The 139,702-nt window shown below is 40.2% G+C and overlaps 18 protein-coding genes and 1 non-coding gene across 23 annotated transcripts in view; 5 read left to right on the plus strand and 14 right to left on the minus strand.

Annotated features, from left to right (window-relative positions):
• Positions 1–4,005: 4,005 nt before the first annotated feature.
• LOC115747644 (neurofilament heavy polypeptide-like) lies at positions 4,006–5,390 on the plus strand. The gene is made up of 2 exons (XM_030683870.2): positions 4,006–4,149; positions 4,570–5,390. The coding sequence occupies exons 1-2, from the start codon at positions 4,135–4,137 to the stop codon at positions 5,107–5,109; spliced, it is 555 nt and encodes a 184-aa protein (XP_030539730.1). The 5' UTR covers positions 4,006–4,134; the 3' UTR covers positions 5,110–5,390.
• Positions 5,391–9,111: 3,721 nt separating this feature from the next.
• On the minus strand, positions 9,112–11,326 carry LOC115747643 (F-box protein At3g07870-like). The gene is made up of 2 exons (XM_030683869.2): positions 10,564–11,326; positions 9,112–9,918 (listed from the first exon to the last, which is right to left on the minus strand). Exons 1-2 carry the CDS (start codon positions 11,240–11,242, stop codon positions 9,347–9,349), a joined length of 1,251 nt encoding a protein of 416 aa, XP_030539729.1. The 5' UTR covers positions 11,243–11,326; the 3' UTR covers positions 9,112–9,346.
• A 2,584-nt stretch (positions 11,327–13,910) lies between these two features.
• On the minus strand, positions 13,911–18,883 carry LOC115747587 (F-box protein At3g07870-like). Its single transcript, XM_030683795.2, has 3 exons — positions 18,801–18,883; positions 14,060–14,735; positions 13,911–13,931 (listed from the first exon to the last, which is right to left on the minus strand). Exons 1-3 carry the CDS (start codon positions 18,881–18,883, stop codon positions 13,911–13,913), a joined length of 780 nt encoding a protein of 259 aa, XP_030539655.2.
• Positions 18,884–27,064: 8,181 nt separating this feature from the next.
• LOC115747585 (exopolygalacturonase-like) lies at positions 27,065–28,900 on the minus strand. Its single transcript, XM_030683792.2, has 4 exons — positions 28,727–28,900; positions 28,321–28,635; positions 27,626–28,141; positions 27,065–27,526 (listed from the first exon to the last, which is right to left on the minus strand). The coding sequence occupies exons 1-4, from the start codon at positions 28,850–28,852 to the stop codon at positions 27,272–27,274; spliced, it is 1,212 nt and encodes a 403-aa protein (XP_030539652.2). The 5' UTR covers positions 28,853–28,900; the 3' UTR covers positions 27,065–27,271.
• A 1,566-nt stretch (positions 28,901–30,466) lies between these two features.
• On the minus strand, positions 30,467–31,876 carry LOC115747584 (threonine--tRNA ligase, chloroplastic/mitochondrial 2-like). Its single transcript, XM_030683791.1, has 4 exons — positions 31,598–31,876; positions 31,374–31,497; positions 30,868–31,004; positions 30,467–30,727 (listed from the first exon to the last, which is right to left on the minus strand). The coding sequence occupies exons 1-4, from the start codon at positions 31,874–31,876 to the stop codon at positions 30,467–30,469; spliced, it is 801 nt and encodes a 266-aa protein (XP_030539651.1).
• A 26,473-nt stretch (positions 31,877–58,349) lies between these two features.
• LOC115747582 (exopolygalacturonase-like) lies at positions 58,350–60,173 on the minus strand. The gene is made up of 4 exons (XM_030683789.2): positions 60,000–60,173; positions 59,595–59,909; positions 58,900–59,415; positions 58,350–58,800 (listed from the first exon to the last, which is right to left on the minus strand). The coding sequence occupies exons 1-4, from the start codon at positions 60,123–60,125 to the stop codon at positions 58,546–58,548; spliced, it is 1,212 nt and encodes a 403-aa protein (XP_030539649.1). The 5' UTR covers positions 60,126–60,173; the 3' UTR covers positions 58,350–58,545.
• Positions 60,174–60,748: 575 nt separating this feature from the next.
• On the minus strand, positions 60,749–65,046 carry LOC115747615 (threonine--tRNA ligase, chloroplastic/mitochondrial 2). The gene is made up of 8 exons (XM_030683835.2): positions 64,570–65,046; positions 63,983–64,129; positions 63,687–63,834; positions 62,920–63,173; positions 62,394–62,771; positions 61,811–62,119; positions 61,350–61,550; positions 60,749–61,240 (listed from the first exon to the last, which is right to left on the minus strand). Exons 1-8 carry the CDS (start codon positions 64,897–64,899, stop codon positions 60,980–60,982), a joined length of 2,028 nt encoding a protein of 675 aa, XP_030539695.1. The 5' UTR covers positions 64,900–65,046; the 3' UTR covers positions 60,749–60,979.
• Positions 65,047–66,757: 1,711 nt separating this feature from the next.
• Positions 66,758–67,087, plus strand: LOC115747581 (cytochrome b561 and DOMON domain-containing protein At5g48750-like). The gene has a single exon (XM_030683788.1). It carries the CDS (start codon positions 66,758–66,760, stop codon positions 67,085–67,087), a length of 330 nt encoding a protein of 109 aa, XP_030539648.1.
• Positions 67,088–71,598: 4,511 nt separating this feature from the next.
• On the minus strand, positions 71,599–73,342 carry LOC115747616 (cytochrome b561 and DOMON domain-containing protein At5g47530-like). Of its 2 annotated transcripts, none has more exons than XM_048271396.1 (3): positions 72,596–73,342; positions 72,240–72,484; positions 71,599–72,108 (listed from the first exon to the last, which is right to left on the minus strand). In XM_048271396.1, exons 1-3 carry the CDS (start codon positions 73,223–73,225, stop codon positions 71,787–71,789), a joined length of 1,197 nt encoding a protein of 398 aa, XP_048127353.1. In that variant the 5' UTR covers positions 73,226–73,342; the 3' UTR covers positions 71,599–71,786. The 2 variants fall into 2 exon arrangements, with proteins under 2 accessions (XP_048127353.1, XP_030539697.1); XM_030683837.2 differs by having other exon boundaries at positions 71,599–72,101; positions 72,233–72,484.
• A 7,855-nt stretch (positions 73,343–81,197) lies between these two features.
• LOC115747580 (cytochrome b561 and DOMON domain-containing protein At4g17280-like) lies at positions 81,198–82,137 on the minus strand. The gene has a single exon (XM_030683787.2). It carries the CDS (start codon positions 81,941–81,943, stop codon positions 81,353–81,355), a length of 591 nt encoding a protein of 196 aa, XP_030539647.2. The 5' UTR covers positions 81,944–82,137; the 3' UTR covers positions 81,198–81,352.
• Positions 82,138–83,927: 1,790 nt separating this feature from the next.
• On the minus strand, positions 83,928–84,260 carry LOC115747579 (cytochrome b561 and DOMON domain-containing protein At5g48750-like). The gene has a single exon (XM_030683786.1). It carries the CDS (start codon positions 84,258–84,260, stop codon positions 83,928–83,930), a length of 333 nt encoding a protein of 110 aa, XP_030539646.1.
• Positions 84,261–92,650: 8,390 nt separating this feature from the next.
• LOC115747622 (cytochrome b561 and DOMON domain-containing protein At5g47530-like) lies at positions 92,651–93,502 on the plus strand. The gene has a single exon (XM_030683846.2). The coding sequence runs from the start codon at positions 92,869–92,871 to the stop codon at positions 93,445–93,447; it is 579 nt and encodes a 192-aa protein (XP_030539706.1). The 5' UTR covers positions 92,651–92,868; the 3' UTR covers positions 93,448–93,502.
• A 1,503-nt stretch (positions 93,503–95,005) lies between these two features.
• TRNAL-CAG lies at positions 95,006–95,086 on the minus strand. The gene has a single exon. It is a non-coding gene; the product is annotated as a tRNA-Leu (tRNA).
• A 966-nt stretch (positions 95,087–96,052) lies between these two features.
• On the plus strand, positions 96,053–98,074 carry LOC115747653 (thymidine kinase-like). The gene is made up of 4 exons (XM_030683883.2): positions 96,053–96,254; positions 96,459–96,603; positions 97,316–97,437; positions 97,604–98,074. Exons 1-4 carry the CDS (start codon positions 96,100–96,102, stop codon positions 97,872–97,874), a joined length of 693 nt encoding a protein of 230 aa, XP_030539743.1. The 5' UTR covers positions 96,053–96,099; the 3' UTR covers positions 97,875–98,074.
• Positions 98,075–98,102: 28 nt separating this feature from the next.
• LOC115747651 (BTB/POZ domain-containing protein At5g48130) lies at positions 98,103–101,364 on the minus strand. Its single transcript, XM_030683882.2, has 4 exons — positions 100,994–101,364; positions 100,810–100,879; positions 99,406–100,557; positions 98,103–99,029 (listed from the first exon to the last, which is right to left on the minus strand). Exons 1-4 carry the CDS (start codon positions 101,086–101,088, stop codon positions 98,331–98,333), a joined length of 2,016 nt encoding a protein of 671 aa, XP_030539742.1. The 5' UTR covers positions 101,089–101,364; the 3' UTR covers positions 98,103–98,330.
• Positions 101,365–107,520: 6,156 nt separating this feature from the next.
• Positions 107,521–117,798, minus strand: LOC115747609 (guanylate-binding protein 1-like). The gene is made up of 14 exons (XM_030683824.2): positions 117,404–117,798; positions 115,589–115,750; positions 115,383–115,448; positions 115,043–115,186; positions 114,848–114,961; positions 114,175–114,276; positions 113,886–114,071; positions 112,586–112,675; positions 112,381–112,515; positions 111,630–111,752; positions 110,001–110,086; positions 109,297–109,909; positions 109,084–109,161; positions 107,521–108,856 (listed from the first exon to the last, which is right to left on the minus strand). Exons 1-14 carry the CDS (start codon positions 117,656–117,658, stop codon positions 107,816–107,818), a joined length of 3,195 nt encoding a protein of 1,064 aa, XP_030539684.1. The 5' UTR covers positions 117,659–117,798; the 3' UTR covers positions 107,521–107,815.
• An 8,865-nt stretch (positions 117,799–126,663) lies between these two features.
• LOC115747650 (probable serine/threonine-protein kinase WNK11) lies at positions 126,664–129,669 on the minus strand. The gene is made up of 3 exons (XM_030683880.2): positions 129,557–129,669; positions 128,136–128,667; positions 126,664–127,334 (listed from the first exon to the last, which is right to left on the minus strand). The coding sequence occupies exons 2-3, from the start codon at positions 128,637–128,639 to the stop codon at positions 126,948–126,950; spliced, it is 891 nt and encodes a 296-aa protein (XP_030539740.1). The 5' UTR covers positions 128,640–128,667; positions 129,557–129,669; the 3' UTR covers positions 126,664–126,947.
• A 5,089-nt stretch (positions 129,670–134,758) lies between these two features.
• LOC115747556 (WRKY transcription factor 1-like) lies at positions 134,759–139,082 on the plus strand. Of its 3 annotated transcripts, none has more exons than XM_048286076.1 (6): positions 134,759–135,058; positions 135,685–135,958; positions 136,435–137,012; positions 137,090–137,258; positions 137,592–137,750; positions 138,340–139,082. In XM_048286076.1, exons 3-6 carry the CDS (start codon positions 136,493–136,495, stop codon positions 138,845–138,847), a joined length of 1,356 nt encoding a protein of 451 aa, XP_048142033.1. In that variant the 5' UTR covers positions 134,759–135,058; positions 135,685–135,958; positions 136,435–136,492; the 3' UTR covers positions 138,848–139,082. The 3 variants fall into 3 exon arrangements, with proteins under 3 accessions (XP_048142033.1, XP_030539624.1, XP_030539623.1); XM_030683764.2 differs by having other exon boundaries at positions 135,746–135,958; XM_030683763.2 differs by lacking the exon at positions 135,685–135,958.
• A 475-nt stretch (positions 139,083–139,557) lies between these two features.
• The window catches only part of LOC115747554 (scarecrow-like protein 21), a 4,065-nt gene continuing 3,920 nt past the window's right edge, over positions 139,558–139,702 (minus strand). For both annotated transcript variants that reach the window (XM_030683759.2, XM_030683761.2), the window contains exon 2: positions 139,558–139,702. This exon is cut by the window's right edge and continues 1,885 nt beyond it. The gene's annotated coding sequence lies outside the window, so the exon portion shown is untranslated.

The following is a 139,702-nucleotide window of genomic DNA, read 5'->3' on the forward strand; positions in this document are numbered from 1 at the left end:
AATTGTGGAAGACGTCGCATTTAACACCATAAAACTTTTGACGTAAGCGCAAACGGCATATACCTGACTTATCTTTGAGGTTGTGCTTTTTTTTTTTGGGTCGGATTTCGAGGTTGCTGTTTAGCGAGCCTAATTACGTGCGTAGAATGTAGAATCGGATTTGGGCGATGATGAACATCGCACGAAGGGTTGGTCGTTCGGCTCACATTGGTACCAACTTCACCAAGAGCCACAATGGTTGGGCCCTTTGATTTGCTGGAGTCAAGGCAGATTTGTGGGGCTGTTTGATATAAGTAAGCCATGTGTGAGGGCCTAGTATGGGCCCGAGCATCGCCATGGCCCATTGGCACTACAATGATTGAGATCGAAAGCTGTACTGACACACATAGTTTGCCATATATCGTTATCAACGCTAGACCCGTCAAAACAGATAGATCGCATCGGTTTATAAATGGTCCTTCCAAAATAGGCATACTTATTATAATGCAAATTTAATGACTCATATCTGACCCAACCCATATTCCAAAAATACTTCTATATTTGATCCAATATAGGAACTCATATCCAAATCGAGGCAAGAGTGATGAGTGATTGAATGCGATATCAAGCAAGGGCGAGAGAAAATAAAGAGAAAGTCAAAAAGTTGAGTTGAGTCAAAGTAAGTTGTAAATCTATTTATGACCCATTTCCCACTTATTTATAATCTATTTAACACTCACATTATGTTTAAACCTATTTAGTGAATATAACAAAACGATATAATAACTTAACTTATCATATATGGGTTAAAAATGGATTTTATGATTCGTTTTGATAAATCTAAAATGAAGAATCAAATTTGGGCAATGATGAACATCGGATGAAGGGTTGGTCGTTTGGTTTGCATTAAGTATCGAGAGCCAGAATGGTTGGGCCCTTTGATTTGCTGGAGCCAAGGCAAATTTGTGAGACTGCTTGATCCAAGCAAGCCATGCGCGAGGGTGTAGTATGGGCCCAAGCATCGTCGTCGCCCGTCGGTCGTGTGATGCTTGAGATCGAAAGCTACACCGATACACGTAATTTGCCATGCATCGCTATCGATGGTAATAATTCGTGTCGTATCGTGTCATTTTACATTTTTACGAAAATATGGAAAATGTGTAGCTTCTCATGTGTTCCTATGGAGTTTGAGTTGCTTGTAATAGTCAAAAGCAACTTTCTAGTAACCAGACTTTGTAACTTCTCTTCACAGTAAAGTTAACTTTTTCATACGTCAAGTAAAACCTCCCTTCCTTGATTGTTGACTCTTACATGCTGTGAAATCTTTAGTTTTACTCCTTCAATTTTGGAAAGAATTACCAATTGAATCATAAATCTATAATAATTGTGGCAATTCACTACTAAACATTTTTTTTTACCAATTGATTTTAAATCTTTTCATATGTGCTAATTCAATTCATCTAATTAATTTTGATAAAAAAAAACTTCTTGAGATAGACGTTGGCCGTCCTAATAGTGCGACCGGTGCTGACGTACATAACTTTAATAATATTTTGATATTTTTAAAATTGTCCTTTTTTTCTTCTTCTCTCTTTCTCTCTCTCCTTTGGCCAACAAGGCTGGCGTTGGGTGAGGTCAGCCTCACCAGGGGTTGGGTGAGGCTCACTAGCTCTCACCTCTGGCCAATCATTGAGGTTCGATGATTGGCTAGAGGAAGAAGGAAGAAGGAAAAGAATAAAAGAATAAAAGGAAAAGTAAAAAAAATTTCAAAAATTAAAGTATTGTTAAAAATTGTCTATGCCGGTGCCGGCCGTGCAACGTGAGACAACCGGCTTCCATGTCAATTCTAACCAAAATTAGTCAAATAGACTGAATTAACACTAATGCAAGAGTGCTATGCTGGATTAACCAAAAGAAACAAAGGTTTAGAGTTGAATTCGTACAATTATAATAAATTTATGACTTTTTAGGTAATTTCTTGTTGAATTGGGCCACGACTATATTAAACACCCATGCATATCTCATGAGTAGCAAATCTAACAATCTAGACATTTAAGTGAAAGTTGTGAATGCATAGCTATGGCGTAGAAAGTGAAATTCTGATTGTCCAAGAAAAGTCTGACACTTGTGGAAGACAATAAATTGATTAAGGGTGCGTTTATTTGAGTGAATGTATTTTTTGGGAGTTAATTTTTCGTATTTTCACTCTTTTGGTTAGTCAAAAATGATTTAGTCGACGGAAAACACTTTGGGATCAATGAAAAATTCATGCACAAAATCAGAAAAATGAATTTCTAAAATCTTAAAAGGTGAAAGCACTTTTATAAATTGCTCATCTCAAAATTTTCAAAATTCTATGCTTATTTTTTTTCCTTCTTGCTTTGCTAATCATTGGGCATCGGCCACATGAGGCCAAGCCCGACTATATTTAACAAGCTCAAGCTCGCCTAAGGCCGGCGAGGCTTGACCTCCTATGGTCGGTCACTAGCTGTTGCCGAGGCCCCGCTACCGATCGAATAAGAATGAAAAAAAAATGAAAAATGAAAAAAATAAAAAGAAAATTTAAAATACGAATTTTCTTTTGGCTTGAGATGGGGTTGTGAGATTGAAATTATTTTTTAAATGAAATCCAAACACTGGAATTTTTTTTTCTCTCAAATATCACAAACAAAAGAAAACTAACCATTTTCCTAAAAATGGATATCCTGAAAAATATTTTCTTTCATCATTAACTTTTCCACCAAATATATGCACCCTAAGGCTTAATATATTTGTCGAAAAATGAATAGTTTGGAAAATATTTTTAAAAAAATGATTGATTGTATCGCTTATAAAAAAATAAATGAGCAAAGGATAATATTTAAACATAAGCTGTTATCGATATTTTTCTATGCTATTGTTTTTGAAATATTAAGTAGAATCAAGTCAAGATGATATTTTTTGAAAAAACATTTTTCAAATCATCTAATTTTTTACGAAATGAATGGTGCCTAACTTCTCTCTCTATTTTTTCAATTCTCATTCGTATTTAGCACATTTTGCGTTGATTGCCTTTGTCAGATTTTCTCTTTCAAGATTGCTGTATCCAATCATCATGATTCATGAATACATTGAACGCGAGCAAAGATGAGACGAAAGATTGATTTGATTTTTAATTTGAGATGAAACCCACCGATCGCGACTTCTTCTCGAAGAGCCTCATTTCACTGCACTCCACATGTCAAACGGGGCCCACGCTTCATTTTTTCGGGTCAGATTGGGGCCCACTTCAGAATCAGCAAAAGCCGAAACCTCATCCCCCTCTCCTCCCGTGCCCCAATAATGACGTGGATCCAGATCGGACAAGCGCCTTTTCCCAAGGCGGTCGGCGTCGCGCTGGCCACGTGGCTCTTTCCCATTCGCTTGAAGCTCTCGCAAGGGGGCCCACTTGGGCGCCAGCTGGTGGGCCTGCCTCCACCGCCCAAGCCCAATCAAGGTCATCCCGGCCACTCCCGCCTTTTACCGAGCCAAGAAATTGTCCGTCACAAAACGGGAAGCGCATTATTACTTTTTATCTTGAAATCGTCGGATAATGTTTCTTTTCCGACTATAGTGTAAAATCATGGCTTCAGTACAATTAAAGCTCTCAACTTTGTTTCTAGTGGTTTCGGAAATTTTAAAAAATGAAAAAGCTAATCGGATTAACTTTCTTCGAATTTTTAGAATCACCTTTCAGCTTGTTTTATTGCGATCGCAATCATATTAACTTTCACATCAAACGAATGCGTTAGGTCACTAGGATGAATGCGCAAGATATAAATGAGTTAAATGACTATCCGTGCCGATGTTGATGGTTAATAAAACTTCTGTAATTGAAGTCTGCAAATTCTTTCATTAGATTCGTTTCACTTGCTTTTCACCAGCAGTGTTAGGGTGTTTAAAATTACTGCAAGAGAAAGTGTCAAAATCCCAAGAGCCACATTCTCCAAGTGAGTGACGAACCCCCAGTCTAATCAGCTGGCTTTTCCTCTTGACATCTTCTATATAAACCTCTCTCTCCATTCATGTCATCAACCAGCTCATTCTCCTTTTCCTACTCCTTCCCTCTTCCACTCCCAAATTTTGTTTGCCTTTCATTTCCCTGTAGTGAAACAAACCAGTTTCTCTGAAGTTACTATGGCATCTGTTGAGGTAACTTCCCCTGTTCAGTGCATTCCCTTGCTATATTCATCTGTTCTTGTCCTTCTTAGATTGAGTGGAGTTCGAGCAAAAAACATCAGCAAAATATGTTTTCTGCAAAGATACTATAGGGACTGGATCCAATGAAACATTTCAGTTTTCAGCTCTAGCAACCTGCATGCGTAATGTCCTAGACACCCAGATCTCGAGTTGCAAAGCCCCAACTCTCACGATTGCAGATGAGAAATGCTTGAGAATTAAGATAGAGGGCGGTCTACAGAAACTCGTTTGGAAGTGATGTGGTAGACGGTACTGGTGGGTCGTATTTAGCGTTTAAATAGAATCGTTCGCTCACACATACGGTGAACGAGCCTTTGTACGCATAGTTCATCACGGAATATGACTGAGAGCAAGGACTACCATGTCATGCAGGTCGAGTCAGTGAACACAGCGCTTCCAGAGGAGAAAACTGAAGAAACAATCAAGCCTGAAGAGGAGGTGGTCGAGCTGCCCACACGAGAGACGCTTCCTGAGGAGCCAAAGGAGGAGAAAGTTACTGGAGCAGTGGTGACCACCGAGGCCGAAACACCGTCGGAAGAAGCTGAGACTAGAGAGCTCACAGGAGAGGCCAAAGTTGTCACACAAGAGCTGAACGTGGTGGAGACTGAAGAGGAAACACCGAAGCAAGTCACGGTTGCAGAGGAGGCTCCAAAAGTAGGAACTGAGACCGAGCCGAAGTCTATTGTGGAGGAGACTGCGAAGGTAGTGCTGGAGTCCACAGTTGAGAAGACCCCAGAGGAGGCTGAGGAGCCGGCGGTGGAGGAGAAGAAAGAAGAGGTATCAGCAGCAGCTGTTGATGTTTCGGTGCCAGAAGCTGAAGCAGAAAATCCACGAGAGGTGGTCAAGGAAGTAGAGAAACCGGCAGTCGAAGCGAAAGATGGCGGAGCAGTTGCGGCTGAAAAAACCGAGTAGCAATCAAGTGTGACGAGAGGAGAGTGATCCGATTGAGTGATGGAGGTTTGTGTGAGGATTAAATCCCTAGCTTGATGCTTTGGTCTGCATGTTGGTGTACTTATTAAATTTGGTTGGTATGATAATAAGAGTCGCTGTGTCATGGATTGTATATTCACTCTTGTAGAGACTTTGCTTCATATCATATGCATACCTAGCAGATTGAACAGGCAACTGGTGCATCTGTGGCATGAGATGAGGGATGTTTTGCCTAAGTGATGGGATTTTTGAGTTTCCCCTGACTCCCCCTTTCTTTAGTAGTCTTCTGCTTCATATGAGATGGACAGACAATTAACACTTCCATTTAGCTGCAATGATCGATATTGCAGCACAGAACATTGACAAAGAAAGTCTACAGTTGATCCGATCAAGGTTACCAACATTAAAGACCGACGTGAGGTCGATATAGCTCGAAGCGCAAGATATGTAAGTTATCTCTCTCCGGGTTGTAGCAAGATCAAAGCTTTGTTCGCGCACCCATAAATCTTCATTGCATATTCGATATGTTCCACCCTGTTGCGATCACGATATTAACCTCGAGAAATTTAATGGATTGCAAGGCAGGCCAGAGTTGTCTTTCGAGGTGGAGCTTCGGTTTCTCATTTACGAACAAAATGAGACTATAGTCTCTATTAGCCTAGTTTAGGCGAGCTAGAAGCCTAGTAGAAACCTGCTTATACGAATTAGAAATTTAGGATTCGAGGATTTACTTACACTACTTTCAACAGTACCTTTTCTAATAGGAAAAATTGTCATTTCATGCTGTCTTTATCAATTCTTTCTTAGGGAAGAGTAGTTGGCGGCGCCGTTAGATTCCAAATCTAAACGGTGGGTTCTCCACCTAAAAATTTTTCAATGAAGCCTGTCGACTTGTTTAACTAGTTTTCTTGAAAAAATTCACTCGATTTGTTTCCCTCATATCCCGTGAGATTCCATACTATTAAAAGAGAAAAATAACATAAAGAAGCCGATAATTTCCAGAATAAATTCAAAACAAAATATATGTAATCACAAGCAGAACTATGTTATCACCAGCAAAAAAACAAATTAGTTAATGTGATTAGAAAGATCAATTCTAGTTCAATGATGAGAAAAATAAAAAATAAAAATATTGGCTTTGAGACTAATAATGAAATCATTGTGCATTCAGATATATCCTCATTCTTTTTTCTCAAATCAAGTTGCTTTGGAGTGACTAGAACTAAGAACGCTGATATCGATTATGTATAATGATAGATGAAAATCTCATAGAGGACGATGTGCAAGGATCTAAAAAATTACGAGATTAATATTAGGATTGCATAAGTCAAGGCTAAAGTTAAAAAGAAAATACAATAAAATACTATACAAATTTTATCTGATATAACTTCATTGCTTGGTTCATTGAGAAAATTCATTTAACCATGTGACATCCGAAACCTACGCCGTTTCTTATGGATTAAAAGTCAATTTATAGTAAAGTATTTTTCTTCAAAACCAAATAATAATAACTACCAGTAACGATTAAAAAAGACGCACTTCTTCCTTGACTGCAAAAATTATTTTGAGAATAGCTATGATGACAGGTCTAATCCATTTTTCCATGTGAACGATTGAAATTCTCTAAAGCGCCAAATGTGGCTTCTACATTTGTTCTGTCTTATACTTGTTAAAAAGTTTTGACATTGCATCACTATTTAATGGCGACTTGTCGACCACATTAGTATTTTCATTTATTTTATCAACGTAATGACCAATTTGAACAAGCACATTCAGCCTGCCATTGTCCCCTTTTCTTTTGGCTTCCACCGTAAAAGTAAATAAAGTATGTGTATCATATAAAATTTACATATAAATTACTCCACAAATTCAACCGGTTGCCATGAACTTGCGAAACAAATGCGTGGTCAGAATTGCACCGTTGTTAATTATAAATAACGGTGCCGTCCTATTAGCAACACGTCCTTCTTCTTATTCCTCATAATGTAATTCTAAATCTCCATGTATAAACGTAAGGTCTTATTTTAAGTCCCAGGAGAGGAACCCACGAGGTATATGTGTAAGTAAACTTTCACTGGTCAAAGGAAAGAAACTCTCCTAATGTATGTAATGAGAAGGGATTGTGAATGATATATGACGAAGCTCGCTACCAAAGGATGCTAAACCTATCGTAAAATGTGAGGAACACTTAAATGTAATTAGATGATCTTCCTTTCCATTTATTATTCAGAAAACGATGCCACCAAAACATGTCGGTGGGTTTGGTTTGGCTTTGGGGAAATGAAAATACGTTTTTAGCCTAAAGAGCTTTGGAAAAATGCAAATGGCATTCGGTAAAGAAAGGCTTTGGAAGACAACTTTGGGCTAACTAATGTTTGGCCAAAAAAATTTGCAAAGGGGCTTTGTGTATGATATTCCTTTTTTAAATAAAAAAATTAATCAAACCCTAGGCTAAGGCTGCCGGTGAGCCATCCTTGGCTCCGTGGGCCGAGGTCGCTAGGGGTCGCGCAATCCCCAACAAAGGTTGCCTACGCCGTGCGACCAAGGCGGCAATCGTCGGGAGGGGGTCCCATGGCGACGGCCACCTGGGGTCGCGCGGCCCAAGGGACCCCAGGCGGCCATCACCTTAGGGTTTCATTTTCCTTTTTTCAAATTTTCTAATAAAATAAAAAAGGAAAGAAGATAAGGGACAAAATCGAAGTTTGGAAGAATTGATGAGGATAGTTTTGGAAGAAAAAAGCCTAGGTGCTGGTTCTTACCAGCATTGGTCTTTCAGCATTTCCAAAGCTGACATTTGACCAAATGCTCATTGAAAAAAGTTGCTAAACACCCCTGTATTTCACCAAGGGGCTTTCAGCCCGAAGCCCCTTGAAAAACATTGGGCTTTCAACAATTTCACTTTGACATTTGACCAAATGCTCCTTGAAAAAAGTTGCCAAACACCTATGTATTTCCCCAAGGCCCAAAGCCCCTTAGAAAAGTTGAACCTAATGCACCCAAGAGCTTGAATTTGAATGCCAAAAAATCTAAAAGAGAGGATAAAGAACTGAAATCGCCCGGACTCCGTATGGAAAAATATGGTCGGCGAAACCGACATTTATTCAATGTTAACTCTTCGCATATACCACAAAGCAGAGGTAAGAAAGAAGGTATTACTGTCCAAAAAGTTCTAAACCTGTTGTACGACGGTCAATTGAGCCCTTAACATTTCAATTGCGCCAATTTAGTTATAAACTTTTTGACTATTTGCCTATTTAGTTTCAAATCTTTTGATAATTTGTCATTGTAGTCATTTTCGCCAATTATCCAAATAATAGTTTTAGGAATAAATTGAGTAAACTTCAAATGTTTAGGACTAAATTGACACAATTTAAAGGTTTAAAACTAAATTGGCAAACATAATTCGTCACAACGTTTATGACGAAATTTGCACAGCTGAAAAGTTTAGGATTGAATTGGCTACCGTGAAATAGGTTTAGGAATTTTAAGCAATTATCCTTTAGAACAAATGCAAACGTAAATCACATGACTAAACACCTGAAGAATGTTGTAATGTCGAAAACTCGCCACTGATCGATCAGGGATGACTCGTACCAATTTGAACTTGATCAATCGAGCTGTGAGCCGAACCACGGATAAGTTCTCCGCACGTTTTATTCATTGTAAGCTAAAATTGCATAAAAGCATGCCTCACATGACAGAACACGCATTATTCAACAGCAAAACGGATGAAGTTGCTAAGGGAATAGGCGTGGATAGGCTCAGACTTCCCAAGTGGACCGAGAATGACAGTCCATTGTCCAGACTGAAGATCGATCTGAACAATAGGTACTCAGAACACATTCTGGCCTTGAAGCACCTCCCGACCGAGCCTTAGACACCTTCTTCAAGTGACCCCACAATGTGTCCGAATTAAAGTGGATCGCCTTTTAGAACATGTCATATTCACGGCTATATCAATGACTTCGTCATTTAAGTACGAGTTTTTCCACTCATTGTTGTAACATCCTTCCAATTACGTGAATTGCGATACTTTCCTACGCGTGTTGCATAAGCATAATAAATTGATGCAATCCCTCCTATTCACAAAATCATTACTGTAAGTCTACAAAAGCATGATTAGTCACCATATAAACCATATAAAGACGGACCAATGAGAAGAGAGTAGTTACATGCAACTGAGATGGACCTCTTTACTTACCCGCTAATAAATTGTCACTCAAACGCTACTGATGCTGCTCACATAGACAATGGAATCGAACCACTTTGGCAGCCCTTCGAACACAAGATCAACGGCTTTGTCGCAATTCGGGTCATAACGAACCAGAGCTCTGTTATGGTACTCCAACAAGATATCACCATTCCTCAACATCCCCAGGACCCTCACATATAATCCGTACCTTTTGCGCATCAGAATTCTGGACATCTTGCAAGATGGGTCTTTGGTTTCCTCATGTTCATGGCTCTGGAGCCCCTTGGGCAGGTAAGATCCAATGCTGTAGTCCTTAATCCACGACTCCTTCATGCCGTACTCCTTCATGACCCAGATCTCTAACGCTCCACTCGAGGACAGAACAGCTGCAGAAAGACAACCTCCGAGCTCCACCAGATCAAGGTTGCTCCTCCAGAAATCCTCGCATTCTGGTTCTGAGACATTCCTGAATTTTTCATCGGACAAGTCGAACGATACGATCCTGTCGGTCCGACGCCTGACTCTTGAAGCGGTCCAATGGAGTTTTCTGTTAACAAGAGGCTGAGTGGGCGTTGCTTCCAAATAACGAGTTGCGTTACCTGATATCAAAGTAACGACCCCAAACAAATATAAGGAACTCCCCAAGTAAATTGGTTTGTATCTAGGAGTATTCCCATCCATCAATTTTAGAAACAGATGACACTGGACTCGCCAAGATTCATGAAAATGAGTGGATCAAATATGACTAGCATAATTAAGCAATCTACTTTCTTGAAGTTACACAGTGGAAGGATGGGTTTTGATAATGTCCAACACCAGCAAACATAGGCAATAGATATGCACATTAGGATCTTTCTTTTGCTTTTGAACAAGGTTACATATACAAAACAAGTCCCATTGACAGCATATGAACTTTCGCAGCGTCTCGTGATTGGTGATTGCAGGAACACAGAATTTTGTACACCAGTTTCTGCGAAGACTTTGGATAATTTCGCACCGTCTCGTGATACGGTGATTGCAGGAACACAGAATTTTGTTCACCAGTTTCTGCGTAGACTTTGGATACCAAGCATTACTCATCCTATGAACAGAAGACATTTAATAGGAAACTGAGATGCGATATACGTACAGATGATTACCCAAGAGCAAATGAGTGAACTGAGACAATGGCGTTTACATTAGAAAGAGAGAGACTAAGCAGTGAGGTTTTCAATCGAACATTTTGCAGGCATGTCAACTGTTACCTAATCTCCTCCACGTCGGGCTTCTCAAGGTGCAGACTTGAACCTCGGAATTGTCCAAGAAAACACGATGATTGCGACTCGTGATCCTATACACGATCTTGATCACCTTGTAGTCCTTCTCGGTAACGTCGAACCCGAACCCCAACACCATCTCTTGTTTCCACTGGCAAGCGTCTGAGTCAGGAAGTTCCCTGTACTCCCCCGTGAGAGGATTGTACACGTAGACCTCGTCGCTGTTCAGGGCATTTGCCAAGCAGAGCAACCCCTCGCTCGACCCGACGACGTCGAACTCCGGCGGGATGACGCTGTGCGGAGGGTGGAATTTTCTCGCCCGGCAATTCCTTCCGTTGCCGCCGGAGACGTCGTCGACGAAGTAGAGCTGGCTCCGGAGGGGTTGGTCGCAGTGGAAGACGAGGGAGGGGTCGTGGGAGGACGCCGCGCCAGGTCGGTGGAGCTGGAGGAGGAGCGGGTCTCGCGCCAGGGCTCGCCACGACCGGCACACGAACTGGGCTCGGAACAGAGACGGCGTGGGGAGTATCGAGAGGATGTGGATGACGATCTCGCGAGGGAGAGTGTCGATGGTGACGCCATGTGACTGTGACGGTGAGGGCGAATGGTCTCTCGGGCGATCTCTTCGTCCATTCTTGCTCTGCGAACCGGAGTCTGGCTCTGATTCCATGGAGGAGGGCTGGCATCAGATTGACGGTGAAGAAAGGATTGATGAAGACAAAGAGGAGTGAGGATGACTATGTTGGTTCGGATCTTTCGGAGATGACGAACACTGTTATGGCGGCGAGCTTACGGGGAAGCTGGTCAAACGAGAAGGACCAATCAGCAGACGTGGAAATCAAGGTGGGAAACGAAATGACAAATAGGATAATTTTGGAGGGCAAACTAGCAAATTGAATAATTTAAATTTGGGCTCCATCTATAGTGAGTTTTTTTACCTCTCATTACCGTTTTCTTTTTTAGGTCCAACTCTCCTTAGCGTTCGACGTGCGACATTAAATTCCAATGTATTACTTTGTCGTTTTCTGAATCCTCGTGGTGATTGTGTACGCAAGGAGCAGGAACCAAAAAATTGTCGTCGAATTGTACTAAGAAAACACCCAGCGAAGCAAAATTTGCTAACAAATCTTTTAATTTTGTCAATTTGATTTTAAAATTTTCAATTATGCTAAGTTAATCCTAAATCTTTTAATGATCTGTCAATTTAACCCTGAAAGATGTTAGCTCGACTATGTGACGGTAGTGTTAATTCTTTTCGACTACACGATATTCCAATCAATGAAAACTTTATGTAAAACACGCATGGATGGTGTATGTATCTATGATTGAAATTGTATCATTTCTGACTGTCTATTAGGAAAGCATTTCTCTTTAACCCTAAACCTTTTGACAACTTGATAATCCTTCTAGCTAATTTTAGCTGAAAATCGCTAACATAGACGCCGACTATTTTATGTAGTGTATACAGTGCAAAAATGAATAGATTTTGCATTTCTTTTCTTTTTTTCCCTTTTTCTTTCCCTTTCGCATGTGGCCGATACTCGACCATGCTGGCGACGGCCCACAGGCGATCGCCCTCGTAGCCTTTGGTGAGGACTTGACCCTCGCATGTGGCCCGTCACCGGCCATGACCCAGTACTAACCACAATCCAAAAGGAAAGAAAATGAAAAATAAAAGAAAGGAGAAAAAGGAATTTTTTTTTGACAAAAATGCAAAATTCGTCTACGTCGGTCTTGACATGCCATGTAGGATGGATGGTGGCCCGTCGACATCCACATGGACAATTTGAGGCTAAAATTGACCGGAATGACTAAATTAGCAAATCATTAAATGTTTATGACGAAATTGGTAAATCATCAAAATGTTAGGACTAAATTGACACAATTAAAAGGTTTATGATTGAATTGATCGCCGTAAAATAAGCTTAGGACTTTTTGAACAATTCTCCTAGTGGATATTCTTGATTGGCAAGTATGGATGGTCGACAGGATAATTAGTATTATTGACAACAAATACAAAGGAAAATTATTGAGGGCCTGCATGAGAACCATTTTGGTTCTCTGATTCCATTCCTTGGAGTAAAAAAAGATGAGTCCCTTTATTTGGTAACGTAAATAATTCTGATTCTGATTCTGTTTCTAGAATCGGTTTTAGAGCAAAATCCGGAACAAAAAAAAAGTTGGTTCTAAAAAAAGTAATCACTTTTTGGAATCACAAAACAGAATAAAGTCTCACATTTCTCATTTTTTCCTTTCAGTTATCTCCTCATTTTCCCCTCAACCTAATAAAAATAAAATAAAATAAAAATAAAAAATTTAGAAAAAAATTGGAAATCTTTAAAAAATCATAAAAAATTTAGAAAATCCCTAAAAATAGAAAAAATCTTAGATTAGACTAGTTTGACCTTATTTATAATTTTCTAGATTTCATAGATTTTACTTTTCTGCAAAAAAATATCTCGGAAGATGAGGGCATCCAACATACGGATGATAATATATATACTTGTAGCCGTGCGTCACAAAATATGACAATTTGCACATAAAGCTGGAGCCAAACACCCTCTTGAATTTAGGACAGAAGCTGCAAAATCATAGTGAAGGACTTGTACTTCGTATCAAGGAGGATAACTTTTTTTATCACTGGATAATTTGGTTATTCGGCTGCTATGTTTGTATGTATTTTGGACAATACAACATTTAAAAAAAAATGAGTTCTCAATATGGGAATTGTCCATGCTTCAATCGAACTTCAAACGTCATGTATTAAAATTTGTGTTTCATTTATGACACGCTAAAAAATAATGTATTTTAAATTATTTTAGTGTGCATTTGAAATTAGTCTTCAATTTAGGATGAAATTTTACAAAGTAACTACATAGTTATTTGACTTAAATGAAAAAAATTAGGAAGAGAAACAGTTTTTCGAAACAGAAATTTTATGCGGTTATTAAATGCGTTCTAATCCAGGAACATAAATTTTGAACAGTTATCATATGCATTTTCATTCTCTAAAACTCATCTAGGAACAAAATAAAAAAAAAGTTATTTTAATCATAATCAGTTTTCAGGAATAGAATGGTTGACATGTACAGCCTTAAAGTCGCATGTCGAACACTAATGAGAGGGGAAAAAAACCTCACTATAGATGGACCCAAAATTTAAATTATTCAATTGGTTATTTTACCCTCTAAAATTATGCTATTTGTAATTGAGAAAATTTTAAAAAAGGGTTCAAAATCTTCTCATTTTTTCAAATAAGGGCTCAAAGTAAACATTGTTTCAAATAAGGGCCTGAAGTGCCTTCATTTTTTCAAACAAGAGTCCGAAGTAAACGTTACTTAAATATGAGCCTGAAGTGGCTATAAAATTTCAAAAAAGGGCATGATTTCAAGGGAATTTCTGTCTTTTTCTATATTTGATATTTTTTTATTAAATTTTTTATATTTCTTTAAAATTTTAAAAAAATTAAAAAGAAAAAAAGGTATACACTGGCCGCCGCGGGGGGGAGGAAGCGATCCGTGATCCTATGCACGATCTTGATCGCCTTGTAATCCTTCTCGGTCTCGTCGAAACCGAACCCCAACACCATCTCTTTGCTCCTCTGGCGAGCCTCCAAGTCCAGAAGCTCCCTGTATTCCCCCGCGAGAGGATTGTACACGTAGACGTCGTCGCTGTACATAGCATTCGCCAAGCAGAGCAACCCCTCGCTCGACCCGACGACGTCGAACTCCGGCGTGACGATGCTGTAGGGAGGGTGGAATTTCCTCACCAGGCGATGCCTTCCGTCGCCTTCGGAGATGTCGTCAACGAAGTAGAGCTGGCTCCGGAGGGGGTGGTCGGAGTGGAAGATGACGGTGGGGTCGTGGGAGGACGCCGCGCCAGGTCGGTGGAGCTGGAGGAGGAGCGGGTCTTGCACCAGGACTCGCCACGACCGGCAGACGAACTGTGCTCGGAACAGAGACGGCGCGGGGAGTCTCGAGAGGATGTGGATGACGATCTCGCGAGGGAGAGTGTCGATGGTGACGCCATGTGATTGTGACGGAGAGGGTGAGTGGTCTCTTCTCGGGTGATCGCTTCGTCCATTCTTGCTTTGCGAACCGGAGTCCGGTTCTGATTGGATTGATGATGAGGAATGAGGGTGAGGAGGATGATTTCGAGGACGGCTAATGTTGGTAAATTTAAAATGCTCATAAAAAAGTCAAATAAAAGTTAGTAAGTAATTCAAAAGAGAGTTGGTAACTTGCTAATCTAAAACTGGTAATGTAATCGGAATAAATTTTGGTAAGTCACCCCATAAATATTTGCAAATTCATACAGGGTCTCTCAATTTATGGTTTTGGTAAGGAAAAAAAAAAGTCGGCATTAAATAACAAAAGTTGTTAATTTGCAAACAGTGGAAAAAATAGGTAATTTCGCTGGTAAGTAACCAAATATTATCGAGAAACCAAGTATAATAAGGTAATTCTGTTTACCAGTAATTTTTAACGATTACAAATCCACTAAAAATCTACCAACACGGAAAAGAAAATTTAGCTTTTTTAGAACGAAATAGTAGAATCGTTGGTGAAAAGAGAAGAAGAGAAATTCGCCATCAAAATCATCTGGGCAGGACTAATTTTATATACGTTCTTTCTTGGTTACGTTCAAATTTGACAAGGCATGGGTCCAACTTTCATTCATGTGACGGTGACCTAAGAAAGCAGAAAGGTCGGCCATTTGGCCTTCCCTTCGTCCCTTCCCTACCTACCTAGTCAAAAGTATGAAGGTAATCCTGAGACTCCCCTCGAGATAATATCCTTGCAATTAAACGAGATGGGATTCGTTTATTTTTCAACTAAACTAAAATATGAGATTGGCTTTTAAACTTCTCCTCATCGTGCCGAGAACATCCTGAATAAAACTAAATCTCATGGTGAATCTCCCTGATTAAGCAATTACCAAGATGTTATAAATGAAATCTCACCGTGAATCTCCACGAAAAATATGTTTCCGCGTGTGTTGGGACGACAAAATGATGGCGTCTATCCATCAGCACGGCACGGCACGATGCGCTGTCAGTGCAAGATACCATTTAATCCCTGGTTTTTTTTTTTTTTTTTGGCTCGTTGAGTACTCAACAAAATTTCACTAACTTACCAAAAAAAAAAACCAAAATTTCACTAAGTATTATAATGTTCGTTATACCATAACCAGTCGAATCACACAGATTCGCTCTCCATAAAGTGGCTCTAAACTGAACCGAGGTGCCGACGAGGAAGACGAACTTGCTTATCGGGCGAACCATATCCCTGGATGTTCCGCACAAGACCTGCTTTACGCGTCTCATCCAATACAAAAAGCAAGGTCGGTACCAGTTGCAGAGGCACTGAGCAACAATGGTGGACCTGCACGCCCTTCCCGCGTATTTCCCAATTTAGATTAACACCACATTTGTTAATCCACGCATTCAATCAGACTCTGACTTTCTCTTTTAATCAAGTATTAGGTTTGACTTCCAAACTCGGTTCAAATCAATAATGGTGACTGTTGCAAAGACGCATCATCCCGAGATATGATATAAGTAAAAGAATCTGTGGCTTAGAGCTTGTAATCATGTGCCCTTTGTGGTGCACTATCGACTATGGTGCATTCTTTTTAAGTACTTAATTTACCTGAAATGGGAAGATAATGTAGACAAATGAACCAAGTTCTTATTGATACAGTGGACCCAACCCACCCACCCCCACCCCGCACGCACCAAACCCCCCAAAAAAAAATAATAATAAAAAATAAAGAAGAAGAAGAAGAAGAAGAGAGGATTGAAAAATCCAAGTTCATAATAATGATTTTTTTTTTAGTTTTGAAAATTGTGCTTTAAGGTATGCAGTAATTCTAAACATTTTAATTTTCCAATTAAGTCCTAAACCTTTTTACGTTTTTTTAATTGAGTTCATCCAGCTGATTTTGATTGTCAAGGGCTGCCCTCGCTTAACCAGCGTAGGGAAAAAGGAAAAAAAAAGAATAAACAAAAATAAAAAAGAAAAGAAAAGAAAAGAAAAGAAACATAAGAAAAGAAAAAAAAAGAATACAAAATTAAAAAGCTGAAAAATATTAGTAAAAATTGTCTATTTCAACGCCGATCATGCTATATAGCACGGCCGCATCAACGGCCACATCCACGTCATCGATTTCTGGCCAAAAATGGCCGAATAGACTCAATTGACAAAATGTGAAAATGTTTAGGATTTAATAAAACAAAATCAAAAGATTTAGAATTGAATTAACAAAAGTGTAATAGGTTTAGGGTTTTTTGGACAACTTCCGCCGATTAGGTGAAGATTCTTGGGTGGGTAACGACGGGTTAAACGTTAGTCCAAGTCCTGCTGATTAGTCCATCATTATCGCATCCCTATACTCCCTAAAAGGCAACAAAACTTTTGGACTGCCCGGCCAAAAGAATCGTCAATGACCACTAGCTTTTTTTTTTTTTTCGTTGGTCGAAAGGACCAGTAGTTCAAAACCCTAAAGAATTACGACCAAGTTAACAAAGGGGTAACTAAAAGGACTCGTAGCTTTGATAATGAGGATCTCTCCCGAAGTCAATTTACTGCCAACAATCCCTCTCCCGCTATCTTCAGTCCACTGGCTGAGAATATATACTACTTTTGTAAGAAGCAATCCCATTTGGATAAAGGAAAGATGATCAATGCCTAAAAGTTCAGATCATAACGTTGCGAACGGACTTCCACCCGAACATTAGCTCTTTAGAGAACTTCTTTAAAGGCATATGTGCTGATTCTCTTGAGTTGAGACATTTGCTTACCCCCAACAAAATGATCAGACGAATCTCAAAGAGCTAATGTCGAGCACTGTTCGTGCGTGTATTTTTCTCACTTCATACATGGTGATGGACCTAGGGCAAAAGTCTAATAATACCCCCCACAATGTTTCTCTTGTTTTGGTGACTCACAACATGCACATAGATACTAGAAGGGTCTAACGCATAATTAGCCAGCTTTGCCGGTAGATGTATCAAATGGATGGGTCGGATCGGGTCGAATATGGTCCGACCTATATTGACCCATTTAATCCGTTTAGACCCATATTCATACAATGAAAATTTAATTACCCATACCCGACCCAACCCATATTCACACCTCTTGCCCTTCTTTGTCGCCACCCTTGCCCACTCGCCACAGCCTCCCTAGCGCCCATCGCCGCCACCGCCGCCCACCAGCTCGCCACCGCTGGCCACCGGCCCCCGACCGCCCGCCCGCCCGCCCGCCGGTTGCTCACCTTGCTGCCACCGCCACTTGCCCGCCCGCTCGTCCGCCACTTAACCGATCGATGTGCTGAATGGAAAATGTCTTATCCATCCTTGTATGACTACACATCCACCTTAACATCCTCATTTCTGCTACTTCCATTTTATGCTCATGTTGCCTCTGTGCTGGCCAACATTCAGCTCCGTATAGCATTACAGGCCTTATTGCTGTTCTATAAAATTTTCTTTTCAGCCTAAGAGAGATTTTGCGATTACACAAAAACCCCGATGAACTGTGCCATTTCATCCAACTTGCTCTGATTTTATGACTTACATCCTCATCAATCTCTCCCCCTTTTTGCAATATTGATCCTAGATATCTAAAAGCATCTTTCTTGGATACTTTCTGTCCGAGCATATTCACGGATTCTAGATCTCCTCCTCTTATCGTGTCGGACTCACACTTCATGCATTCGATCTTACTTCGACTGAACGTAAATCCTTTCGACTCCAGCGTGCTTCTCCATAATTCTAATTTAGCGCCAATCCTAGCTCTAGTCTCATCAATAAGCGTAATATCATCCGTAAATAGCATACACCACGGCACCTCAAAACAAATCAAACCCCCCCCCAAAAAAAAAAAAAAGAGAAGGGTAGAGAAAACCGCCGGTGGCAAGAAGGGTAAGTACAACGAACTATTTCGGATCGGGCTAAGCCAGGTTGGTGAACTTATTGAAGCGATCCAGCCGGGGTTGTTACGGTTATGGAGGTGGCCCTTGTAAACGACGTTAGGGGCCTTCTCGCCGCTCTTAGACACGATGAAATTGGAGCTGAAGTTGTTGGTGGTGGCCCTCGGGTCGGCCAGGGGGAACTCGGAGAAGAACCTCGTCGAGCCCGGTCCGCCCCCGGATGCGGCCGCGGCGGTGGGATGGTGGTGCCGTTGGAGGGTTGGGGTTAGTGGTGGTTGTTGGCAAAGGCGATGCACCTGGTGCGGCGCGGGTGGTTGGGGCGATGGTCTTTGTCGTCGGAGCCAGGCTCCTTCAAGAAAGAGGACTCACAACTGTCCATTAACTCGGAGCGGCCGGTGGCGGTAGTTGGTGGGTTGTGGCGGGGTGGCGGCTGGTGAGCGGTGGCTATGGTGGTGGGGGGCTTGGAAAGCTATAGCACATGGGTAAAAAATGGATCGAAAATGGGTTGAGGAGGATGCCAAATGGACCCGTGGGCCCGAAACCGGCCCGTTGACCGGCCCACGGTTCCAACCCGGTTAAAAAAAAAAAAAAAGTAGTAGGTTTGATAAAAAGAGCAATTGGGCTTTGGAACCGGCGGTTCCGAACCGGAACCGGAACCGGCGGTTCCACCTTTTTTTGGAACCGGAACCGCCGGTTCCTGAACCGGAACCGGCGGTTCCGTCGAACCGGCCAACGCTAGGTTGAGCTAAAACCCATATTTGAATAAGCTTTATATTCTTAGACTCATATTTGATCCATTTTTTAAATTTAGTGAACCCATATATCACTCAAGTGTATAAAAATGGGTTAAAAAGTGGGTCAATGACCCATATTGACAACTCTATTTGTTGGCATGTTGGGTGGATACGCTCCCACAAAAATAATAATCATATTGATAGACCCCAGCAAAAAAAAAAGTTGGGAAAAGCACGAGTGGTGAATGCCCTTAAAAAGCACCCATAACCTTAGCTTTCTGATAAGCACAAGCACTATCAAGAACCACCACCAAACATTACCAAAAACCCACAATACACTCGGCTTCTTCCACGATCATTTCAGTTCACCGTGTTCTAAGCAACCAGAATCGAGCTCTCTTAACCCCACGAGAGATGTGGCACATGTTCTCAGTCATAAGGAGGAACCTCCAGAACACGAGGAAGAGCTCTAGGGTTGCCGACGAAGGCATGTCTGGAGGCGGCCGGAACGGGGCTGTCTTCGTGCAGGAACTGGACAGGCGGGGGCCGCGGCACGGGTGGAATGGCCTGTCGATCATGTACGGTGTCATGCGCGCACCATTCGCGATACTCTCTTGCCTGTCCCATCCTCGCGTGAACGGTGCTGATGGGGTGTGGGCTTCCGGGCATGAGTTCGTGCAGATATCGGAGATGAATCACCTCATCGTCAACGACAGCATGCGGTACGCAATCTTGATGTAGATCTGCATCAGCTGGCGACACAGAGAGAAAGAGAGAGAGAGTTTTTGCCTTTTGATCCCATTTTTCTTTCTTGCGCATGCATGGACTGTAAAGTAATCAGACATGGAGAGTGTGCATGGATTTGGCAGAGTCATAGATGTAATGGGGCATGTTAATCTTAGATATGAGTGGTGTTCAAACTCTTTTCTCCTTTTATTTTTGCCGGACTGATCATGTTCGAGTGCTTTCCAGGTTTTGAATAGCCTCGCAGAGAATGCGCATATTCTTTTTTCCGGAATCTTGTTTTCGTTGGTTTAAGTTCGCTTGTCTTTACCTTAATTGATAAGATGTTAGGCATCTGTCGTCTGTTCTGTCTGGTTTTAGTTGGTCTACAATCCAGAATCAAGTCCAAAGATGAAAAACAAGGTTCTTGTTTCCTTTATGTTTACGATCAGGGTCAGTGGTTTCTTCTTCTTCATCTCGTTCCTTTTGGTTTTTATATATGTCCTTGGGCAAGTGGCTCTAACGAAAAAAAAAAAAGGAAGTGTAAACATTCAACTTTATTAATGGCCTGAGCCATAATATTGGGTATAGAGTTTTCCAATAACAGTGAAGTTAATTTCTCTCGCTCTCGCGATCTCTCTTTCGAATCGAGATCAAACGTTGCATAAATTAAGTTTTGGGAAATAGGAAGGAGACCATTCAGTCGTTCTTGAAAGAGTGACGGTACTGTCTGCACCGTACATCGCCCCTCACAAGGCGAAGTGTGGTATGCATGATTTGCGGTCTACAATTCACGAAGCAAAATGCACGGCCCAAATTGTACCATTACTTGTAGGAAGTAACGGCGCCGTTCTCTTAGCGCGGCCCTTAAGTTTTATTGCTCCTTATTAAGTTATTTATGAAAACTATTTTTTTGGTTAATAAGGGCATAGAAATAAATTTCTAAAGCTCCATTTGTTTCGCGGAAAATGAGTCATTTTTGGAAAATATTTCCCCAGAAGTCAATTTCCAAGAAAATGACTATATTTTCCGGTGTTTGGTTGAAATATGAAAAAGATTAAGAAAATATCTGCTGTTGTTTGAGATAGGAAATTGGATTTAATTTTCCTCCATGTACTTCATTTAATAATTTGTTTTGCTCAAAGCTGGTGACCTTTGGCCGGACCTCGCTCGAGGTCGGCAACGCCCGAGCCTCACTGGCCGGCCACCGGCCGTGGCCGTGGCCGGCGATCGGCGAAGAAGGAATACTAAAAAAAATAAAGACAAAAAGACAAAAAAAGGAAAAAAAATAAATTAATTAAAAAATAAATTTCATCTGAAATTTTTTTTTCAAATTTTGAAAAAATAAATAAAAACGAAAAGAAAGAAAAAAAATAATTAAAAAGAAAAAATCGTTGAAAGAGAGAATGAATGAAAAGTGTGGAAAATGTTTTCCTCTTCTCAAAATGAGAAAATCATTTTCCTTAATTTTAGAAGGTTTTTTTTGTTGACCAAAAAATATTTTCCGTTGACCGGTCATTTTCCGCCCCCAAACATTAAAAATTGGAAAAAATATTTTTTATGAAATGAACGGAGCCTAAGAATACTTTCCTTTTGTCGTTTCTGGTTTTTAGGGAGGGGGTGGTGAAAAAATCTTTTATTGCCATCATTAGCAGCAGTAGTGGAGCTAGTGGGGACAAGGGCATGTGATTTGCACAACGTTTAAAGTCGTTTGAACTCCTCTTTCTTTCTTTCTTTTCTCTCTCTATCCTTTGTTTTTTCTTTTCTTGCCCTCCTATACTTAGGCGATTGAATTCAGAATGAGTATTTGGTAGTAAAATGCTCATCCGACAATCTTGTCAGAGATAGTACAATTTCAACCTTATATCCATGTACCGTTTCCACGTGTCTTGCATAAAGCACTTATTGATTGAGAGATCGTGTAGTCAGAAATAATTGATGATCTTGTCGGTCTATCAAACTAGCAGCTTTCTATTTGGTATTATTCATTTTTTTTTCCGTACAAATTGAACCTACCTTATCATTCAACTGTAGAGTTTATCCCACTGTTAAGTTCATATTGATTCTCGATGAACTCCATGTCGGATTTGGTGAAATTCATCGTATTCGACGACACACGTATCATTGATAAAATGCGTTGAATAATACATCATAAAAAGCATGAAGCCTCGAATTCGTTTCTCGCCAATCACGATTTTATTTATTATTTTTTTTTTTTGCGAATTTGTCATTATGAATATTCGTGCGCAAGAGATACGTATGGGAAAAGGCTGAGGGGGCAATCATTACGAGGAGGCTAATGGAATTTGGTGAAGTGTTCGAATGAAAACCAAGGGTAAAAGGAGGGGGAGAAGGAGAGGAAATGGCGTGGCTTCATGTCCCTAATCAGTGAGGAACGAGTCAACCGCTTTAGATTTTCGGATTGATTTGCCCTTAGTGGGGGAAAATCATTGGGAGAAGCGGTGGGAGGGACTGCCACGTGTGCAATTGTCGCTGTTCGAATACATATCGAGATATTTAGGACGCTGAGTCATGATCATTCTGTTTTCGAAAGATGTTTCCGATGAGAAATATATTGAGATATTTAGGACGCCGAGTCATGATCATTCTGTTTTCGAAAGATGTTTCCGATGAGAAATATATTGAGATATTTAGGACGCCGAGTCATGATCATTCTGTTTTCGAAAGATGTTTCTGATGAGAAATATATTGAGATATTTAGGACGCCGAGTCATGATCATTCTGTTTTCGAAAGATGTTTCTGATGAGAAATAGATTTTTCTATTTCTATTCCTTAGACGAGTTTTTTAGTAGAGAAATGTGTTCGATAACAACATGAAATTTTTATACCCGGAACAGAATTTCGTAACATAACAACATTCTACGGTTGCCGACCGTCAAGCCTTGGTCGGCCACCGCCGAACGGAGGCCGGTGGATCGGAGACCAGTGGCCGGCGGACGGTGACCCGCAAGAGGCGGCCGATGAATGGGCACGCGAGAGAGAGGGAGACCGCACGCGAAAGAGGAGTGAGCGATAAGAAGAATTCTTATTCAGTTTCAGAAATAGAAAAATAAAATATTTATACTTCTCTTTTTTATTTCGAACCTATTTCTAGGCTAAAAATTTGTCTCGAAAATAGAAAAATGAAATTTTTTTACCAAACGAAATTATGCTCCAAACCTGTTTCTGTGAAAAAAAAAATAATAATAGAAAAACAAAGAAATAAAATAGTTATCATTCACACCCTTAATCCGCTCGACATGAGCTTTACCCAATATTTCACTTTTCAAGGCCACTTTAACAAATCGCTTATTCTAGCATATCTCTGTTTTGGTAATAAATTGATGTGTATATACGGACACAAATGAATACGGGTATCTTATATTAAAATGTCTATGGGCTAACACTTTAAGTTGACGGAACAAATTTTCATATCTAAGTAAGTTATACAGAAATCGAATTCTAAAAAGCTCTAGGTGATGAACTTATTTCATTACCCGAAAGAACAATTGATCTGTATTAGTATCCTACACTGTCATTTGATCAAAACATAGAAGAACTAAATGAGACATCGTGTTTGTGAAGTGTAATTGTTATTTTGATACTTATGCAAACTCACAATTTTTTTTTTTGACCTTTTGGTGATTGTTGTTCTTGAAAGCACAACTTGAATTCTTTAATTTCTTGAATTTAGTCTTTTCCAATTGTAGAGATACACAAAAAAAAAAAAAAGGGACTTTGCTAAGTTGACCGTCCTTAAAGCCAGACGACGAGGACGGTCAGCTTATGACCACAAAAGAAATTTTCCCCATTTTTTCTTTTTACTTTTATGTGTTTTTCTTTCAATTAATGAGTTTTTTATTCAAAACACGTGGTGATGGTATATGGGTCTACGTTTGAGATTATACCGGGCCGCACAATCACTTTGTTATAGTTTTGTCTTCTAATTTTAGCCTACAATAAAAATACATAAAAGTAAAAAAAAAAAAGAATGGGAAGTGATAACACTGAAACTCCACAAATCTCTTTTGTGGTCATAAGCTGACTGTGCCCACCGTCTGACTTTGGGGACGGTCAGCTAAGCAAAATTCAAAAAGGAAAGTGCAATATGACAACTGAACCTATGAGTTTAGACTTAAAACTCTTTGAGTAACTATAATTCTTTTGGTTCGATAACTGAACAAAGTTAAAAAAAAAAAAAAACCATGTAATGATATTTTACTTGCAATTACTAAGACAGCAACCGGACTTTACAACAAGGAAAATTCAGCAAGAAATCCCTTTTTTTAATGTTATCATCAAAACTTGTTTGCATATGAGATTTGGTACTGATCGAATAACTTATGACTACAATGCCTCTCCAAACAAGAAAAAATAATTCAACAAAACGAATGTGAGAATCGGAAAATGATTGAACGTAATTTAAAAACACATTACAATTATTTGTCATAGCCGAATGCATTTTATTACAATCAATTTTATGTTATTTAAATGTGAAATTTATTTTCATGTTTAGATATTAAGAAGAGAAACCGGTGCAACGCACAGATATACATACATACATACATACATGTATTAAGAAAAGGTCTCAAAATAATCCACTTAAATTAAAGCACATCTTTTATCAAGTGATGATGACTTTGAACCTGGTACTTGATTGTACTCTGAATTGTGAATAACACACGGCTCAATGAGAACATGCACTTTTGTTTTCTGGGAATTCATGATAACAGCACAAGAAAGACTCCTACGATTTGATTGACAAATGATCAAAAGTTTGGATGTGCTGCTGCTTTTACATGTGGATGGCTTTTGTCCATTCGAGGATGAACCTGTAGCCACCAATAAGTTATTTGCGAGCCATCGCTTCACACTCACAATTTATTTTGGTAGGCAAAAGGCATGCTTATCTTATTTTGAATGTTTGTTTACTTCTTTTTTTTTTTTTCCTTCTAATTATACAAAATCTTGCATTCTTGCTCCAAGAAAAAAGTACTCAAATGCGGAACTTTTATTTCGGAAAAAAGATAAATTGGTAGGTGGATATGAGTGACCGCACGAACATGAACAATGAAGCGAGATAAATGAGTAAGCTTACCACTTCGATAATTAATCGAGTCTATTAGCTTATGGATATTTCTGTTTTGAAGGCATTAATTATTCGTTTCATTAATCTCAATGTCGATTCATCCCCCACCTATAATCGTCATCCGAATATACGACAAACGATTTGTTTTATAAAAAAAAATGGTGTGGAAAAGTCACCACATGTAATATAAGGCCATAAAAAATTATTCAAATTTCATTTTTAAGCTATAATTAGGCAGAAGAAATTGAGCACTCTTGCCATCCCCAAAGGAAACCCAAGATAGACGATTCTTAGCCAAGAAGGAAAACAAAGAATACTTATCTATTGCGTAAAGATGAAGACTTGGAAAATGCTTTGCAATTTATTCTTCTCCTTCTTCTTCTTTCTTCACTACTCCTTTACCTTTTCCACCAATTGAAAATGACATGCGTTATCAAGGAAGTGGCATGATTGAGCCAAGTTGAGTCTTGATGGGGACTAGCACGCACTTAGCTTGAAGTCCATGTCATAGTTCATTACCTTCTAGATTCTCCATTTTAACATCGATTGGATTGGTCATGCTTTATAAAACGTGTACTTCCTTAAAATTCTTTGCCTCCATTCACTTCATTAGTTTAAGTACATGCCTTTAGAAGCATATCCTAATAAAATTCCTTGGGAGGGTCAATATAGACTTTTTGTGGATGTCAACAGATTCCATAAATTTTTCTATTTTCACTTGGGGTTGAGCATAATGGATCGACTGAATCGGGAACCACACCGGATTGGACCGGCCACTTGGGTCCGGTTGGCGAGGGCTGCGGTCTGGTTTCCGGTCCAACAAATTGGAACTGGTTATGGTTGGTCCGAACGGTCTTTTTTTTTTTTTTTTAATTTCCTAAACATAAACCTAAGCCTAAGATGCTTAGAATGCTTAGTATGACTTTCATGTTTAGTGACAACACGATACAATTAATGAGAAACAGTCTAGTGACTTTCATGCCGTTAACAAGAAAAATCTACCGAGAAACCGCAAAAATTTAGTCCAATGATTGAACTGCCCGGAAAACGGATCGGACCCGACTGGTCGATCAAGTCGCAAGACCATTAAGTCCGATTTCCGGTTCCATGGTGGGGTCGGACCAGATTGAAAACCGAACATCCCTAATTTCATTGACGCTGATTAGCAAAGGGCTAGCTATTATTATTCCTTTATGGATTTATTTCTTTATACACTCGTAAAAGACAAATTGACTTTTTGTGAATTATGTGTGGAGGGAGATTTGTTCGTCCAATGCTAATTCGATGTATCACATTCAATTTCTATTCGTGTTTGGTGTATTAGATTTAGCTATATACTTTGGCAATACGAAAACATATGGGAAACTGATGATATCATCCAATCTACTTTCTTAAAATTGACAAAAACTTAAACTTATGTCCGGGTTGCTTCCGTTCCAGGTCCAATATGCAGGAACTTGCTTGCATATGTTATGCCCCTCCTGAATCTGTGTCCGAGAGAGGGTTAGCTCGTATAGCTTGTCTTTCCTTTGACTTGTCTGGTCTTTATGCGATGAGCAAGTGCTTCAGGTTTGCCCAATTTCTTGCTGTCTGGTGAAACTTGAAAGAACTTAACGCTTCCTTCTTGAACAATGTCGAAGTGAGATGGGTTATGTTACAACGTTTAAGCATATTTAAATCACCTCGCGCGTGCCACAAAAATCTAAAGATGCAGCAAACGTCCTGAATGTATCTGGGTGACAGTTTAAGAACAAAGAAATTCTCGAGGATCAAATCGATCTTACAGTTGGGTTCAGGTTTTCTTCGACGTGCTCTCCAGGGTTCCATCTCGCAGCGAAAACATGCATCAAAACCAACTGTTCTCAGAGAAAGGCTCACGATGTATGTGCTCTACTGGGTCTCCTTCCAATGTCTATTCCATGCACGTGAAGCATAAAGAGTTCAAGGAGAAACCTGAACCTCTTATCCTATCTATTAGTAAACCTGAACAATTGATGCCTTAAACAGACAATAACGACTTAGCAGCCGAAATTAATGGAATATCTTCATTTATTAAACCATCGTCTCACAACAGGCGATTCTCTTATTTCTACAAGCAATAATCTTACTCTAACTGGTAATTCTCATATTGGCTAGATTGAGAAGCCAACAGGAATAGATAGGAGATGGTCTGAATCTCCATCGACTATGTATCCGATCATCATGTCACAAGCATTTTGTTTACTGAGTTTGAGAGCTTCCCGTCACATTGGCGCAGATTGCTGGGTTCTGCTTGCCAGAGATAACGGGCTTGACATTGGTACACAAGGATGTAGCGGGACCCTCAGCACCATGGTATGCGATATCGATGTCGCTGATCTCCACTTTGTCGCACGGGTAGCGGGGGCTACAATCAAGCTTAACTGCTACCTGTGTTGAAGAAGTTCCCTGGATTCTTCTGAAGCTGATATTGCTTATCTTTATCAGGGACGGAACCTGAAAAATCGCATGGAACAATCGATCGAAAACAGAACCTCAGGTCAAACACACCGAGATCATATAGCAAGTATCCTATGAGAATGTACTTTCGGTTACCTGTGCCGTGCACTGATTCCATGGGCAGTACTTCCGATCTATGAGGATCGGGTTCCCGACATTGTCCAATGTAATATCCTCGAAATGCATGTCCGTAGCGGTTCCGGCAGGAGAAGCAGGCCATGTTTTGATCCTAACACCGTTCATCGCGCCGGTAATTGTGCTGTTTTTTACAAAAATACCAGACACAGGCTGTTCACCTGGGTATCTTCCAAGACTCCCTACACTAATGCCATGACCAGGCCCGCAAGTTACTCCATTGATGTGTATTTGCTCGCTGCCATCACCGATGGAAATGCAATCGCCCCCGGTCTTGATGCCAGTGTTGATTATATTGACCCCAGTTGAACGACCAATGTGGATTCCGTCCGTGTTGGGACTATCTCCGGGTGCAGTGATGGTAACATGTTGGAACGTGAAATTTTTGCAGCCCAAAACATTCACATGGAACTGTTTGCTGTCAAGGGAAGTTATGTCCTGGACTATGGCATTGGTGACAAAGTTGAACCTTATGTTCTATTCATATCAAACACAGTAGATAGAATTAGTATCACCCTATGACAAGAATTGCAAGGTAAAGACTTAACAGATTATGTGGCTGTGAAAAACGATATACCACTCTTTAAATCTTTCAATTTAAAGTGCAACAATCCCGCGGTTGACAAGGTAAAATGAGGATCGGAAAAAGAGCTTACTATAGGAAGGTTCGCGCATTCCTTTGTTTTGCTGCAGATATTCTTTGTCCACGCCGTTTTCCCTTGACCATCGAAAGTTCCGTGACCTGACAATGTGAACTGGTCAACGTTCTGGAACGTGACCCACCCATCGGTCTTCATTTGGGCAGGATCTGCAGGGGCCTTGAGTGTGCCATCAACCTGGACCTCAATCGCGGCCTTGCATGGACCTCCTAAGACCACTTCCCTTAACACATATGTCCCTGCCGGCACCGTGATCTTGACTTTGCTAGCATTTGTCGACGCGCAGGCCTCTTTCCATGCGCTAACAAGAGCCTTTTTTTTTAGTAGAAAAACAACATCAGACACAATTCACACAACATCCATAGGACTGACGTGAACGATTGCCTAGGAGATGTTCCCATACCTGGCTGATATCCGAACTACCGCCACCACTCGCGCCATATTTCGTGACATCATAAATTTGGGATGTTGCTGTGGAAGCAAAAAACAGAAGTGCAATTGCAGCAGGTAAAACCGATCTTTTGTCCATGTCTATACACTGTTATTTCCTTTTCTCGGCTTCGTTTCTCCTCGTAAATCCGTCACTGAGAATGATGTGATATTCACATCTTGGACTAACGCCCCTTTTATAATCAAGTGCGGAAGCTCAGAACGACATGAGGTCTGAACTATAATTAGCGTTTCCATTGAGAAGCAAATTAAAGGTTCTATTCTTGTGGCTCACCTTGGATGCTATTATTAGCCAACTTCTCCCCCACCATCGCATTATGGATGTTGAAGAACGATCTGAACTAAATGAGGCCAAGCACAAGAGTAGTTATGCACATGGATGACAAAGAGACGTGCGAGGGCCACAAAACAGAGGGATAAACTCTCAGACTTGTTATCCTTATAAGTGAATTGTGGAAGACACATGAATCAAACCATCTGTTGGAATATATAAATATTAAACCACGCCTTCTTCTATAAGCTTAAGCTTTTAGAGCAGTTGGCTGTGGTCCCATCAAATCTTACTTGGTATCAGAGCAGGTGGTCCCGAGTTCAAATCTTTCCAGGCCCCTATTTGCCTCCCCAAATGAATATTTCCACGCTTAGTACTAGGCAAAAAGACCAGACTAAGCGTGAGGGGGAGTGTTGGAATATATAAATATTAAACCACGCCTTCTTCTATTAGCTTAAGTTTTTAGAGCAGTTGGCTATGGTCTTATAAAATTTTTTACCATCCTCTCTAATTTTCCAGAACTGTTGCCTAACTTTCAATAGCTTTACCTGACTAGATTCTTCTGGTTTGAATCAGTAAAGCGAATATGGTTTGAGTTTGAGCAACATTGCCCGACTAATAACTAGTTCTTTACGCAAATAATACATGGTACTGTGAGGCAATTATAATAGCCAGATATCGCTGGATTCGAGGTTCGTGAAGAGCACATCCAGATTCCAGAAATGCAAATTGAGCAATCCCAGTAGAACTAATTAACGACTGTTTCCCGCAGGAACTGCAAACCCAATATTTTATCTTAAGGAATGAGCTAGTGCTGGCAAATAAGGAATAAACTGAGTGGTGGATAATCAAAATGAACAATCATAGAACATGGATTATAAGCAGCTTTTAAACATTGTCACTTCCTTTTTCTTGGCTTCTAATCCATCCATGGCAATATTTCTCCAATCTTGCAGAACAACAGGGTCGGAGGTTGTATCGTTGGGCAGGTTTGGACGGACCCGAAGGTCGGGCTTATTGTGTTGCCCAAGTCTCCCAATATCATAAAATTCATATAAGAAGTTCCGAGGCGGGCCAACACCAAAGATAGTCTTTCCCGTGTAAGGCCTTGCCGGAAACCGCCCATTTACCTCTTCAGCCTGGGTGGGCTACGCGGCCGTGCCGGCATTGATCACCTCTACTCGGGGTCAAACATAAGTAGCATTGTTCCTTAGAAGCATGGGAAGATTATCTATACCGTTTTTTATGAGTGGAACATGTACAGATAACTATAATAAATACATGTACAGCAACATTTGTTCCAACAACCCTCCAGTGCTCAAATTGTTGTCCTTATCGCAGTTTCTTGCTCCCCCGATTTTCTTTTCCTACAGATTGTAATCGCCTTTGCAAAATAAACAAGGCGTGCCGCCGACTTCTTTTTCAGAATAAGGCTATGTTTTCTCTGGCCTTTGTGATTCTGTCTATAAAGTCACCAATGGTTATACTCCCGAGCTCCCCGCCAAATCTAGATCTGACCGTCACGGTTCCGGTTTCGACTTCCTTGGGGCCCACAACCGCCATCAATAGTATCTTCTGCTTCTCGGCATTTCTGATAAGTTTTAGCAAGCGCTCACCATGACAAACTTCAGCTCTAACGCCATTCTCTTTCAATTTTCGCATCACCTCGTAGCAGAACTCGAACTGCATTAAATGCGATCAACTCAGTTTTTTAGGGCGATTGAACCAAAGAAAATAGACACGGCGGTGTTGAACCACCTTCTAAAGGCTAGGCATGCCCAACAGATCATGACCAAGAAAGTTCTTAAAAGCTGGGTTCTCACCTGGTTGTTGGTAACTGGCAAAATTCGAGCTCGTATTGGAGAAAGCCATAATGGAAAATGTCCTGCGGAGTGCTCTATAAGGACCCCAAAGTATTGGAGTTGGCGAATACTTCGAGAACCCTTATTTCTCACACTGCCTACGCCCACATGAGCTTAGGGAAACCGAAGTATGATTCGACGGCATGTGACCCCTGTGCACGGGATGCGGGGGTTCGGGGGCAGTGCCCCCAAAACCTCAACAGGTTTAGGCTTTTATTTAAGTTAGCCCATTTGTTGAGGGATTAAAGGGATTTCAGATAAATTAAGTTTTTTGGCCGGTTTAGGGCATATATATATTTGCTCGTTTTTGGCTGATCATTGTAACGAGTTGTGCGGCTGTAAACCAAAAATCATAGTAAAATCTCTTTGTACGACGTAGTCCTATTCTGGGATGAACCTGGGTAAACGGTGCGTCGTCTATTCTTCTTCTATTATTTGTGCAATCATTCTGAATCGGTTTGCGATACATCCCTTCACAAAGAACCACATCAGCAATCCAAGCACTGCCATGTGAATCATGATAGGCCGCTTCTTCTCTAAATTTGAGTCAACATAGGTAATGTAAAACCGCCGGGAAAGATTACAGTCAATCTGCAGATGATAAAATACTGATAAATCAAAAGTTCTAGCAAGATACTTGAGATAAGATGACTACTTAGAAACTATCATGGTACCCTGTAGAACGATTTACTGTATGGAAAAGAGATTGAGATCTTGGCAACTGCGCCTGTGATCCCGGCGTTGCCTCCTCTTTAAAGTGAACATATGCTTTCAACCGTTCCTCGTTCTCCCAGGCAGTGCCATAGATCCTCTGCAGCATTGGTCTGTTTTCATCTCCCCTCCAGTAAAGCACCAGCAACAGACTCCAGTTCGGCAGCTTTCCGATAAATGTTTCCCTGAAGAAATAACTATGCTTACCAACATGATAGATGGTAATCGGTTCTTCGCTGATGCTTGCCAGTATCTCCATTTTCTAGGGTTCATTCATCACCATAATTCTTCTTTGAGCTTCATCTGTGGAAACTTCTTCTCTTGCAAGGGGTAACGTTTCCCAATGATAGAGTCCTAAGGATTACATAAGAAGTAAATTCGTGCCCAGAAAGCATGCATTAATGAATAAACTCTGAACAACTATTCAATTAGTGAAATCTGTTCTTGAAAATGAACAAGGCAAAATGACAAGACACCAGCATTGATTGAGCGTTTTTCGCTCACCATTTGCTTCTTAACACTCTTAAAATCTTTATCTGTCAATGGCTCCATATCAAAATCATAGTAAAATCCATTGTCTATCCATGGCCCAATTGCCACTTTTGCATCTGGAGAGAGCTTTTTGAACAGCCATAGTCTTCACGAGCACGCGCTGCATCCACCCACTACTCACAGTTGGTCATGAAAAGGAAGGCACAATCGAATCAGCCATCCACAGAATCATCAAGTCTAATCTTGTACAAACTAGATGGACGCCGCGATTCAATCTGAGATTATTTTAAATTTTTCAGAATCTGCCATCTCTTATTGTAGGAAAAAGATAAACTATAGCTTTACTATTGACCAGATTGAAAGCATCCCACTAAATGCATAATTACCTAAGTTTGTCATTTTTTGGTGTCAACAAATGATCCTTTAAAAGAACTGAATGATTCATAAATGAGATGTGTAGCAACAGTCTAACTATAATGTGTTTCTTAAAGACTTTACTGTTAAACGTTCATCTATTTCCATAATAAATCGATTAAGGATATATCGTAAACACATAAATGGGCTCGGAGTGTCAAGTGAATAATTTTAATGGAATCATAATACAATTTCATTAATGATGTCTAATAACGTTCATCCTTTCAACATGTTCATGAAGTGTTTTGGGAGTAGTCCTTTTATGAAGGGATCTACTGAAACGATTGGAACCTTGTTAGAGCTCCGGTCCTAGGGCATTACCCTGCTTACAAGCTCTGTTTTAATTTGTTATTATGAATAATAAAGGGCCCATGCGGAAGCTAGATATATTAAAAACAAACAGCAGCCATACAGAACACAAGTGCATGCAAAACAATTGGTAGGCACGCCTAATAGGGTATAGTCTAATAGGGTTCCCTAACCTGTATAACATTCATTAACTAGCACACATAAGCCACGCATCTCAAAAACATCCGTTTTTATATAATAGATAATGTTGACGCCTAAATTTTGACTAATCTATTTTTTGCATAAAAATTAGAACTAATTTTAGTTCTAAATAAAAATCATCTCACATATTTATTTTTAGCGTACATTGCATTGGCATATAATTGGGCAAGCAGAACACTTAATTTAGCATGCGTCTAGACTAGGCATGGGATGGAAAAATACACCGAGAAGATTTGAAACTTCAGGGACTATATTGCAAATACTTAAAACTTCGGGGATCGTATTGCAAATACTTGAAACTTCGGGGGACCTGCACCGCAAATACCAAGAGAAGATAATGAAGGGAAGGTGATGAAGAGAAGATGATGAAGGGAAGGTGATGAAGAGAAGATGAAGAAGGGAAGATAATGAAGGGAAGGTGATGAAGAGAAGATAATGAAGGGAAGATGATGAAGGGAAGATGATGAAGGGAAGATAATGAAGGGAAGGTGATGAAGAGAAGATGATGAAGAAGGGAAGATGATGGAGAAATTTGGCTATAAAAGGGGGAGAGTTCTTGAGAATTGAGGGGGAGAGGAAAAGAGAATTGAGAGAGTTTTAGAGTGGAAGAGTATTGAGAGAATTTGTGAGAGAAATTCTTTAGAGAGGAAAAAAGAGAGTTTTTGAGAAAAATCGTAAGAGAAAATTTGAGAGTGAAGAAAAGAGTTTTAGTCGAGCATCATCTTCGACGAGTCCCGGCACGTACTTCGCCTCTCGCCATCCAACAACGCCACTACTTGCCTTTTTTCGACGATAGCCACGTTCTTCCAATTCCGAGATCTTGAAGGAAGCCATAACGTGTACGTGAGTAAGATTTTGTGTAATAGAAGGTAACCCTTTCCATCTCGATCTACAAAAATGTAATCGTTTGGTTTGAATATTTGTTTGTTTATTTTAGACATGCCACGTGTTCCAAATTTTAGCATTATTACATGTTAATTTAATTTTGTAAATACTCGTGATTGGCTGCGTTTTCTTTCTTTCTAAATCACCCATGGTGTATATTGTACAAAGTTCAATGTTTTACATCCCCATAAAAAAGAAGAAAAAAATCAAAAAAATTGCATCTTTGAATTTCAAGTAAAATCCATCAAAATTGCCAAATCAAATTTTTTTCATGAAAATGGTACCGAAAGGGCGTTAGAGTAATCTAGCGTAACCAAATCCCCGAATTCAAAATCTCTGGTTCGCGGAAATAAGATAGTCTTCTCCCGCTATTTTATTTAGGTTTCTAATCAACCTACCGAAAATGATTAGTGGCGACTCCAAATTCAAAACACATTGCATGTTAATTATTTGAACCTTAAGTTGCGATTTGGTATGGACTTGGGAGAGTCCGAGTTAGGTTAGTTAATTAATTAATCTGATAATCCATTAGCCCGAAAATTAACTTGTTTATTTTTTAGGTCGCGACAACTTGGCGACTCCGCTGGGGAATTTAAGAGGACTTAGGCCAAATAATTTCATGAAAAAGGAATCACTTGATTTGGCAAACTTTGGTTGAATTCTCATTCTTAGGTGTTAAATGTTTTTGCAGATTGGGAGTTATAAGGGGAGGAGTGATTGGCTAACCATTTGTTTTGCAGGCTTGGTGAATTGGAATTGTGATTTAACTTTTGAATCATTGAAGCGGTGTTTGCCTTTAATTGTTGTGCATGATTTATCGTCTTTGCACTACATCGCACACAACCCGTGACCGAACCTGGGTCACACTAATAGTTTTAAGATGGTATTTAGATGGTCCTTTAACCTTGGCGGTAAGGCTTCGCTAAAGGTTATCCCATCCGGATCCCGAAATTTTTTTCAAAAAATGGCTCAAGGGTCGTTCTTATGCACGTGAGGCTACGATGCATGAGAATTGCCCTTGTCGACCGAACAAAGCCGAAGTGATTGAACCCGACTAGTCATGACTATTGTACGCGAGGCTGCGACTAGTCATGATGATTGCGCGCGAGGCTGCGACATGTCGCTTCGTTCATCATTTCACTTTGCAAAAGCCTTTTGGATAGATAGAATAAGATTTAAACTCACAATTCATGCGCATGTCTTTGTGATTGACATTTTCTTCATATGAACGGTAATTTCTTGTCTCTTTTATCCTATTATCTCGTTTTTATTTTGAGCTGGTCCATGGTTTAGGAGTATCGTTGTCTTATTTCCAATTTCGCACTTTGCTTCCGTAGCTTTTACAATTTCATCGGTTGTCCTCCATTCTGATTTGGCTTGTTCTTGTTGTGAGATTTTTACTAAATTCTACGATCGAGTTTTGAGTAAGTGCCAAACATGAAAGTTGTAGACCTATGTTTCAACTAATATCCTACAAAATTTCAGAATTAAATTCATAATTTAAGATGGCCTTTCGTTTTTTCAACTACCTGCGGTTATAACAGTTTTCTGAATGCGATTTTTCGGAAAGACACATTAAACTGATTTGATCCGCTCATTTCTAGTCCGATTGGCCAACATGAAAGTTGTTCACCATCTTCTCAACTACAAGCTCGTAAAATTTGGACGAATTTCAGTCAACGTGTGAATTAATACGGATTTTTTTTTAAAAGCGGATAAACTGAAAATTACATGTTTCAATCCTTTGGCTATAATCACTTTGTTCGTTTGAGTCTAGAGGGATGCCATGGACCGGCTCGATATTCTTGCTCTCTGTACTCATTTTGCGTTTGTTACTACGTACAGGTAATTTATCACGGATCCTCCACATATTACTCGATCGGTCGCAAGGAAGATGGCCGACATCAACGCCACCGTCAGTGCTGCCCTAGACGAGAAACTTGGCTCCTTGACCGAGCGCTTGAAGGGATGATGTCCCGAAAGATGGAAGAAATGATGGCTGCCTTCGCTGCCAAACTTCAATCATCCACCACCAGCCCGCCGCTAACCATTCCCTGCTCCAATTCCTCCTATGGACAACTCCGGTAAAGCCCCGGAAACCGCTCCCTATCGACAATGCCGCTAGAAGACGTGATCTTCACGGGCGTGAGCTCGAGCACGCCGCCCGTAGTCCCAATCCCCCATGCCAGCCCCGTGGCCCCCGGGTTGAATGGTGATACGGCCAAGCGGTTGGCCCAAATGGAACGAGAGGATCCGAGAGGTCGAGGGGACTCACAACATACCCAGATTGACTTGTCTGTCTTTTCAAAGGTCACGGTGCCAGAGAAGTTCAAAATGCCCGACTTCGAGAAGTATGATGGGACTTCTAACCCGGTTCAACACGTCCGGATGTACCAGGCAAGAATGAATAAGCACGCGACCAACGGCCCCCTAATGGTCCGGACTTTCCAGGCTAGTTTAAAAGAAGCTGCCATGAGGTGGTATACGGACTACGAGATCTATCGGATGGATGATTGGGAGAAAGCAGCTAATGCTTTCATCAAACATTTCAGCTTTAACTTGGACGTGCTCACCACCGGAGAAGATCTTGAACGACTTGAGATGAAGAAAGGAGAAACAATCAAGCAGTATGCCACCAGGTGGAGGAATGTGGCATCTCAGTTGAAACCGGTCCCTCCGGAAAGGGAGCTCATGAAGTTGTTTGTTTCCACTCTGCCGCGAATTATGAAAACCCGAGTGCTGGGATCCGCTGCTACGTCATTCAGCCATCTCATCGCAATGGCTGAAGAAATCGAGAACGGTATGAAGAAAGGTTGGTACGATGATGTCACCACGACGGTTAAAGAAGTTCGAAGTCCGATGGGCAGGCTAAACTATATTGCTCGATTCATCTCTCGGTTATCAGAAACCGCTAAGCCATTCCTCAAGCTGTTAAAGAAGAATGCGCTAATCCAATGGGATAGCGAATGTGAAGAAGCTTTTGGGAAACTGAAGCGGCATCTCATGAGTCCACCCGTGCTTATTCCTCCAACACCGGGGCAACCTTTAATCCTCTACCTCACAATCCTTAGTGAGTCTTTGGGTGCTATGTTAGCACAAGAGAGGCAGGAGGATGGAAAAGAACGAGCCATTTATTATCCGAGCAAGAAATTCACCGCTTCGGAAATGAAGTACACCGAAGCAGAGAAAACATGTGCGGCGTTAGTGCGGGTACTTGCACGGGCTTCGGCAATATACCTTGCATTACCAGGTACTTCGGTGACAGAGTGCGATCCTATCAAATACTTGCTTAATCAACCCGCCTTGATTGGTAGACTTGCCAAATGGCGGATCCTCATCTCCGAATTTGATGTTCAATATTTGTCCCAAAAGTCAATCAAGGGACGGGCTATAGCGGATGTCCTAGCTGAAAATCCGGGACGAGATGATGATGCCTATTATTCTGAGGATCGGATCATGTCGGTGGAAGATTACATCTGGACTATGTATTTTGACGGAGCTGTCAATTTATCGGGATCGGGCACGGGCGCGGTTCTGATATCTCCAGTGGTCGGCATTATCCCGTGGCCGCAAAATTGGTATTCCCTTGCACAAATAATATAGCGGAATATGAGGCATGCATCCTCGGTCTGCGGCTGCGATTGAAATGGGGATAGCCCGACTCAAGGTGTTCGGAGATTCCGCTCCGATTATCCTTCGATTGTTGGAAAGTGGAAGACGAGAGATGCTAAATTGCTACCCTACCATGAGTATCTGGATAAAGCGGTGAAGGAATTTGAGGATATCTCATTTGAGTATCCGTCCGGGACTCATAATCGATTCGGCGATGCATTGGCTACCTTGTCTTCAATGTTACAAATCGCCAATGGACTTGAGGTTGACCCACCGAAAATCGAGGTATTAAAAAAGCCGGCATATTGTATGGCCGTGATCGATGAACCCGATAGTAAGCCGTGGTACCATGACATCAAAACTTATATTCGAAGCGGCGGTTCCCTCGAAGAAAGTACCGTATCGACCAAAAGTACATAAGGAAGATGGCTTCAAGTTCTTCTTAAATGGAGAAAATTTATACAAGCGATCATTCGATTACGTCCCGCTAAGATGCGTTGATTCAACCGAAGCGGTTCGTCTGATGATGGAAGTGCATGAAGGGATCTGTGGTCCACACATGAATGGCCACATGTTAGCTAAGAAGGTTATGAGGTTGGGTTATTATTGGCTCACGCTCGAAAGAGATTGTATTCAAGCATGTCCGGAGTTGTCACAAATGTCAGATTCATGGTGACAAGATTAATGTCCCTCCGAATGAGTTGCATCGGTTATCCGAACCATGGCCGTTTTCTATGTGGGGCATTGATGTTATTGGCCCTATCAATCCTAAAGCATCCAATGGGCATCGATTCATCTTGGTAGCAATTGACTATTTCTCTAAATGGATCGAAGCCGCATCCTATTTAGCGATCACAAGACGAAATATCGTGAAATTTATCCGTCGAGATATCATCGCTCGTATATGGTTCACCTGAAGCCATAATCACTGACAATGGCTCAAATTTGAACAACAAGCTAATGGACGAATTGTTCAAGGAATTCAAGATCAAGCATCCGAACTCTTCCCCATATCGTCCTCGGATGAATGGAGCGGTAGAAGCCGCCAATAAGAATATTAAGAAAATCTTAGCGAAGACGGTGAGAATTATCGCGATTGGCATGAGAGGTTGCCATTTGCACTTATGGCGTATCGGACCTCGATCCGGACATCTACGGGGGCAACCCCGTATTCTCTTGTATATGGAATGGAGGCTGTTCTACCGAGTTGAAGTGGAAATTCCTTCCTTACGTATATCTTGTCTCAAGCTATCTTGACGGAAGCTGAATGGATCCAGAGAGGGCAAGCCAATTGAATCGATCGATGAAAAGAGAATTAAGGCTATATGTCATGGCCGGTGTTATCAGTGAGAGGGTTGCTAATTCATTCAACAAAAAAGTTCGGCCTCGATATTTTCAGATCAATGACCTGGTCTTGCGAAAATTGTTGCCAATAGTCCCACTCCCGGAAGGGAAGTTTGCTCCAAACTATGGTGGTCCATATATAGTAAAGAAGGTGCTCCCTGGTGGTGCTTTGATTCTGGCCGAGATGGATGGTCGTGTATTTACCAACCCGGTGAATTCTGACTCTGTAAAGAAATATTATACTTGATTTACTACGATGTTTTCATAATCGAGTTATAATATCAAGACAGATTCACAAGTTGTTCACATTCGAGCATTCGTTTGTTTCCTCACTACTAATCTTTGCTGAGAGATTGTTTCAAATGGGGGGTCTCTCTGGCCCAATTGAATTGACCATCGGGAGCGTGAGATTTACATATCTACAAAGTAAAAGGGTTATCTTGCAAAAAATATGACGACCAAGATAAAATCTGTCAGCATATAGAAGATGGAATAATGCGAAAGCAACATGCGAATGAGCAAAAACTTGCATCCATTTCATTCAGCGGAAAACCTTACAAACAGATCAGCGGGGTGGGAACGTAAAGCCAAACCGAGCCCTAATGAGCATCACAAAGGAGTTCAACCGACTCTCCATACGGTTGATACCCCGCCTACACCGATCGCTCCGAGAATCAAGATCCGCCAGCTTAAAGAGGAGGAGCTCACATTTCTCTTTAAGCTTGGCTACCTTGTCCTCGTGATACTCGACAGCAAATTCCAAGTCATGGATCAGCATTCTCCCGCGGGCTATATCCAGGGTCGGATCGTCCATCCTTTCTTCCAGCCATGTGCATTGGAATTTCAAAACAATATTGAGCGGATCACGCTCAAAGATGGTCCGAGACATGGCCAAACGTTCCACCAAGTTCCCCCTCTCACGAATCAGCAGTGAGACTTGATCATTACCGTAGTCAAGGGCCTTCTTATAATTGTCGGCTACAAGACCGGCCAACACCAAGTTATCCGTCCGATCCTGATAGCGTGCCCTCACAAGATGGGCCAAAGTAACATCTTGATGAGCATGATTGTAAGCCTCCGGGAAGTTAGTGAAGAGGGTAGGGAAGATCCTATATTCCTCTTCTAACTTGGTACCTTGAATAGAAGTAGTGTCCATATCCCTAAACATAAGACGAATTTCAGTTTCGACCTCCGGATGGTTGGCTATATAAGAGTAGCCCTGGCCTAGGAGATTATAAAGTTTCTCCCATTTGGCCAAAACCTCGGCCCGAGAAGACGTGTGCGGGGAGGGAGGCCATTGTTGTTGAAGCAACCGAAAAGAATGGATCCGAAAGAGTGCTTAGAAGGTTGGAGATGAAGATATGAAAGCGATAATCGTCTCGGCGTTAAATCCTAATTTAAAGGGCAGGAAAAGTCATAGCAATAATTATTGTGGGGGCCGAGTTAATTATCTCGGGTGAAACTACGGACGTTTCGTCCGTGAATCATGGATCTACCATCTCGAGGCTCACGAATTCGAAAAAAAGTTGCGAAATGACTTAAAGGTTCCGCCATATTAAAAGAGGGACAAGCATATCTGCGAGAAAAGATTTGAGGGTCCCACCATGTTAGAAGGAAATGAAGAAGACAGAGCGGGAAACACGAAATCTTGGGAGAAGCACCGGCTTAGTGGTTTTCATCCACGTTAAAAGGGAGGCTCGGAACATGCATGTTTACTCGGAAGAATTTGGAGAGAGTAAGCATACAGCGGAGAGTAGAGTGAACAAAAAGGCAGTAAGAAGTATTTCAATCCAACATGTTTGGAGGCTACCAAGCACTTACTTGGAGGCAACCAACCTAGACATCCCCGAGAATGAACCGGCTGAATTTCGAGGCCGGATCCAGCCCAAGAAGCCGTAAAACCCAACTCCCTTGGCGGTGAAGTTCAAGATCTCGATAACAAGCAACAACAATAGCAGCAGCAGCAGCCGTAGTCAACCCCTTAAAAGAAAACATCAAATCAAAGAGCTCGAAGCTGCCTTTAAGGAGTGCCCTTACGTGAACGGGAAACGAAAAAATGAGTTGAGCCGGAAGCTAGGAATGGAGCCCTTGAAGGTCAGGTTTTGGTTTCAAAACAAGCGGGCCCGAGTGAAGGTTCGAAGTGAAAGTCATGAACTTGCGTCTCTAAAGGAAGAAAATGAAGAGCTTCGAGCGAGACATCAAGAGGTATAGGGATGCTCTTAACATCGCTATTTGCCATGTCTGCGCAAGCAACCCCATCACCTTTGGTGGCATGTTCCTTGATGAGCCACATCCGAGCATTGAAAATGCTCATTTATCGATTCATCCTCCCGAGCAAGTTCTCGCACAATCGGATTTCGTTGGGGATACATCCCAGAAAGTCGGCCTTGCGGAGGCAGAACCGATGCCCTTCGAGGGAAGTGACATGCATCACTACAATTGGAGTTTCCCCGATGTCACAATCGGCCAATTCAACACCGATGAAACTCCGAATCTGTAGCCTACATGAAGCTTGAGTTTTTATTATGGGCTTTCAAAATATCACTCTTTTGAGCATTACTAGCTAGCCCTTATGAATTCTCAAGAGAAGTAGAGACATGCGTGAATGAATGTACTGTTTGTTACAAAGTCCCCATGTGAGACATTCTTCCTTTTACGCCTAGAGTTAATCAAGGGGCAAAGAACAGTACTATCCGCAAATATCATCATGCTTAAATGCGTGAATTCTTTGTCAGATTTGATTGAACGCCGAAAGGAAAAGCATTAAAAGCCTTCACATAGATAGATGCAAAAAGATTTGAGAAAAAAATAGCTGCCTCGTTATTAGAGAAAGCAAAAAGATTCGAGGAAATAAGCGCCTCGGGAGGAAGTGAAAAGATCTCGAGGAAGGAAATAACCGCCTCGTTCGTAGGGGGAACCGAAAAGATCGAGGAAGGAAATAAGCGCCTCGTTCATAGAGAAAGCGAAAAGATTTGAGGGCTCCTACATATCGAAAAGGAAAAAGATGACAGATTGAGTGAGAGGCAAGAGTTATTACGAAATGGATCCAAGGCACTAAGACCAGGAAAGGAGAGAAAAAGTTGTCCTCTTTCGTAGAAAAAGCGAGAACCTATATGCGAGACTAACAGATCAGAAAAAGTTTATAAATGACCACCAGAACTCGTCACGAAAGACCACCATCACTTTTGTGATTTTCGGGCGATTGTTTTGCAAGTCTCGAGAACATCTAAAGCTCGGTCTACGGTCGAAACTAGCCATTTTTGATCTACATATGGAAGGTTTTAAAAGAAAAACACGTTCATTCCAGGCGGAAGTATGGGAACCTTCCTATCCCGAAGATCTGCGAGTCATGGTCATTGATGGCAACCCCGTTTCCCTCTCAATCCTCGTTGCTATCTTGAGAAGTTGCATGTACGGGGTTTTGCTAATGCGAAAGCAACGGATGCCTTACAAGTCCGAGGCGGTACAAATATGATTTTGACATCGTCGTCACAGCCGTCGTAGGGATCGACATGGACGGTTTCGAGTCTCTTAAAGATCATTGATTCCGAGTTGGACATACGGGTCATCGTAGTATCGGCAAGTAATGATCAGCAGTTCATAACGAGGGCCATATCGCATGGTGCTCGAGACGTCCTGCAGAAGCCGGTCTGCGTTCAAGTGCTCCAAAACATTTGGCAGCATGCTGTAAGGAAGCAATTACTTGTACAAAAAAACCACGACCAAGGCGACGACGACGATTTTGTCCAAAAGAAAAGGCCCCTTTGGTCCGCCAAGCTTCATTCTATATTCATTGAGGCGGTTCGACGGCTAGGAATCAATTCAAGCACGACCTTTGGCTGTACATAAAATGATGAATATAGACGGACTCACCATGCAAAGTGTCACAAATCACCTTCAAAGGGTTAGAGATAAGTCGAGGAAGCACGATGCAGCTTGGGACCATGGCGACCCGGACCAGGAGTTGGCTGGAAGATCAATTCGGGAAAACCTACGAGCAAAAGGTACCCGGCCACTTCCCAATCAAGAATACAGGTCATACCAACCTTCCGCTGGTGTTTCTAGTAGCGGACCGGTTGATCATCCCTACAAGTTCCCGAGCAACGACGGAGGCTCAAGCTTAAGGAGTCAGATCGCTCACGACAATCTGTCACCGGTGTTAGCAAGTAACAATGCCCAATTCGAGTATCAATTGCTCGAAAAATCAGAAGATTACTTTGATAATGAGCTTGCTACCTTGATGAGCCTGTTTGGAAATGAAGGACCTCCAGAGCTGTGATCCGAAGCAAGTTATTATGGGTCTTCAAACAACGATTGTTGGTGTTTAGTCCAAGACAAAATCGGTTGATCGTTGAAGTGGCCAGCAAGAGAGGTGGAACCAATCTTGCATAAATACTCCTTTAATTCCATGTATAGTTCCCCTGCGTGGGATATTTTTTTTACTTTCTAGCTGTCTAGAATTTACCTAGAGTTAAAGGACGAATTTTCTCCTCTCTTGTCAAATGCGTAAGTTCCTTACTAAGCTAGGCCTATAGCAAATCAATTTGTGGACGACGCCTCCGAACGCCCGTAAAGAGAAATTCCGAATAGCCTTACTTGGGAGAATACGAGTAAAAGGCCAAACGGGCTCAAAGATGGGTAACTCCGTATCGTCCCAATTGGCTCTCGGTCATTTCAAACTCTAAATTATGCTTATTTTATTCTCGACGGGGGATTGCCAACCGTTTTGAGAACAATATAGCAAAAAGCGAACCAACCATGGACGCCAACATCACCACACCTAGTGGTTGGGGGAATGACAAGTGGTCCGAGGCATCCCGGGTTCGATCCTCGGGATTTGGCATCAATGTACAAAGATTAATAAAAACTTTTTGCTTCGCGATTCAGGTGCCGATTGAAACTCAGCCAAGATGGTTACGGAACCTGGAGAGATAACATCCCCGGACACACGGTCGATCCAGATGAATTGATCTTTTCAATTCAAAGTTTGCAAGGAATACGTACAAGGGTAAAGCGGTATCGTTTCAACTCGTTTAGAACGTGAGAACGTACATTGACGCTTTCCCTTTTGATTTTTACAGGGGTCACTGCCTTTCCAGATAGGGAAGTATCCCTTCTCCTGAAAAATTAATGAAATGAGAAATTCCTGGAGCCTTTGACAATCTCATGTCTCAAACTAGATAATGAAGTTTTGCAACTCATTTGCATGAGCAGGGGCAACTCACAATTCACGCCCTTAAGAATTTTCTTACGTGCTTGCACCAAGATAAAAAGTTGCTACATTTTATATGCTCGAAAACATTCATACATTGCATAGTTTGTGCATGACTGTTCCTCGTATTTAATTTACCAACTCTGAATAAGGAATATGAACTACATAAGATACATCAAATGTATGGAATGGGGCATGACAGGATGATGAAAGGCAATTATTTCCCAAACACGTCCAATTTTTTCAGGCGAGATGAACGGTGGCAAAATTCCGCATTCCCCGAGGTAAAGAGTTTTCTCGCGAAAGGTACGATAACTGAAGTGACGGAGGCGTTCATTTCTCTATCCTAAACACTACAGGTTATCCATTGATTACCCCTTTTGAGCGGTGGTTTCATTTCTTCACCCCTGTCAAGAACCACCCCACACCGGAGTCCAGACGAGTTAATTCCAGCAGCAACACGAGGTAAATGGTTAGAAATTTTCTTGCTCGGACTAACATTAATCTTCGGGTGTTTCTTTGCATTTATACTCGAATTTTAATTCAAGTGCCTTAGGATGATGAAGAGCATTCACTTCTCTATCTATACACTTCATTCTTTGCATAGCCCACTTGAGCCTGCAAATTCATTTCTTAAACCCCTGTTGGTGATCATTTGCTCATTCCAAAGACGAAGATAGCATTTTCCCAAGGATTAGAATTGGAGATGGTCGGGTCAACAGAGAATTCCCGAATGGACTCATTTCTTGTATGCTAGATTTTTTATGTTTACATAATTTTTCTTTGTAAATGTTTATGTTTGTTGTAATTCCTGGTTAAAAATCATTGGATTGTAAAAAAAAAAAAAAAAAAGGAGAGGCAAACTCAACTTAAAGGAGAAGGGCCCGCTCTCGAAAAAAAAAAAAAAAAAGCAAAATAAAGAGATATCGAAGAGCTCTCAAAGAAAAAGGAAAAGAAATCTCTTCTCGAAAAAAAAAAAAAAAAAGAAAAATGAGAGTCGGGAGTAAGAAAAGCAAATGCCGATCTCATATGAAAATTTCAAGCATAGGAAAAGCAAAGTGCCTACCAAAAGTAAGGCCAATGCACATTCATTTGTAAAGTACTTCTGAATTTTGAATGTACATTTTTGCATGTTAAGTTGTAAATTCCATGTACATGTTTGCATTGTGTCTCTTGCAAATCCTTGACAGACACTTGTTGTGAAGAAGACTCCCCAAGAAATCGGTTTGCAAAGTGCAATTTTCAGTAAAAAACTACCATCCCTCATTCAATGATGGTATTCTTTCTGAAGACATTTCCGGAAGACCAAGATCGGTGACTAGTCGGCGATGATCACCAACGTCAAGCCCCTTCTCATTTAATTTCTGAGCCAAAACGAGCCTTTTCGTTCCTCAGTCCCCAATCCTAGCCTACGTTATAACCCTCCAAAGTCTCTTCTGATTAGGGCACTTGAGTTAACGTAGAGTTAAATGATTTTAAGCATCACTCGAAGAAGTTCGAGCAAGATTATTTCTCTCTCATTTTTGCGGGGTTCTTGACTTGTAAACCCGGAGCGGATAACGAAGAAATTCATTTCAGCAGCCTTGACTCAACTAGAGTCCCCTTTGTAAACCTTTGACCTAGCTCTCATTACGGTCCTAATCAAGACCTCCGGATCGGCTCGGTCGTATCAATTGCGAGATTACTTGGATCCTTATCGAATGCGATGATGGAAAGATTGAGTGATTTCTCTTGAATCCTGCAGACAGGATAAATAGCTTTTCTCGAGAGTGAGAGAAAGCCCTTTCGGACTGAAGTCCCCCCATTCAGCTCACATTCGAGGTATTCGTAATGTGAGAACCTCCCTGGACAAAATTGGTAATGCAAACTTGACAGAATGGTTATGCATGAACCATAGTATGAATGATTGCATTATACTCATTGTTGAATATGTTTGTGTGTGTTACCTCTGACATTCTATGATAGGTAATACATTCCCGATGTTCGAGTTCCCTCCCAAGGTCTCGAAATTCATCCAAGGATTATTGAATGAGCAAGTTTCTTTGGCAAATGCCTACCAGGTACGATACGAGCAATGCACTGTTTCGTTCATTGATTAATCGTTTGGAAAACCCAGGTAAGTTTTCTGAACCCCTTTTCCAATTAACAACTCTTCTGATGACGGTTGTTATGATTCAATTCGTGCAATATGCCCCTTTTGTACTTATCGATTCCATTCGATGGTGCTCCTATCAAATATTGTTCAATTCGGGCAATATGCCTCTTACGTCGAGTCGTGAAGACATATGCACTGGCGATCTTGATATCTTATCAAATCATAATGACATAGCTCTTATGATTTTCGGCTCCTTTATCAAATCATGAAGACATAAGCACCCATGATTTTGATCCAAACCAAATCATAACGACGTAGCTCTTATGATTTTGGTTCCCCCTTTATCGAATCGTGAAGACATATGCCTTTGGCGATTTCAACATTTAATCAACTCACAACGACGTAGCTCTTGTGAACTTGATTTCACTTCTTTCGACTCACAACGACGTAGCTCTTGTGATCTCGAACGACACACATATTTTGCGCTGTCTCGCACCAGAAAAAAGCCTGCGGTAACGGATAAGGCACCGATACCTTAAAATCCTTGCATCTGCAAAAAGAAGCTTGGAAATTAAGAGAACCATTAGCTTACGAGAAATTTGGTAAAACAGGTATTCTTGTATGCGATCCATGTGCAGGTTTCTCTAACATGAAAAATGAGAAGTTTTGACACATGTTATTTACAGTCTTGCATATCATGCATCACTTCATTACATAAAAAATGGGATTAAAACTCCCGCCAAAAAGTTCATCCATAATTTGCCTTGTCAAAATTTAGGATTCAATTTTGTCTTTGAGCGGAACCTCTACGAGCCTCCACTCAAAGAGGGGCAGCTGTTGACGCCTAAATTTTGACTAATCTATTTTTTGCATAAAAATTAGAACTAATTTTAGTTCTAAATAAAAATCATCTCACATATTTATTTTTAGCGTACATTGCATTGGCATATAATTGGGCAAGCAGAACACTTAATTTAGCATGCGTCTAGACTAGGCATGGGATGGAAAAATACACCGAGAAGATTTGAAACTTCAGGGACTATATTGCAAATACTTAAAACTTCAGGGGACCGTATTGCAAATACTTGAAACTTCAGGGACTCGCACCGCAAATACCAAGAGAAGATAATGAAGGGAAGGTGATGAAGAGAAGATGATGAAGGGAAGGTGATGAAGAGAAGATGAAGAAGGGAAGATAATGAAGGGAAGGTGATGAAGAGAAGATAATGAAGGGAAGATGATGAAGGGAAGATGATGAAGGGAAGATAATGAAGGGAAGGTGATGAAGAGAAGATGATGAAGAAGGGAAGATGATGGAGAAATTTGGCTATAAAAGGGGGAGAGTTCTTGAGAATTGAGGGGGAGAGGAAAAGAGAATTGAGAGAGTTTTAGAGTGGAAGAGTATTGAGAGAATTTGTGAGAGAAATTCTTTAGAGAGGAAAAAAGAGAGTTTTTGAGAAAAATCGTAAGAGAAAATTTGAGAGTGAAGAAAAGAGTTTTAGTCGAGCATCATCTTCGACGAGTCCCGGCACGTACTTCGCCTCTCGCCATCCAACAACGCCACTACTTGCCTTTTTTCGACGATAGCCACGTTCTTCCAATTCCGAGATCTTGAAGGAAGCCATAACGTGTACGTGAGTAAGATTTTGTGTAATAGAAGGTAACCCTTTCCATCTCGATCTACAAAAATGTAATCGTTTGGTTTGAATATTTGTTTGTTTATTTTAGACATGCCACGTGTTCCAAATTTTAGCATTATTACATGTTAATTTAATTTTGTAAATACTCGTGATTGGCTGCGTTTTCTTTCTTTCTAAATCACCCATGGTGTATATTGTACAAAGTTCAATGTTTTACATCCCCATAAAAAAGAAGAAAAAAATCAAAAAAATTGCATCTTTGAATTTCAAGTAAAATCCATCAAAATTGCCAAATCAAATTTTTTTCATGAAAATGGTACCGAAAGGGCGTTAGAGTAATCTAGCGTAACCAAATCCCCCGAATTCAAAATCTACGGTTCGCGGAAATAAGATAGTCTTCTCCCGCTATTTTATTTAGGTTTCTAATCAACCTACCGAAAATGATTAGTGGCGACTCCAAATTCAAAACACATTGCATGTTAATTATTTGAACCTTAAGTTGCGATTTGGTATGGACTTGGGAGAGTCCGAGTTAGGTTAGTTAATTAATTAATCTGATAATCCATTAGCCCGAAAATTAACTTGTTTATTTTTTAGGTCGCGACAGATAACCATTTAATTACATCTTTCTTTACATCAAACAAACACACAAAAACACTGGGAGGATTAAAAAGCTAAAGATCTACTCTCGAGTACTAACACCAATGGCGTGCCCCGCCATCATTGCCATCCTCAATGCCGCCGATACCTAGATATCTGAAAAAAAAAAAAAAAGGGTAACAACGAGAGAGTGAGCCGAAGCTCTGGGAGTAAAATATCTAACCGAATGACTAAACTATCCATTCACCAATCATTCGAGTAGAAATCAACAAGCAGCACATCAACGGTTACTAAAGAAAAATATCATAGGCGAGAGAATGAGGATGCTCGAGATTTGACCAATGTGCCCATTCCTGTTCACCTTTTTTTTTTTTTTTTTTGCCATTGCCATCTAATGTAAGTAAATAGGACACAAAATAGACAATATCGAAAATAGTAACGGAAAAATTTGTAGTGGGAGAGGAATTCGAACGAAGTTTGAAATGCTCTTTTCATAAAAATTTAAATGCAATGCTATATCCATCTTTTACATGACTATGAGATAAGTGTCATCCCATATATAACACTTCACCCCACCACACCCACGTGATGTAGGATTTGGTTTATTCATACTCTCTTGGACACCCGCACGAGTCGCAGCACTCCTGTTACTTTTCACCATGAGAGCCCGCATGCCCTCGTCAAACCGAGTCGTTACACTTTCAGCCCGTGAAGATTATTAACCACATCAATAACTTGGTTTCACCACATTTAGGAAATGATAGTCTAGGCAAGGGGAGCTTAGCTGATATGTTTTAAAAGATGAGTTGAGATCACGGAAACTTTAAGGTGAGAATTGAATTGATTTAAGGTAGTAGATTACTATGTAATGTCGATTGTCCAAGAGAGAGAGGGAGAAACCTTCAAGCCTCCATGATCCGAATGCCACATCAAGCCAAATCAACGTCATCTCGCAACGCTGAGTAAGAATCAAAACCTTTATTCATCTAAATAGAGGGGATTTTCAAATTTAGGGCATCATTTCAAAATCTGATTGATTCTGAGTTTCTACATTCTATTATATGGCCTTGTGGCTGCGCTTTTGTTTAAGGATGAAACTTTAAAGTGTTGTGAAGCCGTGGGATTTGACGGATCTTAATTTGATGCTATAGTTTGCTCGAAATGAGTTTTTCAAATCTGGCGCATTGTTGTACTGTGCAAACAGTACTCTTCGGGAGCTTATATCTTTATTTTTTTTTATTATCTTTTAGGGTTAGCCATGTTACGATTTTTATAGTACGTCGAATAAGCTTCGTTTGTACTATAAGACGGCTTGAAACGGATCTCGATGGAGGGAGTTACAGTCTTAAAACTTCGATGTGTAAGTAATCTATGTGCGAGTTTTCCTTGGCGCTAGATGTCGTTCTATTGTTAAAATAAGTATAGTTTAGTTGAGTCACGCATTAGATTGGCATGTTACTCGATTTTGATTTGTTTTAAGTACATTCGATAGGAATTTAGACGCGTCTGCTCAAGTGACCATTGTAATTTGGTTTTGGCTCTATCCAGTGAATGATACTATTTATTTTTTGATTTTTGTAAAACTCATATCTAGAAATTGATAAAAATATATAATATGAGTTAAAAAAAAGTACTAAGTGTTTTTATATTCCTTTGAAAAGAAAAAGAAAAAGCGATACTTAGAATATATTCGATGTATAAAATGAGTCGAGCACTTACTACCATTGTTATAGAAAAGAACGTAACTTTGGCTGATTTGTATGGATGATTTTGCGAAGTGTTTTATGAAAGGAATTATGGAGGTTTTTGATATGTAATTTTGGTTTATGAAGTGTGCCTTGATGTTGTGAATCTTGAAAAATTATGTGTTTTAGTTTACAAAATTAATTTGTGATATATGTTCTGATTTTTTAGAAAGATTATTTGAAATGGTTTGTGACTGTTTTGTGATTTCGATTTCGAGTTGATTGTTATGTATATTTTGATTTATGAGAAGGATACCGCTGTGAATTTATGGTGCTCAAAATTGTTATGAACCCATTTGAGAGATTTGTGAGTATGCGCATACTCATTGAGGATATCCTTATTGGCTTAACCACTGGCATTATAGATAAGAACTTTGTCAATGGGGAATCTTGATCTCCTTTTTGTCACAGGAGTTATGCGTCACCATGGTTAGATTCTTGAGTAGGAGATTGATTAATGAATAGACCATTGACATGTGTTTTTGACGAGATTAGTTAGTGGATAGACCATTGACATGTGTTTTCGACGAAATTGATCGATGAGTTAGACTATTGATATGAATGTATTATGCTGACGTAATATATAACTTGTTTTGATCGTAAATGTTTGATATATTTCGATTTTGATGTAAATGAGTCATATTTTGTGTATCAAATGTGCATACTGATTGTTCGATCCGCTTATAAGAAATGTATTACTCATTGAGTAGTGTTAGCTCACCCCACTCATTCCACCCCTTTTTAGATTTCTCGGTTAGCGGCTAGTAGAGAGAGGGTGTAATCGATAGGGACATTTGATAGCGGTTGGGTGTAATCGACGGTGACATTTGAGAGTAGACTTTTGGGCAATTTGAGGCTGCGTCCTTTGGATGAAAGGACGACCGTGTCATTCCCCTTTTCTACTAGGAATCGGAGTCGGATATTTGTACTGTGATACTCGTGTCCAGCTCACATCGATATCGTTAACTTTGAGCAGGAGCCCACACGGTTTTATTCTTTTGGACCTCGCCTAGAAGAAGTCTCGTTGCAAGTTAGGACAAGTTTCATCTCATATATAGCACTTTACCTCACCACACCTATGCGATGTGGGATTCGGTTCATTCCTACCCCCTTTAACATCCGTACTAGTCATGGCACTTCTATTACGTTTTGCCGTCAGAGCCCGCACGCCCTCGTAGGACCAGGTCTTTATAGGCCCACTAGCTTCCATCTAGTTCGTCCCCGAACCACACACTTCCGGATGGACTTGGCTCTGATACCATACTATGACGTTTATAACGAGCGACAGTTAGAGCCATGAATCCTTCTTGAAACTATCGAGAAAGGGGAGCAATCATGAGAAATTTTTTAGAGAGGGGGTTTTAGTCTAGAGTTTAAGAGAAACATCATTATATATAGGCGAAAGAATGAGGACGCTCGAGATTTGACCAAAGTGCCCCTTCCTATTCAATTTTTTTATTTTTTGCCATTACCATCTAAGGTAACTAAATAGGACGCAAAACAGACAATATCGAAAGCTGTAAAGGAAAAATTTATGGTGGGAGAGGATTCGAGTGAAGATTGAAATGCCTCGTTTCTTAAAAATCTAAATGCAATAATATATCCTTCTTTTATATGGCTAGGAGGTAAGTGTCATCCCACATATAACACTTCATCTCACCACACTTATGCTATGTGGGATTCGGTTCATTCCCGCCCCTTTCGACATTCATGCGAGTCGCGGCACTCCCCTTACGTTTCGCCGTCGGAGCCCGCATTCCCTCATCGGACCGAGTCATTACACTTTCAATCCACGCAGATTATTAAGCACATCGATGGCTTGGTTTCATCACAATGGGAGCTTAGTTAGTGTATTTCAAAAAATGAGTTGAGATCACGTGAATTGAATTGATTTGAGATGGGAATTGAATTGATTTGAGGTAGTGTACTGCTATGTAATGCCGGTGCTCGATACTTTTTTCTTTGAAACTCGGAGTCCTAGAAAGGGTTAGTTTATATAGTTCATATTTTCTTTGACTTGTCGGGTTTTTATGCGATAATCAAGTATTTCAGATTTGCCCAATCTCTTTATTGTTTGCTGAAACTAAAAGAACTTAATGATCCTTCTTAAACAATGTCTAAGTGAGATGGATATGGTACATGTTGGGGAGAAATGAGCAACACTTCGCCACAAACTAAGCCAATCTAGGATCAAAATCTCCCCTGAAACTAAACCGACTTAGTCTAGCAATAACCAACAATACATATCTAGTAAAATAAACCTCACAACGAGTAAATATGATAGCGAAATGATAAAGAGACAATAAATCAAGATTTACATGGAAGACCCAAAAAGGGAAAAATCACGAACGGCTCAAAAACTTTAACTAATCACCAAGAATAGTAGATACACAAAGGAGTTACTTTCTAATCACACACCGGAGGCTTAACATCAAGAATACAAGAGTATTTCCTCACCACAAAGGTAGAACAATACAAAAGGAAAAAAGAAAACCCTAACTGCAATTGAAAAATTCGGAGGCAAATCTCAACAAATGAAACCGATCAAGTCATAGCTCTTGGCCTCATGAACAACAAATTTGAGCAAATTCCAATAAGATTTGGCCTTTGAATCAAGGACTGAAGCCGCACTCTCGTTTTCTTGTCATTTCTTGCCTTTTTTTTTTACTTTTTATTTTTTTATTTTTTCCTATTTATTTTATATTTGCTAGCTCGGCCGCACAAAAGTGGCAGACCCCCAACAAATCTCTCCCTCCTCCTCATGTGGAGAGTTTCATCATGCCCGCGTTAGTTCTACAAGAGTTAGGTTTCATCATGGACAAAGCTTTGGTCATCATGTCGGATTCGTTGTCGTCGGTATGAACTTTCTTAAGTAGAAAGAGCTTTTTTTCTAATTTCTCTCGGACCCAATGATACTTCACATCAATATGCTTCGATCTTGAATACAACACCGGATTCTTGCTAAGATAGATAGCACTCATGCTATCACTAATATAGAACAAACTTTTTTTTGCTTCAAACCCAACTCTTGTAGAAATTTTTGCATCCACAATAGTTTCTTGTCTCGTTCGGTGATAGCTATATACTTCACTTCAGTCGTAGACAAAGTAACACATTTTTGTAATCTTGATTGCTGCGAAACTGCTTCCCCTACAAAGGTCATCATGTAACCTGATGTGGACTTTCGAGAATCACTCATACTGGCATAATCGAAATCTAAATAGCCACTCGACTCGGACTTTCCATTTCCATAACACAAGCATAATATGGAAGTGCCTTTAAGATACCACAGAATCCATTTCACGATACTCCAATGCTTTTTACTTGGATTTGAGAGAAACCTACTCATAACACCAACTGCACGAGTAACATCCGATCTTGAATAAACCATAGTATTCATTAAACTACCCACGACAGATGCATAAGGAATTTTCATCATCTCTTCCTTCTCTTTCTCACTCGTAGGACACTCATTACTACTTAACTTGAAGTGATTATTAAGTGGAGTATTTATCGGTTTACATGTGCTCATGTTGAATTTTTCAAGCACCTTTTCAATTTATCTATCTTGAGATAACCAGAATTTGAAGTTCTTCATATTACAAGTAATTCTCATGCCAAGGATTTGCTTAGCCAGCCTTAGATCCTTCATCATAAAGGTTTTACTCAACTCATCTTTCAAGCTCTTGATTTTGTTAGCATCATGCCCAACTATCAACATGCTATCTATTTAGAGTAGGATGATAATAAAATCATCATCCGAGAATCTTTTCATAAAGACACAAAAATCGGAGTTGGTCTTACCATATCCATGAGCTTTCATGAATGAATCAAACTTCATGTACCACTATCTTGGTGCTTGCTTGAGATGAAGGTGCTCTTTGCCTTTAACTTTAAAACCCTCCGATTGCTCCATGTATATTTCATCTTCTAACTCTCCATGAAGAAAATATGTCTTTATATCAAGTCGTTCGATTTCTAAATCCAAAGCGGCGACCAACCCAAGAAAAACTTGAATAGAAGACATTTTTACAACTGGTGAAAATATTTTTTCAAAGTTAATTCCCTTCTTCTGACGAAATCCCTTCACAACAAGCCTAGCAGTATCGTGGTTGCAAGCTACTTTCTTCCGTCTTTAACTTATACACCCACTTATTTGTGATTGTTCTCTTGCCCTCGAGCAACTTCACCAATTCAAATGTGTGGTTCTTATGCAAAGATTTGAGCTCATCTTGTATAGTTTCATCCCACTCATTCTTTTGATCACATGACATAGCCTCTTTATAAGTTTCTAGCTCTCCCGCATCGGTAAGTAACACATACTCAAGCGGTTGATATTTCTATGAGGGTCAACGTTCTCCTTCCGATCTTCTAACTTGAGGTAGGACTGGTTGTGCTTGCTCAACTAGCTCAACGGGTTGCTCTTATTCAAGCGATTGTTTTTACTTAACTATTTCACCTATTTCAGCTGAAGAATCAACATTATGTGAGGATTCACCTCTTTCATGGTTTCCATGCACTTCTTTCCCTTAATTTTCACCTAATACGATAGGAGGATTTGGGTTGAAATTAATATGTTGAGCTACTTTCTTTGACTACCCTGGCTTGTTGATATCTTCAATGGTCTAATGCTCAAGGAACACCGCATCTCGGCTTTTAATGACTTGTTTTGTAGTTGGATCCCGTAACATGTAAGCGAACTCTTTATGTCCAAAATCCAAGAAGATACACTGTTTAGACTTGTCACCAAATTTGGACCTCTTATCTTTTGGAACATGCACAAATCCCCGACAACCGAACATTTTCAAATAATTATAGGAAACATCTTTCCCACTCCAAACTATTTGTGGAACATCCCCTTTAAGAGGAACTAATGAAAAAAGGTTTATCAAGTTCATTACCTTTCTCAACGCTTCACCCAGAATGACTCAGGCAACCTTGCATGAGAGAGTATACACCAAATTCAATCATTGATTATTCGGGTCATTCTCTTCGCTACTCCATTCTGCCATGGTGTTTTCTGAACAATCTTCTCAAGCTTGATACTATAATCCCTACAATAATATTCAAACAGGCCTTTATATTTTCTACCGTTGTCGGCTCAAACACATTTCAGCTTCTTTCCGATCTGTCTTTCCACGTTGACATGAAATTGTTTGAAAATCGCAAGCACCTAATCTTTAGATTTTAAAGCAATAATCCACACTTTTCTAGAGTAGTCATCAATAAATATCACAAAGTACAATGCACCATAAGTGTTCTAGGATCTATACAACAAATATCAGTATGAACTAAATCAAGTGCATTTGACTTTGGGTGTGGAGATGAACTATGAAATGAGAATCTATGTTGCTTACTCGTTAAGCAATGAGTGTATTCCGTTAGATTTCTCTCATTCAATGGTAGAAGATTCTTTCTAGCAAGGGTTTCAAGCCCATTTTCGCTAAGATGACCAAGTCTCATATGCCATAGATTAACTATGGAGTCCTCAATTGCATTTACGTCTTCTCTAAACAACTTTGCTTCCATGGTGTAAAGAGTACATGTCTTCTTACCCTTTGCCACTAACATACAGCCTTTAGTCAATTTTCATTTGCCATCATAGAAGGAATTGCCGTAGCTATCATCATCTAAGACATCTATGGAGTTCAAGTGAAGTCGAATGTCTAGAACATGTTTCACATTTCTCATAAGCAAATTATATACTAAATTGGTCTCCAAATAAACATCTTCCATGTCGATAGCCTTGGAAACACTGCTATTTCTCATTCTAACACAACCGAAATCACCGCTGTGATAAGATGTAAAGTAGTCACGTCATGAGGTGACATGAAAAGAAGCTGTGGAATCAACAACCCAGTTAAAGTCTTGGCATATAAGGTTTACACAACCGTTATTACAAATAAACACAATATCGCCATCGAATGCAACTATTGTCGTAACCTGTTTCTCTTCTTTCTTCTTATCTCCATTTCTATCATATGATTTATCTCTCTTTGAGGGCCAGCATTCTTTAGCATAATGCTCCATCTTGCTACAATTGTAACACTTCACACTTATGCTCAGCCTTGACTTTGACCTTCCTCTTTACTTGCCCCTATCATTACTTTGAAACTTTCTTGATTGACTTCTCGCCCTATTTTCTATGACAAGTGCTTCTGATCTAGAAGCATAATTCAAGCATTTTTTTTCCTTATTTCTTTATTGAACAGGTTTTTTTAACCATGCTCATTGAAAGCACACCGTAAGGAGCTGAATTGTTTAACGCCATAGCCAAAATGTCCCAACTAGCAAGAAGAGTATCAAGCAATAGATATGGTTGTAATTCATCACCGAGGTCAATCTCTAGATTTGTCAATTGGTTTGAAATTAACTCAAGTGCTCCGACATGCTATTCCCCTCCTTGTATCTCAAATTCACAAGTGGTTTAACTAAAAGATATTTATTTTGCGAGGTTCTCCTCTCATAGAGATCTTGTAGTTTCTTTCATAAAATATCCGCTTTTGTTTCTTGAGTAATATGATGAAACACACTATTACCAATCCATTGTCGAATAAACCTAACCGTCATATTTTTTATTCGCTTCCACTCTTTGTCTTCCTTGTCTCCTTGAGACTCATCACTATCAATGGGATCAAATAAATCTTTACAATATAACATGTCTGTCATCCGAGGTTTCGAGGCATTTAGCTTAAACATGATGCCACTTGTATCCTCTATTTAACTCTAGAATCTCAACACTAACTCTGATAGCACTTCGTTGGGAGAAATGGGTAGCATTTCGCCATAAACTAAGCTAATCCAAAATCAAAATCTCCCCCAAAACTAAATCAACTCAATCCAACCACAAACAACAATATATATCCAGTAAAATAAACCTCACAATGAGTAAATATGATAGCGAAATGATAAGGAGACGATACACCAAGATTTACATGGAAAACTCAAAACGGCAAAAACCACGGACGGCTTAAAAATTTCCACTAATTATCAAAAATAGTAGGTACACAAAGAGGTCGCTCTAGTCACACACCGGATGCTCAACATCAAAAATACAATAGCATTTCATCACCACAAAAGCGGAACAATATAAAAGGGGAAAAGAAAACCCTAACTGCGATTGAAGTATTCGGAGACAAATCTCAACGAATGAAATCGATCAAGTTGTAGCTCCCAGCCTCACGAACAACATATCAAAATTTGTACGAATTCCGATAAGGTTTGGCCTTTGAATGAAGGACCGAAGCCTCACCCTCTTTTTCTTCTTTCTTATGTGCGAGCTTCTCTGTTTCCATCGAGAGCTCCTTCTCTCCTTCACTGTTCTCTTTTCTCTTTCTTGTCTAGGACACACGCACCAAGCAGCTAAGAAGCACCGACATGTGTAGGAGGTCGCCGCATCGGTGTCGGACAACGACACGCGTTCGACACGGTTCAACCCACGTCCGTCTTGCAATCAACCAACCAATGTAACCCTAGCGCTCATGATGGACGGTATGGTTTCGATTCTCATTTTATTTGATTTTTCTCTTCTTTTTTATTTTTAGGGTTAAGCTTAGGTCCCCACAATTATGATGAATTAATTAAATAATGATCCCTTCTACCCAAGTAATTTTCATGTGTAAGTATACTATATATTATATTTGAAAATAATTTAAAACAATCGACGTATGAACTTGAATCAAATTAATTTGATTGATATAACCATGAAAATGTTAATTTATCATGTATATATAAAAATATACATTTAATATACAACGTGGCCCCATCGTGTCTTGTCGCGTAGCGTCGCGTGTTAGTGTCGGTGCTACTTAGCCAAGCAGCTTCTTTTTCTTCTTTTGCTTTTTGTCTTTTCTTGCCTTTTTTTTTTCTTTTGTTTTTCTATTTGTTTTATATTTGCTAGTAGGGCCCCCACAAAAGAAGCGGACACAGCCAACAGTACAGTCGGTTCATGATGTACTCGAATATTTAGATCATTTCGCGCGCGCCAGAAAAGATAACAGCAAATGTCCTGAATATGTTTTATTTGTGGAAGAAGACAAGAAATTCTCGAGGATCAAATCGATCTCATAATCGGGTTCATGTTATATTTGACATGCTCTCCGTCAATAGTCTCCCCAAGCCTAGAACTGTGACAACGACAAAGAAAAACTGAACCTCTAATCCTTTTCATTAGTAAACCTCAACAACTACTGCGTTAAATAGACTTCCGACTGTAACAGCCGAAATTAATGGAAGATCTTCATTTATGAAATCATCGTCTCACGACAGGTGAATCTCTTATTACTACAAGCAATAATCTTTCCTCTAACTGGTAATTCTCATATTGGCTAGATTAAGAAGCCAACAGGAATGGATAGGATCATGTCACGAGCATTTTGTTTACTGAGCTTGAGAGCTTCCCGTCGCATTGGCGCAGATTGCTGGGTTCTGCTTGCCAGAGATAACGGGCTTGACATTGGTACACAAGGATGTAGCAGGACCCTCGGCGCCGTGGTACGCGATATCGATGTCACTGATCTCCACTTTGTCGCACGGGTAGCGGGGGCTACAATCAAGCTTAACTGCGACCTGTGTTGAAGAAGTTCCCCGGATTCTCCTGAAGCTGACATTGCTTATCTTTATCAGGGAAGGAACCTGAAAAAACGCATGGAACAATCGATCGAAAACAGAACCTCAGGTCAAACACACTGAGATCATATAGCAAATATCCTATGAGAATGTACTTTCGGTTACCTGCGCCGTGCACTGATTCCATGGGCAGTACTTCTGATCTATGAGGATCGGGTTCCCGACATTGTCCAATGTGATATCCTCGAAATGCATGTCCATCGCGGTTCCAGCGGGAGAAGCAGGCCATGTTTTGATCCTAACGCCGTTCATCGTGCCGGTAATTGTGCTGTTTTTTACAAAAATACCAGACACAGGCTGTTCACCTGGGTATCTTCCAAGACTCCCTACACTAATGCCATGACCAGGCCCGCAAGTTACTCCATTGATGTGTATTTGCTCGCTGCCATCACCAATGGAAATGCAATCGTCCCCAGTCTTGATGCCAGTGTCGATTATATTGACCCCAGTTGAACGACCAATGTGGATTCCGTCCGTGTTGGGACTATTTCCAGGTGCGGTGATGGTAACATGTTGGAGCGTGAAATTTTTGCAGCCCAAAACATTCACATGGAACTGTTTGCTGTCAAGGGAAGTTATGTCCTGGACTATGGCATTGGTGACAAAGTTGAACCTTATGTTCTATTCATATCAAACACAGTAGATAGAATTAGTATCTCCCTATAACAAGAATTGCAAGATAAAGACTTAAAAGATAATGCGGCTGCGAAAATCAATATACCACTCTTTAAAGTTTTCAATGTAAAGCGCAACAATCCCGTGGTTGACAAGGTAAAATTAGGATCGGAAAAAGAGCTTACTATAGGAAGGTTCGCGCATTCCTTTGTTTTGCTGCAGATATTCTTTGTCCACGCCGTTTTCCCTTGACCATCGAAAGTTCCGTGACCTGACAATGTGAACTGGTCGACGTTCTGGAACGTGACCCACCCGTCGGTCTTCATTTGGGCAGGATCTGCAGGGGCCTTGAGTGTGCCATCGACCTGGACCTCAATCGCAGCCTTGCAAGGACCTCCTAAGACCACTTCCCTTAACACATATGTCCCTGCCGGCACTGTGATCTTGACTTTGCTAGCATTTGTCGACGCGCAGGCCTCTTTCCATGCGCTAACTAGTGCCTTTTTTTTAGTAGAAAAACAACATCAGACACAAATCACACAACATCCATAGGACTGACGTGAACGATTGCCTAGGAGATGTTCCCATACCTGGCTGATATCCGAACTACCGCCACCACTCGCGCCATATTTCGTGACATCATAAACTTGGGATGTTGCTGTGGAAGCAAAAAACAGAAGCGCAATTGCAGCAGGTAAAACCGATCTTTGGCCCATGTCTATACACTGTTATTTCCTTTTCTCGGCTTCGTTTCTCCTCGTAAATCCGTCGTTGAGAACGCTGTGATATTCACATCTTGGACTAACGCCCCTTTTATAATCAAGTGCGGAAGCTCAGAACAACATGAGGTTTGAACTATAATTAGACACTCCATTGTGAAGTAAGTCAAACGTTTTATTCCTGTGGCTCACCTTGGATGCTATTATTAGCCAACTTCCTCCCCACCACCGCATTATGGATGTTGAAGAATGATCTGAACTAAATGAGGCCAAGCATAAGAGTAGTTTGCACATGGATGACAAAAAGTGTCCGAGGGCCGCAAGCATAAGAGCAGCTTCTGAACATTGCCACTTTCTTTTTCTTGGCTCTTAACCCATCGATGGCAATATTTCTCCATTCTTGTAGAGCATCAGGGTCAGACGTTCTGTCATTGGGCTGGTTTGCATGGACCCGAATGTCGGGCTTAACATGTTGCCGAGGTCTGCCAATATCAGAACATTCATGTAAGAAGTTTGGAGGCGGGCCAACGCCGGAGATAGACTTTATCATGTAATTCCTTGGCCCGAACCTGCCCATTTACCTCTGCGGCCGGGCGCATTGATCACCTCCTCACAGGTCAAAGACAAGTAGCATTGTTCATTAGAAGCATGGGAAATCGATACCATTTCTCATGGATAGAATATATACAGATTAATGAATGCACGTACAAAATTTGTTACAATAACCCTCCAGTGCTAGAATTGTTATCTATATCACAGTTTGTTGCTCTTCTGATTTTCTTTTCCTACTGGTTGTATTCGCCTTTGCAAATAAACAGGGTGCACCACTCCTTTTTTCAGTCTCGGGAAATTCAGAACAAGGTTCTGTTTTCTCCGGCCTTTGTGATCCTGTATAGAAAGTCATCTATGGTTATACTCCCCAGCTCCCCACCAAATCTAGATCTGACAGTCACGGTTCCAGTTTCGACTTCCTTGGGGCCCACAACCGCCATCAATGGTATCTTCTGCTTCTCGGCATTTCTGATAAGTTTAGGCAAGCGCTCACCATGACAAACTTCAGCTCTAACGCCGTTCTCTTTCAATTTTCGCGTCACCTCATTGCAGAACTCGAGCTACATTAAACGTGAGCAACTCAGTTTTAAGGGGCGACTGAACGAAAGGAAATTGACACGACAGTGTTGAATCACCCTCCAAAGGCTAGAAATGCCCAACTGATCTCACCTGGTTGTCAGTAACTGGCAAAATTCGAGCTTGTATTGGAGAAAGCCATAATGGAAAATCTCCTGCGTAGTGCTCTATAAGGACCCCAAAGAACCGCTCGAGCGATCCAAGCACTGCCCTGTGAATCATGATAGGCCGCTTCTTCTCTAAATTTGAGTCAACATAGGTAATGTCAAACCGCTGGGGAAGATTAAAGTCAACCTGCAGATGACAAAATGGGGTTACTGATAAATGAAAAGGTCAAGCAAGATACTTGAGAAAACATAAAATCCCAGTCCTGATTCAACCATATTATAACAATCTTTTCTGTTTTAATCTTAACAGTCATCTTATTCTGAACAAAACAACCCACAGAAGTGCTCGTGCAAGCACAAAGAGAATCACCGACTAAAACCATCATATCGAAGTCTAAACCTGCGTCAAAACTCAACTTGCATAAGCTCTGAATGCTTTGAAGTTACCTGTATGGTTGAGCACTGCCACTTCCTTCCAAGAGCATCCTCAATCTTAAGATCGATCTTTGGACCATAAAATGCACCGCCTCCTTCATCAATTTCATAGCTCCATCCTTTGTCATCTAAAGCTTCTCTCAGAGCAGTTGTAGCCTTGGCCCATATATCATCATCCCCGACAGCTTTCTCTGGTCTGGTAGATAGATTAACCTCATATTTGCTAAAGCCGAACTGGAGTAAAATTCTTTCTGTAAGATCCAGAACACCCCTGATTTCACCTCTGATTTGATCTTCTAGACAGAATATGTGGGCATCATCCTACCACATATAAACAATCAAGTTCACTGTTTTGGGCATTCCCATAAACAATCCAATTGAAGATTAGAGATGATACTTAGAGGACAGAACATCTCATGACTAAGAGGCCCAAAGTTTGTGAATCAACATGATTAGATACATACAGAGCACTAAATACGGAGCACTATCATAAATAATTAAGCAATCTTTCCCAATTCTATCACGCAACTAAATATATCTCAACAGTTCAATCGAAAGGACAAGCTATATACCCTCTGGGATGAGTATCACACACCTGTGTGAAACCTCTTACACGAAATAGGCCGTGTAAGCTTCCAGACAACTCATATCTGTAGACTGTTCCCAACTCCGCAACCCGGATGGGAAAGTCGCGATAAGAGTGGGGCTTCCTTTTGTAGACCAATATGTGATAAGGGCAATTCATAGGACGAAGCTGATAGACGTCATCCTCGATGTTCATCTGTTCATACATATTTTCTTTGTAGAAGTCCAAATGACCACTGGTCTTCCAAAGATGTGCCCTCGCGACATGCGGAGTATACAAGAGATCATAACCATGTTCCATATGGAACCTTTTCCAGGAGTCCTCAATAATGTGTCTTATAATGGCACCTTTTGGGTGCCAGAAAACCAATCCTCCACCAGCTTCTTCCTGCAAATAATCATTAAGTTGGAAGTAAGATTTCATATTGCGTAAAACCGTTGCACTAGCTCCAGATTTCCAATAACCAGTGAGATGAAAATATGGATAAGTTCATTTGTTATTAGAAAGTATTGTGGTGCCCTGCAGAGCTATTTACCTGTATGGAAAAGAGATCGAGATCTTGGCCAATGCGCCTGTGATCCCGGCGTTTGGCCTCCTCTTTGAAGTGAATGTATGCTTTCAACTGTTCCTCATTCTCCCAAGCAGTGCCATAGATCCTCTGCAGCATTGGTCTCTTTTCATCTCCCCTCCAGTAAGCACCAGCAACAGACTCAAGCTCAACAGCTTTCCGGTTAATGTTTCCCGTAGATTCAACATGAGGACCAGCACAAAGATCCCACCATTCATTTCCTATAGAGAACACAATAGGAGCTTAAAATAATTCCTACATTCAAATGAAGAAAAGAATACTCGCCAACTCAGAAGGAAGCAGGTCGCTACATCTGTGATTGACATAACCCATGAAACAAGCCTCTCGCGCATGCCCGCGGGTAAAGAAACACACACAGTGAAGCACTACATAGTACAGCTAAGCTACAGCCTGCAGCACCGATTTCAGTTGCATAATGTTTTTGTGCACTCATATGTCAACTGATTAGAGAAAGGGTGGCCTGACTGCACCTCAACATAAGTCATAAAAGTCCAAACATCACTGATGGAAAACTAATAGAACAGCTTTAACTTGTGCAAAAAGTTTTGCAATTCTGGCGAAAGGTTTCTCCAACGGGTAGGGTGAAAACAAGGGACCGAGTTAAATTAAAAGAACTTTGAGTCACAGGAATAAAGTAAGGATCCGGGAAAGCAAAGGATATCACTGAACCGGTAGCAAAATAGAGCAGATACTGAAGAAAGAAGTAGGCTTACCAATATGATAGATGGTAATCGGCTCTTCCTTGATACTTTCCAGTATCTCCATTTTGTAGGGTTCATTCATTGCCATTATTCTTCTCTGAGCTTCATCTCGGGAAACTTCTTCTCTTACAAGGGGTAAATTCTTACCAATGACACGGTCCTACAGATTATGTAAGAAGTAAATCCGTGCCCTGAAAGCATACATTAATGAATGACCTCCAAAAATTATTCAATTGGTAAACTAATTCTTGGAAATGAAAAAGGAAAAATGAAGATACACCAGCATCAATTGACTATTTTTTCCTCACCATTTCCTTCTTAATCCTCTTCAAATCTTTATCTGTCAATGGCTCCATATCAAAATCATAGTAAAATCCATTGTCTATCCATGGCCCAATTGTCACTTTCGCAGCTGGGAAGAGCTTTTGAACAGCCATAGCCATCACATGCGCGCACTGCATTCACACACTAGACGCAGTTGGTCATAAAATTAAAAGCGCAATCAAATCAGCTATCCACAAAATCATCAAGTCTAATCCTGTACAAACTTGATGGACGCTGCGAAGCATTCTGAGATTATTTTAAAATTCCAGAATCTGCCATCTCTTATAGTCGGATATCTTCGGGAAAAAGAAAATTTGGAGCTTGACTATTGACCAGATTGAAAGCATCCACGAAATGCTTCTGAAGCATTTCGGATGCACTACCATCCCCCAAACGCCGATTCAATGACAGTTCACTGGCAAAATCCATACTTGAGCACAACGGTAACTTCACAATTCCCCACACATCACTCGAACCAGGAATTCTAAAGAGACATAACCAAGCACATCTAATCAACCGGAAAAAAAAAAATGGACTAACAAAAGAGAAACGCATTTATGAGCTCCGATACCGTGTGGCGAATTCGCAAGAGTCTATCCGATGACTCGTTGGTGGGCAAGACAATCCTCTCTTCCTCTCCTTTCTGGGGCTCCTCCAAGCTCTCATTTTGGCTCGTGCTCGCGGACTGAGCCGACTCGGTGGCCACAGCACAGCGCACCGAAGAGACCCCACTCCATTTCTTGCTATGAACTCCCAGACCCCAGAGTTCGCTCGCCGCGAACAGTCTCGGAACCGAGGAAATGAGCCGTTTCGCGGCCGAGAGGGCGGGAATTAGCGGAGTGCGCGGAGAAGAGCGGGTGGAGAGAAGGAGCGAAGAGGAGAGAGAATGGGACGTGGCCATTCTGCGGACAGCGAACACGGCGGTCTTCGCTCGGAGCGGAGCGAAGAGAAGTGAATGCTTCTTCAGCTAAATCCGTGATTCTTGATGTTGCTCTGACAACTTGCGAAGGTTTGTGTGGTGCTTCGTGTGTGGCCGAGGAGCGAGCGAGGTAACGTTTGACGGTTGCATAGGACTTTCCGAATCCGGCTTAACCCAGGAACGCAATCTTTTTGCGCTAATATCACCAAAAAAATCCAAATTAATTTACCATAAATTATGACCACCAAAAATTTCAAATTAATATACTTATGATAAATTATTATTATATTTACCATAAAAATTCTTAATTGGTACACGTATGACAAGTTTATCCCAAACTAATTTTTTGGGCACTAAAAAACCCAAACTGCTACATTTACCCTCATTAATTTCCGTTAAGTTAGGATAACACCACAGAAAATCTCAAACTGATACATTTATGATAAATAAAGGGTAAAAATCCCAAACTTGTACACCCGATCAACTATCACGCGTCATCAAACTCAACGATTTGACAATAAAATTCAGCGACAACTAACGAAGGGCAAATTTATCATAGGTGTACCATTTTAAGATTTTTTGTGGTTGAAAAAATAGTTTGTAAAAAATTTATCAATGGTGTATAAGTTTGGAAGTTTCGGTAGTATTAACTTTTTCTTTTCCTGGGTTATCATTTTCAGCTTCACCAATTAATACGTTTCCGGGCTTTCAAAAGATTTACCTGAAAAGCCATACATGTATAAGAAAATATGTATGACTGCATATGAAATTCTGGAAACATTTGGATGTTTCTATTTTACGAATCGAATTATTGGAACCTAAAGGTTTCTCAAGCAGTAAACGCATTCATCCTTTTGTTCTCAAGGCCTGAGTTCGAGCCATTGAGATCCGTGAATTATTACAAACTATATATTCGATATCGATGTTGCGATGAGTTTGTCATTAAGTACCGTGCCGGCTTTCATGTAGCATCGTGTGTTGCAATAAAAAATTACTTCAAATAAGGAGGGTAAATACCGGCAATTTTCGAACTTTTACTCGTTATTCAATGATATTTCCGAACTTTCTTTTGTTTAATACTACCCTTGAACTTTTGAAAATCGGTTTAACACAATCTTTTCGTTAAAACCATCAATGGAACCAGCTGGCATGAACCGAATTTTCCGCTCGATCTACTGCTTATCACTTGTCTTCATTGTTGTTTATTTGTTCACTTTAATCCATGATGTCTTGATTTTGGAACTGATCAATCTCATGAGGAGGATGTTAAAAAATTATCATTGAATTAGACAAAAACGAGTGTGAAGGCTTTCTCTGTCTGTTAAGAACGATCATATTATATTTAGTGAATCAATCGAAAACACGACCAAGTACTCTTCGACCTCGACTTCTTCTAGGTTTCCTTTCGCATTTCTGGTTCATCGCCCTGTATATAATGACTACTACTACCCATCCATTTCTCTTCGTCCAACTTCCACAACAAGCCGTAGCTCTTGAGAAACTCCTCACTGAGCTCAAACTTCTATAGCCTTCATCATCATCGTCGTTGGTTTCAGCCAAGCTCCATCGCCAATTTTTCACCATGCGCAAGGCAGCTTTGCCCGTTGCTTTGTTCATTCTGATCACCTTGTGCGCTCCATCTTTCGCTGCTCACGCCTGCAAGAACCACACATTCTTTAACGACAGGACTTTCGCCAGATGCGTCGACCTCCCGCTCCTGAACTCGTCCCTCCACTGGAACTACAACCGATCCTCATACGAGCTCGACGTGGCGTTCCGAGCTTAGAGGACGACGTACTTGAGGTGGGTCGCCTGGGCGATTAACCCGTCAGGCAAGGGAATGCTCAGGTTGCAGGCGCTCGTCGCCTATCAGAGGAACAACAACTGCTCCATGCGCGTGTACACGTCGTCGGTCGACTCGTATGCCACGATGCTGCCGGAGGGGAGATTGAAGTACCAGGTCTCAAGGATGTCCGCGACGTTTGAGAAGGATAGTGAGACGATGATATTCGCGACGGTACACCTGACCAGCGATATGTTGACAATCAACCAAGTGTGGCAAGAAGGTCCCCTGAATGGGAGAGCCAATGGACTGAGCATGCATGCAACGAGTGACGATCATATCACATGTTTCGGAATTCTCAATGTTGCCACTGGCACAACATCTTGAAATTCATAGAGATTGCATGGTAATGAACTATTTATATCATTTCGGGTTGATCGATACTTTATGAATAAAAATGAAACATGACGAAATAACAGAGTCAATTTTTGTTGTGTGTTTGAGATAAGTTATATATCTCTAAGTCAACTGTTGTTTTCATAGCCAATTTTGTTTTATTTGTCAAATCGTTGAGCATTTAAGATTTAACTGTGCAAAGTCATTCAATTGTTGTCTTATCATCCAATGTATTTTCCTGGAACATCTTTGACCATGATGGGAAGGGACTGCTCAAAAGGGGAACTCTAGCATTTCAGTAGTATCACTCAGGATTAGGGTGTCTTTGAATCACCAACGATCTTACTTGCATCTGTATATAAGATTTGTAAACCACCAGATAGCAGATACTATGGCTCTATTTGCTTCGCAAAAAACATTTTCCAATTTTTGTTTTCATTTTCCGGTATTTGGATCTCTTAGAAAAATAAGTCAACTAAAAATATTTTTCTAGTCAACAAAAAATGTTTTCCTAACTAAGCTTAAATTAAAAAAAAATAGTTTCCTCTTTAAAACCACGAAAATCATTTTTCGGACTTGAACTAGAAACTCTACGCTTGCGCATAGGAATGCTCATTCTTGGACCATTGATAGCGAGGCCAGGTCCAGGGCCCTAGTGCTCGAGCCCAAGCCGTACCTGGATCCATTGAGACAAATTTTTTTATAAAAAAGTCGAATTATTTTTTTTCTTTATTTTCTCTTTTCTTTCTTTTTCTTTGTCCTTTTTCCCTTGCTGGTCATACCGACTAGCCATAGACGCGTGATGGCAAGCTCGAGGTTTGCCTATGGCCATCGCCACCTGGCCACAACAAAGGAAGAAGGAAAAAAAAAGAAAAAAGGAAAGAAAATACTAAATTTTTTAAATTTTTTAAGAGAAATTTTTAAATAAGGGCTTAAAGTGCCCTCATTTTCTCATATAATAAGGTTGAGGTAGATCTTCTTTCAAATAAGGACTTGAAGTGCATTTATTATTTCAAAGAAAGGTAAGACCAAAGGTATTTTCGTCATTTAATTTTTTTCCCTTTTTTTTCTTTTTCCTTTTGTCTTTTCCCTCTTCCTTCCCATAGCCATTGCCGATCGACGAAGGTGTTGGACTCGGGGGAGAGCTGCTCTCGCTCGCCCAGCCCAAGCAAGGGCAACCCTCACCTCGCCCGGGCCGGCAAGGCTAGACGTCAAGTGAGAGTTGCCTTCGCTAGATCTAGCGAGGGTCGCCCTCTCCCTACGCCGATCCAGGTAAGAGCAGCCCTTGCCTAAGGCTAGCGATGATCGGGGGAGGGGAGAGTGAGGAAAAAAAAGAAAAGAAAAAAAATTAAAATGGAAAGGATGAAATTGCCCTCATGCCTTAGGCCCTTCTTTGAAATGTTTGGAGCGTTTGAGACCCTTATTTAAAAAAATTCCACTTCAAGCTTTTATTTGAAAAAATGATGGCACTTCGGGCTTTTATTTGAATTTTTTTCTTTTTAAATTATAAAAATTATTTACGTTGAAACCAGCCGTACCACGTAGGATAGCCAATGCTAATGTCAGTAATTTTTAGCCAACCGACGATGCTAAAAATCAAATTAGATTTTCCTTACTAAATGATGGAAAAAAATTTCTAATTCATTTTTAAATTCAACCAAAATACAGGTAAATATTGCTATTTTTCTGAGCATTTACTTTTCGGAAAATATTTTCAAAAGACGTCATATTTTTTGCAAAACAAATGAAGGCTGTATACTAGAAGCAACACCACTTTATTTGAATTTGTTAGTGTCACAACGTTTAAATGTGGTGTATTTGAGATAGACACGCATACAAACATACTCGAAATAAGAACATCATAATGTCTTAATTTTTTTATGATGCTCACTTGAATATTATGATTTTTTTTATCACTTTAAGTATCATATCATTAAAAAAAATCGATCATTTAAGTGTTTTTTTGGGCAATTCTGTATTGCATGGCTTTTTAAAGGGTTAATATTATGAAAAATCCTAAACTGGTACATTTGTGATAAATTTATCCTAAATTATTTTTTTGACCACCAAAAATCTCAAATTGGTACGGTTGTGACAAATTTACTCCAAAATATTTTTTTTGACCACCAAAAACTCTAAACTAGTACACTTATGATAGATTTACCCTAAACTAATTTTTTTTACCACAAAAATCCCAAACGGATATACCTCTAACAAACATAGGGTAAAAATCTCAAGTTGGTACACCCGTCAATTGCCACGTATCATACAACTTAGCACTTTAATGGTTAAATTTAACGAAAATTAATGAAGAGTAAATTTATCACAGATATACCAGTTTAGGATAAAATTGTCACAAATGAATCCGTTTGAACTTTTTTGTGATTAAAAAAATAATTTATGATAAATTTATTACAGGTACTAATTTGAAATTTTTTTGTGATATCAACCTTTTTTAAATTGGCTGCTGTCATGTTGGCAACTGAATGGCCACGGTGATGTCAGCGCGAGTCGAGCTTGCCAAGCTCTACACCTCTCACGATTAGTCCAAGGCAATCCGAGTCATCGACTCGCTTGGCTTCGTCGCGTGCAATCCAGGACTACACATTCTTCGGTTTGCCTTGACGAACGAGAAGTATAGGAGGCCATGCTCCTATGCTCGATCGGGTGTTCGATTCTGGAAATCAGATTCTCAAGACAGTTAAAAATCGCTGTTCTCGACTCGTTCTGTCAATTGCCCCGAACGATTCAGGAGGTGATTTTGCCCAAAATTAAGGGAATTTGGGTTTTCGATGATTTGGGAACGAGGCTTCAGTATAAAAAGGGGAAGTTTTAAGTGATCGATTTTTTACTGATGTAGCATTCAAATGATGGGGAAAAAAAATTATGATGCTTATGTGGGTAATTTTCGTTCTATTCTTATCTCTACATATCCGCATGCATATTTTTTCGGCCTCGAAAGGACCAACAACGGCACATGGTAGAGAGGTTGAGGCACGGAGGTTGGTGCATCGGCCTTTCGGCGTCGTCGGGCGAGGGAGGGCGGGAAGAGGGAGCAGTGCCTTTGGTAATCTTTTGGACCGAGGGTAATTTGGCAAAGTGATAATCAAACATGGGTAAGAGATGTGAGTTTAGGCTATTTAACCATTGTTGTGGTTCATCATATTTATTCTATGCCCCTTATTCATATTTGGCTGCTGACTATGGTACACATCTATCATTATTCGCACGTTGAAAGTACAGGATATTATTTACAATTTTCCTTTGATGAGGTATTAATCATGGCATCTAGAATAATTAAGGTCAGACTAATCACATCAAGAAAAGTCTTCCTGCGTATTTATCTGACTAATTGGCTAATAAATTTCCAAATGTTGTCACAGAATCCCACTCCTATTAGATTGACAATTGACAAGGCACCGCGAAAATTACAGAAAAAATTATAAAAACTTATTGAAAATATGTCAATTCAATCCTAAACTTTTTGTTTTTGACATATTCAGTCCTAAACATTTTGCAATTGTGTCAATGCAGTCCATCCGACAAGTTTTGGCCAGTCAGCATTGATGTGGACACCGGCCAACCGATGAACTAATATTTTAATAATTTTTTATAGGTCCTTTGAATTTTTTTTTTCTTCCCCTTTCCTTTTCTTGTTCTACCGTGTCCCATGAGAAGTTCCAATACCATGGATGATAAGCGAGGCTCACAGAGGACAACCGGCGATGATCACAAAAGATGACCAGCGAGGCTCTTGCTAGCCTCGTCATGGCTGGACAAGGCAAGGCCAAGCCTCACCAGCCCAAATTTGGAGAGACTCGACCTCACCGTCACGAGGCAAGGCTCAGCTATCCCTCCTCCGGCAACAACGAGGTTGAGCCTCCCCATGGTTGGGTGAGGCTTTGCCATCCTTGCCCGGCCATGGCAAGGCCGAAGAGAGCCTCTCTAATTGTCCTCCGGCCGGTCGCCGAGGTCCGGCAACCAGTGGAGGTGGGATATGGAAGCTGGAGGTAGATCGGTGAAGGAGAAGAAAAATAAAATCAAAAAATCAAAAAATTATAAAAATATTAGGTCACAAACCGGTCGGCGTCCACGTCAGCATCAAACGGACTGAATTGGCACAATTGCAAAATGTGTATGACTAAACCGGTAAAAAAAAGGTTTATGAATAAATTGGCACAATTACAATAGATTTAGAATTTTTTTGGTAATTTTCCCGAAGAAAGGAATCATTACCAAAAATTTTCACATCATAATTCACAACTATATCCTATTTCTCCCAGACGTCCTATGTTTTTTTATTTATTGTCGATTAACAGTAAGGTGTCACCAAGAACTCCTTAAAATTTAGGTTAATTTGTGAAACCGGCGACTTTGACTCTGACATTAATACCAATCACACGTTACCATCTTCTTCGGAGACGGATCTGGAGCGATGGGGAGGGAGACGAGAGAAGAAAACAGAAGGTGATGGACCAAAGAAGCATGGGATCGTCCCAATATGCATGAATAAAAGGACACCCACCTCCAATTTATGTATAAGCCTAACAAGAAAAAAATAATAAAAAATAAAAATAAAAGGCTCTCTCTATCATATGGGTCATACAACAGACCCTCAACAAGGAGCTGAACAAAAAAAAAAATCAAGAAAATCCAAAATTAAATCATAATCTATGAGTAAAACCTCGTACTATACTCTGCCATTTCTGTAACCGTCGTCTCCATTCGTGCTGTGAGAGATCTTCGGAGCTGAGGATGCTGCCTTTTTTCTCTTGATGACGATGTACCAAGTGATGGCTTCCAAAACTGCGGCGCTGGCCCCCAAGGAGGCCACGATCGCGATGTACGCGGTCCGCCATTTCTGTTCCGGGTCCAATATGTCCAACCCCTTGAACACGTTGACTATGCTCAGGACGATCACCGTGTATCCGACCGTGTGGTGATACATGTTCCAGTAGAGTCTGTACTTGTGATCCTTCTTGGGCCTCAGAAGCAGAGCGAATCCCTGCAGACCACAGCCCCGAACCAAATGGCCATGGGTGAGATCGTGTCGAGTTCCCGTCGCGTGGACATGATTTTGATTATGAAATGGAATCATCTGACTTGGCCATGCGTGATGCAAGATTGGGAACGTACCTGAACGGTTCCCAGGACGGAAAGGGCGAGGCCGATGTTGCCGTGGACCTTGTTGTTGGCTGAGGACTCGCTCCCGAGCTTGAGGCCGGTGGCCCAGCCGGCGACGCCGACAGCGTAGGCCGAGGCCTGGCACGAGATGTGGAGGTAGAACCACGCAGGGTCGGCCGATTGGAACACCTTCAGGTACCTGGCGATCAATGCTCCCATCGGCATCAGTGTCCCCCAACTCACCGCATTCAACACCCCATGCACCTGCAAATCCATATAAATCGTTCACGGAAATGATTCTTGTTTTCAAGCAATTTCGAACGACTAATGCTAATGATACTGGAACTGGTTTCAGAAGTTAAGTGTGCTGCTTACATTCCTCCGCCGCTGCCTCGAGCTTCCGGATCCGCCGGTCCCCCCAGTGGTCCCGGACAGGAAGTTCAGCGTCCCCACTGACTCAACGTTGGCCCCACTCGTCGGGTGCGTTCCGGGGGACCCGTTCTCCACGGGGCCGACCTGCCACACCTGGTTCACCGTCGTCATTCCGCTGCTCAGCTGCAGCGTCGCGAAGATGGTCATCTCGCTGCTCTCGAGCGCCGCCGAGATGTTCGACACCCCGAAGCTCAGGGTCCCCGGCGACAGAGACGTCTGGAGGCTGTCCACCGGGGAGGTGTAGGCCCACACTGACCCGCTCGAGTTCTGGTAGGCGACGAGCGCCTGCGAGCCCACCATCTGGAGGCCGGAGGGGTTGATGGCCCAGGAAACCCAGTTGGACGACGTGGCTCCGGTGACCCGGAAGGCGATGTCCGCGACATACGAGGTATCATTGTAGTTCCAGTGAAGGTAGGAGCTCAGGACCGGGAGGTCAACGCAGGACGCGTAGACCCTGTTGCCCGAGAAGGCGTAGCTCTGGCATGTCTGAGCGAGAGATGGAGCGAGAAACAGAGAGAACAGAGCAAGCGAAAGCAGGGCAAGGTGGGGCGAGTCGGCACGAGCTCCGTTCATGGCGGTCGCTACTCAAGACGCCCTTGAGGAACAAGAGTTTCTCGAGAAAAAACGAGTTGGGGTTGGTGGAACTGCGAATGTTGACTGATAATATCGCGATTCGCAATGAACACATGGGCCGGGGCGCGTGTATATATACATATATACATGGGTTGGTGCAGATTTTCTGCCGCCGTGAATATGAAAGCAAGGTGTGAATTTTGATTACGGAAGGTGCTGAGAAAGAGGAAGGGTCTGATTGTCCGACTCGGTTTGTTTCCGACTTTCTTAATGTCTGATTGGCGGTTGGTCGCATAGTCCGACCATGAACGAGGAGGAGCCAGAGCCATTCCTGCGCGTTCCCACTTTCCGACCTGTTGAAACTTGTACTCTTTCCTCCCATCGCACGACGTTGATCCGTGGGTTGACTTGTGAGGGGGTCGGAAGGCGGAAGAAGCAAAACGGCGTCGCTTTCTTCCCGGGCGTTCATTTTGTCATGGCCATGTGATAATATCATTGCTTACCTTCTCCTGACATGGGGGGTTGACCATGTGGCCTGCCTGTGTGAAATGTGAACGGGGCTTTTCTTTTAATATTAATGCTCGATTAATCATAAATGAAAATCATTAATTGAATTATCCATGTGTTTAGCTCCCCGGTAGTGTTCGATGATTATGATTATGTGATTTAATAAAGTTCTCGGGTTCACACGAGAAAATTCAAGGAAGAGAAAATAAATTATCAGTTAGAAGTAATCGGATATTCTAAATGAAAAATCATTTCTAGAGGATCTTCCTTATGGACTATGCTTTAACCTGGAGGTTCATATATATATAAAACCATCACCCAGTGGAAGATTACAACACTCGGTCAACATCCTTCGAAATAAGCACCTTTCATAATCTAGAAGTTGTTGCACCAATTGCCGCGGAGTCATCAAGAAGTAATAGAAATGAAGGGAAAAAAAAAATTGTTTTGGAGGGGGAAAACTGACCTGAAGTTGATTAAAATGGCAAAGATCACTTAACGGTTCTCATAAAGCTTAGTCTAGCAAAAGATATATAGCAAAATAGAGGGGAAAAATCATCCAAAAGAAAAATTTATAAACTTATTGTAAGAGTGTCAATTCATATTTGAATCTTTTGATTTGGCCAACATTGTCTGAAACATGTTGACAATTTATTAATATAGTTCTTATTGGCCGGAAATCACTGTCATGAATAATTTTTGTAATTTTCTTTATAAATTTTCTATGTACTTTCTTTATTTATTATAAGTTTTCACTGAAAAAAAAAAAGAAAAAGAAAGAAAAGAGAAGAGAGGAAAAAGAAAAGAATAAAAAAATTATTAAAAAATGATAGATTTTATAAAATAAAAATAAAAACAATACAAAAAATTGTCCAAGCCAACCTTAACCGTGCCATGTTGCACCATTGATGTCCCCGTTAATCCTTGTATGTTAAAATTGGCCGAAAAGACTATATTAAAAAATTGTCAAGAGATTTAAGACTGGATTTACATTTGTATAATAGATTTATGATTTTTTTTTAGGGAAAACTCCAAATAATGACCTAAAGTGGATTTTGTTTCAAATAAAAGCCCGAAGTGTCCTCTTGGACACGACTAAGGGCATTTTCGTTATTTACTCTCTATTTTATTTTTTTTCCAATTTTTTTGTTGCGGCTAACGAGGCGACCCTCGCATGAGGCGAGGCCATCCCTCACGGCAATTGAGGGTGGCCTCTCCTAGACGGCCACATGCAAAGCGACCCTTAACTGGGTAGGATGAGGTTGCCTTACATGACCACCGGCAAAAACGAAGGGAAAAAAGCAAAGGAACAAAAAGATTAAAAAAATCAAATGGCGAAAATGCCATTAGTCAAACCCTTTTATGAAATAAGGAAATCATTTCAAATTTTTATTTGAAATAAAGTCTACTTTATATTTTTATTTGAAAAAAAAAACCATACTTAGGCCTTTATTTAGAATAAAAATTTTTATTTTTTGAGAGATTAAAAGTTGCTTTATCTCTCTCTTAGTACGTCGAGTACGGGTATCATGGGTTGGAATTTCAACTCAGAACCTTGAGACTTGAGAGGCAAAGCTATGAGAAAGGCAAAACGACCGCGCGAACGTGTGTGTTTTTTTTCTTTTTTGGTCGGTGACGAACGTGTTTGACTCGCCGATGAAATGACATAAAGTGTCGAGAAAAAATGGGGAGAAGATTGAGAGGTTGACGTCCAGGGTGACGTAGGTGTCGACCCCAGCGCACTGACCGGGCCGTGGAAAAGCGCGGTGACCTTCAGATCTTCGATTGGGTCCAGCTTGCTTGCCGTGTCGGTTAACCATGAAGGATCAGACACGAGAAAAATCATTAAAATTCTGTAAAGAGAAGGAATAGCAATTCATGTTGTATTTTCTATAAACACATAAAAGTCATGTCATGCCCCTCGAAAGCACGCTAAAAACCCAGTCCCATGGACTCGTCAGCAGCCCCCAAAAGTCTTCCCGTACCAAGACCGTGACTGGAGGTCCTCAATCATGATTGGGTTAACTTAACCACGTAAATCAGTTGAAACTCCCCCGCCTTGTCCTCTTCTCCTTCACGTGGTTGACACACTTCCCATTCACAGAACTCGGACGGCACAAGAGGCGTTGTCCCATCCGTCTCCCTCGCCGCCCCCTCCCTTAATAGTCAACTAGACATGGCCACGGGCCGATTTAGGTCCGGAACCAGCCCGTGAAATAATTGAAATCGGCCCGTTGATCGAGACCGACAATTCCCAATCAGAATCGGCCTGGCCCCTCACAAGCTGGTTCCAATTTTAAAAAATTAGGAACCAGCCAAAAAATAAAAAGGCCGGCTGCCGGCCCAATTGGAGAAAGAGCCAATAACTCTTTCCCCTCCCCCCACCCGGGCCCACCATCCCCCCGGCCCCATCCCCTCTCCCCCCTTCTTATGGCCGTTGCAAACCCCCCTCATTTTTTTATTTTTTTTCTTTTGTAAATTCGCCATAAATATCATACATTCCCATTTCATTTTTTCTCATAAATTCTCTCAAATTCTCTTAATTCTCAGTTCTCTCAAATTCTCTCAATTCCGGTTCAATTGTGTCAATTTTCTAAATCGGCTTTCCGCTCAATTTTTTGAAAAAAATGACAAGTGAAAGCGGAGGCGGTGATAAGGGAAAAAACTCGATGTCGATGGGGATGGGGAAATCCGATTATCCTCAACATCATGATCCTTGTGAGTTTACATTTTGGGCAGACGATGATGATATTATCAACTATGTTCCCAACGTCAAGCACATCCCAACGCAACATAGTCTTCATCCTCTTACCAACGTCAAAGAAACGTCGACAGTAAAGCAGTAGGAACGGCAGACCCGAGAGAGTAAATTCAACTTATGGTAATACTTCGATAAGGTATATGTAAGCGGAGACAAATACAAGATAAATTACAAATATTATACGAAATCATACAATTTTAATAAAGAAGACGGATATGAAACATACTTTGGGCATCCGACACAAAAACATGCAACGCAAGTGGGAATCGACACCAGACAACAACAAATTTTCGGGTACGCCAATCCTAACACTTCTCTTTTATTTCGTTATAGTGATGAATTTTATAAAGAAACATTAGTTCAATATGTTGCCATTGAACATTTACCTTTTACTACTAGTAAAAACTTTGGTTTGAATTTTTTGATCAACACCGCATGTACTCCGCAAGCAAAACATGTTTCGAGAACTACTCTTAAACGTGAACTTTTTATGGTGTATAAAAAAAAAAAGCTTTGCAAATTTTTTTTGTGGATTTCAATAGACATGTGCATATAAATAGCGATATTTGGAGTGTCCTTGGCAAATTTATTTTTATATAGATATCACATGTCATTGGATAAGTGACGATTGAAACATTCAAAAATGAGTACTTGCATTTCGAGTGTTTAATGAAAGGCATACTGCCAATAATATTTATAGAATAATTAGGCAAGTTTTAAAAGAATATAATTTGATTAATAAAATTTTTTCAATTGGTTTGATAGTGCCGCGTCAAATACCTCTTCCATTCCCAATTTAGAAAATATTTTTAAACCCTCTTTTATCAAATAATTTTTTCACATTAGATGTGCTTGCCATGTTTTAAATTTATTTATGCAAAATAGTTTACGAACTCTTGAGACTTTTCTCACCCCAATAAAGAGAGCAATTAAATTTTTATGGAGTCATTCCCAAGTTATGAAAGAATGGGGAAGATTTTGTAAATCACATGGACAAAAAGGAAAAAGATTTCCAAAAGATGTTTCGATTTGTTGGCATTCTACTTACGAGTTGCTTCATCAATCTTTTGCTTATAAAGATTTGTTATGTACTTTTAATTCAAATAATGTTTTTGAAATTACTTTACTCCATCAAGATTGGGTTGTTTGCAAAATAAATTTAGCTTTTTTGAAATTTTTTAATGATGCAATTGATATTTTATCTGGTATTTATTATCCTACTACGCATTTATTTTTAATAGAGTGTGTAAACATTGCTGGTATTTTTTGTGAATATGAGCAAGATTTTCAATTAGCTCTAACTATTATAGCAATGAAAGCAAAATGGCTACATTATTATGCTTGCATTCCTCTTATTTATTTGGTTGTTATTGTTTTCGATCAACGTACTAAATTAGATGGTTTGTATGATTATTTGAATGATTATTATTATTATAATTGTTTACATTTAAATGAAACAGTGGATATTAAAATTACACAAGTAGAGGTTAAAAACGCTACAGTAGCATTATATAATGAATTTTGTAGTAGATATGATTTAGGTGATAGTGGATCTTCTCAACCTAGTGCCTCACAAAGGGAGGAGTGTGGTAAACTTAGTAGATACAATCTGCTAATTAATAGACAAAAAAGACAAAAGGGAGCAACGGGTAATATTTTCGAATTACAAAATTATTTAGTCGCTGCTTTTGAGTTATGTGATTCCGAACACATCACAGATTTCAAAATTCTGGAGTGGTAGAAGACTCATTCAATCCAATTCCCAGTCATCTCTCTCATCGCAAGACATATGTTAGCAACTCATTCTTCAACAACTGCAGTTGAACAAACATTTAGCGCTAGAGGATTAGTTTTGGACGACCGTCTTTCAAGATTGAATTCGGATGCCGTGGAGGCTCAAGCTTATGTCCACGATTGGACAAAGGCTAAATTTCGACAACAAGAGCTGGATCAAGACGACGAATTATTCAATGATGATAGTAGAGATACCAACACCATGGGTACCACAACAAGTAGCGATGATTGACGATGAGATAAGTTGGGGTTATCAAAGGTAAAAGAACTATATGGGTTTTGATTCTTATATTCCCAAGAAGATATGTAGGCACTTAACGATAATTCATTAAGTTCAAGCTCATTCCCTCTCCCCTTTTTTTTCCCCCAAATTTGATTACAATGTACAATTTGACTATAATTTATAATTGATAATTTTTTATTTTTTATTTCATAATTTATTATTTTAAATTGGGAACCAAAATCGGGCCTTGAACTAGCCTGGAATCGGAACCACCGGTTCATGGCCCGTGGCTACGTCTACGATCAACACACAGTGTCTCTCTTTGCCTCGTTCCTCAACACAGCGCCTTCTCGCTACTCAAGCTCTTCAGCACGGGCTCTCGCCTACCCACAAGTCCACCCTTATCACTAGCGACTCTCCTTCTAACTCTAACCTCGACAGCTACCTTTCCTCGAGCCCGACCTCTTCTCCTCAAGCTCGACCTCTTCTTTTTCTGAGTTATTTTCCTAATTGTCCTCGCGTGTCCCTTCCGTTGATTGCGCACCAGAAACTTGGACATGCACACACGTTGACCGCATATCCAAGCGTGTGTCGAGCGCATGTTAGACACCCACACGCAAAAAATACTTTGCAGAGCATGTCTGTGCTACATAGGGTCTGTTTGGCGGTGATTTCGATCCTCTTTTTCTGTTCCCATAAACAAAAAAGGATCAGAAACATGTTTGGTAATGAAAAAAAAAATGATTTTGATTCTGGTCCCGGGAACACTTTTGGACCACTTTTCGGAAGCAAAAAAAAGATGATTCCGGTGTTTTGGAACACTTTTGGGGATCACTTTTTTACCCAATATACTTATGACTTATCCCTCATACTTATAATTAAATTTTTAATATAAAATGGTATTATTTTAAAAAAAAAAAGTCCACGTGGATTTTCAACTTTACATAAATTAAAATAAATTAAAATTCAATTTTAAAAATTGCTAAAAACTAATTTGCTTAAATTAAAAATTTTATTTAAGGAAAATTTAATAAAAAAATTTAAAAATTTAAGAAATGGGGGAAATAAAAAATATTTATATTTTTAATTTAACAATTTAAAAATAATTAAAAAAATTAGATTGAAAATAGCTAAAATTTTGAAAAAAAAAATTCCCGTCACCGTATTCCCCCCCCCTTTTTTTCTTAAAAAATTAGTTTTTTTTGTAAAATTTTAAACCTATTTTTAAATTCAAGTTAAATTTATATTTATATTTAAAAAATTAGTTTTTAGAAATTTTTTAAATCTAATTTATTTTTTATATTAAGGGACCTCTAATACACATTTTTTTTTCGAATTTTTAGCTATTTTATTTTTTATTCTAATTAAGTTTTATTTTTTATTTCCTATTATGTTTTTTCAACTTTTATCTTTTTATTTTATTTTATTAAAGATTGGACCCAACCCTCCGCGTCGTCAACTAAATTTCCATTTTTTCTCCATTTTTCGAGCCATACAAAAATTTTGTCGAGTCGGGTGAAGAAAAAATCAATGTAGTTGAGTTGCAGGTCTTGTAAGCTTGTACAATGTATAATTACAAGAGTGCAAAACTATAGGCGGTTGCACAATGAGGAACTTTTCTTTCATTTTTTTTTTTTTTTGTAATCAATCTAAAAGTCACAAGAAATAATAACAAACAAATGATTCAGACAAATTCTGTAAATGTAATACAAATTACTTTTCAAACAATATAAACGACTGCATACTCATGACAAATCGACAAACGAATTGGGAACGGAAATTTTGTTGCTGTTTTTTTTTTTTTTTTGCTCCATAAACACAATTTGATTATTTTCAAATTTTGTTGCTTTTTTTTTTTTTTTTTTGCTCCATAATCACTATTTGATTATTTTCCCTATTCTTTGCCGTCAAATGTGATTATATAATTATTCGATTTAAATGACAAATTGGGAACATAAATATTGTGCAGCTACCAAACGCGTTTCCGTTTCTTTAAATAGTTACCAAACGCGTTCTGATTCTCAAAAAATCATCCATGGAACGGAATAAAAAAAAGTGATTTTGATCGGAATCACCATCAAACGGACCCATAGCTTGCGAGTTCTTGTCGGCCGCTGGTAGCTGCGGGCGAGGGTAATAAGGTCTCAGCCAGCAATCGCCAGAAGTCGTCGAGTTAACAATAAAAAAAGAAAAGAAAAAGACATAACAAAAATAGTGATTTAAAAAAAAAGAATAAAAAAATTTACGTCAACGCTAATAGTGACATGTAAATCGGCCCGCATTTATATCATTAATTTTTTTATCATAATTGATCGCTTGAACTTAATTGACATTAAGACTTAATAGGCATGCGACTTTATTAGTGTAGGGATTGAGGGGATGGGGATGTCAGTATTATAAATGCTGAATTCGACTTTGTGCAAAGAAGCTGGCTTTATTAGTGGGACCAAACACCTGATGGGTGGAGGATTTTGGCCGCAATGTTGTGGCGGTGGAGGCGCGCGATGGGCTGGTGGAGATGAGCTGATCATTTAGGCTGCGAGCACTGGAGGCCCGTCGGCAACGACTACTAAAGCATCACAAATTGATTCCACTCGGTTATACATATTAACTTGATCTTTGCCTTATGACGATGGCTATTTCCACCTCAATTTTCCCTTCCTAATCCCACTCGAGTGTTAAAATAACGAAACAATCCAAGTTCCGTGCATTGCACGGGTCTCTATGCTAATACTCATTTATTCACAACCCATCATTTTTATTGTCCAAAGTTTCAAGCACTTCCACAAATGCTAAAGTCTCCGGTACATAAGCCGAAGCCATCGCCTAAATCAAGACGAATCTAACTAGTCGCGCCCGTGACAAGATTCAGAGTCCCCTTGGACGCGAGATGATCTGCGCTCATAGCATGAATAGCTGGCGTGCCGCCTTTCAAGGGACCATTTTGCCACACCTGGTTGATCGTCACCATGTCGCTCGTCAGTTGAAGCGACGCGAATATCGTCATCTCGCCGCCCTCAAACGTCCCCGACAGCCCAGAGAAGCTGAAGCTCAATCTCCCCTCCAGCAGCCCCGTGTCGTAGCCGTTGATCGGCGACGCGTAGGCATAGAATTGTCCGCCCGGCCTTTGATAGGCGACGAGGGCCTGTGACCCTACCATCCTGAGCCCCAGTGGGTTGATGGCCCATGCGATCCACTCGGAAGCTGTCGCCCCAACGTGCCTGAACGCCAGGTCGAGCCGGTATGATGACGCGGTGTAGTTCCAGTGGAGGAACGAGTTCAGGACCGGAAGATCAACGCATCTCGAGTAGGTGTTGTGGTTCGAGAATTTGTAGTTCTGGCAGGTCTGAGCGCGAGACGGAGCGCATAAGGCGATCAGGATCGAGGCAAACATCGCGAGCTGCAATAACTTGTTCATGGCGATTGAGTTCATTGGAGTTCGGATCGAATTCAAGAGATAATGACCAAAGGGTACTTCGATTTATAGCATCAGAAGATGCGATCATTGTGGACTGATCGTGTCATAAATTAGTTGCACAGAACGTACATCCATATATAGCAAGCTAATCAAGGAGAATATAATCTGAGTTGACTGAGCCACACGACTTTGGTTATTGCCATAATATGATCCGCTCAACTGGTTATCTTCTTTTCTGGAAAAATTATCCAAAAACTCCTAAATCTATTGCACTTTGCGGTTTTAATTTTGACAATTGAATCCTAAATTTCGAGTTTTTTTCAATTGAGTCCATCCGGCCAATGCTGATATATAGACGTCGACCAACTTATATAACACTGTGGCACCGACGTGGATTTTTTTAAATAATATTTAATATCTTAAGAATTTGTTAGTATTTTCTTTTCTTTTTCTTCTTTTTTCCTTCGTTCTTTCTCTAGCTGATCAGTGGGTCTCGATGATGGTTGCTGATGATTGGCCAAAAGAGAGCGGAGACAAGGTTGGCCTCGCCATGACTGTGCAAGGCTCAAACTTGCCGGATCTATGAGGTTGGACCTTGCCCAGCCACTAGTGAGACTCGACCATGCCAACCTCGCCCCTTGCTAGTGGTCGGCGGGGGTGAGCTTCTCCAAAAGACGCCGAGGCCGATGGTCGATGCCCGACAACCAGCTAGAGAAAGAAGGGAAGAAAAAAAAAATAAGAGAAAGGAAAAAAAGAAGAAGGAAAATTAATAAAGAAATTCAAAAAAAAATATTAAAAGGTATTAAAAATTGTCCACGTCGGCGCCGGCCTCATCATGTAGGATGGCCGGTGTCCATATCGGCGATTTCCAATCAAAATTAGTCGAATGGACTCAACTGGCAAATCATGAAAATATTTAGAACTCGGACAAAAGTAAAAGGTTTAGGACTGAATTGGCAAAAGTGCAATAGATTTATAGTTTTTCGGAGAATTTTCCCCTCCTACCTGTGCTTGATATACATGTTTATATCTCTACACAGATACAGATATATTCTACACAGATACAAACACATGAATATATCCTGATTTTTAGGTGAATTTCCATCCATGAATTCAGCATAGACAGTGGTTACGATTTGGGTTTTCAGCCAGTTGGCTTTTCCGTTTACGCCAAAGATTGAAAACGGATATGGAAATGGTGAAGAAAACTTGGAAAGTCCATTCAATCACATCCTTTTTTCTTTTTTGTGGAGCGACACGATGGTCCTTGCATCAATATTATTAGCAAAAGAGCACGCGCCATGATAAATATTCGAACACGCAAATTAATCAAGGGAAAGTTAATTAAATGAGAGTAAGGTGTGAGAGATTTCATTCAATCTTGAAAGGCAAGGTATTTATGGGCTTTGGTTGACAATTATCTTGGCTGTTTAAATTGCGATTTTTGTCTATTTTGTTATGCCTCATGTGGATGATGCATTCTTTTGAAGGATGGGCGTCTCATGTAAGTTTTTTTGGCAAAAGTTTGAGTTTGAAATCCTCATTGGGTTGATTTCTATATGTAGTGATGTACGTATGTGTATTCGTATTAGACCTGTCAAATAAGTGGTCGGATCGGGTATGGGTGGAATCAAGAATGGTTTGACCCACATAGACCCCGTTGATCCATTTTTTACTTATTTCCAAGCAACAGAAATCTAGTGATACAAGCCCTTCATGATCTATATTTTTAAAATACTTTCATATTTAACCTAATCTATAATAATTCATACCCAAATTGAGATGAGAGTACAGAGTGAGCGAGAGCGAGACCGAATGAGGCCAAGAGAGAATAAAGAGAGGTTATATTATCAAAACACAGCAAACATTTTCGTGGTACTATGCTTAGATATCAACTCTGTTATTTTGTCATGTTACAACTTTATTTAAAGTTTTAAGCAATACAATATTAAGCTCGAAACACAATAAATAGTTCATTATAATAGAATATCTCTAACATTCAAGATGTTGAGTCAGTGACAAGATTGAGAGTTCCGAAAGATGTGATGTGATCTCCACTCGTTGCATGCATGCTCAGTCCATCACCTCTCCCATTTAGGGGATCTTCTTGCCACACTTGGTCGATCGTCACCATGTCGCTGGTCAGGTGTACCGGCGCGAATATCGTCATCTCGCTATCCTTCTCGAACGTCGCGGACATCCCCAAGACCCGGTACTTCAATCTCCCCTCCGGCTGCATCGTGGCGTACGAGTCGACCGACGACGACGTGTACACGCTCATGGAGCCGTTGTTGTTCCTCTGATAGGCGATGAGCGCCTGCGACCTGAGCATTCCCTTGCCCGAGGGGTTAATCGCCCAGGCAACCCACCTCGACTATGTCATGCCGATGGCTCGGAACGCCAAGTCGAGCGCGTACGAGGATCGGTTGTAGTTCCAGTGGAGGGACGAGTTCAAGACCGGGAGGTCGACGCATCTGGCGAAACTTCTGTGGTTAGAGAATGTGTGGTTCTTGCAGGCGTGAGAAGCAAAAGATGGAGCGCACAGGGTGATCAGAAATGAACAAAAGCAACGGGCAAAGCTGCCTTGTGCATGGTGAAAAATTGGTAATGAAGCTTGGATGAAACCGACGACGATGATGATGAAGATGAAGGCTATGGAAGTTAGTGAGGAGTTTCTCAAGAGCTACGGCTTGTTGTGGAACTTGGATGAAGCGAAATGAATGGGTAGAAGTAGTCATTATACACAGGATGATGAACCAGAAATGTGAGAGGAAACATAGAAGAGGTCAAGGTCGAAGAGTGCTTGGTCGTGTTTTCGATTGATTCACTAATTACAATATGATTGTTCTTAACAGACAGAGAGAGCCTTCACACTCGTTTTTGTCTAATTCAATGATATTTTTTTTAATATAATGAGTGCATTTGAATAAAAAAATTTTTTTGACCCATTTGAATGAATTATGTGGCATGCAAATGCATGTATTTCGTGAAGTCATTTCAAGTGGACTCTATTAAGGGCGCGCATCGCAATATTTTTGCTCTAGACAGAAGTTGACTTCTCTACCTTTAGAGAGGTAAATTTTTTCGCTTTTTCAAGTGGCTCCAAAACTTTATGACCCAAAAAAAAAAAAAAGTGGCTCCAAAACTACACCTGGAGCAAAAAAATGCTCCAAAAGTGAAAAAGTTTTGCTCCAGAAGTATTATGATTTGCGCTTTTCATGCAGTTTCTGGATGAAATAGTCAAATTTCTAAGCACGTGTCAACCAAGGTGGTGAGATTTCTTCCTTCCGTTCGATTTGATCCGTTGACAACTAAAGTTCAGTCCAAACGTCCCCAATTTTTCCTTGCTGTCCGAAGAACAGAGCAATTGTAGCAGGAAACGTAGAAAATCAGAAGGCGGATTTTTAGTAGCTCGTGGACAAAATCGCCGACCTTGACGTGGTGATCCGTCGATTACGATTGACCCGATCCATACGGGATTGAGTCCGATTCATCGCGCCGATCCTTTTTTACCACCTTAGTGAAAGTCCCAATAGAAGGTGAATGGTAAGAGCATTAGCCATTTCAATTCTTCAATAAGGGAAAATTCAGATGCGTTGGGTATGACGGACGCGATTATTAATCAATTAATGGATTGGTTCGGAGATTTGACCATTCGATGTACCTCGATACAAACATCGAATGGTAAAATATTTTCTTTTACTTTTTTCGTATAAAGCACATGCAGCTTTGGAAAACTGACCGCACCAGTGAGCGCTAGCCTTTGCATGGATTGACCAACAATATCGACCATATACTTTGAGTTTCCCCTGGCAACACGCAAATCCTCACTGATTCAAACATATGCAAGCGCCACTCACTAGGAAGCAACTTTTCGAGGGCCTTCGTGTCGTGTTTGACACTCTCTGACATGCCATCGATATGTGGTCAAACCTCCAGACACGCTAGTGACATGCAAATCCAGCATCCCAACACGCTATTACGACATGCATGGGGTCAATTTTAACTATTTTTAATAAATTAGAGGTCGAGATGTAAATTTGTCAAATATATATACTTAAGCGATATCTATTCCTAAAAAAAGAATAATAAGAAAAAACACACTAACGATATATATATATATATATATATATATATATATATATATATATATATATATACACATATTATTAGATACACTCCCTAGGCTTTGATACCAAGGTGCCCTTAGGATTTGGGGATCTACATATAGAAGAGAAATAAGAAAAGAAAATTATTAATGTAACACAGAAGATTAATTTTTTTATTAAGTAATTACTATCAAAATTGATTTATGATTAAATAAAATCTTATACATTTAAGATAATAAAAGTAGCAAATGTAATATATAAAATGATCAATAGAATAACACAGAAGAGAAGCACCATCCAATAGAAGGGGGAACCTCCTTTAATCGGGGTAAACTCTTTCAAGTGTGGTATAAATTGATAAGTAAATAAATTGCGATGTAAAATGATAAATAAATTGTTTAAATTAAAACCATCCACAAGGATAGTAAACTACACTCAAGTGGGGTATGAGCAAGGTAATAGAGGTATAATGCGACCTTTTCCAAGGGCGATAATCCACGCTCAAGAACGATCCCACTAATAATAAAATAAAATTAGAAAAGAAGAATGATTAAACCAACTATGGTTTAGTTGATAATAAGATTACCAACTATGATTTAGTTGATAATCTTAATATAATAAGGGAACTTCCAAAATGATATGGCTCTTGTGGTAATGGAAAGATTACAAGAGGTGATGAAAAGATTACAAGTGATAGAGGATGGTTACAACTGATAGAAGATGAGAAGATTACAAGGAAAGATTGCAAAATGAGATCAATACGATAGCAATGGGGAATCCGAAGGCTTGCCTTCTCCATTGGACGTAGCCCCCCTTTTATAGAAGGTTTGAGCTCAATTTTTCTGCCCAAATAATAATGACTCTTTCGATTTTTTTTAAATTATTTATTTATTTTTTTCTCTTTTCTCACGCAATTGAAATAACCTTTCCCGACATGGTGTCTTCGAAGGCCGATGAGTGTGCTTCCGAATAATTCTGAATAGTGACCATTCTCACTCTTCATGGTCTTCGTCATCTTCTGACAGATTGATACCATAGCAATCATCTTCATTGGTGTCTCCACTATGATAGCTTTCTATAGATTCACCTGGTAATTTCAAGGGAAATTCCAAAAAAGGGCCTAAAGTGCCATTATTTTCTTAAATAAGGGCTTGAAGTGAACCTTATTTCAAATAAAGACCTGAAGTGCCCCGATTGTGTCAAAGGATGGCCTGAAATGCATATTGTTTCAATTAAGAGCCTAAAGTAACTATATTAGTCTCAAAAAAGGGTCTGAGTCATTTTAGCTATGGACATTTTGGTCATTTACTATTTTATTTTTTCCTTTTTCTATTTTTAAGAAATTTTGAGAAACAACAAAAAAAAATTTTAAAAATAAAGGAAGAACACAGGTGCCTCGGTGGGGGTTGGCGACCAGCGGCAAGGGCCTACAAGACGTGGGCAAGATTGGGCGAGGGCCGCCGACCCTCACCCGGATTTGGGAGAGGGTCGAGGCCTTCTATCGACTCGGGCGATCGCCGGCAGGCCCTCGCCGAGGCGCCGGCGACCCCGATGGCCATGGCCACCACCTCACCAATGATGGGGCGGCGACCTCCCGCATGTGTTTTTATTTTTGTTTTTAATTTTCTTTTTTGTTTTAATTTAATTTAATAAAAAAATTAGATTAAATTTATATTTTTACGAAAATACCCTCGATTGGCGGGAGAATTTGGCCGGCCGGTAAGGCCAGACCCTTATTTGAAACAACTATAACCACTTCGGACCCTTATTTGGCACAATCGGGGCACTTGAGGCTCTTATATAAAACAAAGTTCATTTCATGCTCTTATTTGAGAAAATGAGGGCACTTGGGGCCCTTTTTTGACATTTTCCCTAGTTTCAATTTTGAAATGATTTGCTCGAGCACCGATTGTTCTGGTGATTGTATTGCTGCGAGTTGGGATGTGGCTAAATATTTTTGTTGAAAGAATTGGGCAATTCTCATATCAATTGATAATGTAGTGTTATTTCTTTTGTTTAGCCAGTTTAATACCAACCGTTCAGAGACTTGATTGACAAATTTGAAATTATCCCACCATTTAGTTTTGTATTTTCTGATAAGATGTGGGACATGAGAGTGATAAGTGGGTTGATGGTAATCAATTTCCCAGGCTGAAACCTAAGAAACTCCGAAGTAAATGAAGAAGTGCATGAGTGTTTGAGAATTTTGATTCATAACTGGTTGAAACAAAATGCTTGCAAAAAATTTTTAAGCTATTTTTTTTACTGGAGGAGGTAATATCTCAATAACCGGACCAAAATGTTGCTACCGACTGAACAATTACCAGTAGGGTAATTGTTCAGCTGGAAAATTTGTTTTAAAATTAAAAAAGCCAGGAGTGATGATTATCTTTATTTTGGCGATAGAAAGCCATCCTTCTGGGAAAATATTTTTTGCAAAAATTTTTGGGTCTTCATGATAAAACGCTTCCTCTTCAGTTGCCATAAGGTTCTGGTCTTGACTTTTCCTAATAAATTGTGATTTTGGATTTTGACTTTGCGAGGTATAAGCAGTCTGTGACTCTGTGGTGTCATAACTACTTCACTGGAAATGTTTTTTTTTTTTTTTATTTGTGATAAATTTCACTCCTCTTACCTCAATGGATTGTGATGATCCAACTTCGGCTATGTCAGCCCAGGTTCTGGGCACGGGTAATGATAAGGTTGGCTTGTGATTTGATTTTTGGCTTTTGTGAAGAAGATGGGGTTTCCTTTTTGTGTTCATGGATTGGTTTAAACATTTTCACAAATTCTTCTGGAGAAATTTGGCTTAGTAAAATAATACCTCAGCAGCTAGTTCAGGTGATTGGCTTTGGAGGATTTCTCGGAATTGGAGTGGGGTTATTGATGGTGATTGGGGTTCTGATTCAGGTTTTGGTTACGGTGGTTCGGCAATGTCTTTTCCTTTTTCTTTTTTGGATGATTTGGGATGCATGATTGCTTTCCGAGGAAAAATTCTATCATGAGAAAATCAGGTACGGAATATGAAGAATCATTTATAAATTCGATGTCAAAATTGAAGACAGAAAGAAATTTAATGTGTAAAAGAAAATTTTGATTTAATAAATCTCCTTGGAATTTAGATATAGATAATACAATGGCTAATCATTCCTTTTTAATAGTAGAGTAACTTTGCTGGTTCGGGTTCCAATGTTTAGAAACAAATTGGATAATTTGTTCTTTATTATTCTTGACCTGTTTAAGAATTCCTCCATATTCTATTTCAGAAGCATCTGTCTCTACTATTTTAAAAGCATTCAACTATGCTAAATATAAATAGGGTATTTCTTTTAACATGTGTTTTTATTTGCCTAAAGTATACTAGTATGGGTTGTTGTCCATAGCGGAGGATTTTTTTTTTTGTAACCTTTGATGCAATGGTTTACAAAGCAAATTGATATTTGGAAAGAAATAGTTCATACTTCCTAAAAACCTTTCTAATTGAGTTTTGTCTCTAATTACATCTGGGAATTTTTCTGCAAATGAAATTCATCGTTCAATCGGATAATTGTTCCTTAAGAAATATAATGCCCTAAAAATCTAATTCTTGTTTGAAAAAAGTGATATTTTGGTAGGAGAGACTCCTAAACCATTCTTTTTAATAACATTTATGAATACAAATATTTGCTTGAAGTGTTGATCAATATTAGAAGAGAATATTAGGACATCATCAATATATACTGTCATATATTCTGAATATGGGTTAAAAATACCATTCATTATTCTTTGGAATTCATAAGGAGCATTTTTTTGTCCAAAAGGTATATCTTTCCACTCATATTGGCCAAAAGAAACTATAAATGTTGTTTTATATTTATCTTCTTCTACTACCTGTATCTGCCAAAATCCTAATTTCATGTCAATTTTTGAAAAGATTTTGGAGCTATGGAGTCCATTTAATAAGTATTTTTTTATTAGGAATTGGGTATCTTATCTATTTTAAGGCTTTATTTAATGGTTTGTAATTGATAACTAACCTAGGTACTCCCCTCTCTAATTCAGCATTTTATTAACTTAAAAGGCAGAACAACTCCATGGTGATTGGCTCTTTCTAATAAGCCCTTTATCTAAAAAGTCCACAAATTTTTTTTTTTTTGGAAGAATTGCAAAACTTCTTGATTCATTTGTGTAGGTCTAGCTTTTGTAGGGAATTGTTTTTCCGAAAAATCTGTTTCATATGGTAGGCTAACAATGTGTTCCTTCTTTTCCCAGAATGCATCGGGTAAAGTAGAACATACAGATTGCTCTCTGTGTTTTTGAAGAGAAGTAATCTTATTCTTGATTCTTGGTTCTAAAAGAATTTGCTTTACTCTTTTGAATTCTAAATCTTCTTTTAAATATTCGAGTTGGTTTTCTTTATCTTTGATAAGGTAATTTATTTTTGCAATTGGTCTTGTAAATATTTAAATACCTTGTTTGTGGTTTTGTGATAAATTTAAAGATTACTTTTTGGTTTAAAGCTTGGGTTTCAATTCCCTCACTAGTAACAGTAAAAGGTTGAATTAATTGTATGAAGGGTGTTCCTAGAATCACTTGCTGTTTCATATCTTTTACTAAAAGAAAAGATGTCTTATATGCCATTTGATCTTTTACTACAGCAGCTTCGGGTAAGTTTACTATAATTTTTTAATCTTCTCCTTTTATTCTTAGGGGATATTCTCCTTACATTTTGATTTAGTTGTTTTGGTATAAGAAGGATCATATTGAGCACAACAATCTCCTAAATCTTTATTAGTAAGTGATTCTTCTTTATTAAGTTGTCTTTGCAACTTAATTGAATTACACACCCGTGTTTCTTGTTTTTAAACGTAAGAAATTAATTCTCCATAAGCTAAGAAGTGATAAGGAATTTGACCATCGTATTCTTCTCTAATTTTATTCCACACTTGATCTCTATTAGACGAGGTAATCCTGCTAAAAAACTTTCTTTCCAAAAAGGTTGATTATAATCTGGTCTGGCCAATACCCTTTGTAGAAAAAGATCTTTACATTCGCTAAACCTTCCCAAGGATTTACTTTTCATGTTTGATAAAAGATCCTGATTCCTATCTTTCTTATATGCGATGGTTCTCCCATAAAATGTTGAGATATGGAGAGGATTGAGTGTATCAACGGCATCTTGGATAATTTGTTCATTTTCTTCCTTGATACGTTGCCCGAATTCATCTATTCTATAGGCATTTAAAATCTGAATTTTTTTTATCAGTTAAGTAATTATCCCACCAACCTTTTAATTGTCTAGTAAAACCAGCAACTAAAAGATTAGCCACAGCATGATCAGATACTTCTCGTTGGGTTATATTAGTTTCAGCAACATCATCTATGTTCCACTCATAGATTGCTTCAGGAGAGTATTTATTTTGAATCCTAACTGATGATTCTTCTAAGGCTATGTCAGGAGGAGCGGCTTTAGAATAATAGAGTTTTTGAGGATATTTCCACGTGAACTTGTCTATTTTAGGGGTTTCGCTAGCCTAGTCTTCATTGGATTTTTCAAGGACGTTTATTTGTTCAGGAGTATCTTCTATGACTAGTTTTCCTAATCTAGATGTTGCTTCACTGGCATCTCTTCCTATTTTAGGAGTATCAATTACAGGTGATTTTCCTATAGCTTTCTTTTTATTTTCTATGGCTTTAGCAAATTCTGGACTAATGTTTTTGGGAACCTCAAATGTTTTAAATATCGGCGATTTAAGATTTTATGTTTTTATTTGCGAAGAAGAGCAAATAGATGATTCTATCCTATTTAATCGATTTCCAATAGTGATAAATTATCACGTGAAGAGTGTCACAACGCGTCCGAATTTTCTATGTTTTGAGAAATGATGCGTCGGGCGTGTGGTGTTCACGTGTTAATCTAGATGCTACTTGGTTGCTCACACATTAAAAAGAAAGGAAAAAAAAGGAAAGAAAGAGAGGGGCACCTAACTCTCCTATCCTCTCCTCTTATCTTCTTCGTTTCATCTACCCACCCAACAAAAGATCATCCCCGTACCCTTGCTTAGTCACTGCTTCACAACACTTGCTACATATGTATATCCTCAAACATTCGTATTCACAGAAGACGAGCAATCGAGAGAACTCAACATCTTCCATTGCCTGGCGACCTGTTGATCACGGCTAAATGCTGCAGAAAAATAGGAAGGAAGGGAGCTCTACATTCTAGATGCACACGTAGTTCATCTCGTACAAGTTTCCTCAGTAGTTCACTCGTTTCTAGGTTAGACCAGACCAGGCCTTCTTTCTCCTGGTGTGAATCTGTCACGTTATTAGGTCGGAACAAGAAGAAAGACGCCCATATCTCAAAATAGCAGCAGGAGAGCAGATTAAGGAAATGGAAATTAAGGAAGTTGTTCCATTCATGTCCGAGTGTAAAAAAACACGCACACACACGCACACATTCTCTCAGTGATGAACACTTTTAGCACGACATTCCATCCCGCAATCTGCACGAAAGCTAAAATTACATGGCCAGTGAACAACCCTTGACTTAAATCATCACTCTTTCTCACCACATCCCGCCCTATAAATATACCCAACTGTCCTGCTCCTGATCACGCTCCTACCCTTTTGAGCATAATTGACACTTACGCAGTGTATGTTCCTCTTCAGTTCATACAATCATTAAGTTCGAATTTTACGCTGATAACTCTGAAGAGAGCGGTTTCTGGAGACTCTCTGTATTGCTCGCGAGAAATCCACTCACCCTGACCGTTTCAAGAACCCCATTGAGCCCGAGCACAACCTGGTGTTCTGAGTCCGGCATTTCATCGACCACCCTCCGCGCAACAAATGGCTGGCCCAAAACCCATCCTTTTTACTCTCTGCATCGTCCTCTGCTCGCTCCACATGGCCTCGTCCCAGGCCGACAGCTGCGCGAACCACACCTTCTCGAGCGACAAAGCCTTCGACTCGTGCACCGACCTCCCTGTCCTCGGCGCCCACCTGCACTGGACCTACAACCCCGCCGCCGCCAGCCTCCACGTGGCCTACCGGGCCTCCCAGTCGCCCTCCGGGTGGATCGCGTGGGCCATCAACCCGACGGGGACGGGCATGGTGGGGTCGCAGGCCATCGTGGCGTTCCAGAACTCGGACGGGACGATGAACGCCTACACGACACCAATCGACAGCTACAGCCCGTCGATGGGGGCGAAGGAGCTGAGCTTCAGGGTGTCGAACGTGACGGCGGAGTACACGGGGGGCGAGATGACGATATTCGCGGTGGTGGGCCCGCTGGGGAACGGGACGACGGGCGGCGCGAACCAGGTGTGGCAGGCCGGAGACTCCGTGGTGGGCGGCGTGCCGCAGGCGCACGCGGCGTCGGGGGATAATGTGAAGTCCATGGGGACGATTGACTTCGTCTCCAAGTGAGAGAGAGTTTAGGCGGTGAATGCGTGTGTTTTCTCTCTGGTGTTTGCGTTAGCCACTGTGTCGTGCTGCCTACTTCTTGCCATTTATGAATCTCGCGGTTTTGCCCAGGCCAAAAACATTCAAGAAGGAGAAATTACTACAAATTTAATATACTATCGTCCCAATCCCACCAAAAATTCTAAACACCCCTAAATGAGACACATATCTCAACCAAAAAAAAAAAAAATCGTGTCACCAGCACTCTTAAACTTACGCAAAATATATTCCAAGACTTCTGGTCATAATGGGTATTAAAAATCCGATGTTTAGTACTCGAGATAATGTCGCGCGGACGTTTTGACATAACGATCGACACACTTTTCTTACCGAGAGTCTAGTCAAGTCAAGCTTTTCCAATGGCCATATGGACAGAAAGGTAGTTCTTTTTTGTCATCGACACAAGCTCGGGAATATCGGCGGGACGAAATAAAGTTTTGAATAATGGCATCTAATGAGGAGAACTCTAAGATATTTTTTAAGGGACTATTTCTATTGGATTTTTCATCTGCCACTGTTGAGGCATGGGATAGGTGCATGCGTGATCGTCTTCGAATAACCAGAGAGGAAAAAGAAATAAAAAAATTGTAATCAATTAAATGATTATTTAGTTGAGTGGATATATAGTGCCTAGTTATTGAACACATGTGAGTTTAGTGGTCACTTAGGCTCCGTTCGTTTTGCGGAAAATAACTTTCAGAAAAATATTTTTTTTTCAATTTTCTATGTTTAGTTCATAAAAAATAAATAAGTCAAATGGAAACATTTTTTGTCAAATCATTTTTCCTTCTCTTTCTTTTATTTAGAGCAAGTTCGTTTTCCTTTGTGCACTCTTTTAGATTTATTTTCACTACATTATTTTTATTTTTTTTCTTTTCATTCTTTTTCTTTTTCCTTCTTCTTTGGCCGATCACCGACCTCGGGCCAAGCTCGAGCTTGCCTGTGGCCGGTCGCTAGGGAAAAGAAAATAAATAAAAATAAAGAAAGAAAGAAAATAGAAAAATAAAAATAATTACAAATATTTTTTTTATATAAATAAAAAATAAAAATATATTAAAAAGAGTGCATGGAGGAAAAATAAATTCAATTTTTCACACCAAACTGCTAAAAATGTTTTTCACTTTATTTTCAAGTTTTAGTTAAATACAGAAAAATATTTTTATTTTTAATGTCACATTTTTTGCAAAACGTACAGAAACTTAATGGAAAAGATAGTAATAGATAATTTAATTCTGCATGTAAGGGTAATTTCAAAATTAACTTGTTATGACCTAAGTAGTTCAGTATACTCTAGCATATAATGATTTGATAATTCCCCTTGCAACGTATCACACACAATTGCCTCATTCGATACCATAAGTTTTATCCAACAAATTTAAAAGTCAGTTTAAATGGTAAAATTCCCCATTTCTTGTAACTCTTCCAATTATCGTGGTAATATTTTTATTAGTTCAGCTCGATATTAACTGATAATTAAACATAAAAACATGTTCAAATTGTACAAAAATGAGAAAAAAAGAGCTGTCAAGAATGGGATTCGAACCCATGCCCTTTCGGACCAGTACCTGAAACTGGCGCCTTAGACCAACTCGGCCATCTTGACTACCGCTGTCAATTAGTGATTCATTCTATAAATATATTATGAAAACTCAGCCACCGGATAAGCGGATGGCAAATGATAACCGAGAAAAGTTTCATTTGCTTCTCGGGCTACATTTCGTCGTCTGGATGTATTAAACCATGTTTATCTAAAAATAGCTAAACGACACGACCTGCTTCATTGGCATACATACTTTTCGAATAGAACGAATACTTTTAACCTATGTTAGGATATAAAATTCAAAGATTTTGCTATATCCCGTCGATTGTATGGTGAACACACATTAATAGAATCGTATATTTTCACATCATATCATATCCACTGTTTGATATAAATGTCATATCACTTTAAAAGAACCCGAAGACCGTATCAAAGGAGATGGTAAGAATTTTTCACGATACTTTTGCTTACCGCATTTCATTTGCTTTTTTATTTATTTATTTTTCCTCCCTTTAATTAACTCTTTTATTTATTTTTTCTTTTTTATCCCTTCCATCATTCTCTAGTAAAATCCTATTTAAAAAATTGTTATTCGAAAAAAAAATCATTTATATTATGAATATCGGAAATCTTATTCTCTTTATCCCACATTTTCAGTGGAATGCGACTTTATCCTATCTTAATCGGGCACCGATTATTATCGGGACTACGAGACGTAGCCTCGGAGTTTTCATCAACCGCACGAAACATCGACAACACCCTTGGCTTCAACATAGGAGTGAATTCCATTCCATTTGAAAATGATCTTTGCGTCTCGCTCTCTTCCTCTTTCCCTCCAAAGCGCGGCCAAATCCTCAGGCCTTTCCTCACCGAGCACGCGAAAGGGCAAAAGTCAACGCCGGTCTTGTCCTGCCATTTCCCTCCATTTTGCGTTTAAACAATTCGCGGTTCCAAAGACCAAATTCAACCTCCCTCCTATCCCTATCCTCTCCCCTTTATTTAACCCCCACCATGAACTTGGAGCGTCGCCATGCACGACTTTCACGGCCAAAGTTGCAATCTTTCTCGCTCCGCCCATGGCCTTCTTCAACCCCTCGTCTGGATCCGGGTCTGCTCCGGTTCGGACGTCCGGTCCCGTCGACGGCGAGATCCACGTCATCGTAGGCCCAATGTTCGCCGGCAAGACCACCGCCCTCCTCCGCCGCGTCGAGTCCGAGCTCACCAACGGCAGGTGTGGATCTGTAATCGCTTGAGTGGGTTGGAGTTTGAATTAGGCTCCCACTGTTTTGATTTGGTCTCGGTCATCTCCGTTGATTTATGTGCCGTGAGCATCAACTTTGTAGCTTGTCGCTGGGGATTTGCTGCTCGTAATGGGTTAGCAAGTTGCGCGGCCGGTTCGAATCATCAGACTGAATTTTTTAGCTGTTGCGTGTAGGAATGTGGCTATAATTAAGTCGAGCAAGGACACGAGATATGCGACTGATTCAGTGGTGACCCATGATGGAATGAAGTTTCCGTGCTGGGTTGTGTCGGATCTGTCGTCGTTTAGACAGGAATTCGGAGATGATGCCTATGAGAAGGTGAGTCTTGTCCGAAGGCGATTTTCTTTAATTGGTAAGTTATATCTTCATATAGAGACAGAATCGGTACTTGGGTACTTGTTAGTAAATCATAACTAAAGTCGAACAGCCTTTGCTCTTGGTGTTAGCCAGTGGGCGGTGAACGATTGAAGACAGTAAAACCAGTTCATGTTTAACCTCTTGACGAACAAATTTAGAGTACGTTTCTGATGAGTTTTCTTGAGCTTGTCACTTGGGTCGTCTCCTAGCTCTTTAAGGTAACAAGGCAGTGGGAGACATGAATGCTTCCTATGGATTTGCTATTGCTCATAGTAACCACTCATGTCCAGCAGCCCACCATATTGACTTGTGATGAGAGTACTTTGGGATGGAAATGGCTACTAGAGAGGTAAAAGCCCGGTGTTTTTGGAGTTTTGAGCATTCACCTTTTCTTGTAAGCAATTTATGCAGAGAAGATAGGCATGTATAAGGATTTACGTTTTTGGCAGTCAGTGGAGTGCTTGTGCTAGAGTTGCATTTGCGCTAGTGCGAGTAATGATGTGAAGTTTTGCAAATGACTTGATCTACAAGAGCGTTCGATGCATGATGTATTTTTGTGAACTGGAGATGCTACTATACTAATATTTAAGCTGTGCAGTAAAGTATGATTTTTATGGTCAAGCACTAAATTGACAGTTTATTGCTCTTTCTTATTTCTGCTCTATGCTCGCAGCTTGATGTGATTGGCATTGATGAAGCTCAATTCTTTGAAGACCTTTATGATTTCTGCAGCACAGTTGCTGATCATGACGGGAAAGTTGTCATTGTTGCAGGCCTCGATGGTGATTACTTAAGGTGCTGCTCAATCATGAGCAAATCATTTCCATGCTTTTGGATCTCGCAAAATTTGTCCATCACATTGCTTCCAATTCCTTTTGTTGCTAATCAACCTTGCACTAGCTTTGACCCAAAAAAAAAAGCTTGCACCAACTTGGACTGAAATGCAAACTCTTAATTGCAGAAGGAGCTTTGGTTCGGTTCTTGATGTAATACCGCTTGCTGATACTGTGACCAAGTTGACAGCTCGATGTGAACTTTGTGGTGGGAAGGCCTTCTTTTCATTGAGGAAGACACTGGAGACACGGACTGAACTGATTGGTGGGGCTGACATCTACATGCCGGTTTGCCGTCAGCATTATGTCGATGGACAAACTGATGCAGAAGCTGCAGGAATACTAATGAAGTCTAGACTTAGGACTGATTTCTTTCTTGAGGCAGCTTCAGAGGTTTAGTCACATGTAAATTGCTAGCATGTAAATCAGTTGTGAGCTCCATGAAGCGCATAATCTAGGTTCTTTCCGTTTCTTTCCTTGCTTTCCAATGTAGTAGTCGTACTTTTAGTGTATCTGTAATTTGTCATAGTATACAATCATGTGCCTTTTGGCATTTACATTTAATTTGATATAGTTGGAGCAACTACATGTTGCCTGGATACGCAGATGGATGAACATTGTTTTTGAAGGATATGGCCAATCATTGTCATTAGTGGGTTACTGGACATAATGGTCTAATTAACACTGTTATATAGGAGAAGACTGATGAACCTCAACTGTGGTATATTGTTTAAAGGACAGCACTTCAGATACATAAAAAACAAAAATACAAAAAAAGCTGCAGAAGCGCAATTTGAGCATTTTTACATAATTCATAACCTGTCTTATTTCACCACTGTTGCTCAAGAGTCTTTGCTAGAATGGCCTAGTACGTGGACCTGTTGCACCTGACTTTTTCCTTGTTTTCCTACTTCCGATCAATGTTATCCGCCGGAATATCTTCATTAGTCTGCTGGCGTACTTCCTTTGGGTTGCAAAAGTTACAGAGCCAATGCAACCTGTCTTTTGTCCGAGAGGGTTCTTTCTCCTGCTCATTGATCTATTCTCCAGTCCAAATGGTTTGACATTCTGTACTTTGTTTGAAGTAAGCTCTGCTCTCTTCGAAATGTTTTGACATTGCAGGCTCCTTTTTAAAGACATGAGCTCTTGCTCGAGGGTCTGAATCCTGAAGCTCGTGGATTCATATTCCCTTTCTGGCATATCGGATCCTTGAATCGCGTGGTCCTTCTGTAGCAGAGCGCTCAAGGGCCTTCTTCCAGGCTCTGCTTCTTCTCCGTAGGGGCTCTCCCCTAGATTCTGACTCTTGGAGTACGGACACCTAGAGCTCGAGAGGCTTCTGGACAACTCCCCACAATGTGCATACCTAAACGAATCGGAACATTCTTTGAAAGCTTGATGCGTGTTCAGTTGTTGAATGAAAAGTGCCTGGACAATTAAACGGAGAGGCATCAAGTCGTTCTGAACAGCCTCGACGCACACCTCTTGCGATAGCTTTTGGCAGTTAAGGTACTTGCAGACTGTGGTCTTTTCTTCTTGGGATGCATCTGGGTGTGCCTGAACAAGATAAATGCTTTTCTTCATCACTTTGTCAGTTAAAAGGTTAGTCAACTAGATATAAGAAGTAGATTCTACTTTTGATTTCACATGGGTTTCTGCCAGGCTACAAGCTAGAACTCTTGGGCAAAGAACTTGCAAGAATTGAGGAATCAACAGTGCTTCACCTGAATTCAAGTTTCACCTATGGAACAATTCAGTCCATTTTGCTTGTGAACTAACCTAATGAATTAAAGTGAAACTAAGAAACGTGATGTCCTCACAAATATTAGCTTCAGGGCAACAACAATCTGATGCTGAATTTTTTCCATTTTCTTATGTGTCTAACTGTAATTATGTTGACTATAAATGCATTTAAAAGTATCTGTGATTTTACCTGGAGGAAAGTGCTCAATGCTCTGTACAAGTTGTCGTGGCTCTGCCTGTACGAAAGCGGTACTGCTTCAATCAGTTCCATGAACCGCTTCGGCCCCAGTTTCGGGTCAAGCACTATATTAGCGAGATACACATCCCATAGTTCGGCAACAACTGAGTTGCTCATGGAAGGAGTATGATTCATATCCAAATCGAATGATACATATGTTGAGATTATGCTCTCCATCGTAGCCAACTCTATGCTGAAAGAGACTGATTCAGCACTGCTTTTTGGAAGGATAAAATCGTCCACATGGGCAAGGGGCAACAGCGATGCGATCTGATCCTGCAACTTTGATCTGATTTCACTCCTCAAATCGAGCTCTAGAGACTTGGATAGCACGGCAAAGTAGAAACCGACAGGGATGATTCTGCTGGACTTCTCCCCCATGGGAAGTAGATGAAGAATGCCATGTAAGATAGTTGAGACTTCATCTTCAGCACTTGTATCACAGTTGATTTCACCAGAGTTCTGACAAAATTGACGCATCTTGGCTGAGATTACCCATCTATTGGTGTAGAAAACAATCATCGGGCTAACGTATTTTTCTTTCATCCCTTGCCTTCTCAGAGATCCTATAATCCTTTTGAAGAACCCAAATGGCAGAGTAATCAGGTCCTTGACCCAGAGATCTTGGCTCACGAATTCCTTCACGCTTTCGCAGTTCCAAGCAGAGCTAGCTAATGCCTCCAACGTCAACACTGGTCGGTCGCGTCTCCTCTCCGGATCAAGAATCTCCATGCAAGCCATGAAGGCAAGAGATTCGATGCAGCGGCTCACTATTAAGAGGTCTTCGGCCCATGGAACTAAAGTTTGGCACTTCTGGAGTACAATCAAAGTGTCGTCCCAATTTTGCAGGACCACTTGGTTCAGATACAGATCAAACCTCTCACACAGATTGCCGGAGCAGTACTCTTCCGTCATCTCGAGAAACTCGGCTGCACATCGCAGGGCTGCCACATTAAAAGGGTCGATCAAAGTGGAAGAACCGTAGACCAACAGGGTGATCTTCTCGAAAGTCCCCAGCCCTCCTGGAAAATCTTGCGGTAGCTCAACCTCAGTTGAATCATTCAACTTCCTATTGAAATATCCGCTCTTGGAAGACAACGGGAACTGCAAGTACAAAAAGGAGCAAAAAAACCAACAATCAGTTAAACTTTGGCTCCAACTGAGAAAATTCTCGGTCTTACTTCTTTTTTCTGCTTATTACAAGTTCATGAAAACATATCCGTATGTGCAAAACTGAGGTACTGAATTCTAAGCCAGGACCGGAGAGCTATTCAGAAGAACACAAAACCAATCTTGCAAGTCACCAAAACAACCATTTTAGTCCACGCAATCGGACGATAACAAATTCCACCTTACCTTGTGCAGGCAGAAGATCCTATCACCAAGCCGAACACGAACGGAAGCAGGCAATCCAGTTTCCTGGCTCCTAAAAATATGAGTAAGCAGGTACAAGTTATCAGGTTTCCGAAGATCCCGTCTTCCAGTTACAACACATACGATGCAGATTATGAGACTTGCAAAACAAAGTAAACCCACTAACCATGAGAGAATCTTGATCTTGAGGAGGGCGCTGATGTTTGGCGAAGAGAACGGACTCGATGCCACTGAACTGTCTTTCGGACTGGCAGCTTCCATCTTGCATAACTGATGGAAGTTCTTCCAGAGCAACAGCACAGTGTTTTCTCGCTTCAAAAACTTACGAAGGTTGCTTGCTAGTGAACATCACTTCCTCTTAGCAACGTCCATAAATGCTAGAAAATTGAACGAAGCCCATCTCAGGAATCGAAGTGCAGTACCATCTGACCTTCTAGAATTCAGAAAACCAGGGGAATGGAATAAAATTAGAACAGAGAGAGAGAGATGGTTTTTGCTAGCGATATTAGCATATCTACTCGATTCTGTACATATGTCGAGATTATACGTATATATTTTTTCGTAGTTCATATCCTTGATTGATTAAATTTGGCATTACGTTTATCTTATTACCTTAAGTAGTCATGTAAACTCTTTTCTATTCACATTGAAATTTACAGAAATTCTCCAATTTTTCTGGCCGGCTTTATTCTTAACTTTCTTTAGTTTAATAAGATCAGTCTGTTTCACACGCTCGTGCAGCTCTAAATCTTTCTTTTTTTTCTTGTTCGAGTCAAAGTCAAATGAATATGCGCACGAACTAACTCTAAAATCCAAGTTTTCAGGCTTCAAAGTCGTTCTTGAATCGAGAGAAGTTGAAGTGTTTTGGGGGTCATTCCTTTGCTTGAGAACTCGGATTTTCATGAGCCACCCCACGTGCATAAGTGTACAAAAGTTCTATTTCCTAGTAAGAAATCTTGATATCTGGGAATGAAAGCCTCGAGCCATATGAAAGTAACTTTCAGCTTAGATCAATCAACTTGTCAATGCAAGAACTCCCTCAATTCATCTCTCAACTAAGTTATTATTATTATTTTTTTCAATTGGTATTCCGCTCACATGTATCGTAGATCGACCCGACCGGCCCTGATGGCGTCAATAATCCCCAATCCACGATACTTAGCTGTTGAATCACTACCCGAACCCGTACCTCTGAAACTCGACCCCGTTACTCCGGTGCATGGAAACATTCTAACCTTGATGGATATGTTACAAGCATTAGATTTCAGCATGAGAGCCTACTTTCTCTGGTACAAGGACAAGTGGGAATAAGGTTAATGGAGAAGGTAAATAAAATACAATAAAGTATGAGAGAGGCGTAGAAGAAGAAGTAAGGGTGAAGCTTTCCCAAAGCGAAAGAAGAGGAGGAAACGGACGCACCCAAGACGGCACGGCTTCTGAAAATAAGGAAGCTTTGGAATTGGAGGGAGTGGTCTTTGCTTGCTTCTTGCCCAACATATCTCAATCCCCAATAATTTCTTCTTTTCCCTTTTTAATATATTTGTTTTTGACAAGTAGAAAATTACTAATTAGAACACAAGCAAAGCAAGCAATCTTGGGTACTCAGAGTAAATTTCCCGGTGCTCCGAGAAAGATCGCAACGATTAATTTCAAAAGACAAAACTCTACTAAGATATGCAGGAGTTTCGATCTCGACGATTACGATTGCTCTTGTAGTTTAAATTTCTTCCGTTTACATAATGTTTTCGCCCGAGCTTTTGCTTTCTTGCAAGGCTTAACTCGCTCGCTAGCTTTTCCAATATAAACTGTTGATGTTTTTCCCTGGCCAATGTAGCGATTTAATAATGGCACAGTCCACTCTAAAGCGACATTTGGGAACTGTTAGAGAAGTCACTGTTAACTGATTTTCTAAGACGTGTTCAAAGCAGCCAATGGAAACATCGGAAATCTTCTCTGACTTGCAAAAGGAGAATACTGTTTCAAAGTCTTTGCCCCCAGACAAAAAGGCAGAGAAGAGGAAAAGAAAAAGGGCAAAAAAAAAAAAAGTCTTCGTCTGGACAAACCAACTACCTTCAAAGCTTCAATCTCACCTTGATGCATCCAATGGAGAAACGGTCGATGATGCATATGGGGCTTTAAAAAAACAAGGTCATTCAAAAGCGTGCGGGGAGGGACAAGAAGGTTTCTTTATTTGCCATTTTGTTATTACAGTTTCAGAGGTAAGTGGGGCCAAGAAGATTTTGGGGAAGGAACAAGGCCAGCTTAGATGCTTACAGCTCAAGCAACACATTCCTCTAAAGCTGCAGAGGAATTCTACACATTATTATAATTTGAAGGGGGGTTAATGCTTCGATCACCATAAGAGAGGATTGGTAGAGAAGAACCTTGGACTCTATGATGCCTCAATCTCAACAGACCTTGCAAGATCTTTGGAGGAAAGAAAATCAGAGAAATGCTATGGCAATTTGTCAAAGCCCGTCCCAGCGAATGACCCAAGAGCCAAGGAAGTCGATTATGCAAAGGAAGCCTTTTCGAGGAAGTTGGACAGGCAGATAAGCATGTTTGCTTTGAGACAAAATTGAATTCACGCAGTACGGCTGGCACTGATGTGGATAATTTATTTAGCTTTTAGCTTTTGTCGAATTTTTTATTTAATTTTTTTTATTTTCTATTTACTTTTTTTTTTCTTTCCTTCTTTTTTTTTTCCTTTTTTGCTACCACTATGGCCAATGAGGGTCACAAAAGCTCATCACTTACTGGGCAAAGGCCGTGATGCCATCACTCACCGTTGGCGAGAGTCGCAGCCCTCGCACGTGGCCACTATGGCCTCTCTCTCATCTTGGCAAGTACGGGCGAGGGCTTTGCAACCCTCGCTCGGTGGCTGGTGAGCTCGCCAGCCCTAATGTATAACAAAAAAAGAAAAGAGAGAAAAAATTAATAAAAAAATTAAAAAATTATCCATCTTAGTGCCAATTATTCCACATAGCATGGACGCCACGTAAAACGACCAGTATCTCATTTGTGCATAGAAAAAGGGCTGGTGAGCTCGCCAGCCCCAATGTATAACAAAAAGAGAAAAGGGAGGAAAAATTAATAAAAAAATTAAAAAATTATCCATCTTAGCGCCGATTATTCCACGTAGCATGGACGCCACATAGAACGACTGTTGAGACCTAAATTTTGATTTTCATAAATTCATTTCAAACATAAAATGAGAACTAGTCATAGTTCTCGCCAAAAATAAATTTCTCATGCATTGCATATTTAATTTCTGTCAATCATACATTGTCTTGCATTCAAATCAACGGCGGAAGATTTGAGCTTAAATTGACAAGTGATTGAGCTAGGCATTACATGGAAACTTCGGCCAAGCATGTTATGGGGTGCCGAATTTATTTAAAGGATTTGGACCCATTCTTGGATTTAATTCAGCCCATTTTTGCTCATTTAAATGTTAAAGGCTTTTAATTAGTTATTCATTTAATTAATTAAAGCCCAATTCGAGTCCGAAAATATGCGTATGCGAATGAGCCCACAAAGAGTAAGATTTTCGGCCATAATTCATGCACTAATGAAGAGTAGAAATTTTATGGTGTTTTAATGGATTTGGGCTCTTTAAAGGATATTAATTGCAAAAGAGATTAATTGAAGATTAGCCTTTTAGTTGGACGAAACCCTAGGCTTTATATGTGTGTGTGTGTGGGTTTCGTTCACAAAAGAGGAGGACGGCAAATTTACATTCATAAAATATACACAGCTAGAGAGGGAGAGAGCAAGGCGTCCTGGTGGAAATTCCCTTTCATAGCTGAGACCACCTACTTTGGCGAATTGTTGCTATTGATCTTGCTCACACCAAAATCCAAGAGATTGATCGTCTGTTGTCTCGACCAAGAGCAAGTCAATCCGCGAAGCATAATCACGTATTCGTGGCCGACCAGTCCAAAAGTTCAAGCTCAACATCCAAGTTTCGTGCGAATTCGATTAACGAAGCTGATTTGTGGTTCAAGGTAAAAATTTTCTGTTCATTGAATATTTACTTACCTAATTGACTTGGCTGAGCGTTCTCGCATATTTTGATATATATCATGGGATGATTATTAATTGTGGACCGTTTGTCTTTGCACTAAAAGGCGAATTTTCTGAACGTACTCGATTGTGATTCTTGCATAAGGATTTCTAGATAGTCCCTTCACTGTTGTTGCAATTTTCGAAAACTGAATATGCATAGTTTGGAATGTTGTTCTTGATTGGAGACTCTAGTCATCATGGACGTTTTTCTTGGTCAACTTGCATCTTGGTTTACACGTTCTAAAAATTAACTGGATGATCGTGAGTCTGAGCAAATAAAATCATAGCACTTAATTAGCAGGTATTTTAAATCTTCGAAACTGATAATGGGATACCTAATCTGAGTTCTCAAAACTTGAAGCTAATTCTGTGATTATGTGGGATATCCTCGGTTTTGGGTGGAGTTGTCAGAATATTGGATGACTTTTGTGATGGAAGTTTCAAGCAATTTCAAATCTAAAATCATATTCTGAAAATATTGAGTATGCATCAAATTTCGGAATATTAAATATGTTTGCGTCCTTGAATATACTTTGGGGGAAATATTTGATATGTCTTTGTATTCCAAGTTTGAATTAATCTTATCCTCGAGATATTGTGCGCATTGTTCGAAGTATTCAAAATATCTCGTATTCAAATTTGAAATTTTCGAAAATCTAAGCATATCATATAAGTCTATATCTCATTTGAATTATATCTTTTAAACTTGTAAATTATCTGATAACACTTTGAAGATCTCAAGAGATAACTTTTCTTGAATTAAAAGATATCAATCATTTGTGGATAGGAACTTATCTCCTTGAAAATTTCGGAATCCCCTAAGGATTTTCGAAAATGCAATAAATATTTGCACATCTTTAAACAAAACTGCCTATAATATATGATCCATGGTACCTAGTCCCGTCGGAAAATTAAATCACATGCCACGCTCATGATCTTATGGGATAGGATAGTGATTTAAATATAGAAATTCGTATTCTGTCCTTTGGCGAGAAGGGACGTTGTATTTCTATATATTTATCCGCGTCTCGGCTCGAATCCTCGAGAATGAAGCGAATAAAATCTCGCTCCGGCCCGGATCTTCGAGAATGAGAAGATTTATTGGAAAATTCAGAATATTTGGAATTAAAGGTATATTATGGGCATTTTTGTTTAATTTTGTTCAAATTCATTAAAAAAATTCGAAAAGAAAAAGAAAAAGGGTAAAAAAAAAAACATCCAATTCATATAAACCAGTCAAAAAGACATTTTCATGAGATTGGTACCGAAAGTGTGTTAATTTTTAATTAACGTAACCAAGTCCCCGAACTCAATTTCTCTAGTTCGTAGAGATAAAATAGTTCTTCCGCTATTTTATATAGGTTTCTAATCAACCTACTTTAAATAATTAGTGACGGCTCCTAAATTGAAAATCAAACCCAAGTTGCGAATTGGTAAGGCTTGGGAGAGTCCGTATTAGGTTAATTAATTCATATAATTAACTTAATAATCCATTAACCTGATTTTTTTTTTAGGTCGCGACAACGACCAGTATCTATGCACAAATGCAAAAATTATATGACTTGATTGGCCAAAAAAATAAATTTAGGATTGAATTAACACAATTACACTAAATTATTCTCGATGTCTATAAACTTTCATAAGTAAATAAGCATAAGTTAAAAGACCCAAACAGGAACTCTACCTCCTAAGTGATACAAAGGAAGCAGAGCATATTTTTTGGTCGAAAACAAAGAGCACTTTAAAAGTCAAGTACAGCGAGTTCAGGCAAGTGGGTTTCCAATAGAACCCGGCCCGCTTCTCCCAACCCACCATCCTTACAGTGATAGGTCTACCTATTCCAGTAACCCGGCTTCCATCCTTAGCAAGGGGGAGGATCGAAACCCTCACCTCCAGATTCTCGGCAGGAGAGGTGGCCAACCGAGCTAAGTTTGTGCATCATGCCTACCTTTTAACAACAACAGAAGAACAGTGACGTGAACTTTTACTGATAAACAGGTCATTTTAAATACCGTAAATTACAAGATACCGTTAACAATTAAAAAGTAGGAACTATTAACCAACTACCCAGAATTACAAATAAGGCCTGTTGACGACTATTTCTGACTCTGAATTCAGGCAGCTACGCCTGACGAACTTCCTAAACAAAGAAAGAACAGCTCCGAACCAGAACTGTCTTGAAACCACCAAGTTACATGGAAAGACCATCTAGATAGTTTTGCTTCGGAGGCTAGAAATAAAAATCATCCTCGCTGGAAAAGCTAAAAGCGTAAAAGCCGTGGAAATCCCTCGGTCTACATATCTCCTGGAACTGCCATCTCCCAAGACCAAATTCTCATATTCTACCAAAAGCTGTACCCAAACAACGCAAGAACCAAAAGAAGGACAACAGGGGCCGTTTTCTATTGGATATAAACTCGTGCTTATGACATGCACAGAAAACCTGGATTAGGACGCAATCCAAGTCCGGGAATGAGAAAAGCCAAGCATACACAGACCAGGAGAACTCTCATCCATGGAAAAAAGCAGAAAAGGTAGTCCTTCCTTTCCTTACTGGCAACAAGAGATTAGGTTTCCATCCTACAATTACTTGTTACACTCATCATTAGACAGAGAAAAGAAGTATTAAGCCAGAAAACCAAGCACACCAAATACAAAGTCTTCCTCTAGGGCACCGTGGAAACTATCAAAAACCACTATCTAGAGAACAGCACTGACGGAGAAGCCTGACAACTCACTTACGCAAAGCCTATGCTTGCATGGAAAAGGGACTTCGCTCCCGATAATATTTTGGACTAGTCCCAATGAGAATTTCAGGCAAAGAATCTACAGAACGAAAAAAGCTGATCCTATGTCATACCTGATCTAAAACTCAAACCCTTTTTTAAGTTACATGTGCTTCCCTTTACATGCAAAATGTTCACGACTTCCGGAGGACGAGCTTCTCGTATAGTGCAAGGAGGTCCTTCTTGCAAGGATTCTTCAACTGGAGCAGCTCGGCACCAAAATCATGACTCGTGAGTTCTTGCCTTAGTCTGAGCATGGTGAACTTGGTATAATCCTCCTGCAACGTTCTGTTGCTGTGGTTGTCCTCATCGCCTTCGTACACAGATCCACCATCTTCTAGCTGAATGTGCTTTAGGGGGCTGGTCGTGCTTCGCGACCTCTTATTCACTCTGGAGGCCTTATCAATATCCATATCCTGAACAGATTCCACGCCAATTTCAGCATCGTCTGCTCTAAGCCGTTTCCCGAGAGAAGCAGTCTTGAGCTTGCTGTCCAGTGCAGTTTCATTTATAAGAACAGTAGTTAATTTCTGTTGGAGGGAATCAATCTTTGCCTGGGCAGATTGTAGCTTGACCGAGAGATCTTCTGCTCTGCTGTTGGCTTCTGCACGGGCTTTTCGTTCAGTGTCAAGGAGACTTTCCAGGACCTTAACCGTACTAGCCCTTTGCTCATTATTTGAATCCAGCAAGGACTCGATTTCTTTCTCCCTTTCCTCCACTCTCGCCTCTAATAAAGTGACTTTTGAGAGGGCCTCTGTCTCTGAAATACGTGCTTCCTTAAGTTGATCTTCTAATGCAATTTTATCTCTCCCTAAACTCTCAATAAGCCTCTCGGCCCTCTCAATTTGAGCCAGTCTCTCCATTGCCAGCCTATGAATATCGTTCTTTTCCTTTTGGGCAGTGACTGCATCTGCTCGTGCTTTGTCAGCCACTTCAGTAGATCTTCTGGCTTCTTTTTCAGCATTTCTGCACCGTTCCTCAACTTCCTCAAATCTTTTGAACGCAGATAAGTACTTCTGTTCAAGATGGATCTTCTCCTGCTCCACAATCCTAGCTTCTCTTTCAAAAGATTGGGCTTTAGCATTTGCAGTTTCAAACTTCTCGCTCAACGCTCTGATTTCGTTCTTCAGGGACATAATCTCCACATCATAATTCTCTATTTTTGACTCAGCAGCCTGGAAAGCATATCAATCATCAAGCACAAATGCAAAAAGATGAACAGGAGATATTGTCCTACAGACCAGGACTGATGGAGACAACAAAGAAGTTATCAGAACAGAAAATTCAAATAACAAGTTGCTTTCCTATACATGTTTATTAAAAAATGTGTTAAACCATCAAAATTCAGCAGTAAAATCATCGCCTTTAATTTTCGATGTTCCTAGATCAAATAAGAGATTACCTTCAGCTCTGACTTTATGGTGATCAAGCACTGCTCAGCATACTCGATTTTCGCCACCTTCTCCTTCACTTCTTCCTCCTGCATAACCATCCACAAATGGTAAACACATCGATTCCACTATTATAGGGTACAAGGAACAGGAAGAAAGCTACATGTGTTCACACCAACACAAACGGGTGGGCGCGTGTGTGAGAAAGAGAGAGAGAGAGAGACCTTTGCAGCCAATTCAATGGAAAATTCCGCCCTTAGAGCATCTTCCCTCTTTTGTGTATCCTTATTTGTGCGCTCTTGTGCAATTGCTGCCTTCTCTAAGGCTGCTTTTGCTTCTCTAACAGCAATATCATACTTCCTTTTCCACTCCTCTGCCTCCTCTTGAGCCGACTGAGCTTGTTCCTTAGCAGCAGCTAGTCTTGCCTCAGCAGCACTGCTCCGGGATTTGAGGATAGCAATTTCAGAACTAGCCTGGTCTTCCTCAGCTTTCTGTTTAGACAACACTTGCTCGTATTTCCTTTTCCAGTCCAGAGATTCTTGCTTTGAAGATTCTAAAGCTTTCAGCAAGCTGGAAGACCTCTCTTCAAGTAAACTATAGCTACTCTGTAATTTAGTTATACGGCTTGAATAATCATCAGAAAGCCTGTTCTTATCACCGATGGCATCTTTATATTGCTTCAGATACTGAGATTTGTAATTCTCACTGGCTTCCAGTTGCTTATTAAGCATCCCCACCTGATCCTCAATGGCCCGACATTTCAGCATTAAGGAACTCCTCTCGGATCCAACCCGATCAATTAGCCTTTTCGCAAGGTCTAGTATTGGGCCTTCCAAGCTGGGCAATTTTAAAGCAGTAAGTCAAGATAGAGATGGAGATAACAAACTCAGGAAACAGGAAGAACATGTTTAAAGAATAAAGGGAAAACCTTTGTTGCAAGAACATTGCAAGCTTTTGCCATTTTGATGGACCATGAGATGATGCTTCATATTCTGACAAAAGAGCATCAAGAACCTACAAAACATCAATAGAACACAATCAAGATGATTACCAATTTGACATTAACAATCCATACTTTCACATAACATGGTGGGTACAACAAGCATAAATAATTGTAACATTATTTTTAGACCTAAAACTTTGACATATGATGCGCTTGATTTGTTATTTTAGGTGAGGATGTTTATCAAGCAAGATTACTTTGTGTTAAACCATTTATATAAAACGCGTCTTCATCTAATAGCTTAAACTTTTGAAACAGTTGGAGATGGTTCCACAAAATTTTACATAGCATTAAGGCAAAACATCATGAGTTTGAATCTTTGTTAACTCCTTATTTGCCTCCCAACGTATATTTCTACGCTTTAGTCTTAAATCAGTCTTTATGTGAGGGGAGTGTTAAACCATTCTGTAGACGTAGGAGAGGAAATATTATTTTTCCTCTATTTTCCAATAGGTTACAGAGTCCTACTTATAGGAGAAGAGTACAAAAAACAGAAAACGAAATATACAGCTAACAAGGAAAGAAATAACTATTCCTCCTCATTAGGCTAATCAGATATTTACACAATCAATGCTAATCTAACAACTAGCTAATTAGACAGCTAGCATATACAGAAAATCAATCCAGCCAATCAACACATTCAAATATTAAACTGCAACTTCGTCTAATAAAGTTTTCAGAATTGTTGGCAGTGGTCCCATAATTTTGCACTTAGTAATCCCATGCAGTGTCTATTCACAGAGTGAAATTTTGACGATGATCCAATCATTTCTTGGCATTACGGAGTTTCTGATCTGGAATGGGCAACTCTTATCACATAACAAGAGCTAAAACATTGTAGAACCAGAGATCTGCGCAATAGAATACTAAGTGGCCTTTTGTACTCCTATTATAATTGTTCCACACTAAATGCTTTGCAAAGAGAAGAGAATCTCATCTCCCAGCATCATTATACTTGCTTGCAACAGTTAACTTGAAAGGTACTCAGGTTTAAATAAAAGCTCAGCATGCTTTTTATGAGATTGATCAAGCAATAAATAGCCTACCAACTTTAGCGTTATATAAAGAATCATCTTTGATATACTGCACTCCATGTCCATGGCACTAGTGGTCAATACATCAAAGTTTCCCTACATTTGGGACAGGACCTCATTTGCATTTGGTACAAGCATGGAAAATTTCCCAAATGCCATCATCTCTTCCACCCTTTCAACACATCTACATCTACTAGACACTAATCAGACCCTACACAAATAATGGGCGCCTCACAATTTCACCATCATCAACATTCAACAAGATTATTTTTCAGTAGATAAAGACAACTTCAAATCTGCATTATTGAAACACAGCCCAGATGCTACAAAAACAAGACAAGCTCTGATTGTCGGAAGCAATTTGATCTGACAAGACATCGATGCAAGATGAGTTAACAATATCTAAGTTTCATAAACAAACAAAACATATTGAATCTCATTCTATAAGGTATACTGAGAAAAGAATTAGAAAGAGAAAAAGGAATATCCTTTATATGTGGCATCAAAGATGACTACTAACCTTAACAACATTATCAATATTAGCATCAGGTGTATGACAAGCTGCTCTCAGCCTCTTTTCCATGCTCTGCACAGCATGTGAACACCGCAAGTCTGCCTCCATAAATGCATTCCTCTTGTAATCCTGCATGGACCAATTTAGTCAATAGAGGATTGCTTAAGTTATTGGTCCAAATACAGAGAAACCAGATAACCTAACAAAAATAGACCATCTTCATTAGCCATAATTAGTCAACACGCCACAGCTTTTTTAAGAGAAGGAAATATTACAATTAAACTTTATCTACCAATGCAAGCATCATCTTTTAACCACATATCTCTCAACTTGAGACCAAGTTTTTTTCAAAATTCTGGTAAACAAGATCTCCAAATACGTTGGCCACTCAGTTTTTGCACTTTCTGCGCCATAGATCAATTTTTAGACCAATTGTCCCATAATGTGAGAAAAAAAATCTAGTGGAATATGGATCTCCATAATCTGACATGACAATGCACATCAAAGGGAGCAAATTAAATAAAGTGTTGACCCAAAAAAAAAAAAAAACAACCACATCAATGCCAAACCCAATGCAACCAACTAAACACAAGCACAAAGGAAAAGAATAAACAGAGTCCATAGAGACTTAATTTCCCCAATGTAATAACGATCACAGAACCAACTTATTGGGAGCCATCCATGATAAAAATAGTGCCACAGATTCCACTTCAAAGCAGCAGAAAAATGGTTAGCATTTTTGTAACTTAGGCCCCACCTCAAAAGCCCTTCTGAAGAACTTATGGAGAAGCTCCTCATGTTTCTTTCTCGCTGAACCAGCACCAACAGCATTCGCATTGAATGCAGCTAATGATTTTTGTACTGCTTCCTCATGAGCCTCCCTCATGCCAGCCTACATTAACTGAAATTAGGAAAATATCGATATAATAGAGCATTCATTTCTCTGGCGAAGTGTTGCTTACTTCCTCCGGTGGCTTAGATCGGTCAAAAGTAGACATGTAAACCTCAGTAGCTGAATCATAAGCTCCACGGCACTCAGCTTCTTCGACACTCTGCAAAAGTAAGATGTAAAATAAGAGTGAAAACATAACTACAGCACATTCAATAGATAGCAACGACAAGTGATGATCATTCTGCTAATAATTGATGAATATTATCAAAAGATGATAAAACCATTTTAAAAGTAACTCAATGCATTATAGAAATAAACAGTAAAACAAAGTTTAAGGACAGACATGTCAATTTGCAAGATGAAAAGGATTCTGACATCCAAACAAAGTGGAGAAGGTCCTTACTCATTAATATTAAACAACTCAATATTTAATAGAAGCTCATGAAAAAGTCTTTATTTCTAGGGACCCAAAGAGTAGGGTAGCAAACATATCAAGCAATCTCATTGTCAGGCATTAAACTATTTTGGCAAAACGATGTACAAATTAATCAAACATTCATCTTTATTACCATAGTTTTAATTTGTAAATATTCATAGCCAGGCTTGTTAATTAGCTGAATAATTTTTCCTTTTTAACTTTGTGTGGATGAAAAAAAATGCACCAAAACATAAAGGATTCTCTCTCGTAGGGTGTGTTTTGTAACCACATTAAATCTCTGAGAATTGCACTTTTCCAATGCTGAATGTGATTAAGTGCATTTGATCACATTTAACTACACAACTATAGCTTAATGCGATAAGGAAGGCCTTACTCAATGGGTTAAGTGATAATATATTCCATGGAAATTAAAACCTTACCCAATCGTATAACCAAAACCTTCCAATAATGCTCGCTATTCCATGTTTGGTATAATACTAATACTATTTATTTTCTATTATCAAACAACTTTTTATTTTCATTTTCAGTACTTAAAAGACTTCAGCACTTAATATTCAGTACTTAAAATTTCAGCACACATTTTTTCATGTTATCAAGCGAGCCCTTCATTGCAGACACCCATTTAGTCCTGAGTCAACTTGTGACAAAAATCCTCAGCCTCAACCACCCCAGGAAAAATAAAAAGAAAACAGACAAAGGCATAGGGGCACAAGGGGATTCCAAAGGGCTCCATATCATGACTAAACATGGCAGACAAGTTGTATAAGTTGAAAACGCCACTGAAGCCACTCGGTGATTTCATTTAACACTTCGCAAGATTGTTGTACCAATCATTGGAGAAAATTATCGCGCGTACTCAGATCCAACCCAATTTGGGAGACTGGCCAAGTTTTAAGATTGGAGACATAAAGAAGTTCAAGGTATTACCAACCTGCCATGAAGATGATATCGTAGGCACTGCGCCATTATTCAAGGCCTCCAAATAAGACTCTGTGACACCTACTAGAACGGGGCCAGTCAAGACAGTGGCCCCGACTTGCTTGGGCCTTGTTCTCTCAAAAACAAACTTTGTCAAGGCCTCCAACCCAGACCTAAACTCGGGCCTCAGTTTATTCATCTACATCCAACATCACACATATAAACCATGAAATAAGAACTACAGAGTGAAAAATATTTTCTGAAGTAGATAAAAGCGCATCTAACAATGACAAGATACTCACTGATATTTGATCAAGCCGCTGTAGATCATTTTCATTATTCAAAGGTCGCACGAGGGTGAAACACTCTCTATCTGGAAATAGAGCTCGAATAGAGTCCCGAATCTGGAAAGCATTTCTTTAAAAGTTACAAGCTCTAACAACATAAAGAAACACTGAAGAAGTAGTGGCAAGTAGTACCCTACATCAAAGATATATACATAGACACAAGCAGGAACCAGGCAAAGAAGAAATTGATGATGCACTGAAACATGACGTTAAATTCCTTTAACACTACAACATGACAAAAGGAGCTTTTAGCCCAACCATTGTAATGAAACAGTTTCTAAGGAAGCGTTCTAACTACAATCCAAATAATAATTAAGAAATTTGTTAAACAATCGTCTACTCCCAAAGCATTTTATTTTTTAAGGGGGGGTTGGTGTTCTAAAGCGTCTAATACATGTTGGACCACCCAAAATTTTAACAGCAGACAATTAGTTGCAATAAAAAAAGTTCAAGTGGTACTTATAGCTAGGGTGACATAAACACAATTGTCTATGGAAACATGCCACTTTCGTAGATGGATATTTGCCCCCACATAAACCAGGCTAAAATAAGGAAGAGAACATGTTTATGGGAGCTCCTATTCATGGATCCCACACTAACAGGGGAAAAACAAAGACGCACATAATACCTCATTTTTGGCAGCTATATCTCTTCCAGTACCTTGAACTGGCCTCAAAGCAAGTTCCAAGTAATCACGCGGTGTTATTCTCCTATTATCTTCCACTAAATCCAAATAGAAGTCCTACATTATGTAGCAACAAAAGCAATAGTTCAGAATCACAGTTTCCAGAGTAAAAGAAGCAGAATAGTTTGGGAAAATTACTCTCAGAAGCCAAACAAAGATAGGGGAGAATTGTCCCAACTCAGAAGCACTACTCTTTCCCCCCGACGCTCTCACGCGAATATGCTTAGTCATCTGAGTGACAAGAGACAGCCGATCCAGTGCAGCTTCATCAATTCCCCCCATCTGAATACAAGTTATACACAAGCAAAATGAGTAGTCGTAAAACTGAAGTGTCAAGTCTACTTCAGCAAAGCGATAATAAGGCTGAGAGAAAGGAAAAAGTTTAAGACACAATCAGCAATTTATAACTAATACAAAAAATCTCAAACATCTAGGACTTGAGAGCAATAACACTATAACTTTGCAAGACTTCACCAACCTGGTTGTAGATGAACATGCTAGATAAGAGAACGGCCAAAGAAAATATCTGTGTGCTGTATGTTCCCTGTGAAAAAAAGAGTGCAAGGACAACCATAAGAATTATTGCTGGGTAAAGAAAAAGCTTAATGGCACAATATGTCATCATTCTACAACAATCAAATCGGCGATCAAAAAGTAATACTTAGCTCATTGAACTTGGCCTACCGTTTGATCATAAGCATCAATCCCTTCACTGTCCAAAAGTAAAAGATTATACTCAGTACCATCAAGAGCTCTTCTCTTCAATGGTGCACTCCACAACCAAAGCCCTTTAGTGCATGGCCGGTGGGTTGATGCTACTTGGAATCCACTACTCTTTCCAAGAAGCTACAGTACAAAATAAACATCATAATAAATATCATAGCACCTTAACCGGATCACCAACACAAGCCAAGATAGAGAATTGTACAACTAGAACCAAAGCTGAAATCGTGACAAATGGAAGAACTATGAACTGATTTTTTTATTTTCCTGCACTGCACTTGGCTGCCGAAGAGAGAAGAAGACACTCCTTACTATGCTTAGTGATTTTTATTAGAATCTTTTGTCTTGATCACTTTTGGTGTAACTTTATTTGTTTATGCATAATTGTCCACATTATAAATTCTTCAGTATCTTCTCATAATATTAACCCCTTGCATTTCATTCAGATGTTTGTATAGGCCAGCAATTCCTACATCTTAAATGCACTACAATTGGAAGAACTTCCATCTCATTAAATGAGAGATTTCCTAATAGCTACGTGCCATCTTAAGGTTATTTCGAGGGCCATATAAGGACATATCCAAAGCAGCAGCAGTAGGAAATCTAATGTTTGGAATGAAATTTGTCTTCTTTCTTCACTTCTAGTGTCATTTGCATCATTAAGACCTTCAACCTTACGAAAACCTTCAGACATGCTCTGATCGTCAATGATAGAATTAGTAGTGAATCCTGTGGCATGAAATTTTCCATCATTTTTCCAGAACTAATTGTCTTAATATTTTGACAAATGATTCTGCTCACACCTCGCTGTGACAATTCATAAATTCAGAGCAAGGAGATTTTTAGCCCTACAAAGACCTTCAACCATTCTCCAATCATCAATGGTACAAATAGTAGAGTATATTGTCCATCATTCTCGGGTGTGTATATATATACATACCCGAGAATGATTCTGCTCTCACCTTGCCATGACAATTCATAAATTCAGGGACAGGAGGGTGTCGCCAAATAGAGAAGTTAGTAATAGGCCACTTTAACATATCTAGCATAGAAATCGAAGAAGGATATTACCACATGCATGTATATGGCACTTGCCACAAACAAAGACAACTAAACCTTAACTAGCCACAAACGAAGACTACGATAAACATAGTCTCAGATTGGCTGCAAATCGCTAGTTGAGTTGACAAAAGCTGACAGTAACACCACCATTAGATGCTTGCCAGAATTTCAATTCCAAAACATAAACCACCATTTAGATGAGGCCTAAACTTATCAGGGAAAAAAAATGCGGGCTAAAACTCACGCAACTCGGATTCCAAGAACCTAGAGCCTGAACTATGAATTCACCTTACAACAGAGAGATAAAGTGCAAAGCCAACTCATCCAGTCACTAAAGGCAGCTCCCGCACAGCTAGAATTGCAAAAACACAACAATCAGGCATATAAAATCCATTTCAGGCCACGTTACATTAGAATTTACAATCCTAGCCTCCACCTAGCCTAAAAAATCAGTGCTTCACCTTCACACTTTTCCAGCACAAATGCTCACCAGAACTCCTCTTCCAAAAAACAACCCCTTCCGGATTTCGCACACCAAGCCGCAGAACACGGGGAACACTTTAGAACCCAGCAGAATGAAGCGACAAAACCTAGTAAAGTCAGCCCTCGTCACTCTAGACTGCAATTAGAAACTCACGCAATTCGAACCCTAATCACACTAGAGAGCTCAAACCCTAGCCATCGGCAAACATTGGCGCATTGAGAAAAGCTCACCTGGTTCAAAATAAAGCTCTTCCCCTGTCGAGCACGGCCGCACACGGACACGACGCCAATCGGCTCCTTTACCAGCTGCAACAGTGCCACGGCCTCCGGATCCATCCGGAACCTCCCCTTCTCGTCGCAATACACGAGGCGGATCGGCCGCGCGGGCCCGGTGAGCGACGCCGGCGAGGACGACGGGGAAGGTGCGTACGAATGCGGCGAGGCATCGGAAGGAGCGTCCCTGCCTCTGTTGAACAGCCTCATCATCGCGCGCGGGTGTTCACCAGCTTTGTGATGAGCTCGCTAGTGTAGTGCCTCTCGTTCGATTTCTTCGCTTTGTCAGTTGCTTTAGAGAGAGAGAGAGGGAGAGGGAGAGCGACCGAGTTTAAAGTCTGGGGAGGGAAACTGGTAAAGGGCGTGATTTTTCGGGCGGTGTGGCGACGCCGAGCGAGACGGTGAAAGAAGACTTGAATTTACAAAAAGGGACAGGGGAGCTCAGCGTAAGCGAGGGTGATTTGGTCATTTCGCGACGAGGTCCTCCGTTGCATTCCAATTTGTTTTTCATTAAAAACTCTAAACTTGGCCATTATGACATAAATACTCCAAATTTTTTTGTGCATGAACAATCCCAAACTTATATCAATATGGCAAATATACCCTTGATAGAACTGAAATAGTTTAGATTTTTCATGACACAAGCAAAAAGTTGGGGTATTTGTGTCCTATGTAATCTCGACACGACACGCGACACGACATGATACGATACAATACGTCGACACATGATTTCTCCAAAAATGAAAAATTTTAACGCGTTGAGACCTTTAATTTAGTGAAAATACTTAACATTGACCCCGAAAATGTCGAAATGACATGTCGGAATACTAGACTTGCGTGTTGGTGGCATGTCCGAAGCGCCGACCACGCGTCGGTCTCATGTTAGAGAGTGTTGGATACAATATGGAGGCTTCCAGAGAGTATCGACGCTACATAATTTGTGTCCAATGAGCAAGTTTAAAAATTTGATGTATATGTGTCACAACGAGTATAATTTGGACTTTTTGTAGTATTTATCCTAATGTTAATGAATTAGAACATTTAATAGAGTAGGAAAAAACTCTATAACATTTAGCAACTTAGGAAAACCAAGGAGAGTGCTTCATTTGATCATCGAAACAAGACGAGTTTTTTTTTTTTTTTTTTTGGGGAGGAGGGGGGGAGGGAGACGAGTTAAATAGGATTAAAAATTGATGGATTAGTGTATACAGGAGGACGGAATAGGATCACTATACAAGTCGATCGAGTGCTTCATCCATCTACATCGGTAAAAGAAGAAAATCAAATAAACTTTGCAAAAAGAAGATTTATTGCAAGAGAAGCATTGTTATAGAAGCCGTCTGGAGCCCATCACAATTGAGGGCATGAATTTTGAGAGGAGGTGGGGACTGTTGTAAAATATTGTGTTACAAGTATATAATAAAGAGAATAGAGAGAGATTAAGTAGAGAAAGCAGATGAACACCAAAGATAGTAGAGAAAGCCAAAAGAGAAATTTTTTATTTCAACTTCACAAAATGACCAATACTAAGCTCCTATTTATATAGGAAAACAAGGATGCACTTATCATTAATATCAATGTATTGAATAAATATATACATTGGATAGGGAGATGAACATACATTGGATAGGAAGATGTCCTTAGAATGTAGAATACAAATGTACCATAATAGGTACATTAGATAGGATGAAGATAATGAATATTCATTCATGTATTTCATAACAATCCCCCTTAAATATTCATTGTATTCATTATATTACGAATGTGCATTGAATAATACTGCCTCATTAAAAACCTTAAATCGGAAAAACCCAATAGGATAAAAACCGGACAAAAAGGAAAAAGAGTACAGAGCACAAATCTTATGATATCTCCCTTTTATGGATGCATTAATTGCCTCGTTAAAAACCTTAAGTCGGAAAAACTCCGTGGGAAAAACCGGTCGAGAGAAAAAAGAGTGCAATGCATAGTTCATAATATCTCCCCCTCAATTGAGCTGTATAGCTACTGCTGGGGCTAGTCAATCTTGCATCTTGTGAACTCACCGCATACCAATGCCATATGCTAATTTCTCAAAAGTTGACGTTGGCAATGATTTGGTAAAAGGATCTGTAAGATCATTTATGGATTGAATATGTTTAACATCAATTTGTCGACTTTTTTGGAGTTCGTGAGTATAGAAAAATTTTGGCGAGATATGTTTGGTCCTATCACCTTTGATATATCCTCCCCTAACTTGTGCAACACAAACAGCATTATCTTCATAAATTACAGTAGGAGAATTTGTAACCGGTGTTAAACAATAAGAATTATAAATATGAGTTATAACGGATCTTAACCAAACACACTCTCTACCAACTTTATATAAAGCAATAATCTCATAGTAGTTAGAAGATGTAGCTACTAGCAACTACTTCGTAGAACGCCAAGAAATGGCGGTGCCGCTATAATAAAATAATAATTGGTTTGAGAGCGAGCCTTATGTAGATCGGATCTATATCCAACATCAGCATATCCAACTAAACCGGAGGTAGTGGAATCCTTGGAATAATATAATCTCAAATCTATGGTTCATCGGAGATAACGAAAAATACATTTAACTCCATTCTAGTATCTTCGAGTTAGCTCAGAACTAAAACGTGCCAATAAATTTACCGCAAAAGCGATATATGGTCTCGTACATTGTGCCAAGTACATCAAAGCCCCGGTTGCATTGATATATGGTACTTTAGGACCAAGTATCTCTTCTTCAGATTCTCTAGGAAGAAATGGATCCTTTTGGGGATCTAGAAACCTTACAACTATAGGGGTGCTCAATGGGCGAGCCTTGTCCATGTTGAAGCGTTTAGGTAATCTTTCAATGTATGCTGATTGATGGACAATTATTCAATTTGCTTTATACTCAAGCTCTAGATCAAGACAAAGTTTTGTTTTACCCAAATATTTAACTTCAAACTCCCTTGTCAAATATTCAACAGTTTTAGCTAACTCGTCTGGAGTTCCAATTAAATTCATATCGTTGACATAAACTGCTACAATAGCAAATCCAGTTTCTGATTTCTTAATAAACACGCATGGGGAGATAGGATCATTTTGTACCCTTCCTTAATTAGGTACTCACGTAGGCGTTGATATCACATGCGATCGGATTGCTTTAACCCGTACAAAGATCTTTGCAACTTTATTGAGAATAAGTTGCGGGGAGTGCATGCATCAAGCATTTTGAATCCCTCGGGAATTTTTATATAAATATCATAGTTTAATGAGCCATATAGATTTGTTGTCACGACGTCTATAAGACGCATTTCCAATCTTTCGGAGACTACTAGGCTAATTAGAAAATGAAATGTAATCATATCCATCACAAGTGAATATGTCTCATCATAATCAATCCCGGGTCTCTAGGAGAATCCTTGGGCAATGAGTCGGGCTTTATACCCGACAACCTCGTTTTTCTCATTTCGTTTTCGGATAAATACCCATTTATATCCAATGGGCTTTATATTATTGGGGATTTCGAGTTACGGGTCCAAAAACCTCTCGTTTAGCTAGGAAAGCTAATTCGGCCTTAATTGCTTCCTCCCAATTAGGCCAATCTTGCCTTTGACGACATTCAATAATAGATTGCGGGTCACAATTATCATACATAATTTTATGAGCAATCGAGAATGCAAAAACATCATCAATGATGATTTCATTCCAATCCCAAATCTCATTACAATATGTAATGGAATTCTCAGTATTCTCGTAATTGGTGATCTTTTCATGGGTTTGTGCCTCTTCATGGGCAATAAACTCTTTGGGAGCAAGCACAACACCGGGCTCTTTTGGAGCGAATTCTCGATTCTTTCCCATTCGTTTTCAAAGAACAGAGTCTTTTAATCCTACTGGTCTACCACGCTTCAAGTGTGGGGGATTTTATCCATTTTAGCTTGTCCTTCGGGAACAGCTATCCTAGCTAGAGCATGTGCAGCTGGAATATGAAACTTCGTTACCTTAGCAGCATCATTAAATGCGTCAAGAAGTCTATTGGCCATAGCTTGTAAATGGATTATGCACCGCACCTTATTTTCACACTCGGGAGTTCTTGGGTCTAATTGATATAAATTTTTCTCATTCTAAGAGATAACCTTAACCAATTTCTGCTTTGTAGTCCCGGAAGTCGTAGGTGTCGCAATTGATGGAAACATTATCTCATCGAAATGACAATCTGTGAATCTAGCAAGAAAAGAACACCGGTAGTTGGTTCCAAAAACCTAATGATGGATGATGAATTAAACTCAACATAAATGCCCAAATGGCATTGGGGACCCATTTTCATTCTTTTTTGCGGTGCTACGGGCACCTGTACTGCACAATCAAAGGTGCGTAAATGTGAAATATAAGGTTCATAACCAAGAACCATTTAAAGGGGAGATTGCAAGCGACTAGCAGTGGGGCGCAATCTAATTAGAGATGTCGCATGCAAAACCGCATGACCCCATGCTGTATTGTTGAGATTTGTTCGCAATAATAGAGTGTGGGCAATAATTTGGATACGTTTAATCAAGGATTACGCCAATCCATTTTGAGTATGAACATATGCAATCGGGTGCTCAACCTCAATTTCGAGTGAAGCACAATACGCATCAAAACTCTTTGATGCAAATTCACCAGCATTATCCATCCTTACGCTTTTAATTGGATAATCAGGGAATTGTGCTCGGAGCTTTATAATCTGCGCAAGTAAACATGCAAAGGTGACATTGCGCGTAGATAATAGGCAAACATGGGACCATTTACAAGATGCGTCCACTAGTACCATAAAATATCGAAACTGTCCACTTGATGGTTGTATTGGTCCACAAATATCACCCCAAATTCTTTGCGGGAATAAAGGGGATTCAAGATTAACCTTTGTTATAAAAGGTTTGGTCATGAACTTTCCTTGTGAACAAGCCTCGCAATTATAATCTTTGGACAACAATACCTTTGTATCTTTTAAAGGGTGTCTTTTGTATTCTGAATTATTTTACGCATCATTGAAGCGCCGGGGTGATCAAGGCAATCATGCCCCGGTCCAAACCGATCGGGGTTTACTAATCTCCAGGATATGGTGGCGTAGGTTTCAACGGCCTTAATAATGACACAATACAAACCCATAGAAAAAGCTTATAGCTTCTCATGGATGGTCTTCAGGCCCATCTTATAAGAGGTAATGCCAATATAGTCCTTATTTTGCTCGGGGTTTACCAATCTCCAGGACATGGTGGCGCAGGTTTTAACGGCCTTAATCATGACACAATACAAACCCATAGAAGAAGCTTCTAGCTTCTCATGAATGGTCTTCGGGCCCATCTTATAAGAGGTAATGCCTATATATTCATTATTTTGCTCATAAATAGTCTCAATATGGTACCCATTACAACATACATCTTTAAAGCTGAGTAGATTCCTTTTTTATCTACTACTTAGAGGCGCATCCTCAATATGCAGAATGGTGCCATTTGGCAAAACAATTGTGGCATTCCCGAAACCATCAATAATCGGAACAGGACCCGATATTGTATGGACATGTTCCTTACGCAATATCATACTTGAGAAAAAGTGTCTACTACGAAATATGGTATATATTGATGCACTATCAAGCAAACAAATATCTTCCTTTTTCTCGGTGTTTTCCATTTGCACTTATGTTGACAATTTCAGGGGTCAAGTGTCATAAAAATTACATATTAGTTATAGGATCAAATAAAATTTCAAAATAATAAATATTATATGAGGTTCATAAGTATTGCATTATATAACCATATTAGAGAACAATAAAAGGTAATACATTTATAAAAAAAAAAGCAACTAGAAAAGAAAGTATTAGAATCATAAAATTCGAAGTCTAAGTTGTCATCCACCAGCTCGATGCCCCATCAAAGCAATCGGAGGTCCTCAAAGAAATCAAAGACATCTAGGGATGCATTTGCTACTTCGGGAGCAAGAGGAGTCCCACCAACAGAGATATTGTTGGCCTCAACAGTGGTTATAGCAGTAGGATTAATTTCAATGGCATGAGATTCACCATACTTGCCCGTATTTTTTAAAGATGCCTGGTATAGATCAACAAAGTGCTTTGGCGTACGACAAGTACATGACCAGTGCCCAGCTATGCCACAACGATGGCAAATACTTTCATTAGTCTCTTTCATTGGCTCTTTTTCTTTGTCATGATTCAGGCCAAAATTAGATTTTCTAGGGTGGTTAAATTTCCTGCCACCCCTTCAAGGAATATGTTCTTGCTTGCGCTTATAGCCCTTAAAATGGCCAGTATTTTTCTCAAAGTTAGCATGTGCTTCGGGCAATGCTTTTGAGCCAACAGGTCTAAGATCATGATTTTTGAGCAGCAAGTCATTAGTTTGCTCAGTAGTGAGGATCACAAAAATTAATTCAGAGTATGTGGCAAATTTATGTTGCCAGTATTGCTATTGCAATACAATATTTGTAGCATGGAAGGTGGAGAAAGTTTTCTCTAACAGTTCCGCATCAATGAGCTTGACACCGCATAACTCAAGCCAAGAAACAATATCAAATAAAGCAAAGTTAAAGTTAGACACCGATTTAAAATCTTGCGGCCCGAGATGCTACCAGTCATACCGTGCTTGAGGGAGGAAAATAGTCTTGGTATGATCATACCTATCCTTCAATCTCTTCCACAGGGTCCGAGGATCTCGAACGGATAAATATTGAGTCTGCAGCCTCTCATGCAAATAACGACGAATAAAAATCAGTGTATTTGCATTATCTTTTGCATTTGAGGTTCCGTCTTACGTAATTACATCAGCAAGACCTTGTCCTTGGAGGTGCTTTGTCATGTAAAGGCATCGGGACGGATAATTATTTCCACTCACTTCCAGGATGTGAAATTTGGGCTTTTCAATATTTGCCATTATTCTTGCCAAAAAAAAAAATGAATCCTTAAATTAATTAGAGGGATTTCCAAATGTCCACCGCCTCTGCGGGAGCAAAATGATACTTTTAATTTGAAATTGGTTTCAGGCCAAGAAAAAGAAAAAAATGAAGAATTGATAGAAGAAGATGAAGTACAAGTTGATTAAAGAAAACAAAGAGAACACTTACCTTGCAAAAATTATTTACTCGGTTGGTAGATCTTTGTGCTGATAACGTGTTGTGAAATATTGTGTTGCAAGTATATAATAGAGAGAGATTAAGTAGAGAAAGCAGATAAACACCAAAGATAGTAGAGAAAGCCAGAGGATAATTATTTCCACTCACTTCCAAGATGTGGAATTTGGGCTTTTCAATATTTGCCATAATTCTTGCAAAAAATAAAATAAAATGAATCCTTAAATTAATTAGAAGGATTTCCAAATGCCCACCACCACTTCGGGAGCAGAATGATACTTTTAGATTTGAAATTGGTTTCAGGCCAAGAAAAAGAAAAAAAATGAAGAATTGATAGAAGAAGATGAAGTACAAGTTGATTAAAGAAAACAAAGAGAACACTTACCTTGCAAAAATTATTTACTCGGTTGGTAGATCTTCGTGCTGATAACGTGCTGTAAATTATTGCGTTGCAAGTATATAATAGAGAGAGATTAAGCAGAGAAAGCAGATAAACACCAAAAATAGTAGAGAAAGCCAGAGGAGAAATTTTTTATTTCAGCTTCACAAAATGACCAAAACTAAGCTCCTATTTATAGGAGAACAAAGATGCACTTATCATTAATATCAATGTATTGAATAAATACATACATTGGATAGGGAGATGTACTTAAAATGTAGAATACAAATGTACCATAACAGGTACATTAGATAGGATGAATATAATAAATATTCATTCATGTATTTCATAACAGGAATGAATGTAATCACCAACAATAATCATTTCGTGGCTAGATGAAGAACGCGTCCCAATTCCTCTTTTGTCTATCTTTGTTTCTTTCTCTATTTTTTTATTTTTTTTATTTGCTTTTGTCTTTCTAATTTGCTATCCAATGCGGGTGGTTTAAAACCAAGGATGGTTCATGCGGGTTTTCATCCCACCTATTCGAGAATTTCCAATTTAAGGTGGGCAACCGAAGACCTATTTGTAAAAAATTTCGAGAACAACCGACAGAAATTGAGGAATAAAAATCAATTTTTGAAGATCTCCAGGAATGGCTTTGCATATGACAATCATGGCCTGGATGATAGTCGTCGTAGCAGCGAAGGTGTCGTCACAGCGACAAATAGCCTCAACTACTTCATTGGAGAAGGGAACACCATATCAAGTGGCCAATGCGGAAGCTATTATCCTTGATATAATTTTGAAAACTTTCGACAACCACCAATAAATATTGAAGAGTGAAGATTGTCTGAGGCATACAAATACGGTCATTCGGGTTTAGGATGGTTTTAGGGTTTAAAGTTTATCCTTTGGATAGGCCCGCCATAAGGATTCACTTGTCCGAGCCCGCCAACTTGAAAAAAAGAAAAAAGATCGTGCATTTGCTCAAAACAATTCAGTAGTTGTTTTATTACTTTCAGCACGCACAGGGCCTTCAATAATGTTTTATGTTTGCCCATCCTAGCCATCGATGAGTGTAATAAAATCTTTCCACAGTTTGCTAGTCCATATCAATGCACATATTTTGATGCTTAGGACGATTGACGCTAGTGTAAGTTTCTCCACACTAGGTTTTTGCCATCACTTTCTGCAGCTTGTAAGAGTAATCTTTCCATACCAAGTAACCATTTTAATAACAGGTCAGAAGTAAAAAGTTAGAAGGAGAAGTTGCCACTTATTTTGTTCTTACAGAGTCTCATTTCTTGAAATTCAAGCAGCAAACCAAACACCACAGGAGCCAAATGTCCACAGGTTGATCAACAATAGAAGTCCCATTTCCATGGATGAGTAGAAGTGAGGAACTTTGACTTGAATATGTAAAGTTTTGTCCATTGGATAGTGGATGCCAAAGAGAAAAGTAGACACCCGTGCTTTCAAAAAATTCATGCATCTGCCGTAGAGTTGACAAGAAATGCTCGTATTCTCGCTGTCCAAATGCATAAGCATGCGGAAACTGCAGATTCAAAGCAACAGTTCCTCCATTCTAATGGTCATGCATACTAGGCCTGCTTCTTCCATACATCGTACTTCTTTTAAGTCCCTTGGAATAAACCATACATCATATTTTGATGTTCTTCCGAATCTGCCTGACACAGTAGCACCTATCTGTGCACCGTACTAATAACGAAGGAGGCATTATGAATCAGCTAGAAGGAATAACAATACAGAATGCACTAGTAAATCCAGAGGATTACAAGGATTGACAGATCTGTAATTCTTTCCCCTTCCTTCCTTTTTAGCCCTTGCACCTCTGCTACTTCTTCTATCCACTAACTATGTACTTGAAGAGAATGACAGAGAAACAATCCATGAGGTATGAGGAGGGACTGACAACAGTCAATGACAGGTTATTTAGGCAGGAAGAATTAGATAATAACTTGGCCAAATAATACGTTCACGGAGCCATCAACCAGTTAGGTCAGTTTCATCGCCACAGACCTCGGAAAAGAAGGGATCTTTGAGAAGATCAGAAGCCGATGGTCGTGCCCTTGGTTGAGCTATGCACTTCTCAATAAAAGCCTTCACTTCTGGATTTGTCACTTCGTTCATAGCTCGAGGCCATATGCCACCCGTCACCTTCTTGTATATTTTGGCAATACTGTCACATTCACTGTAGGGTATCTCCATGGTAACCATCTCCAGCAGACACATTCCGAAGGAGTAAATATCCACCGTCTCTGTGTAGTCCTCCTCATACAGCTCCGGTGCCATATACTCTGGAGTCCCAATCATTGAATGCGCTGTATGGCTCTTACCCACAACAGCTGCCAACCCAAGATCACCAATTTTTACCTGTTCATCCAGGGGCGTTTGAGTTCATAGAGTTGGGGAAAGCCCAATGTACAGGAGTAAAACGACTGGAATCATATAAATTTTTACATTGTGCAAAACGTTAGTTCTATATTCTCACATTTCAAGGGAATTACTCATGTAATTAATCAAGAATTATTTGCAGTAGGTGACAGAACAGTATGACGTAAACACAGAAGAAAGAGCCGATAAAAGTCGTAAAAGTGAGAAGAAAGCGGAGATACAATCAGTATTAACGAGACCATTCCTCCTCTTGCTAAGTAGTAATAGATACGATCAAATAATCCAGTCCAAAACACAATGGCTGATACGTTTATGGCTAGGCATAGGCTTATGTTCTGCAGCTGCCCTCAGAAGTCTAAAGTAAAACCAGTAAGGATAATCAGACCCTATGTCAGCAGAAAGTTACACATCCTTTAATTGCTCTTAAATACACACATGCCCAAACCAAATTGCAACAGGAAGTTTCATGAAGTGGCGTAGCTAGGAATGCAACGAATAGGGGGCGAAATCTAAAATAGTTGCATAAGAAGCACAATTAAACTTTTGACAAGAGATATCAATAAAATGGTAACAGGCCCGTTAAACATCAAGGTTAATTAATGCAAATGATGAGCATGGACTTAAATTCATCAATTTAAATTAACTTTTAAGGCCACTGATGAGCATGGACTTGGCAAATTGACGGTGTCAAATCCCAAAGTCTCTGGCGAAACTACATTTCTTTAGAAGAGTAGTCTGGTCTATAAAGAAAAATAGATACCAGTGGGGCAATTGCCATACCTGGCCAACGTTCCCATTCATAAAGATATTGCTGCAATTCAAATCTCTGTGAATGATGCAGGGGTCATGCGTATGGAGATAATCGAGTCCCTCGAGTATTTGCTTTGACCATTTTTTCAGTGCTTTAATAGACACCTGACGATGTTTCCTCCTGTAATTCCTCAAGTTCCCCGAATTGCATACTTCTGTAATGAAGTTCAGAGTATTGTTTTCCTCATTCCTCCACACACTGTGGCAGACAATAATGTATTTGTTCTTCAATGTGCTCAGCAACTGAACCTCTGAGTAAAGACGATTAATGAGCACCGGATCGTCGCTGAAATTAGCCAAACGAACCTGATTCCAAGCCACCTCTATTCCTTCTTCCTGATCAAATGCTCTGTAGACCTTTTTCACCGCACCATGTCCAAGGAGATCGCTGTACCTCCCAAATCGCCCTGTGGGATCAACCTCCATAAAAGGTTCTGCATCTCGATCAGACGAGTCAGCACTTGCTGCCGGCATATCCAATGATCAGACAACCTCAAATGGCCTGATAACATTAGAAAGCATAGTGAGCCTAGCAAGGAAAAGTTGTCTCCTGAGCTATCTACAGTTTGATGATGGTAATGTTCACCACTTATGCTTACAATAAGGCGAATCATACAAAGGACGATGGTCAAGAAAACTGGATTTCTACTGAAATGTATTCAATAAACGCGATCAATAGGACCAATCAAACTTCAGACATGCTGAACAGTGAACAGAGAATTTCCCTCAGATTTTGTTCGATACACTAGTTAGAGTTGACCCATGCAGAATTTCCAAGAACTAACCACTTCAACAACATAAGAGAATCCCCAACGGTAGCAGCTATCTACTTCAATCATAATGGATTTTCACGAACAACCAAAAAAAGAAAAATTGGACAAAACCGTCGATTAATTAAATTCACGATGCCCAAACACCACATATCACAAAATAAAGACTCGAATCATTTCGTCACCAGAAACGTTGGAGCTGGTGAGGATGATCGCACCGCGATCAGCCAGAGCAAGTATGAAACGCAAGCTCACATGCTAATTACCCGACCAACCCCTGCGCCCTAAACCATCCACTAAACATAAATTCGATCCGAAGCACGAACTCGATGAACTGAAGCGCCATTCCTTCCTCGCGAAGAAACGACAAGTGGCACAGAGGCAATTCCCGCACGCCGACGATAATTCTCGAGCCAGGGATCGATCCGAGAGCGACGAAGGATAGCTCATATCAGGATCGAACCTGGGAAGCACGCCACCGCGTTGCAACGAAGGAGCTGAACTACGCGTGCACAAGAAGCACATGCTTGAACAAGCGGATCGCTTGCGAGATGCGATTCGGGACGAGCGACGAAAAGAAACACGAGCATCGACGCAAGGCATGGAGCGAATCTGGCGTACCTTTCAAAATGGACGATTTCACAGCTAGAGCTATAGCGAGAGAGATTGGTCCGTTTCAGCTTCAGCTGAGAGAGGAGAGAGAGCACACGGACTTGCCGTGGAGATGAGAACGGCGATGCCGACGCGATATTTATAGGTGCGTTGGGGAAAGTTCGTCCGGCACGACACGGCGTCGTTTCCGCAGCCTCTCTCTTTTTCTTTTTCGTTTTTTTTTTTTTGTAAATTATGGGGAGGTGTTATTTTGTTGACTTTGAAGCAAAAAGGAGGATTGATAACCTCATCAATCATCATGGATCGACGGGGAACATGAAAACATTCTGCGATTAATTTGGACTTATCTTGGACAATTTAATGTAGATCAGATGTGGATTGGGTATAGATCAGCAGTAACTTCACTTACAAGTAGACATGCTATAATGCACCCAAAAAAGGAGAGAACAATCCGATTAAGACATTAAAAGCCGCCGCTGATTTACAAAACGACAATCAGTATGATACATTTCTCTTAAATTGCGAGGGGTTTTGACTTTCTCACGGTATCAAAATCAATGATATCCCTTACATGTATGGGCGTCCGTCCCGAACATTTAAACTCCACGTGCTCTTCCTATCTCGGCTTGCACATGAAAGGAGACGTGGACATATTATTCCATATGACGTTCGTCTGGCATCTATAAGATCACGCTTTTAGCTTGAATTTTCTAACACTTCGAAAAGCAATTAATCACTCATATCCTAAGTTTGACCCAAATTTTTGCCGAGGTCAGCTTAGTTGTCTGGGCGGACCGGACGCCGGCCTTTGAAGAAGCAAAGCAGCAAGCAAGCACCCCCACAAGACCACGCGAAGCTCGTGAGAACATTAAATCTTTGCTTTCTCCATCGCCATGGACAAATTGAGGATTCCTTGGGGTGCAGATCATCTGTTCCATCTGCAAAATCTCATGCAGGGTCAAGACAAAAGTGGTCATCAGCCAGTGAGATACCCGTGCTGTTCTAGACAACATTGAATTCTAACTGTGTATGTCCTTCCTCGTTTTCGCTACTTACCGACGGCTTCATAGTTGCCTTCTTCCCCCACGCCTTACATTTATCGACTCTCATATAAATTTACAAACATTTAGTAGGAAAATTGTCAAAAAAAAGTCATAAACCCATCATACTTTTGCTAATTCAATCCTAAATTTTTTGTATTTATGCCAATTCTATCATAAAAATTTTATTTATGACAATTCAATTCTAAATATTTTGTATTTATGCCAATTCGATTAATCTGCCCAATTTTGATTGGCCGGCGGTGATGTGGACACCGGCCGATACTAAGTGGATGTTGGCGCTGACGTAGATAATTTTTATTAATATTTTAATATTTTAAACTATTTTTTACTTTTTCCTTTTTTCTTTTCTTCTATTTCTTTTTTTCCCTCCTTTCTTTTTCCTCTAGCAAGCAGGTCACCGGCGCCAAAGGCTAAGTTGCTAGCGGTCTCGCCCGGTGCCGGGCAAGGCCAACCATGGCGAGTCAAGACCTCACCCAGGGCCGGGCGAGGTCGACTAGCGATGGCTAGCCTCACCATGGACAATGAGTTGCGACCTCTCCCATCACCTAGACCTAGGCTGGGCGAGGTCGGCCAAATGCAGTCCTCGGACGACGAGTCGTGACCTCGCCATAGATTGTGAGACGCGGCCTCGCCTAGATTTGGGCGGGGCAAGGTCCGCCATGGCTACCTCACCATGGACAATGAGCCGGATCTAGGGGGCAACCAATGAACGAACACAGTAGAAGACAAAAATTGCAAAAATTGAGGAAAAGATCTAGGGAAGGTCACTTGCGAACGAGCCCCGCCCAATCTCGAGGATGAAGCCATGATGACCTAGTCCTTGCTCTTCGCCTTCTTGAAGCCGCCATGGTCGGCCGACCTCGCCTTCCATGGCAAGGCCGCCATGATCGGCCGACCTCGCCCATGCCGGATCTCGGCGAGGTTGTGCCTTGCCATGACCTGCCTTGCCCGGCGTTGGCAAAGTCGACCTCGCCATGGCCGGCCTTGCCCGGCGCCGTGGAGGCTACTAGTGGCCTTCGGCCAATCGCCACCGCGATCCGCTTGCTAAGGGACGAGAAAGGAGGAAGAAGAAAGGAGAACAAAGGAAAGAGCAGAAAAGACAAAAAGGAAAATAATAAAAAATAGTTTAAAATAATAAAATATTAATAAAAATTTTCACGTCAGCCCCCGCATCTATGTCGGCACCAACCGGTGTATATGTCATTATCGGCCAGCCAAAATTGGACGGATGGACTGAATTGGCACAAACACAAAAGGTTTAAAACTGAATTGGCACAAACACAAAAGGTTTAGAACCGAATTGGCACAAAAAAAAAGGTTTAGGATCGAATTGACATCAATGTAAAAGGTTTAGAATTGAATTGGCAAAATTAAAAGATTTATAACTAAACCGGCAAAAGTGCGATAGGTTTAAGACTTTTTTGACAATTTTCAACAATTTTCCCAACGTTTATTTGAGTTACCAACTTTTCTCGATTAAATTACAAGTTAGTTATGAATTAAACTGTCATTTAAGTTGCTAACCAATATTTATAAGTTTTTTTTTTAATTTATCAACCTTTGTTATCCTTTAGCACCTTTTATTTGTCTGTTTTACAAGTGCCTTAAATGTATCGACTTTCCTATGTAACTTACCTAGTTTTATCCCATTACATTATATTTGTTAATAATAGTTCTTCGGCACGGAAAAAATCGGTCTTTTTGGGTACGAAACAATAGGAGTATGCGATATCGTCCGACCATGTCGGCATTAGCTCGCCTTTTGCTCGGCTATACCACAAGCGGGGCGTGGTTGAATTTGTTCATCATGGTTTTTGTCTGAGATCTGATACATGCATGGAGTACGTTAGCGATCTTTAGAGTACAAAAAAGAAGGTCGATATGGTGTGCGAGCTGGGCAACCATTGAATTGTTTCAACTGCAAGTCACACATCATGGAGAGAGCCAGCCCCTTTATTGCAGAAAAAGCAAGGATTCTTATGAGCCATGAGCTGGAGGTGAAGTGTCTCTGTCGACGCGCAAGCGAGCGAAGGCCGGATCGAATCTGTCATCGGGCGGGCGAGACGAGCGAATGGAGATCGTGAAACGCACGGGAAGCAAGTTGGATCCTGGAAGCGCTGGGCATCACATGAAGGCATGAGGGCGTGTGCACGTGAATTCTAGGGCAGTGGAGTGATGGTCCAGTGCAGCAGATGGAAGAAGCTCTGGTGATGAAGAGGGAAAAAGGCCGAGAGAAGACATCTTTGTGCATGTGAATTGACCAGGCCATATGGTTGAGTGATCCCTAACGAATTACCTGGCAAAGCTGATTTTAATCAAATGTGTCTCCGTGATGAACCACGTCAATGTTATTTGGCAACTTATCCCAACAGAGCTAGAGGTTAGGGGTGAGCGAAAGGAATCGTCCGAATCGGTTGGTTCTAGGGGACTCCCTTCGGAATCTATGAATATCGATCTGGCTCCTGATTCCTATTGTGAACACACCCACCCGGATCGGAGCTGGACCGATTTTTTTTATTTATTCTTACAAACCTGAAAATTGTTCACAAATCATAACGCGACATCTCGTTCACAACATACAAACCTTATCAGATAGATTGAGTATCGCACATCATTAGTCGCTCGCGCCTCTCTCTCACAAGTCAAAGTCACGATTCTCAATCGCTTGCTCTCATGCCTCTCGCAACCTCGCTTGAAGCTCATGACGCTCACTCTCAAGTCACGCCCTCTCGCCTCGACGCCACCCTCTCGCCTGAGTTGCGTCCCTCTCGCTCCACGCTTCCCTCTCGCGATCTCATCTCTAGTCTCGACTCTCGCGTCCTCTCTTGCTTCGTTTTTCGCTGATGACAATCGCATCTCATCAAGGTAAATATCCAGTGCTCTGTTTTTTGGAGTTCTTCGTACAAATTTTGAGCTGATCACTGTGGGTTCTTTAAAATGCTTGAATGAAATGTGAGAAGCTGTCTTTGGAGACTTGTGTCAAATTCAGACTTGAAGAACTGCAAGAAGCTGTTATGGGGGGACTCCCTCATGCAGCCAAGAGAGATGCTGCAACCATGTCCACACCCTGACAAAGTAAAAATGAGTCACAAGAATTTTGAAATATATATATGATCATATGTTTTGAAAACTCTCGTGACGATATTATGCCATGCAATGGCTAGTTCCATGGACCAATTCAGGAATCAGATCGGGCCGATGGTCCACTTCCTCGATGGGTCCAGGAACTAGTGAGGGGTTCTCGATTCACAATTTCTGGAACCGCCCCTTAGTGCGCAATTTCCGGTTTCAAAATGAGAACTAGCCCAGTTCAAGACACATCATGAAATCGATCACTCTTATTAAATGATAAGAATGCAACATTTCAAGTCTCATATGGAACCAAAGAAAAATTGTGAATTAATACCAATGGAAGACTCGTATTAAAATTCACTTATCGAAAACAAGACCGGATACATTTCCGGCCATTAGATAGATGAACCCTTTATATCCGGTCCATACGGTTACTTGTGTGTTATGATCATTGCCCCATCTGTGTATAATCGATCCCTACAGTTATTTATGTAATCCGATCATCGCCCCGAATTGAATAAAAATCAACAGCCATATATATATAGCAAAATGCTAAATCAAGAGAGACATCCCTCGATTCTTTTGGACCCAAATCATATCGAGAAACTCCTTCCAGACCGCCATCTTTCTCCTCCTTCAATACATGCTTCGACATCCGAGGAGTAACGATCGAGGAATAATTCATAATCTTTTCTTTTTCTTTTTCTTTTTCCTTGGAAATCCGACGTACCCAATATAAATATTAGAGTCGTTTAAACAGAAACAAAATAAAACGTGCTGAAGGACAGCATCGGATCGAGCATGGAATAAGAATTGAGAGATGGAAAGGAAATATTCTCAGCGAAATAATATTTTATTTTTTGTGGAACATATGCTCTTGCCTTTTCATACGTCCATGGCCCCATAGATTATGAGGGAGAAATGGCGCACGCCAAAAAGCAAGAGCGTGAGCCTGCGAGGGGCAAATTCGTCAAATCGCGTTGCACGCCCAGGCCCCAAGGGGAAGGGAAGGTCAAACAACGTCCACTTGTTTAATCCACGGGGACGGGAGGGGCTCTCCTCTCCTCTTAGTCCGTGAAATCCCCAAAACGGGGCTTCCGACAAGCTCCGGCGGTTGGTCCCGTCGCTGGGTCCCACGGGGAGCATCCAATGAGAACCCTTTGTCGAGGAGGGAGCAAAGATGCTCCAGTGCGTCTGACCGCACCGGATTCCGGCTCTCTTCTTCTTCTTTCTTCTCCGAGGTTGGACTGGGCTTCGAAATCTCAAAGCTTTCAACTCTCTCTTTCTGCGGATGAGCCACCATCTTCATCGCAATCAACGGCTGCGATTCGTGGGTGAGGACTTGAATTGTGTTCTGATTCTGCTGGAAATAAAGGTAAAGTGATCTCTTTTAACTTCCCCTTTTGTTCTGATGACTTCAGCTGTAGCTTGCTTCTGAATTATGCTTTGGAGCTTGTAATTTTAGCTATTCAGGCTTCGATTGGTTGGAGTTATCGGTTATTCAGTGCTTAGTTGAACATCCAAAGGTTAATTTCGGTTAGTGCTTGCTATTTTTTCCCATGATTTTTGGAATGAAGGGAATTAGTCCCGGGTCTTGTGGTTTCTTGTGATTTTGAGCCACTTTTCCATCAATTGTCATGTTCACTTGAGCCTACGGGCGCTTCAGGGCATGTTAATTAGAAGGTAGAACCCAGGAACAGAAAATCCTAGTAATAAGTTCAACGGAATCAATTTCTGCTTCTTGCCTAGAAGAATTGGAGAACTAGTTAGCTCTATTTACTCTCCGAAGTAGACTTTTTGGGGAAATTTTGGGTTCTTCATCGAATTATGGAATTAAGTAAAAGAGCCAATCTTGGGTTGATTCTAAGGGGGAAGATTGTCCTGATTTTCCACCAAGTTTTTGGGTTCTCTTTTGGTTATTGGATTGTTAGTTGGAGACGTTCAATCATCTTTTTTCAGTTAGCAACATGCTCGTTGGGTGTAATGTTGCGGACTCTGTAGATTCCTTGTGGCTGCGTTAGCCTGTGTGGTAGAGCTGTGCTTGGCAATACATGTTTTGAAGGTGTAGCACCTTGGAACCGCACCTGAAGTCGGGTAGAGCAGCGATGCTGCAGCTGTCAAGCGTTCGCTGAGTACCTCAAACGAGCTAAAATAGGCCTTTGGAAATCTGTAACTATTCAAGGAAGCTGAGTGTATCCTGTTCATAGCTGTGACACCTTGAAGTTGGATGGAATAGCTTCCTATAAGCTCCTTTGATTCTTAAGCAGGACATCTTGTAAGTAGTCGTACATTCTGAAAGATGAAAATCAATAAGTTGATGCCTCTGGTTGCTCTAGAGCCAATGGGGAAGGAAAGGGAGTGGGAAGCTTTTGCAGGAGTTGAATGTTCTTGTTGTAGTTACAGTAACAACTGGTGAAATGCCTTTCAGTTTTGGTGTCGTGGAAAATTATGTTTGCATGTTTTCTAGACATGCTAGAACAATTCTTGGTCTCTGTTGATCTTTCTGTGCATGAGTTCATTTTCCTTGGACTTGTTGTGAACTATTCAAAGAAAGCATTACTTTCGGAGTTGTTCTAGAGCTAGTAGCTTCATGAAGTTATTTGCTTTTTCTAACAAATTTTTTATTGATCTTGGATCTTTTTTATCACATTCTCCTCAACCTTTTTATGGTAAAAGTCTAAGCAAAACACGGTTTTATGCAAGTGTCTACAACAAATCTTTATCTTACTGAGTCGCGCATTCTATGCTCAGATGATAGTGTTCCTTTTGACAAAGTGAAGACTTTAACAATCCTAATCGAAGCGATCATATGGCTAATGAAGAAAGCACACCAAATGAAACTGGTCCTGAAGGAGTGAAGCCAGAAAACAACCCTGATAATGGAGGTGATACACCACAGCCTGGTCGGGAATCAAATTCAAAAGAATCCCTCGTGTGTGGTATGGGGCTTCAAGGGGCACAGGCAAAGGAACTTTTATTATTGGAGCTGACCCCTGAAAGTGTTAAGTATGAATCACCATCTGTTCAAGAAGGCAGCACTCCCTCTATCAGTTATGAAAAGACTGCAGAGGATGGATATAATTGGCGAAAATATGGTCAGAAAAATGTTAAAGGGAATGAATTTGTGCGTAGTTATTACAGATGTACGCATCCATACTGCCCTGTGAAGAAACAAGTGGAGCGCTCGCGTAGTGGCCGGATTACCGATAACATCTACTTAGGCGAGCATAGTCATCCTAGCCCACAGAAGCACCTACCAATGGCTGTCGGCTTTGCCGTGTCCATAGTTGAGGAGAAGCCAGAGAGGCCTTCTTCCACAAGCACACAAGGTATGGGGAGTATCACTTTTGCTTTCCGTCTTCCCTTTTAAAACGGTGGTGAAATCAATTGGCTCTTAATTTTGTAGACAAATCATCACAAGCGAAGAGCCAGGCATACTATCAAGTTGACAACAAAGAAACTCCTCAGCCTTTAGCGCTTCCAGCTCCTGCTGAAGTGAAACCTGTGGTACCAGCAAAAGTCAAGGTTCAGGATGAAATAGCTACTGATGAGGATCCTCCTGGTTCAAAACGAAGGTAGGCTGTTTCTTGCTAGTAATTTTTTCCCTTTTTGGGTGGTGGAGGACCAAAACTTTTTATTGGAATTTTTTTCCTTAAATATTTTGCCTCATCATTCAAATGAATTTAGGACTTAGAGGGTGGGTAGTATTTTCATTTCCAGAAACCGAACAAGGAAGAATTCATTCAGAAGCAAATGAAAGGCTTTCATAAAAATTCTTGTAGAATCGAGAGCAACGATGTTGTCCATAGATCAAATTATTTCGTACAAAAAAAGAAAAAACAAGTTTAATCACTGCTTGCTAGGACGTGTAAGTTGCCTTTTCTTTGACTATCAGAAGCATTGAACAGGAAAAAGGACAGTTGCAACACAGATACCGCTTCAGTGGATAAGACTACCACTGAAGCACGGAGCGTTGTTCACACCGTGAGTGAGGTAGATATTGTCAATGATGGGTATCGGTGGCGCAAATATGGCCAGAAAATGGTGAAAGGCAATCCTAATCCGAGGTAGGCACTGTTAGTGCTTTGTGATTGTACTGTACTTCCGTTTGATTAATCTTCACCCTTGTGGCATCCATAACGGTTTTTTTTCCAATCAATAAGACTGCATTATTGCTGTCAGTCTATGGAGTAGAAATAACTAAAGCAAGGTAGGCTACCCTCCTCAGTGACTTATGTTGATCATCATCTCATATTCCTAGGTGTTGCAATAAGGGCGATTATCTGTCAACTTTTCCCACTACCCCCTCCCAACAACACAAAACACCACCCCCTCCCCCCCCACCCCCCCCACCCCACCCCCCAAACAGGCACCCCTGGCAAATAAAAAAAAAAAACGCTTCGCCTTGATTTAATGTGAGATGCTTAATGAGGATGAGGCAAGATACTAGAAATTTTTTGAGGTACTTAAAATAAGTGAGCTAGTTTCATAGTTGCATTTTAAGGCCTTGAAATGCTACTTGCATTTCATCCTCTTCTACCGAGATTTTGATATTAGTTATTGATGGAAAGTCCCTTCAAGATTGATTTTTCCTTTAACTCATTGTTATCTCATCTTACATTGAGATGTGTACTGTGCACTGCTGGTGCATTGCAGGAGTTACTACAGATGTTCAAGCCCCGGATGTCCAGCTAAAAAGCACGTGGAGAGGGCATCCCATGATGCCAAGGTGGTCATGACCACTTACGAGGGTCAGCACAACGACCATTCTGTCCCTCCTTTAAGGACAATCATGCCTAATTCAGGGGGATTTAATGGTCATGCAACCACCCAAAGTGGAGACGTGAACATCAAATCTCCGGATGGTGAGACCGTGTCTCACAGTGTTGTGGAGAATGCTAGCTCGGCTTCTGGGAGTAAGTCAACCGACCAATCCAATGGCAAGGCTGAAGAAACATCAAGACCTGGTGATCAAGTTGGGGATAGAACAGTATTTAATAATGATTTAGGTCCTGAGGATCGAATTAATGAGGAAAAAGAAGACCTGTCGAGTACTAAATCAGGGGAACGTGATCCTGTTCATCTTGACTCCGTCGTGAATGTGATGGGGGAGAATTCACACCCGCAGCAACAGCCATCTAATGCAGCAGCTGTTCAAAGCTAAAACAGTGTCCCTATCTGTGATGGTCAACCCGCGCACAAAACGTTCGCCGAGGCTGTAGTATATTTCTTATGTTAATGTATGAGTGATCAGGTGTGGGATAGGTCATTGGGAGTTGCCTAAATTTGGTAACAGATGTTTAGATTTAACTCTGCACTGAAAATTACATGTTAGAATATTATCAGTTGAATACGATTCCAAGGAGAATCCAATGTGAGAAATCTATTTATTCTCAGAAGCTCCCTTTCATGTCTCCTTTATGCCAAATCATTAACATAGTTAAAAAGCCGTGCTGGGGAAATCGACGGAATATAAGACAGCACCTTAACCTATGTAACAATGGCATACTTATTCTCTGTGTGATTCAACAGTTGATGAGTATGCTACTAGATATTATGGCATCTTATCTTTAGTTTGAAGAGGAGCAAACATAACGAAATGATCTCACAAACTTCTGAAGACTTCATCTATGGAAGAAAGTACAAAGACTTTTCAAGCAAAATGATATAACAGAGAGAGCAAGGTTGCCAAAATCCTCTCTTTTTAGCCGAATTAACAAGGTCCGCCTCTTCTTACTAGGATCCAGTCATACCCAGTAATTCAAGCAAAACAAGTAATACGGTGGGAATTCCTATAATGTTCTACGCATTCCCCACATGATTACATGACAAACTCATAAAATCCGTGACCGCATTTAATAAAATGTAGCTGTTGGGCTTTCAAAAGCGTTCACTCTTTGAAAAAATTTGCACCTGAGTTCAGTATAATGGTCACCAAAAGAAGTTCCAATTCAGTGAAAATGAGTTTTCCCTACCTTTGTCAGGGGAAGAGTAGAGCATGAAATCTGGGACTATACAA

The sequence above is a fragment of the Rhodamnia argentea genome, chromosome 10, assembly GCF_020921035.1.
Source record: "Rhodamnia argentea isolate NSW1041297 chromosome 10, ASM2092103v1, whole genome shotgun sequence".
Classification (NCBI taxonomy): Eukaryota; Viridiplantae; Streptophyta; class Magnoliopsida; order Myrtales; family Myrtaceae; genus Rhodamnia; species Rhodamnia argentea.

Bases quoted from the DNA above. Each gene is read 5' to 3' on its own strand.
- LOC115747587 (XM_030683795.2), bottom strand. From the start codon at position 18,883: ATGGACAGTTGTGAGTCCTCTTTCTTGAAGGAGCCTGGCTCCGACGAC. The intron at 14,736-18,800 runs GTGCATCGCCTT...TACCAACATTAG, and splicing joins AACCACCCGCGCCGCACCAG to CCGTCCTCGAAATCATCCTC. The intron at 13,932-14,059 runs GTATACCTTTTT...GAAATTTTATAG, and splicing joins TCCCCCCCGCGGCGGCCAGT to CCACTTCAGGCTCATATTTA.
- LOC115747581 (XM_030683788.1), top strand. From the start codon at position 66,758: ATGCTCAGGTTGCAGGCGCTCGTCGCCTATCAGAGGAACAACAACTGC.
- LOC115747622 (XM_030683846.2), top strand. From the start codon at position 92,869: ATGGCTGGCCCAAAACCCATCCTTTTTACTCTCTGCATCGTCCTCTGC.
- LOC115747556 (XM_048286076.1), top strand. From the start codon at position 136,493: ATGGCTAATGAAGAAAGCACACCAAATGAAACTGGTCCTGAAGGAGTG. The intron at 137,259-137,591 runs GTAGGCTGTTTC...AGCATTGAACAG, and splicing joins CCTCCTGGTTCAAAACGAAG to GAAAAAGGACAGTTGCAACA. The intron at 137,751-138,339 runs GTAGGCACTGTT...GGTGCATTGCAG, and splicing joins AAAGGCAATCCTAATCCGAG to GAGTTACTACAGATGTTCAA.
- LOC115747643 (XM_030683869.2), bottom strand. From the start codon at position 11,242: ATGGAATCAGAGCCAGACTCCGGTTCGCAGAGCAAGAATGGACGAAGA. The intron at 9,919-10,563 runs GTAACAGTTGAC...CTTTGATATCAG, and splicing joins CCCGACGTGGAGGAGATTAG to GTAACGCAACTCGTTATTTG.
- LOC115747616 (XM_048271396.1), bottom strand. From the start codon at position 73,225: ATGAACGGAGCTCGTGCCGACTCGCCCCACCTTGCCCTGCTTTCGCTT. The intron at 72,485-72,595 runs GTAAGCAGCACA...ATGGATTTGCAG, and splicing joins CGAGGCAGCGGCGGAGGAAT to GTGCATGGGGTGTTGAATGC. The intron at 72,109-72,239 runs CGTTCAGGTACG...TCGGGGCTGTGG, and splicing joins GCCCTTTCCGTCCTGGGAAC to TCTGCAGGGATTCGCTCTGC.
- LOC115747651 (XM_030683882.2), bottom strand. From the start codon at position 101,088: ATGGAAGCTGCCAGTCCGAAAGACAGTTCAGTGGCATCGAGTCCGTTC. The intron at 100,880-100,993 runs GTTAGTGGGTTT...TCATATTTTTAG, and splicing joins AAGATCAAGATTCTCTCATG to GAGCCAGGAAACTGGATTGC. The intron at 99,030-99,405 runs GTAAAATCACAG...TATCTTGTTCAG, and splicing joins CATTGAGCACTTTCCTCCAG to GCACACCCAGATGCATCCCA.
- LOC115747609 (XM_030683824.2), bottom strand. From the start codon at position 117,658: ATGATGAGGCTGTTCAACAGAGGCAGGGACGCTCCTTCCGATGCCTCG. The intron at 112,516-112,585 runs GTAAGCAACACT...CAGTTAATGTAG, and splicing joins GATCTAAGCCACCGGAGGAA to GCTGGCATGAGGGAGGCTCA. The intron at 109,910-110,000 runs GTTTTCCCTTTA...AAAATTGCCCAG, and splicing joins GCAATGTTCTTGCAACAAAG to CTTGGAAGGCCCAATACTAG.
- LOC115747650 (XM_030683880.2), bottom strand. From the start codon at position 128,639: ATGCCGGCAGCAAGTGCTGACTCGTCTGATCGAGATGCAGAACCTTTT. The intron at 127,335-128,135 runs GTATGGCAATTG...CTGGATGAACAG, and splicing joins TGAATGGGAACGTTGGCCAG to GTAAAAATTGGTGATCTTGG.
- LOC115747653 (XM_030683883.2), top strand. From the start codon at position 96,100: ATGGCCTTCTTCAACCCCTCGTCTGGATCCGGGTCTGCTCCGGTTCGG. The intron at 96,255-96,458 runs GTGTGGATCTGT...TGTTGCGTGTAG, and splicing joins TCCGAGCTCACCAACGGCAG to GAATGTGGCTATAATTAAGT. The intron at 97,438-97,603 runs GTGCTGCTCAAT...TCTTAATTGCAG, and splicing joins CTCGATGGTGATTACTTAAG to AAGGAGCTTTGGTTCGGTTC.
- LOC115747579 (XM_030683786.1), bottom strand. From the start codon at position 84,260: ATGCTCAGGTCGCAGGCGCTCATCGCCTATCAGAGGAACAACAACGGC.
- LOC115747582 (XM_030683789.2), bottom strand. From the start codon at position 60,125: ATGGGCCAAAGATCGGTTTTACCTGCTGCAATTGCGCTTCTGTTTTTT. The intron at 59,910-59,999 runs GTATGGGAACAT...ACTAAAAAAAAG, and splicing joins GTAGTTCGGATATCAGCCAG to GCACTAGTTAGCGCATGGAA. The intron at 58,801-58,899 runs GTAACCGAAAGT...GCGTTTTTTCAG, and splicing joins GGAATCAGTGCACGGCGCAG to GTTCCTTCCCTGATAAAGAT.
- LOC115747585 (XM_030683792.2), bottom strand. From the start codon at position 28,852: ATGGACAAAAGATCGGTTTTACCTGCTGCAATTGCACTTCTGTTTTTT. The intron at 28,636-28,726 runs GTATGGGAACAT...CTAAAAAAAAAG, and splicing joins GTAGTTCGGATATCAGCCAG to GCTCTTGTTAGCGCATGGAA. The intron at 27,527-27,625 runs GTAACCGAAAGT...GCGATTTTTCAG, and splicing joins GGAATCAGTGCACGGCACAG to GTTCCGTCCCTGATAAAGAT.
- LOC115747584 (XM_030683791.1), bottom strand. From the start codon at position 31,876: ATGGAGATACTGGCAAGCATCAGCGAAGAACCGATTACCATCTATCAT. The intron at 31,005-31,373 runs GTATCGCAAACC...ATGTGGGCGTAG, and splicing joins GTGGTTCTTTGTGAAGGGAT to GCAGTGTGAGAAATAAGGGT. The intron at 30,728-30,867 runs GTGAGAACCCAG...CATTTAATGCAG, and splicing joins TGCCAGTTACCAACAACCAG to TTCGAGTTCTGCTACGAGGT.
- LOC115747580 (XM_030683787.2), bottom strand. From the start codon at position 81,943: ATGAACTCAATCGCCATGAACAAGTTATTGCAGCTCGCGATGTTTGCC.
- LOC115747615 (XM_030683835.2), bottom strand. From the start codon at position 64,899: ATGGCCACGTCCCATTCTCTCTCCTCTTCGCTCCTTCTCTCCACCCGC. The intron at 63,835-63,982 runs GTGAGGAAAAAA...CATAATCTGTAG, and splicing joins AGAGGATTAAGAAGGAAATG to GACCGTGTCATTGGTAAGAA. The intron at 61,551-61,810 runs GTAACTTCAAAG...TGTCATCTGCAG, and splicing joins GGCAGTGCTCAACCATACAG to GTTGACTTTAATCTTCCCCA.